The 120681-nt window shown below is 42.0% G+C and overlaps 7 protein-coding genes and 1 pseudogene across 8 annotated transcripts; 4 read left to right on the top strand and 4 right to left on the bottom strand.

Moving 5' to 3' along the window:
- Positions 1-347: 347 nt before the first annotated feature.
- Chia (chitinase acidic) lies at positions 348-16547 on the top strand. The gene is given in 14 exon segments (XM_027393530.1): positions 348-372; positions 1560-1589; positions 2421-2613; positions 9081-9137; positions 9751-9856; positions 9858-9917; positions 13742-13866; positions 14042-14165; positions 14409-14594; positions 15404-15523; positions 15610-15651; positions 15653-15752; positions 16439-16471; positions 16474-16547. Coding segments are annotated over 14 exon segments (1275 nt in total).
- Positions 16548-29514: 12967 nt separating this feature from the next.
- Positions 29515-33939, top strand: Pifo (primary cilia formation). The gene is given in 7 exon segments (XM_035450536.1): positions 29515-29543; positions 29545-29567; positions 29815-29957; positions 30499-30594; positions 31302-31432; positions 32802-32919; positions 33871-33939. Coding segments are annotated over 7 exon segments (609 nt in total).
- A 13917-nt stretch (positions 33940-47856) lies between these two features.
- LOC100750345 lies at positions 47857-48963 on the bottom strand (annotated as a pseudogene).
- Positions 48964-55584: 6621 nt separating this feature from the next.
- On the bottom strand, positions 55585-73013 carry Ovgp1 (oviductal glycoprotein 1). The gene is made up of 11 exons (XM_035450334.1): positions 70910-73013; positions 66664-66693; positions 66072-66276; positions 65330-65386; positions 63626-63791; positions 63050-63174; positions 61607-61715; positions 61336-61521; positions 59629-59745; positions 57587-57722; positions 55585-56659 (listed from the first exon to the last, which is right to left on the bottom strand). Exons 1-11 carry the CDS (start codon positions 70935-70937, stop codon positions 55935-55937), a joined length of 1884 nt encoding a protein of 627 aa, XP_035306225.1. The 5' UTR covers positions 70938-73013; the 3' UTR covers positions 55585-55934.
- A 145-nt stretch (positions 73014-73158) lies between these two features.
- On the bottom strand, positions 73159-82177 carry Wdr77 (WD repeat domain 77). Of its 2 annotated transcripts, none has more exons than XM_027393890.2 (10): positions 81925-82174; positions 81512-81697; positions 79560-79701; positions 79244-79293; positions 76679-76749; positions 76502-76556; positions 75954-76025; positions 75211-75319; positions 74620-74688; positions 73159-73909 (listed from the first exon to the last, which is right to left on the bottom strand). In XM_027393890.2, the coding sequence occupies exons 1-10, from the start codon at positions 82037-82039 to the stop codon at positions 73750-73752; spliced, it is 1029 nt and encodes a 342-aa protein (XP_027249691.1). In that variant the 5' UTR covers positions 82040-82174; the 3' UTR covers positions 73159-73749. The 2 variants fall into 2 exon arrangements, 1 of the variants encoding a protein (XP_027249691.1); XR_003480778.2 differs by lacking the exon at positions 73159-73909 and adding an exon at positions 74328-74464 and having other exon boundaries at positions 74560-74688; positions 81925-82177.
- Positions 82178-82318: 141 nt separating this feature from the next.
- Positions 82319-95717, top strand: Atp5pb (ATP synthase peripheral stalk-membrane subunit b). Its single transcript, XM_027393891.2, has 7 exons — positions 82319-82470; positions 82711-82747; positions 86110-86255; positions 88629-88792; positions 90384-90509; positions 93921-94100; positions 95327-95717. Exons 1-7 carry the CDS (start codon positions 82428-82430, stop codon positions 95402-95404), a joined length of 774 nt encoding a protein of 257 aa, XP_027249692.1. The 5' UTR covers positions 82319-82427; the 3' UTR covers positions 95405-95717.
- Positions 95718-95873: 156 nt separating this feature from the next.
- CUNH1orf162 (chromosome unknown C1orf162 homolog) lies at positions 95874-110735 on the top strand. Its single transcript, XM_027393888.2, has 7 exons — positions 95874-96372; positions 97621-97737; positions 105874-105921; positions 106599-106656; positions 107185-107279; positions 107704-107753; positions 108017-110735. Exons 3-7 carry the CDS (start codon positions 105885-105887, stop codon positions 108176-108178), a joined length of 402 nt encoding a protein of 133 aa, XP_027249689.1. The 5' UTR covers positions 95874-96372; positions 97621-97737; positions 105874-105884; the 3' UTR covers positions 108179-110735.
- On the bottom strand, positions 110600-117308 carry Tmigd3 (transmembrane and immunoglobulin domain containing 3). The gene is made up of 5 exons (XM_035450336.1): positions 116975-117308; positions 115330-115396; positions 113553-113653; positions 112960-113027; positions 110600-110989 (listed from the first exon to the last, which is right to left on the bottom strand). Exons 1-5 carry the CDS (start codon positions 117303-117305, stop codon positions 110987-110989), a joined length of 570 nt encoding a protein of 189 aa, XP_035306227.1. The 5' UTR covers positions 117306-117308; the 3' UTR covers positions 110600-110986.
- Positions 117309-120681: the final 3373 nt, after the last annotated feature.

The following is a 120681-nucleotide window of genomic DNA, read 5'->3' on the forward strand; positions in this document are numbered from 1 at the left end:
TGTCAGGAATGAAATAAGTACAATAAAACTTAACTGTGACACCTGAACAGCTATTGTGTGCTTGGGAACTACCAAAAATGAAATGAAGGGAATGAGTACTCCCTGTGGTGATTGTCTCCACCCAACTGCTAAGTCATTTGTCATTGCTTTGCCACACAGAACAGGAAAGGTGGCAGCAATGAGACACTAAAGGAACTGAGTCAGTAGGGGAGGAAAGCTGGTGCTCACTGGTTAGTCACATACACATCCTAGAAAACACTTTCTATCTGGCAAGCCTTGGGGTTACCTGGGTCTTAAATGGTTTAAAAAGCCAACTGAGGCTCTGAGGAAGCATTCCTGAAGACATCATGGTCAAGCTCATTCTTGCCACAGGTGAGTTGGTAATCAGACATAATGACTCAATGTTGCCTGGCTTCTTTTTGTTCTCAGAATCTGACAACCAGGAGGCATCTTCACACAATAGCTCTGTGCATTACCATTCTCTTTCATCATTTCAAATTTTCTTCCATCGTTCACCAAGTCTTCTTTTCTAACCTCAAGGCTGTGTAATAGCTCTTCTGCCTTCACTGGTGACACAGGCATAGACTTAAAACAGTCTCATTTTAACAATACTTTTCTCCTTGTTCCTGCTTTGTCCAGACATTCACCCCCCCCACACTCATCTTTCTATACCATCTGCCTTAAATTGACCTTTATATTTATTTACCTGTTTCCTGGGATTTTAAAGAGAAGACAATCAGTAAAAATTTAGATGCAGCTATCCTAGTTGTCACCCTCCATAGGCCTGCTGCACTGATGGAGTAAAAGTGTTACTCATAGACAACCATTCAAAGAGATTTATTCAGTAGTTGTTTTAAGCCAAGTCATTGAAATCTTACTACTTGCTCTAAGTTTGTGCTTTGTAAATTATGTTAAGCTACAGAAACTTTCTCAGATGAACAGTGAAGTTCAACATGTAAAAGATTCAGAAGTGGTCTGGTTACATGATGATGGTTCAGTCCTGTCATTCCAGTGATCAAGAGACATAGGAGAAGGCCCATCTGGGCTAATTAGTAAGACATGCTCTCTCAAAACCTGCTTTGTTGAAGCCAAGGAGAGGTACATGGAACTTCACATTGTTGTTCCTCTAGCAAGGTCTTTACAAAGATGCTTCAAAACACTCAGACTGTGGTAATATTGCTCTCTACTTTAGTGGGTGGTTTGACTGTTGGAAGGCTGGAATCAAACTCTGGAAGGTGAGACACAGTCTAAAGGGGTGAATACTAAGTAAAGTAAAGTGAAATAAGTTCAGGCATTTCTAGTTCTGTAGATAATAGACTTTACATTCATTAACAATTAGGACACAGAAGATGGACCAGGATGCCCATTGCCATTTTCCACTAAGTCATAAGAGTGGATTGAAATATATGTTCACTGAAAACAACACTGGCTGGAATGGCTGTAAAGTTTCATTTGGGCTGTTGCAATCTATGACTAGTAGGATGGCCTTCACTGTTTTGGAGTTTGATACTCAAGGATTTGGGCAGCTGTTTCACAGTAAATGTTTGTTCTTTCTCTAGGTTTGGCACTTCTGCTGAATTCTCAACTGGGTATGTCATAATTTCATGTTTTACTGTTTACAGACCTTTTTCCTACCATAAGCCTCAAATCTATAAGAGTTCCTCCTAATGTACTTTTCTTCTTATTTGTGATTTTTAAATTATACTCTCATATTCCTTTATTTGAAAAAATTGCCAAGAGATAAACCAATGAGGCAAAGAGATGGTTTTTCACTATTGGGAGTAAACTGTTTCAGCTCAGCTCTCAGTGCTATCCTCTGTGGTGTGCCCACCTTAGCATTAACAAACCAGCTACTCTTAGTCTATCAGAGGGGACCCTGACTGCAGGACCAAGATCTATCCCTGATGCATGAACTAGCTTGTTGGAGCCCATTCCGTATGGTGGGATGCCATGCTCAGCCTTAATGCAGTGGGGAGGAGCCTGGTCCTGTCTCTACTTAATGGGCCAGACTTTGTTGAACCCCCATGGGAACTCTTACCTTGTGTGAAGAGCGGATGGGGGCGGCTGGGGGAAGGTGATGGGGAGCAGAAAGAGGGCTGGCAGGAAGAACTGTGGTTGGAATGCAAAATGAAATTTAAGAAAAAAAACAGCTACTGTAGAGCCTCACAGAAACAGTGGCATGACGTCTGCCTTCTAAATGTACCCAAGATCCAAAAATTAATGTCACAGTTATAATAATCAACTTCAGTTCAGTGCCTGGTATCTAAGTGTCTGGACTCATGTAAAAGAGTCTTAGTATTGATTGCTTCCTCCTAGATAACAGGTGTCTGAGGCCCAACAAGTGAAAGAGGCAGGGCCAAACTGTCAGCAGAGTTCACGGCCATCTGCATCAGGCCACTGTTCTTATTCGCCTTCCACAGGTTCTTCCTACCAGCTGATGCGCTACTTGGCCCAGAACAGGCTAAGACTGGGCAGCTTCAGTCCTGCTGATACTGACCCCTGCCTGTGTACGCACCTCATCTATGCCTATGCTAGTATGTGGAACAACAAGATCACCAGGAAAAGCATGAATGACTTCATTGACTACCAAGCTTTAAATACCCTAAAAAGCGGGTCAGAGAAGGGTAGAGCTGTCTGATTTTATGTCTCTTGGTCAATAGTTGCCACATAGTAATGCTTCTTTAAATGTAGCTCAGAATCCATGGGTTTGGGATGAGGACCCAGCCAATGTCATCAGTTTTTATTGACATCAATTACATATAATTATTACATGCAACATGAATTTTGAGTACTGCCTACATCTTACAATGGTTCACGACCTTACTAGCATGTTTTTATTTCATGCACTTACCTTTCTCGTGGTGGATGTTCTTTACATAAAGGCCTCTTGAACATTTTCTTCCGCTCTAAATTTTTTATTAAAATATTCTTGGATTTTTTCTTTTTTTCAATTTTTTATTGAAAATTGATTCTTCTCTCATGCAATCCATCCTGACCACAATTTTACTTCTTCACTCCTCCCAGCTCTCCCACATACCCTTTCTCCCTCAGATTCACTCCTCCTCCACTTCCTCTTCAAAAAACAGGCCTCTGAGAGACAACAGTCAAATTGAACAAAACAAGATACAACGAGACAAAGCAAAGTCCCTCATATTGAGGCTGGATGAGGTGGCCCAATAGTAGGAAAAATGTCCCAAGAGCAGACAAAAGAGTCAGAGATATACCCACCCTCACTGTCAGGAGTCCCACAAAAAGCACCAAGCTAGCAGCCATAACATACATGCAGAGGACCTGGTGAAGACCCAAGTAGGCCTGTGCTTGCTGTTTGAGTCTCTGTGAGCCCATGTGAGCCCATGTGAGAGCCCTGCTTGGTTGACTCAGAGGGTCATGTTCTTTTTCCTGGTGTTCTTCATAACCTCTGACTCCTACATCTTTCCTATCACTTCATTTCAATTTCACTGATTTCTTTTTTATTGTCCAGTCATGTTTGGTACTACCCTAGGTCTCCAGACTGTCCAGTCTGTGGTTCATAGCTATCTAGGTGGTGCAGGGCATAGACTCACTCTCATGGGATGGGCCTCAAGTTAAACCAAACAATGGTTGACCACGTCCACAAATTCTGTGCCAACATTGTCCCAGCACATCTTAACAGACATGACAAAGTATAGGTAGAAGGTTTTATGACTGGGTTAGTGTCCAGATTTCCCTTTCTGTAGCTTACAGAGTATCTTCTTGAGACAGAGACTAGATCATGGAGATGAATGTTCCCTGAAGGCACCAGCTTGACCTCTCTACATCCAATGAGCTGTGTAGATGTTGTCCTTTGGCAAAGGGGCCCTGATGTCAGTTTGCAGTGAAGACCTTCTTTGCAAGCATCAGCCTGGGATGTTTAGGGATTTCCGTAGGACCCCTTCAGTTGAAAACTCGACTGTGAATTTTTGTTTTTTTCATATGGGTGTTTCACCTGCATGTATATCTATACACCACATTCATTTGGTGCCTGTGGAAGCCAGGAAGTATCACCAGATCCTCTGGAACTGAAGCTACAGACAGCTGTGAGCTGTCTACAAAGTGAGTGGGTTCTGGGAGCTGAACCCAAGTCCACTGGAAGAATAGCCAGTGCTCTTAACCTCTGAGCCATCTCTCCAGGCCCTGAATTTTACCAAAACATTTCCAGTATTTCTTTTCCAATGCAATCTGATAACCACTGTTGTATTTTTTTTCATTTTCTATGTGTTCAAATAGTCTGGTTTCCATTTATAAGTCTTATCATGTGCTATTCCCTTTCTGTATATTGCTTATTTCACTTAATACATCCTTCAAATTCACGTTATTGTAAATGATGGGTTTCATTATTTTTATAGCTGAAAAATAATTCATTATAATATATATATATATATATATATATATATATATATATATATTTCATTTCTGTATCCACTTGTCTATTGGTGGATATTAAATGGGATTCCATATATTGGATCTTATTATTCAATATTATGAAAACTATCTGAGTACTATTATCTTCAAGACACTGATTTCATTTCCTTTGGATAGTGGTGCTGATAAATCATGTGCAATCTGTATTTTGTGAGGAATCTCCACAGTGCTCTCTCTAGGCCATTTGTTCTTTACATTTAAGCCAGTAGTATTACTTTATACATCCTCAAAAATATTGGTTACTTTTCATCTGTTTATGATAGTCATTCTAACAGGTGTTAGGCTGTGCTTATAACTTGAATAGCTCTGATGCTGTTTACAGTCTCTGTGTTTGTTTTTATACACATCTTAGGCATTTGCCTTCTTTGAGAAATGTCTAATGAGACTTTTTCTCATTTTTCAATGATTAATTCTCTTCCAAATCCTGATTTTTCTAATGCTAACACCTTACCAGATATATAAAGTGGAAGTATTTTCTCCCATTCTAAAGTTCATGGGTGTTTTTATTCATTCTCATTTATTTTGAGGTTATCATCCAAAGTAAATGGTTTCATTATGGCAATTATGTCATAATATTTTGTATATACTTATGCATGTCCTTCCTCCTTCTCTGTCCCATTTTCCTTGCCTTTCTTTCTCACTGATTTTTTCCCCTGTTAAGTATCCTACCTTCTACTTTCATGTCACATGTATTCTGCTATTTTCTTTTTCCATTTGTGTGGTGTGTGTGTGTGTGTGTGTGTGTGTGTGTGTGTGTGTGTGTATGTGTGTTGTATGTTTATATGCATGTCTTTCTGTCCATGACCTCAGGTGTGTGGGTGTGCATGTGAATACCCATGCATGTAAAGACCCAAGGTTGAGGCAGGGTCTCTCAGTCACAAGCAGAGATCACCCATATGCCCATTGTCCATAGCCAACTTACTCTATGGATCTCTTTCTGCCTTCTGAAGCTGGAATTACAGGCAAACCATCATGCCTGCCTGGCATCCAAAGGCTCTAGGGATCCACACTCTCATCTTCACACTTTCTTTGCAACCACTTTAAAAGCTTATCTATCTCCTCACCCCCATTTCTATTTTTAACACGTGCACACACAAAAAAAAAATCTAGAGTCCATATATGAGAGAAAAATGTGGTGATTGATTATACACTCAAACTCTCAGATTTTTGCATAGTTAGGATAAAAGTAGATGAATAACATAAATATCTACCCTGAAACACATAAAACGGGATATGTTCAAACAAGTATATCAATGTTTCCAACTTAAGTCATAGAAACTTCTGTCATATAAAATTATTAATGTTCAAAATTTCATAGATGAGTTACATGATTTTTCATGAGTGCTCATATCTTTTAGTTTATTTATTTTACTTAGTTATTGGTTTTTTGAGACAGAGTTTCTCTGTGTAACAGCCTTGGCTGTCCTGAAACTCACTTTGTAGACTAGGCTGGACTCAAACTCACAGAGATCCACCTGTCTCTGCCTCCTGAGTGCTGAGATTAAAGGCATGCACCACCACCACCCAGCTATTAGATTTTTATTATTAAATTTTTTAAATATATTTATCATATTCTTCCATTCCACCAAGTCCTTCCAGATCCTTTCACCCTCCCCACCCACCCAACTTTAAGTTCTTTCTCACAATAAAATAAACAATACCACAACCCTCCCCCTTTAAAAAAAAAGGAACCAAAATAAAACACCCAAAATAGCAAGCTGTAACCAAAAAAAAGCACACACAAAAGAACTGTGGCTTCCATTATATATGCTAATCAACTACTCATGAACATGAGATCTGTATTGGAAGGGTTAATATATGCAGATATTTCTCTGTTAGAGAAAACTGATTTTCCCTTTCCCAGCGGGTATAATGACCACTGAGTTGCTAACCTTTACCCTAGCAGCTGGATTTTCTTTAATTCATTCATTTTTAATATAGCAGTATAAAGCAAGGTAAAACAAAAACTATATCAAAGACAAGACAGACCTACAGAAGGAAAAGAGCACAAGAGAAGACACAACAGTCAGACTCCCATTAGTTTGCACTCTCAGGAATCCCATAAAACATTAAACACAGAGGACCTGGTGCAGTCCCATGAGAGTCATGTGCATGTTTCTTCCATCTCTGTGAGTTCACATGAGCTTGGCTTATGTTGACTTAGCAGGTCTTGTTTTCTTGGTGTCCTCCGTTCCCTCTCGCTCTTACATTCTCTTCCAAAGGACTCCCTGAGCTCTTGGGAGAGGGATTTGATGGAGACATCCCATTTAGGTCTGAGTGTCCCAAAGTCTCTTACTTTCTGCATAATTCTGGCTGTGGGTTCCTGTATTTGTTTCCATCTGCTTTGGGAGAAAGCTTCTCTGATGATAGCTGAACAAGGCGTTGATCTATGAGTATAGCCCAATATCATTAGGAGTCATTTTATCACTATGTTTTTTTTTCTTTTTTTAGACCAACATTATTTGGTTTTACCCCAGGTCCTATGCTATCTAGTCTCAGGTTCTTGGTCACCCATCAGTGTTTGGTATGAGTTCCATCTCAAGGAAGGGGCCTTGAATCAGATCCATTATTGGCTGGTTACTCCCACAAACTTTGAAACACCATTGCCTTAGCTTATCTAAGTACACCATTGTAGATAAAGGGTTTGTGGCTGGATTGGTGTTTACATTTCCCTTTTGAGAGTGTGCAGAGTACATTCTTGTACCAAAGATGCTGGAACATAGGGGGTGAAGGCTCTATATAGACACCAGTTAGTTATTTTCATGTTCAATGAGTTGTGTGGGTGTTGTCCTCAGCAATCAGGCCTTGCTGTCAGTTTATGGAGAGCAACTTATGTAGTCTTTGCAATAGCCCGGGCTGTCTGGGGATTCTTTTGGGGCTCCTTTGGCCAAGAACTCAACTAGATATAACCCAGTTCCACTACTGGAAGCTTTGTTTAGGGACAAGAGATGGTCAGTTGGGACTCTGTCTCCCTCATTATATAGCGATTTCATTTAAATTGCTTTTACATATGTATATATTTTAGGAAATTTCTACTGTGTTAGGGTTCCATAACCCTCAAAACGCCCCTTAATTTTAGCTGCCTCTCCCTTTATTCCCTTCCATAACCCATCCTCCCATATTCCCCACGTAATCCTCTCATTCCAGCCTCCCCATCCACCCATAGCTCTCTATGCCATTTCACTTTCCCAGTGAGATCTATTCTCTTTAGTCCCTTGCTGTATACCTACCCTCTGTAGGTCCATGGATTGAGAATCTGAATTTGATTCTGCCGTAGCTTGGTTATCATTAACTTCACATCTAATAGCAACACATAAGCAAATACATACCATATTTGTCTTTCTACATCTGAGATGATTTTTTTTCTGGTTCCATCCTTTTGCCTGAAATTTTCATGTTCTCTTTTTTTAAACTCCTTAGTACTTGATTTCATCCACCCCTCTCTTCAGAATCATTTCACAGTTTATTCTTGAATTTGTTGCCCATGTTTTGGAGACCATATTTTAAAAGTTACTGCCTAGACTATTCTCAGAGAGGTCTCCATTTATTTTCTTTTAGTAGTTTGATAGTCTTGTGTTTATCTCTTTAATCCAGTCAGAGATGATTTTTAGATATTGTATGTGACATCAGTCCAACAACTTTATTCTTCTGAGATACACAATGCTGGCCCTTCTGGTCTAGGAGCTATGTGTTAAGTAGCAAGGATGTAGACAATCTGTTGCATCAGTGAGATGATTTGCATGTGAAGAATAGGGCCTATGTTTATTCCTTTCCTTATCTTCTTTGGAGAGTTTATGGGAAAAGGAAACTCCAAATAACCTCAGCTACTTATATCAGGAAACAAGAGTGGAGGATATTAGGATTTAGACATCATTGAGTCTACAAATTAAACAACTTGATGTATTCTAATAGAGTTCTTCTTTGTGTAAAAACCAAATAAGGCCTCATATCTACTAATTAGCAGTTTAACCACATGAGCAATAAGGAAGACTCGGGTGACTTCTTCCAGTGGTAATGGCACTATCACAGTGCAGCTGGAGGAACATATGCTGTGATTCCCAAACTAGAAATAAACTCCTTTACCAGGCTTTTGTGACAAGTGTGGCCCTATAGTTCTTGCAACAAAACTACATAGACCATTTAAAAAATATAGATGTACCCCAGCACACAGAATCAGAATCTCTAAGAAAGATACAATAACCCTAGAATTTTAATGTCTTCTCACAACCCTTATGATTTATTATTATAGGAGTGATGTTCATAGTCAATATTCTCAAGAATTTGTGTAATTCTAGCCTAAAAAGTTTATACTAACTGTGAAAGAGGCTCAGAAGATAATAATATTCAAACAATATTCATTCCAACCAATGGAATAGAATATGGGCTAATTATACTTTTAAGATATAGACACCATAATTATTGTCAGTCACTACCCTAAAAAAAAAACCACACAATTCTACAATTCAGATGTTCCTCAGGGACTTGAACTGCATTTATGGCAAAAACACAAAGAACGTTTATAAAAATGTGCTATAGTGTCAAGACAACACCTAATAATATCAGCTGTATTACCTAGTGAAGCTCTTTTAAATAAGAGGACCCATGAATTTTGAAATCATTCTGTATCTTTTGCTTTTAAGGAACACCCAGCTGAAAACCCTCCTGGCCATTGGAGGCTGGGACTTTGGACCTGCCCCATAAGTTCTCTCTAGAAAAACAGTTGTTCATTGACTATTGAAAGCAAGCTAGCCTAACACAGCCTCTATTGCAGTACTTCACAACATCTGAGGTGTGAAAGGAATCCAATAAGTGAATGAGTTGACCCTATAAATTGACTGGAACCTTACTTCTAAGCAGAACATATTGGAAAGATTACTATGGTGTCAAATGTTTAAATTCAAGTGGGTATTCAAGTCCAGCACCCTTTGAGTATTAGTTACCTGCTTCCAACGTGCCTCTACCTAAAGTATTTCAAGGTACAAGGGCTCAGGAAGGCCTTGTACCACTTCTAAAAGTCTACTCATAAATAAGACTTCTTGAAGAACACATGAACTTGGAGGGTATTTGAAGACAACGTGGTAAGTTAACAAAGATAATTTGGGAATAATTCAATTAGGGATAACAAAACAAAGGGAATGCTGAGTTGTGAGGCTGACAGCAGTAGTGATGCAAAGGGAGGCTGGGGCAAAAATAGGAACAAGTATTAAGAAGGTTGAGGGCTCAGAGGTAAAAATTGGGCTGTAAAGTGTTTTTATTTCAATATGTTAGTATCAGAGAGGCCTTACCCTGCCTTCTTCTGGTCTCTCTCAGGTTCAGTAACATGTTCTCCACTCTTCACAACCGCCAGACTTTCATTAACTCAGCCATCAAATTCCTGCACCAGTATAGGTTTGACGGGCTGAACCTGGACTGGCAGTTTCCCCAGGTCTCATGGGAGCCCTGCTAAGGACAAGCATCTCTTCACCATCCTCGAGCAGGTGAGGAAAGCAGGAAAAGCCAGAAGTATCTTCAGCTGTAGAAGATTCAAAGTCTGTTTTTTCCAAGGAGAACTAAGTGGTTACAGAGTAAAACCAAACTCAACTGAATCATAACATTGCAAAGATCCTGCTGTATAAAGTACCAATTCAACAAGTTACATTCTCCATATATCACATTGTTTAGGAATGATGATTCACACTTAATGCATGTTTTAATTGAGAGTATCATACATTGTATTTTGATCATAACTTCCTCTCTCTCATCTTCTCCCACATCCACCTCTGATTCCATACCCACTCAGCTTTGTGTAATTTAAACACACACACACACACACACACACACACACACACACACACACACACACAATTCCAATTAGTGCTGTTTACTCTTGGTTGTACGGCCATCCACTGGAGCATGTCCCACCTATCAGGGACCACACCTTTAAAGAAAGTTAACTTCTCCTGGAAGCTATCAATTACCAATCATTCCTTCAGTAGGGATGGAATTGCTTGACAACCTCCCCATTCCATGCTGGTATTTTGTCTGGTTGAACTCGCACAGATCTTCGTGTATTAAGTGTTCTATGATAAAAGTACCATAAGTGCTATGATCTGTATTCTACAGCTAAGCAACTAAGGATCAATCATAGATGCCCGTGTTGTCTAACAACAGTGCCAGGAGTGATTATATGAGACAATCTGTTGTCATTGTAGTAATACATGCTCTGTGGCAAATATTGAGTTTAGGGTTAAAATAAGAATAAGGCAAAATCTTTGGCTTTGAAGAACATACCCTATGAGGCAGAAGACTGAAACATAACCAATGCTTGCAGACACATGATTATGATAAATGCCTTGATAAGGGTCTACAGAGTAAAAGAGAAACCCAGAGAAGTTTGTATGAAGCAGGATCAGAGTTTACCCCAATAAGTGATGCTTCATCATGGTCTTGGGAAAACATTAGTGTTCCCCAATTAGATCGGAATGGGCAGGTCACAAGTGAAGACTCGGAGATCAGTGATCAAGTGATTGGGAGAAAGATTATGAGCTTCCACAGGTAGCAGGGTCTTTTAGCTAAAGAATAAGAATTCTCCCTTGAGATAATTGGGGACACTGTGAAGGAATATATACAGTGGAGAAATATGACCAAACTTTTGGTTTTGACTATTTCTCTGACATGAACCACAAACAAGTAGAGTCATCAGGCAAAGTTCAAGTGGAGGCTACTGATATAAATTAAGGGACAGGTGATCAGAGGGAAGCAATTCTTTGACACTGAGGGGAGGAGGGTGTATGCAAAGAGGTTTGAAGATAGAAATCAGTGGGACCTGGGGATCAATTTATAGTAGAAAATAATAGAAGACTCCCACTTTTCTGAGTCAAAGGGCTAAGAGGGCATAAATGGGATGGTTAAGATGATAGATTCAGCAAAAGAGTGGTTTTGGAGCAGGAGAATTGGCTCCTTTAAGCAGAGCATAGAGGTATATCTGAATAGCCAGAATGCATCAGGTGAATACCAATCTAGAGCTCAGGTGAAAGAAGTTGACTTGATGGACTGGTGTTAACAGCAACAGGGATGATCACCAAACAAAAATGAATGCATTATCAAGTCAAAGACGACAGATGGCTTTTAATTTATTCCATTCTTTTCTTCTATTTTCTACTCCTTTTTGGCGCAATCTCTACCACTGACCTATATGTACAGCCACACATTATTTCCATCTGGTGCCATATACTAGATCGCCCGGTAGCCTCTGGAGAGTTTCAACACTAACTCATGGAGTCAACCAGATTATTTTTGTCCAGTAGCTGAGTATGGGACACAGTAACTCCATTCCTTTATTTTTTATTTGTATTTATTCTTTGGTAATTTCATACATGAATCAATGTACTTAGATCATATTCATTACCTTCCCCTCCACTACCTGCTTTCAGTTCTCTCCAGACTTCCCTCATCCCACTCCCAAATTTAGGGTTTCCGTTTTCAGAGGCCAATGACTGCTGCTCATATTTACATGGGTGTATAGCGCCATCTAGTGGAGTATGAGCAAATTACCACGGGCGATACAGCTGAGGAAAACTGATTGTCTTTCTCACTACATGTAGCCAGCCAATAGCTCCTCACCTAAAGGTGAGACCTCCTGAAGCTCTTCCCACTGAGGTGTTGATTGGCTTGACCTTGTGCCAGTCTTGAGAAAACAAGAACCCGCAACTGTTGTGAGTTCGTGGACGCAACAGCCCCATCGTAGCAAGAAGGCATTATTTCTCAGCAATCTTCCCCAACCTCTGGCTCACCCCATTTTCTCCAATGTTCCAAGCGCCTTGGGGAAATAAATTGTGAGCCAGATATCCCGTTTTGAGCAGAACACTCCACGGTCACTTCTTCTCTGCATTTCCACCAGTTTTGTGAGTCTGCATTACTTGTCATCTGCTGCATAGAGACCCCTCCCTGGTGAGGGATGAGGGATGAGGGTTGCACTAGTCTGTGGGTACAAGGATAAGTGATTTAGGAGGTAGTTTGATACTATTTTCCTTAGGAAGACAGGAGTTGTAGAGCCTATGACTCCCAAACTCACAGGTTCTTGGCCACACAGTTCTACAGTGCCATCCAGTTCTAGTGGGTAACCAACAGCAACGGTAATAGCCTGCTTCCTGGGAGTCTCTGGGACCCCATGACCAACAGCTTGAAGACTCACATCCCACAGCCGGTACTGGGTTTTCTGTCTGATAACCTATGACTTCCCATCTGTAGGTAACTCCAATTAAAATGTATTTGGGGAAGCTTATAAAACAGTAGGCTTCCATGTGTTTTTGACAAACATTCTTAATGTTATCCTTCCTCGTACCCCTAATGTGCTCTTACACTAACATCCCACTCCACATTTAACCCCTCCCCATTATTCCCCTTTGCCCCTCCAGACTATCTGTTGTCGACTATCCTACCCCTCTTCTCCCACTCCCCACCTCACCCACCCCTAACCCCAACCCCACCCCCTACCCCCGAATTACGCTCTGTCTCCCATCCCTGTGCCCCAATGGCCCCTTTCTGGTTTCCTGGCTTCTACAATCTCTATTTTTAATTGAAACATGCCTCCAGGCCAAAGTTGTAGGTCTGCCCACTACAACAGTGCAATAAAAACCATATACCTTGCAATATTTCAAGACAGCTCTAACACCCTTCTTATAATGCCTCTTCATCTAGTAAAATGTCCTAGTAACTTGACCGATAGCACACATGGCAATTTCTGTAAGCATTCTGTTTAAAAATGACCTGTCACTCCAAAATAAGGTTGACCCCAAAATAGGCTTTCATGTAAGATTAAAGTCACAAAAGGTAGAGGTAGATTACCGTCTAGCACTGGATTGTGCTTGTCACCCAGCCCTTACCACCTTCTCCTTTAGTTAAGTTTGCATTTCATTCAGTGAGATGTTGGTCCTAAGATACACTTCAGCTACTGGAAAAAGAGAAAACGTTCACCACCACCAAAGGCTGGGTTTAGGGAACTGTTTCAAGGGATGGATGCTTCAGAATGTGGTGATGGTGGGAAAGCGCTCAGTCATCTGGGATCTAGATTTCAGATGACTGGCTACTGACTTTAGATGGGACATAGTGAAGTTTCCTAAACCCCAAGAATATTAAATGGCTGTTAATACCATCTGTTGTACTGACTTTATTGAGATGATGACAGACTAAGTAAAACAAAATATGCAGGTGTTTCTCAGTGTGTGTGTGTGTGTGTGTGTGTGTGTGTGTGTGTGTGTGTGTTATTAGAAGAGCTGAAATGAACTTGTGATGTTCTCTACTGTACTTTAATATTCTGTAGGAAATGCGTGAAGCTTTTGAACAGGAAGCCTTTCAGAACAATAGCCCCAGGCTGATGATCACTGCTACAGTGGCTGGTGTCATCCTCACCATCCAGTCTGGCTATGAGATCCCCCAACTGTCACAGTAAGTGACCTACCATATTCTGGAATTCTTGTGGGAGTATAAGCAGCAGATCTTCATCCTAGGGATGTTTTGCTGCACATGAACTTTGTGAATAGGCTTTGAAAGAGTGAGTTTTCTGGCATGGGCATGACAAATGACCATCAGAAATGATTTAAACAGCATCCTTCGTCCACAGCTCCCTAGACTACATCCAGGTCATGACTTACAATCTCCATGGCTCCCAAGATGGCTACACTGGGAAAAACAGTCCCCTTTACAAATCCCTAAATGACACTGGTACCAACACCTTCCTCAATGTGGTAAGAACCCTACACACATGCAAATGCAGACTAGAAATGGTCCAAATCCTGAGAGGTTCATCATAAAATTTTGAGTGTGCAGTATTCTTTTATACCTCATTAACCACAGCTTCATTGAAGTATTTTGGAAAGAAAACTAATAAATTATCAATAAATAACTTGAACAGTTAGGACAGGAACTAACATAACTCAGCACAGGTCACCAGCTCCCTAAGGCCGATAGCTAACCTTCTATCAGTGCAGGATTACATCATGACCTATTGGAATGAAAATGGAGCCGCTCCTGAGAAGCTCATTTTTGGATTCCCAGCATATGGACAAACCTTCACCCTGAGTGACCCCTCCAACACTGGAATCTGTGCCCCTACCATTAGTGCTGGTGCACTAGGGCCATATACAGAAGAGTCTGGCATCTGGGCCTATTATGAGGTCAGTACATTGTCTTACAATGCTCTATGATTATCGGGCCCAGAGCTGTGCCCAGAGATTTGCCCAGGGATTGAGGGATAGAAATCTACTGAATTTGAATGCTCATTATGTCCAGTATCTACCTGCTATAAGTAGGGTATCATTCCAAAGGCTTGGAAGTTTTGTATTTACACTCTATATTTAATAAATTGAAGAATAGTTAATAATATATAATATACCTTCATGCAGCGGGAACATTCTTAAGTCTACTTATATGGATAAATGAACATATGTCCCATATTACTACAGATTCTAAAAACCCAACCCTAAAATATGGACAGCAAATGAGCATTTGAAAACAGCATGAGCTGAGGGTGTTGCTCAGTGGTCTAGATCTTGCCTTAATGAGTATGTCAAGTACCATTCACTTTAAAAATATATCATAGTGTACAATGATATGTCATGAATATTTCTGTCTGCTACGGTGCTGTCTATATAAAGCTGTTATATCAGAATGCAGAGGCAAAGGGGCTACCAGTTTGAAGTCTAGGCTATAGACTGAGACTCTATATAAAAAAGCAAATACATAATGAAAAAAACATGGGCTGTGGATGAGGCTCAGTTTCAGAGTATTTTATGTAGCACAAGCAGTACCATGAGTTTCATCCCCAGAACCATAAAAAAAAAATCTCAGACTTCTTAACTCCAAATAAAACCCACTAGAAAACTGAGGAAAACCCCACTAGATACATACATTAAAGGAAGAAAAATGTATCTTTCTCTCTTTCGTGGCATAATATTTAAGGATTATTATCTCTTAACTTTTAAAGATTTGTACCTTCCTGAATGATGGAGCCACTGAAGCCTGGGATGGTGCTCAGGAAGTGCCCTACACCTATCAGGGCAACAAATGGGTTGGCTATGATAATGTCAAGAGCTTTCATATCAAGGTAAGTCAGTCCCATGGATGTTCTGAGGCCCCAACCCTGAGCTTCAAGTGATCAAATGATTACTGTTATCCTCTATCCTTTAACAGGCTGAATGGCTTAAACAAAACAGTCTTGGAGGTGCCATGCTCATGGACCCTTGACATGGATGATTTCTCTGGTGCTTTCTGCAACCAGGGACAGTTTTCTCTGACATCTACCCTGAAGAATGCCCTTGAAGTGCACAGTAAAAGTATGTAACACCAGGGACATGCCAAGGGTGTGCAAATATCCCTCCAATTGGAAGGGAGCCTTGACATGCATATCTCCATTGTCCATGAAGACTCTTTCTCCTTCATCCCACTGCTCTTGCTCAAGTGACAATCACTGAGCTTTTATAAACCCTCAACTTCCATGCCAGGGATGGTATGCCTTTAAGGCAAGCCAAGAATACCTGGAAGCAGGGTCCAGGTCTGCTAAGTCTTGAGGTGTACAACCATCTACAGAAATTGTGCTGGCCATCACCAAGAGCATCTACGGCACTATGGAGCTGTTATCTGATGTCTCACTCACCCCTCTCTGGGGAGATTTAACAGGAAGGCTTAACAGTACTCTCATGTCACTATACATAGTTTTTAGTATTTTTATCTGGATCTTCAAAACTTCTTACTTTACATAGTAGATACTCGACAAGTATATTTTAAGTTGTATATAGAAAAAACACTTTTTTATTTGAAGTCCAGCTGGCTTTGAGTCAAAATAGGAAGACAGGGAAATGGGTGAGGACTTTGGTTGGTAAAACTTCTTAAATCCTGAGCATAAAGCTATCCTCTGATCTAACCCCCAATCAAGTCCACCATGCCCATACTTCTCTTCACCTACAGAGGAAGTCTGCCTTCTCATGAGGGTCCCTGCTCATCACTTTGTGTTGTTTCTCAGGTTGTATGGCATCTGTTTCAGATCTTCAGCAAGTAAATACTGTGGAAGTAGGAACCTGAAGAGAGGCTCTGAGGCTGTAGGTTCTGTGTCACCTATACCAGCAGGGTGATCAAATTGCCTCTGGCACTGCCCAAACGGAATCTCATCCCAGCACAATTTCCAAATGGACCTTTTCCTCAAAACAATCTGTTATGAAGAAACCAGTTGTGAACTTGTCCCTGTAAGCTTTTCCCAGGGCTCTGATGTCTCCTTTCCTCCTTACAAAGGTCATCTTGAATCTACCTAAAGTACCAAAATCAAACCAATAGTCAAAACATGAGTTCCCTTGAGGAGTTTTGTAATTTCGTGAAAACCCTTTCTTGGTGTGTAAATACCAGCTGCCTCTGATGAAAGGTGAAGAGACTGTGTGAGAATGTAGTGAAGCCACCACACTACAGTCTTCTGTCTTCCTGTGTACATCTGTATAATGACTGAGGCTGTGAGAAGGAAATAGTTAAATTGTTGGTGCACAAGACAAGATGAGGAAATTTCCAAGAAAGGTGTGTAGTATAATGACAGTTCTCAGAATGGAGCCATAGTGACCCCTGGACATATGAGCATACACTGCTTGGCTTGCATTGTCCAAGATTGGAAGCCCAGAACATCATCCCACTTCTTCTCAAAACCCAGTGCTGCTCTGGTGTTTCCAGGATTAGTACCTGTGCAGTGGGCTCATCATGGAGAAGCAGTAGATGCATCCTGGGGTATCTGCCCAGAATATGAGCTAGCAGGATCCTTTTCTGAGAACATGTCCTTTACTTAAAAACCATAGTTGTGGCTGCCAGCTGCTGTCACCCCTCACTCACATGGTTGTCTGATTAACTGGTCATTAGACTCAATAGAGCAGATTAGATTACCACTTCCTGGAATTCACAACTGAGAGCAAGGAGTGTTGGTCTGTTAGTCACGAAAGGTGGCAGAATGTAAGCTCAGGAACTGTAGAGGACTGAGGAGAAGAGAAAGTTATGCTAAATGAAAAAGCTAGAATGTAGGATCTAGTGAGAGCACTTACCAATAGCTTCATAGCGCCTGATTCTAGATCCTTCATGAAGCCAAATACGCTTCTGACTTTAGAGTCTATAAGACTTCCCTTTAACTATACAATTCGCCTTTGTTCTTAAAAGCACTAAAGTGTGTTTCTCTTACAACTTAAAAATTCTTCATGTGATAAGAATATAATGATTCTGTTTTTCTCCAGAACCACTGTAGGCTCGCTTTATGTGTCAAAACTATTTTTGCTTTTGTTTCTTGCCTTTTAGAGTGGGTCTCCATATATAGTCAAGACTGGTCTCAAAATCCTGGTCTTGGTGATCCTCCTGTCTAAACCTCTAGAGCAGTTGTGACTACAAGCAGATGCCACCACATCCAGCTCACACTCTAAGTATTGAACATCTGTTTTCTTACTTCTCACACAAACCTTATAAGACAGATAGTACTACTTCCTGGGAACTGAGACATGGAGAAGCTTGGCTCCTTGCAAAGCCAGGGAGCTATGGCTTGAACCCTTGTCTACTGTTTCACTGCATCCCCTGACACCGAGCACAGAGATCTCATGAAGGATGACAGCACTGGCAACTGATGAACAGTCCTCCCTCCAAGAACTTTCTATTAATACATGACAGATGCCACCCTAAGTGTGAAAGGCAGAGTAGTAAGAAAGACTAATCTCCTTTTACAAGGGGATGACATTTCACTTGTGCCATGTTGAACAAGAAAGAAAGAAAGAAAGAAAGAAAGAAAGAAAGAAAGAAAGAAAGAAAGAAAGAAAGAAACGAAGGAAGGAAGGAAGGAAGGAAGGAAGGAAGGAAGGAAGGAAGGAAAGATGAAAACCTGTTTAAAAGCACCCAGTAAATGGCAATACTTTGGTTTGTCTAGTCCCAGACAATGACTGTTGTGGGAAGATCTTAACCAAAACCAAAGGCAGCTAACAATTTTCTCATCTGGAAAGAGTCTCTCGGGCACAGTTACGGCAAGGACAAACTCCTCATGGTAGAAATATGCAAGGCACATTAAATTATGCCAGAGCCGAAGGGAGTCAGCCCAGGATACTGATGATGTTCATTGGTAGAGTTACCACTCAATCAGCCTTTCCAGCTGCCTTTATACCACAAGGCTGCTTTGCAGAAAACAATGTCACAATGACTTAAAGGGGAACTTCTAGAGCAGGGCTGTTGCTTAGCAGCCAGTCTTGAGAACATCCCTCGTTTTCCTGCTTAAACCCCATCAGGAGAGTAGTGTCTCATGAAGTCAGTGAATAAGGAAGACAGGATTAATGAAAGTTCCCATGCAATACAGGTATTGTCCAAATCTGTTGAAACATTTGGAAAGATCGAAGACCTGTCTGTAAAGAACAAAGACAATGAACTCACACAACGGAACAACCAACCATTCTTTTGGGACTTCGATTATGGTAATGATGCTCTCAGACTCTAGTATATGTATAAAAATGCCCCTTCTTGGTAAGAGATAAATTGCAAAAAGACAGAATAAAGCTCATGTGAGGATGACAAGAGGAACCTGGTCCTGGGTGGGAAGAAGGAGAACTCTCTGTTAGCTATGCCAAAAGCTTTGGCAAAGTGAATGCCCCAAGCAGAAAAATTAAAACAAAAGTACCCTTGGAGCTGGCTGGTGCCCTGGACATAGAAATGATAGACTGGATGTGCATTTCCAGCTGTGTATTAACAAGTTTACACTTGCTATGTATGATCTGCCTCTGCGAAGACTACTACAGTCTCGTGGCAGCCCCTGGAGGAAAGACATGGTTACTGTCATCATCCTTAGGACCTCAGTAGCTTCAGGAGCTCCCACAATGTCATGAAACTAGGAAATGCAAACTGAATACTTAATGGACACCAATCTGAGAGACCCAGAGCCCTTGTCCACCTGTTACTGCTGAATGGCAGCGTCTGACATTTGCCAAAGTCTAAAAGGGAGGACTTAAGAAGTCTGTTTCCTCTCCTCTGTCTGCTTTCTCTGGAAACATATCCTGAAGCAATACTTTACTCCCCAGATCAGAGGTCCCTAATCTTGTTCAGATCTAAAGCCGCTTTGGGTGACAAACTCAGATGTGATCATTCACAATAATACAATCTACATCACACAATTTCATAAGCTCATATAAATGCTGTAATTTTAGTTTTACAAAGAAAAATGAATTCTGGTACTGCTTCCTGTATACCAGCAAATAAATGCCCAGCTTTAACTGCTTTAGAAGACAATGAAGTTGGATTCATGCACCATGTATTTTACAATGAATAAAATTAGGGTTAAGAAGCTCAAATTTTATCTCATATGAGCATTAGAGCAGATTTACAAGTAGACAACAAACAAAAGAAACTGTTAAGAAAACTAATTCCAGGTATGATGGTGCACACCTTTAATTCTAGCACTCAGGAGGCAGAGGCAGGCAGATCTCTGCATTTGAGGCCAGCCTGCTCTACATAACAAGTTCATGGACAACCAGATATACACAGAGAGATCTTGTCTTAAAAAAGAGAGAGAGGAAGAAAAAGGGAATGAAGGAAGGAAGACATTACTCTCTTACTAGTTTCCAGTAACAAGAAAAGGCAAATAACTACTTGAAAATGGGTTACTTATAGATAAAATCCCTTTATGCCTAAGAAGAGGGATGAGGTATGTCATGAGTATATAGTGAGTAAACAGTGTTGTTTCATTTACTAGGTTTCCATGTATTTTTTGAAAAAAGTCTCAATATGTAGCTCAGACCCATCTCAAACTCTGGCGGCTTGGATCACAGGTGGTACCAGAACATTGGTTCAGAGACATTGACACAGATTATTCTATTGATGTATAATATATACTAAAGGGGGCCTAAATCAACAATGAAGTGGTTGCTGGGCTCACTGATAAAATCAGTACATAGTCCAAGATGGAAACCCACTGTCACTTCCCAGCCTCTTTCATACAGCCTCTTAGCCTGTCTGCCTCCTAGCTCATAGATAAGTTTACTGTTTTTGACTGTATGATTTTCTTTTTATCTAAATTCTTTAATTACCACTCATATTTACATATCCATCACCCCAGTCCCTCACCTCCCATCCTCCCATGTTCCCCACCAACGCCCCCCAACCCATCCCCAACTCCTCCCCAGGGACAATGAGGCCCTCCACCAGGGACCTTCAAAGTCTGTCATATGGGAGAGCCCAGGCCCTCCTTGCTGTATCTGGACTGCAATAGTATTCCTCCATAGGGAATGGGCTCCCAAAGTCCATTTGTGCTCTAGGGTTGAAGACTGGCTCCACTGATAATTTTACTTATTCTGAAATTTAATACAAACTGACTTATGTGTCTTGTGAATGATCACATCAGAGTTCCTTTATTCAACACAGTGAGACTGTATTATTGCCTTGCAAGAAGTGTGTGTGTGTGTGTGTGTGTGTGTGTGTGTGTGTGTACAAATAAGATGGATGAGTGTGTGCATGTAGGAAGGGGTACACATTAGAGGCCACAAGAACACATCAGAAGTCCTCCTCTGTCAGTCTTCATCTTAGTCCCTTGAGAGAAGCTCTCTCAGTGAACCTAGAGCTCACCATTTTTCAGCTAGACCAGAGACCAACAACCCCAGTGACCCTCTTCTCTCCAATGCTGGGATTACAGGTGTCAGCACCATGTCTAACTTTTTATATAAGTGATGGGGATCCAAATTCAGGTCTTCATTCTTTTTTCATTTAAAAATGCATTTTTCATTTTATATACCAACCCCAGTTCCCCTTCTCTCCCCTTCTCCTGCCCCCCACCTCCCCCTCCCCCCCCATCAGAAGGGATGTAAAGCAGGGCCTCAGAGGGAGTAAAGCAGGTCCTCATTCTTGAACAGCAAGCATTCTTACCCACTGAGCCATATCTCCAGCTTCCTTTGTTTAGTTTCTTTTACTCTTCGAATTATGACATAATTACATCATTTTCTCCTTCCCTTTCCTCCCCCAGATGCTCCTGCATACTCCTCCTTGTTCTCTTTCAAATTTCTGGCCTCTTTTTCGTTGTACTTTGTGTATCTATATGTGTATATACATATATATTCCTAACTATAACCTACTCAGTCTCTATAATGTTACTGGTAAATATGTTTTAGGCCTGAAATTTTAGTATTAGATAACAAACATGTATGTTCTTTGGAGAAAACTTTCTCCCGCTCTCAGAATTCCTCGGTTGTCTGTAGTTTTTTGTGTAGGGCAGAGGCCTCCTGGTTTCTCCTTGTCCACTTTGGCATGTTTATTATGTTATCCTTGTTAAGCTCACGTTTTGGCAAACTGGTTTAGACTTTACAGATGTAGTTTCTGACACTTGCAGGAGAAATAGTCTCACAGAAAAATCTCTGATCTTCTAGCTCTTACAATCTCTCTGATCTCCTTTTGCACGGTGTTCCTGGAGCCTTGGGTGCAGGAATGTTTTGTAGATGTAGTCATTGGAACTGGGCTCCACATAGTGATTTGTTGTAATTACTATACAATGGTCTCAGTCTGTTGCAAAGAGAAATTGTCCTTGATGATGTGTGACCACCCCCAGAGTTCTTTTCATTATTATTTGTCTGTGTTTGTGTGTGTTTTCCTTTGGAGTGGGTGAATATATGTGTACAGGTTAGAACACAACCTCGTGTCATCCCTCAGGTGATAATCACTTTGTCTAGTTAAGGCAGAGACTCTCAGGAGTTAGCCTGGAACCCCCATGCTGGCCTGCCAACAAGCCCCAGGAATAATCCTGTCTCCACCTCCCCAGTGCTGGAGTTACAAAACTGTGCTACCATGCTCTTTGACCTCAGGTCCTCATGCTTATACAGCAAGCACTTTACTGACTGAGCCACCTCTCCAGCCCCGGGATTTGCTTGTCATTGCTTTACATTTCATTTTCATTGTTGTCTTTTATATTACTATTCCATGATTTTTCAATTTTCTTAGTAATGGATATTTTTTGTTTCTAACCATTTCTAACTATTATAACCAATGCTACTCTTAACTTTTTGGTACATGTCTTTCAATACACAATTGTGTGCATTACTGTCAAGTTAATGCCAAAAAGGAGAAATGAAGATTCCTTAGAGCTGTCTATGGTCAGTCTTAGAAAGGTCACCACAGTTGTCCATAGGGAATGCAATGACCTATTTACATTTCCACTGTTATAAAAAAGCATGATTGAGGCTTATTTGGGCCTTAGGGTTCCAGAAGATTACAGTCTATGACAGTGGAGCAGAAATAGCAGGCTGCCTGGCGCACAGCTCAGAGCTCACATCTCAAACTACAAACAAGAAGCAAACAGTCCGAATCGTTGAATCCCCAGTGACATACTTTCTCTAGTAGTGACACATCTTCTAATCCTCCCCCAGCTATCAGCTGGGAAGCAAGTATTCAAATGACCACCCAAGACTTATGGGGGTATCTCATTCAAACCACCAACCATATCCACCACAAGTTCAGACTAGAGTTTCCATTGTTTCGTGTTCTTATCATACTTAGGCTTTTAGTCACCCAGTGTCTGTCTCATTTCAGCTTCAAACTGCCTTAATAAATTCTCAGATGGGCACCTTTTTTATACTTGCCAATTATTTGAATATTCTTTTTGTAAAGTTAGCACTCAACTCTTGTTCATTTTTTAGATGAAATTATTTTTTCTTACTACTTTGTAGCAGTACTTTATATACTCTGGGTCAGAATTATCCAACACAACATATGCCATGTGTATAATTTTAAATTCTCAAATAGCCAAATTAAAAGAATAAAACAATGTAAAACTAAGTCAGATAGTTTACATCTTGTTCAGTGTGTGGTTCAATTGTATTTATGTTTGGGACCTGAAACATCCCCTGGAAGCTCATGTGAAGACTTGGTCTCAATGAGCAGTGTTCATAGGTGGGGCCTTTGAGAGTTGCCTGGATCATGAGTACTCTGACCTCATTGATGTGTTTAAACACCCATGACTTTGTAGCTTGATGAACTAACTATAAACAAGTTCTGGAAATTTTACTGTAACGGCCAAGAGACCAGATCCAGTCCCTACCCAGGGTTCCAAAGGTGAAGTACTTCTCAGGAGGGAAGGAAGGGGTAAAAGATTTCTATAATAACTTCACACAGTATCTGAGTGCCATTTTCTTTATTTCTTCTTTATTTCAAATTCTCTTGTCTTAATTGTCTATAATTTCTTAGCTCTAATTTTCTGCCCCAATTCTATCATTCTTATTTCTTCTACATTCTACATTCTTCCAACCTTATTCCTTCTCACTCTTACTTCTTCTCTCTATATTCTTATTCTTAATGGCTGTTAAAAAATCCCAAGCATGTATTATACTTCCATTCATTAGCAACTTCTTAGTAATAGAAAAAAACTACAAGAACAATTCTCAGGGACATAGGCATTCTTTGAAGATACATAACAAAACTTTTCAGCTAGTTTGTAACTAACTGCAGCTGCAGCTGTGGGGAGGTTCCAGTAATCTCTTAAAGGGGCCACTAGAGGTTACAAAGGGAGAAAACTAAACCATTGAGAGATCTAAGGAAAAGACAAAGAATATGTGCATTATTTTACATTTAAGTGTGGTTAATATCTGGACATGGTTAGTCAGTTAACAGCCTTTCTATCACCTGAATCTCAAGACCTAAACAAAACCAGTTAGTCTACTGAGCCTAAAATATTTCATCAAAAGCTAGTTCAGAATGTTAATTGCTATTTTGAATCAGTTCAGGAGGGTGCTGGTGAAGGAAGCTTAGGGTAGCATAGATGCTATTGATCCCTTGAAGGACTATGATATAACAAGGACAGACACCTGCAATACCTCTCTAATTATCATAAATCTTTGAAGGACTTAGATATAGCAAGGCCAGACACCTGCAATCTCATCCTGTGAAAGTTCCTCCTGCAATCCCCCCACAAGGACTTCTGTCTGGCCAGATCATACTGTCAGGGAGTTAATTATAGAGAATAGGCTTCTAAGTTTCTCACCATAAAGGGGAGAACATAGTACAGAGAGAAGTAATCTTCCTGACCATCCACAGACAGATATATTTATCCAGTAAATGAAATATTTCCATAAGATAAACAAGCAGTGGGGAAACACCCAAAGCTATTCTTAGGGAAGAAATGAAGTGACTCGTGAGAGAAATTACAGGCAGAGACAAACAGTTTTCCACAGTGACCCCATGGCCATTCCAAGTGAGGCTTCCCAAAAGAAAATCACTCATCTAGTAGGTTAGCCTGTAGAACACTAGTTACCATTTGCTGTAACGCTCAGTGTCTCCAACACTTTACAAGTAGGGTCTAGTTGCAGGAAGTAGGTCACTGAGGACATGTCCTTGAAGGATATAATTTGTCCCTGATCCCTGTACCCCAAAACCCAACTTCCTTGCTGCTGTTGAGTGAGTAAACAGCTTTGCTCTCCATTTGTTGCCTGTCATGAGGTCCTGCCTCTGCACAAGCCCCAAGCAGCAAAGCTGAGTAACCACAGTTAAAATCTTGAAGCCATGAAACAAAGCATGTCTTCCTTTTAAATTTCTTTTTGTAGGCATTTTGTCACAACAAAAAAAGTGTAGACTAACACAGCTTTTCTAACTTGGACTAGTGGTTTCTGTATTGAACGCCACAGGCATCAATGCTTTGCTGCTGTTACCATCTCTGATACCCTGACTTACCTTCTCATTTCTAAATGGCATCTCTTTGTTCAAATTACTATTTTGAAACAATTTCAGCCTAAAGAAGAGTTGCACAAAAAACAACCTTTTCATTCCAGTACTTCAACTGTACGATACTCTGTCTCTCTATCTGTCTGTCTGTCTGTCTGTCTGTCTGTCTCTCTCTCTCTCTCTCTCTCTCTCTCTCTCTCTCTCTCTCTCTCTCTCTCTGTGTGTGTGTGTGTGTGTGTGTGTGTGTGTGTGTGTGTGTGTCCTTTTGAATACACTTTCTCTGACATGGTACCCAGTCCTCCTTAAAGCCTCCAGTGAAACTCCCAGCAGATAACCTCTTGCACTGCATCTGTATGGCACTACCACTCTGAAAACCAGTGCAGCACTACTTTTAAATTCATACCCACATTGTTGAATTTCTCTAACTGTTACAACCCTATCTCATCTAGGATTCTCTCCAGGAGTTTATGCTTCATTCCATTGTCTTCTTTCATCAATATCTTTCAATCCACAATAGTTTCTCCAGCCTTTCCTTGTCATTCAAATGCTTAACAGTCAGATATCTGCAGGAAGATCCTCAACCTGGGGGTATTGCAGATTGAGGGAGCTGGCTAATCAAGTCCAAAACGTGGACAGGCCAAGTCATTCCACAGGCTAAAGCTATTGTCCATAGAAGGAATTTTTCTTCTCTTACTGTACCCTATCTCTGTGGTACCTTTAAAAGCCCATCCAGATTGCAAGGAATAAACTTTACTTAAAGTCAGCTGATGATGAACTTTAATCATATCTCCAAAATCTCTTCCAGTAAACCCTAGAATTTCAATGAAATAATCAAAGACTATAGCCTAGCTATGTTGACATTTCAAAAAAGTTGTTACAGAAAACATTCTTATGAAATGAGGGCTGGTGATGTTGCTCAGAAGTGGAGAGATTGCTCAGAATGCACGAAGCCCTAGGTTCAGTTCCCAAAGCTACAAATAAGTAAAATGATGCTATTTTAGAAATTTGCAAAAGCACATTTAAATTAATTTATTTTTAATTGATACACAATTATAGCTATTCTGGTCTTCATATGCATACGTTGTGTGATATTCAAATTGGGAAAAATATATTCATTTCCCAAAACATTTGTCATCTCTGTGTTGCAAACTTTCAAATTCCTGTCTTCTGGCTGGAGACAACATTTTTTTACCTAAACATTAATGGAGTGATTCCCTTGGCCAGTTTATCAGAGTGCTTAAACATCTGTAGCACACTGCCTGGTTAGACAATGAATTCGTGTGTTACTGCATAGTGTCCAACTGTCCTTCTACAAAAAACAATTAGGAAAGAGCCAGGAGTGTGGTGTACTCCTGATGCCAACCTAGGTTGTGTGGGTTCCTGCTTCAAACAAAAATTTAAAAAGCAATCTCTCTCTCTCTCTCTCTCTCTCTCTCTCTCTCTCTCTCTCTCTCTCTCTCTCTCTCTCTCTCTCTATGTATTATCTACCTATGTATCTATGTACCATCTATCTATATATTATCTATGTATCTATGTATCTATCTTTAAACAAGAACTGATGAAGAAAACCTATGATATGGAAGGTCGTTATACCTAGCTAAGATTTAAAGAAATTTTTTTGAGAATTTCATAATGCTTCGTGCATTCTGAGTAATCTCTCCACTTCTGGGCAACATCACCAGCCCTCATTTCATTTTTCCTTTTGAGGTAGATCTCACTTAGTTACCCAGACAACTCTCACTCTGCAGCTAAAGAAGGCGTGGAACCTATGATCCTCCTGCCTCAGCTTCCCAAGTAGCTGAGAATAAAGGCCTGGCTGAGGGCCCCAACTTTTACCTGAAAAAAATCCAAACAAACAAACAAAAACCCTTCCATTTCATCTGTGAGATGGTGCTGGAGAGGTAGCTCAGCTGGGTGTCCCTAACAATTGCTCTTTTTATACGAGCACACACACACATACACTAAAGTAAAATAAGTGAATCTTTAAAACTAAATAAATCTGTAAAATTACCTCTGAAGACAGTGCTAGCCTAAGGCACACATGCATGGCAGGACCACTTTTTTTTTTGCAGATTTTTTTAATTTGAATTAGAAACATGATTGTTTTTACATGACAATCTCAGTTCCCCTCTCCCTCCCATCCTCCCCTGCCATGCTCCCCCAACTAAATCCTACCTATCACATATCCTTTCTGCTCCCCCTGGATGGTGAGGCCTTCCATAGGGTGTCATCAGAGTCTATCGTATCCTTTGGGATAGGGCCTAGGCCCACCCCTGGTGTGTCTTGGCTTAGGGAGTATTCCGATATGTAGAATGGGCTCCCGAAGTCCACAGCTATGCTAGGGATAAGTGCTGGACTACTACAGGAGGTCCTGTAGATTTCCGAGGCTTCCTCACGGAAACCCATGTTCCTGGGGTCTGCATCAGTCCCATGCTGGTTTCCCAGCTATCAGTCTGGGGAGCAAGAGTTCCCAGATGTTCAGGTCAGCTGTTTCTATAGGTTTCACCAGCCTAGGATGGAACCCTTTGCTCTTCACTCATCCTTCTCTGCATCTTGATTCCAGTTCAGTTCAGTGAATAGTTGTGGGTGTCTGCCTCTACTTCCACCAGCTGCTGGATGAGGGCTATCAGGTGGCATATAAGTCAGTCATCAATCTCATTATCAGGGAGGGCATTTAAGGAAGCCTCTCTTCTGTTGCTTAGATTGTTAGCTAGTGTCATCTTTGTAGATCTCCAGACCTTTCCCTACTGTCTGATTTCTCTGTAAACCTAAAATGTCTCCCTCTATTATGGTATCTCCGTTCTTGTTATCTTCTATTCTTCCCCCGACTCAACCTTTCTGCTCCATCATGTCCTCTGCATCCCTCCTCTTCTCCCCTTCTCATTCTCCTACTCCCTCCCCCCTCTTCCCATGCTCCCAATTTGCTCAGGAGATCTTGTCCCTTTCCCCTTCTCCAGGGGACCATGTATGTCTCTCTTAGGGTCCTCCTTGTTTCCTAGCTTCTCTGGCAGTATGGATTGTAGGCTGGTAATCCTTTACTCTATGTCTAAAATCCACATATGAGTGAGTACATATCATGTTTGTCTTTTTGTGGTTGGGTTACCTCGCTCAGAATGGCTTCTTCTAGTTCCATCCATTTTCCTGCAAATTTCAAGATTCCATTGTTTTTTTCTGCTGAGCATTACTCCATTGTGTAAATGTACCACAATTTCTCTATCCATTTTAAGTGACAAACAGCAGCATGCAGCCCACGGTGTGCCTTGTAACCTCCTACACCTGACAACTCATAAAGCTACCCTAAAACCCAGTGAAAGAGCGTTCTTGTTTTTGCCCAGGACAAAGTTTGAAGATGAATAAAAAACACTGACGGTTTTTCCTCGTGTTAGGAAAAGAGGGCACACAGACTAGCTGGCTCTTGTCTTCAGGGATGCAAACCTTTCACACAGTCACCTGCTAGGAAGCCAACACTGAATGGTTTTGTTTCTATTGCTTTGAAATTCTCAGCAACCCAAACCAGGCCCTCTGAACACGGGTGTCAATGGGAGGACTGGGCAATTTGTGGTGCCTCTGGCAATGGAACCAGTATTTATCTAGTGCACAAATGGACTTTGGGAGCCCATTCCCTGTGGAGGAATACTCTCTCAGCCTAGATACTCGGGGGAGGGCCTAGGCCCTGCCCCAAATGATGTGACAGACTTTGATGATTTCCCATAGAAAGCCTCACCCACACTGGGGAATGGATGAGGAGTGGGATGGGAGGTTGGTGGGGGACATGGGAGGATGGGAGGCAGAGGGAACTGGGTTTGGTATGTAAAATAAGATTGTTTCTAATTTAAATAAAAATTTATAAAAAAATAAACACAAATAAATTAAATTCTCAGCAACCCTAACAATAGAATCATGAAGACACTGAGACTTAGAAATTAAAGGATGTTTTAAATTGTTAAGCAGTTCTATGGTGCCAGTGCACTCTTACTGTTCCACTGAGAACCACTAGCCTTTGGAAGCCTCGTGCCCACCCCCACCCCTACACTCTCCTACCCCCAGTAGTTCAGACCTAGGGCATTCTGAAGCCCGCGTCACGTTTACAGCACTGCATCCCTCGTGGATGTTTCCAAAGCAGTTTGCCACCCTCACCCACGCAGCCCTTCCGCCTAGTGCCCAGCAGGCTCCACCCTTAGTCCAGAGGCTGAATTAAGGTATCCTCAGAGGCTAGAGCTGAAGCAATCTGCCGCGCGGGCGCACTCGGGGCCTTAGGCCCCGCCTCTCTGGCTCTCAGCTGCTCCGTTACCTTGGCAACATAGTACACATTGCGAATTCTAGTAGGGTGCACGATGTGCTTCATCAGGATAGGTAACAATAGAAGAGGACTACTGCAGAAACCGTGGCAGAAAGGTGAGAAGAACAGGAGAGATGAACACGGAGGAAGCACAGCTTGCTCCCTCGTGGAGTTACGCCTGGTTTACGTAAGAGCTGGCCGGGCGTTGGTGGCGCACGCCTTTAATCCCAGCACTCTGGAGGCAGGGGCAGGCGGTCGAGGCCAGCCTGGTCTCCAGAGCGAGTGTCAGGATAGCCTCCAAAAAGCTACACAGAGAAACCCTGTCTCGAAGAAAAAAAAAAAAAAAAAAAAAAAGAGTTGGCCGCCCGGTCGACTGCTCCCAGGCTTCCCTCCACCCATGATGCTCATTTGGAGTTTCTCCTCTTGTTCTTTAGGGAAGCCGGATGATTACTCCTTTGGGACACGTCAACAGAGGCAACTCTTTCCTCACTCTCACCCCCCAACATGGTTGGGGAACAAGTTTCTCCCTCTTCGGGGAATGCCCCATACAGGCCCTGGATGTTACACAGCATCAGATGTGAGTATTCACCTCCCCTGACTTTCCTATGGAAGGACACACAAGTGTTCTGGTTCCCAAAATGAGGAGCCCTGGTCTACAACCAGCTATAGATACAATGTGTAAAGGACCTGGGCTCACCGCTTTCCTTTCCCCACTAAATGCAAACCTTGTCGATATACATTCTCTGCTCCATCTTCTCTTCCCAACATCCCTTTGAGCGGATGTCAGTTTCTATCCGCGCTTAGTTCAGTCCTCAGTCAGCCTCTTCATAAAAGCAAATTTAGCTATTACAGGGCTCTGAGGATGGAAGTCTTTGGAATTCACATGAAATCGATGTATCGTCTATCCAGTAACTTCTCTGCAAAGTTACTTGTGCTATTTTTTTAACTGTATGGTTTTTAACTATAAAAGAATCAAGACAAGAAACAATACAGCAATGTCTTGCAAAGAAGTTCTCATAGGAACATTCTAAAGTCATTCCACTTTGAAGACTGCTTCATGGTTGTGTTACTGACGCTGTGCTTCTCTCCTCCCCTCATCCCTCATCTTTCACTGGAAGTGGAATGGTTTGGCATACAACCTGTCTCAGACGCCAACCAGTACAAAGGGTTATGCTATTGGAGCCAGGACAGCTGTGAGGTTTAAGCCAGTCAAGGTAATGTTCTGGGATTGTAAGGTGGTCTTTGTGGAAACAAAAAAAGTTGAGACATTAACCACTGCAAGCAGGAAGTAACCTAAAAGTAGAAAGAAAAAAAAAAAACCACACTTCACTGAAGAACTAGACCCAGGACAGGGTTTTACAACCTAAAGTTAAAATATAGAAGCTATGTTTATTTACATCACACTATCTTGTCAGTTAAAGGACAAATTCCAACTTTTTCATTGTGTGTGTATGTGTATCTGACTGGATTTCAAGTATAACTGTGAACAAAAACAAAATCTTTATCTTTCTTCTTTTTCTGATGAGTTCTGAGCCTAGACTCTGCTAGGCTACAGCCCCTAGGTAACTAAAAATCCTACTCTCTTACCAGGCAGTCAAGGAGTGGCAATACTAACTATAAAAGTCACCCAGTGGTTATCTGCACCAACTTGCTTTGATTTTTTTTACTATATGTGTGTGTGTGTATTATGCATGTATGTATATTGTATGCATGTATGTATATATACATATATGTGTGTAGCTGACCCACATCCATATTTAGGTGTTTGTATATAGAGGCCTATTTCTACCTCTTTGACACACTGAACTGTAACTGATTTATAAACAGTATGAAATGATTGTTTTGTTTTACCTCAAATAATCTGTAATAATATAGATTATATCTTATCAATCTCTAACAAATGAATCTTTTATGATTATAGGATGTGACACCACATCCAGGAATGTATCAGAAATTTTATGCCTGGAATGACAAATACAAGCAAAGCTTTGCTCCATTTAATGCCTTGATGCCTCGATTTAGGACTGACGTTAAGGGCAATTCCTATCCTGGGTATGTCTTCTGTTTACTGTGCATTTCATAGGAAAGAGGTACATAAAGCAGGAATTATGTCCAAACTTTCCAATATGAACCTTTAAAGACTTAACCTCTAACTTCCCAGGTCTCTGGTACTGTGTAATTGTAGAATCAGTTATTAATTCAATAGATGTTTGCTAATATGTCAGGTGAATTTGTAGCTTCCCCAGATCATTCAAACCCACCAAACAGGGATCCCGATCTCTTGGAGAGTACGCGTTAGAACCAAAGAAACCAGAATTAAATATTTAAGGAAATACCAACGGTAATAAGGATAACGGCCATATAATATATTAGTCAAACTGTAACACTTCCAAGAGTTAAGGGAACCAAGTGATTGTTCCCTCATGACAGTAGCTGTAACTGGAGACTGTCATGGGCATACCAGAAAGTGTAGGGAGCTGGTGCTGTCCTATGAGGACATTAGAACAAGATGACCATATGATAGCGTGATGAGCTGGAGGCTACTTTGTCTGAAGTTGATAAGGAAGATCCACAGCAAATGCAGTTTGATCTGTGAGCTGAATGAATAGATTAAGCTAGTCCCATGAAGTGGCTTGATCTATTGTGGGAAGACAGAGCATCCCAGGCAGAAAGAACAGCAACTGCAAATACTTTAAGCTGAGAAGACATTTGGTGAAAGAAAAGAAAGACGTTATCATGGCTAGGGTATGGTGAGAATGGAGGAAATGTGAACACAGAAGAGAGGCAGTCTTGAGTATCTAGGCCTTCTAAGCCAATGGGGTTTAGTTTAGATGTCTATGAACTCACTCAATATATGCAACTACAGGAGCAAATAGTCAGAGTCTTTCCTTAACTGATGAGAAATCCAATGGCCAGAAAATGCAAGTAATTTTTCCAAGCTTCTGTTAAAGAAGTTTAAATATTGGTCTTGATTCTCTATCTGCTCTAAACTATTCTTAACAATAGAATCCATAGCAGCTTTACAAACACAGGCAATTCAAAAGTAAACTCATTGCTGAGAACCAAAGTAACTGGTTCTCCTTTGTTTGTCCCTAGATTGCAGAAAGGTTGTCTGCATATATTGCACCAAGTTCAAACTGTGGGCAGTACTAATCCATCACCATGGTGGATCTCTTATCATTCTCCTGGGGTCCTCTGGTCTTTCAGCTAAGGACTCTGAGTTACAGAAATAATTTTAAGTCTATCTTTACCTTACTTGGATGTTAGGCTGGTTCTCTTTAACACTGGCAACCTAATTAGAAATACACTAACAGGGAAATGGTACTCATGTTTGCCTGACACTGAAAGGTTAGTCTTGTTTTTCCCAAGGCAAGTGGAATTCATGGTCAGTCATCAACTGTATTTGTATATTTATTTTTAGCCCTGGCACATACAATCCAGAGAAGAAGTCACCTCCAAAGGTTGTTTGGCCAATGAAATTTGGATCTCCAGACTGGTCTCAGATTCCACGTCTAGAGAAGAGAACTCTAAAAGCCGAGGTAATAAGATTGACTGTTAACATACCTTTCTGTCCAGTACTATACCATATTATCATTTGTTCTTAACTGGAAGTCTGTAAGGGAACATTAAAAAGTTCATGGTCCCCAGAAGTTATATTTTGTGGGTATGCCAATGTGAGGTTCTTTTTGGAGAGCTATATATCAGTATTAGCTTTTTATAGCTAATACTAGCCATATATCACATTTTATTTAATCCTTAGATAAGGGATTAATTGCTCCTGATAATTATTTCAGGTACACCTGGGAACTTAAGAAATGCTGAGAAGAGGTGGCTAACTAGGTGGCTTCAATCCATAACCCCTGATGCATTGTTCTTTCTGACATAGCACATGTGTGTTAGATCTCTGGAGAATTGGAGAGCATTCTGAATAAGAGCACGAAAAGTACTACCCATCTCCAAATGTGAATCCAGTATTGCCTTCCTGTGTGATCTCCAGGCCTTTTTCTAAGTGTCAATTTTTTTATTTTTAAAATGAATTTAATAATACAATTTATCTGACATTATTATAAAAATTAATAACAGATATGGAAAAGCATTTGATACAGTACATAGATTATATGCTTAGTATGGATTTGCTATCATAATTCTAGGTTTATGTTTTTTTCCTAGTGGAATTTAGGATTAAATCCATAAATATTTGTTAAATGGCTTGTATATGGATATACGTGTTGGGACCTATGGGTAACATAGATGCTGACCAACTACTCAAAACTTTCCAAGTAGCCAATAATTCCTAGCATGATGAACACCAGAATACAATGTTCTCAGTTATCATGAATGTTGAACCACTACACCTCAACTACCATCGAGTTGAGATTCACCTGGACCACAGAGTTAATACTGTGAGGTTCCATTTCATATAGTCAGAAAGCTCAGAAGCACAGGATACTTGCTGGGGTACTGAGCCAGACAATGTTCTTTTGTTGCAGCTGTCCACAGACAAGGACTTTAGAAAGCACCGGAACCGTGTGGCCTACTTAAGCCTCTATTACAATTGAGAAGCAGGCACTGCCTTCATGTGTTCTCCTGATCACAGACTCTCCAGAACTGAGGACAGAACCGCTCTTGTACTTCTGCGTTTCCTGGGCCCTGTGGTCTGCCAATTTGGCATCTGGGGAGGGGCAAGGGTCTCACAGTCACCCTACGAAAACATAAAGACTGGTGGATAATGTTCCTAGTCTGTCTCTGTTTGTGGTCTAATAGTGCCTGTTGGGTGCCCAACCAGGAAGTTTCATTTTTCAGAAATACTCAGAGATCCCTTGACCACTACCTTCAATATTCAGGCATCAGTCTTGAATGTTCTACTACTAGCCTTGCCACAGGGTAGATCTGTCAAACATGTCAAGGGTTTAGATAGAATTTGAGCCCACAAAACATGGGAAATATTTTAATTCAGATTAAAATACTTATATTTGGGAGTTTTTCCAAACTTTATGAGTTCCCTGGTATAGGATGGAAATTCCCTGGTTCTGTTCTTCCCTAGACTGACATAAAACTCAAAGAACACAAACAAGTCCCATTACTCATGACATCACCTGTTTAGCCTATGCACTGAGTTCCTGCTTAATGCCAGGCAGAGTGACAAGCATTGGGAATATACTAGGAGTCAACACACATCTAAGCTGAGGTATTAGAGAAACCTCACAAAGTGGTGAGGAGATTGGGTGTAGGGGAAGCTGTAGCCACACCTACTTAGGGGCTGGCTATAGGTGTGTCACCCAAGCTTCCTCTGCAACATTGGAGCAACCACCTTCAGCCTACAGGCCCAGCCTATCTGAAAGAATTTTCTGTGAAGAGGAATTTTGAAAGACTGTTCTACCTTGTCTTGGTAAATTTTGGCAGTCACTCTCTTTGGTGTCCTTCTTATCCAATTTGCAGCATACTATCAGCAGTTGAGGCAAGAGCAATTTCTTGCCCAGTGGATAACTTTGCAACAGTGCAAGCAAGCTCCATATGGTGGTTTTGGATGCCCACCATCCTTTTTTGAAGTAAATTGGTACTGCCAGGAGCATACCTGTCTCACTGTCTTGAAAAGCTTTCTGTTATTAAAACAACCCAAGTATCATATTCTGAAAGTCAGACTTTGGGATAAAACCTGATAAATCCAAAAAGCAACATAAGAACAATCAGCTAACTCTTCTCTCCATGCTTCCCAAATCAAAAAGTACCATATATCTGTCTAAGCCCCTCCCTACTACTTACGTTGCCCCCCTATCTAGGTCCTCTAAAACCTCTCTGACTACAAAATATGATAGGGCAATGGTGGCACAAAGTTTATGGGAGTAACCAACTGATGTCTGATTTGACGTAAGGCACACTCCATGAGCTGGAACACATGCCCAATACTGTTTGAATGACTAAGAACCAAAACCTAAATAGCCAAGGGACTTAGGATAAAAGAAGATACTATTGCTCTACTAAATGAACTTAGCAATAAAATGACTACTAATGGCATCCTACTGTACTCATAGATCAGAGCCTTGCTCAGCCATGATCAGAGATGTTTCTTGCTGAAGCAGATGGGATCAAATACTGAGACTCACAGCCAGACATAATGCAGAGAGTGAGACCTTGGAACACTGAGTCCTAAATTGAGTGTCTCTATCAACCCACCAACCCACCCCACCCCCACCCCCACTGGGAATCAGGGAATCCCAAGGGAAATGAAGCAGGAAGACTTAAGAGCCAGATGGGAAGGAGAACACCATGAAAACAAGATCCTCTAAATCAACATGACCAAAGCTCAATATGAACTCATAGAGTTTTATCTTATTATATTTAATTTTATTATTGTCCCTTAGAAGCCTTTTTCTAATGAGAGACAGAAAGAGAGTGACTCCATATGGAAGGGAAAATGGGGAGGAACTGGGAGGAATAGAGGGATGGAAACTGTAATCAGGATACATTATGTGAGGTGTTTTTATTTTTTCAATAAAATGAAAAAAATGGAACCATAACACAAAATGGGGTGGGGACTGGGAAGATCTGGGAGGAGTTAAAGGGAGGAAGAATTGAAGGAGAATATGATCGAAATACACTGTATACAGTTCTCAAAGAATTAATACAGATCAGTCCCTGAGGACCCTGGGATTCTGACTCTGCTGAGATCGAAGGGCTATTCCAGCCCCCACAGAGTACAGAGAATGCAGAGGTGAACTGATTTGGTCCCTATCTTGGGCCCAACTTCTGCCTGCCCACCCTAACAAATCCCGCTCTGGGATCTGCAGGCAGACTGAATCGATCCCTGAGGACCCTGAGATTCTGACTCTGCTGAAATCGAGGGGCTATTCTGGCCCCCACAGAGTACAGAGAGTGCATAGGTGAGCTGATTTGGCCCCTGCCTTGGGCCCAACTTCTGTCTGCCCACCCTGGCAAATCCTGCCCCGGGATCATTGACAAGACAACTCAACCCCTGAGGACCAAGCAAACCAGAGTTTGCTGACATCTCTGCGCCAGTTCTGCTCTCACCCACCTGGAGAGAGAGTGCCTCAGACCTGCCTGCAACCAACTTGAAACCCATCAGAGTATCAAAGTCAATTGCACACACCTGAAGAGAACACCGGACCCATACACACCAGGAAAGGAAGTGACACCAAAGTACCCACTGGAACAAGAGATGGGAAGACGACAATATAAGAACACATCCAACAACAGGAAAACCAATATGACACCACCAGAGTCTAGGAACTCTACACCAGCAAGACATGAACACCCCAACACAGAAGAAGCAGAAGAGAGCAACCTTAAAAACAACTTCATGCAGATGATAGAGAACCTAAGAGAGGAAATCAGAAAATCCTTCAGAGAAATGGAAGAAAAGACAAACCAAAAGATGCAAGAAATCAAGGAAAGCCAAAAAAAGCCAAGAAAATACAATTAAACAGCTGAAGGAAACAGTTCAGGACCTGAAAACTGAATTAGAGACAATAAAGAAAACACAAACTGAGGGAATGCTGGAAGTGGAAAAGCTGAGTAAACAATCAGGAACCACAGATGCAAGCATAACCAATAGAATACAAGAGATGGAAGACAGAATCTCAGACGCTGAAGGAAATAAACTAGAGGAAATAAACTTGTCAAGCAAAGAAAATCTGAAGTCTAACAAATCAATAACACAAAATATCCAGGAAATATGGGACACCATGAAAAGACCAAACCTAAGGATAATAGGTACAGAAGAAGGTGAAGAAATCAAACTCAAAGGTGCAGAAAACATATTCAACAAAATCATAGAAGAAAACTTTCCCAACCTAAAGAAAGACATGCCAATGAAAGTACAAGAAGCCTACAGAATGCCAAATAGAGTGGACCACAAAAGAAAGTCCCCTCGTCACATAATAATTAAAACACCAAATGTACAGAATAAAGAAAAAATATTAAGAGCAGCAAGGGAAAAAGGCCAAGTAACATATAAAGGCAAACCTATCAGAATTACACCAGACTTCTCCATGGAAACTCTGAAAGCCAGAAGGACCTGGATAGATATTCTACCACCTCTGAGAAAACATGGGTGCCAGCCCAGACTACTATACCCAGCAAAGCTTTCAATCACTATAAATGGAGAAAACAAAATATTCCATGACAAAACCAGATTTAAACAATATGTAACCACTAATCCAGCCCTACAGAATGTACTGGAAGGAAAACTCCAACCTAAGGAAATTAACTACACTTGCATAAACATAGGCAATAGATAATCCCACTCTACAAAAACACAAAAGGCAGGGTAAATCCACATACAATACTAGTACCAACAACAAACCAAAAACAAACAAGAATAAACACTGAATAGTACTTAATTTCCCTCAATATTAATGGTCTTAACTCGCCTATAAAAAGACACAGGCTAACAGATTGGATACGAAGACAGAATCCATCCTTCTGCTGCATACAAGAAACACACCTCGAATTCAAAGACAGACATTACCTTGGAGTAAAGGGTTGGGATAAGATACTCCAATCAAATGGACCCAAGAAATGAGCCGGGGTAGCTATCCTTGTATCTAACAAGATAAACGTCAAACTAAAATCAATCAAAAGAGATGAAGAAGGTCATTTCATATTCATCACAGGAAAAATCCATCAGGAAGAAATCTCAATTCTAAATATCTATGCCCCAAATACAAAGGCACCAACATTCGTAAAAGAAACATTATTAAAACTCAAATCACAAATAAGGCCTCACACAGTTATAGTGGGAGACTTTAACACCACACTCTCACCACTGGACAGGACCACCAGACAGAAACTTAACAAAGACAAAGGAACTAACAGAAGTTATGACCTAATTGGGATTAACAGACATTTATAGAACTTTCTATCCAAACACAAAAGAATATACCTTCTTTTCAGCATTACATGGAACCTTCCCAAAAATCAACCACATTCTCAGCAACATAGCAAACCTCAACAGGTACAAAAAATTGGAATAATCCCCTGTGTCTTATCAGACCACCATGCTTTAAAGTTAGAAATCAAAAACAAATCAAAATGCAAAAAACCTACCAACTCATGGAAATTGAAAAACACACAATTGCAACATTCCTGGGTCAAGGAAGAAATAAAGAAATTAAAGACTTCCTGGAATTGAATGAAAATGTTGACACAACATACCCAAACTTATGGAACACTTTCAAAGCAGTAGTAAGAGGAAAGTTCATAGCTCTAAGTACTCACATGAAGAAACTAGAGAATAGCCACACCAGAGATTTGACATCACAGCTGAAAGCTCTAGAAAAAATGGAAGCAAATTCACCCTGGAGGAGCAGACACCAGGAAATAATCAAACTGAGGGCAGAAATCAATAAAGTCAAAACAAAGAAAACAATTCAAAGAATCAATATAACAAAGAGTTGATTCTTTGAGAAAATCAACAAGATGGACAAACCGTTATCCAAACTAACCAAAAGGCAGAGAAAGATCATGCAAATTAACAAAATCAGAAATGAAATGGGGGACATAACAATGGACACTGAGGAAATTCAGAAAATCTTCAGGTCATACTTTGAAAACCTGTAGTCCACAAAATTTGAAAATTTAAAGGAAATGGACAATTTTCTGGACAGTTATCACTTACCACAATTGAATCAAGAACAGATAAGCAACTTAAATAGACCTATAACCTCTAAGGAAATAGAAGCAGTCATCAAAAGTCTCCCAACCAAAAAAAGCCCGGGGCCAGATGGATTCACTGCAGAATTCTACCAGAAATTCAAAGAAATGCTAATATCAATACTCCTCAAATTGTCCCACAAAATAGAAGCAGAAGGGACATTGCCAAACTCTTTTTATAAGGCTACAATAACCTTGATATCCAAGCCACACAAAGACACAACTAAGAAAGAGAACTACAGACCAATATCCCTCATGAACATTGATGCAAAAATTCTCAACAAAATCCTGGCAAATCGAATACAAGAGCATATCAGAGAAATCATCCACCATGATCAAGTAGGCTTCATCCCAGGGATACAAAGATGGTTCAACATACGAAAATCCATCAATGTAATCCACCCTATAAACAGACTGAGGAAAAAAAAAAAAAACATGATCATCTCACTAGATACAGAAAAAGCCTTTGATAAAATCCAACACCCCTTCATGATAAAGGTCTTGGAGAAATCAGGGATAACAGGAACATACCTCAACATAATAAAAGCAATATACAGCAAGCCAACAGCCAACATCAAATTAAATGGAGAGAAACTCGATCCAATTCCTCTAAAATCGGGGATAAGACAAGGCTGTCCATATCTCTTCAATATTGTCCTTGAAGTCCTAGCTAGAGCAATAAGACAACAAAAGGAGATGAAGGGAATACAAATTGGAAAGGAAGAAGTCAAAATCTCACTAATTGCAGACGATATGATAATCTACATTAGTGACCCGAAAACTCTACCAGAGAACTCCTACAGCTGATAAACACCTTCAGCAAAATACAAGATTAACTCAAAAAAATCTGTAGCCCTACTATATATCGATGACACATTGGTGGAGAAAGAAATCAGAGAAACATCACCCTTTACAATTGCCACAAACAACATAAAATACCTTGGGGTAACACTAACCAAAAATGTGAAAGACCTGTACCATAAGAATTTTGAGTCTCTAAAGAAAGAAATTAAAGAAGATACCAGAAAATGGAAAGATCTCCCATGCTCTTGGATAGGCAAGATCAACATAGTAAAAAATGGCAATCTTGTCAAAAGCAATCTACAGATTCTATGCAATCCCCATCAAAATCCCAACACAATTCTTCACAGACCTTGAAAGAACAATTCTCAACTTTATATGGAGAAACAAAAGACCCAGGATAGCTAAAACATCCCTGTACAATAAAGGAACTTCTGGAGGCATCACCATCCCTGACTTCAAGCTCTATTACAGAGCTATAGTCCTGAAAACAGCTTGGTATTGGCACAAAAATAGACAGGTAGACCAATGGAATAGAATTGAAAACCCTGATATTAACCCACACACCTATGAACACCTGATTTTTGACAAAACATCTTCAACAAATGGTGCTGGCATAACTGGTTGCAAACATGTAAAAGACTGCAGTTAGACCCAAGCCTATCACCATGCACAAAACTTAAGTCAAAATGGACCAAAGACCTCAACATAAATCCAGCTACACTGAACCTATTAGAAGACAAAGTGGGAAATACCATTGAATTAATTGGTACAGGAGACCACTTCCTGAACGTTACACCAGTAGCAAAGACACTGAGATCAACAATTGATAAATGGGACCTCCTGAAACTGAGAAGCTTCTGTAAGGCCCAGAAAACAGCAAGACAAAATGGCAGCCCACAGACTAGGAAAAGATATTCACCAACCCCACATCTGACAGAGGGCTGATCTCCAAAATATACAAAGAACTCAAGAAGCTATTCTGCAAAACACCAAACAACCCAATTAAAAAGTGGGGTACAGAACTAAATAGACAATTCTCAATAGAGGAATCTAAAATGGCTGAAAGACACATAAGAAAGTGTTCAACATCCTTAGCCATCAGGGAAATGCAAATCAAAACAACTCTGAGATACCATCTTACTCCTGTCAGAATGGCCAAAATCAAAAACACCAATGACAGTTTATGCTGGAGAGGATGTGGAGAAAGGGGAACACTTCTCCACTGCTGGTGGGAGTGCCAACTTGTACAGGCACTTTGGAAATCAGTATGGCAACTCCTCAAGAAAATGGGAATCAGTCTACCACAAGATCCAGCTATTCCACTCCTAGGCGTATACCCAAGAGAAGCACATTCATACAATAAGGACATCTGTTCAACCATGTTCATAGCAGCACTATTTGTAATAGTCAGAAACTGGAAGCAGCCTAGATGCCCCTCAACCAAAGAATGGATAGAGAAAATGTGGTACATTTACACAATAGAGTACTATTCAGCAGAAAAAAACAATGGAACCTTGAAATTTGCAGGAAAATGGATGGATCTAGAAGAAACCATTCTGAGCGAGGTAACCCAATCACAAAAAGACAAACATGGTATGTACTCACTCATATGCTGATTTTAGACATAGAGTAAGGATTATCAGCCTGCAATCCACACTGCCAAAGAAGCTAATAAACAAGGAGGTCCCTAAGAGAGATATACATGGTCCCCTGGAGAAGGGGAGAGATTCAAGATCTGCTGAGCAAATTGGGAGCACGGGAATAAGGAGGAGGGAGCTAGGAGAATGAGAAGGGGAGAAGAAGAGGGATGCCGAGTACATGAGGGAGCAGAAAGGTTGAGTCAGGGGAAGAATACACCATAACAAGAATGGAGATATCATAACAGAGGGAGACATTTTTGGTTTACAGAGAAATCAGGCACTAGGGAAATGTCTGGCAATCTACAAAGATGACACCAGCTAACTATCTCAGCAACGGAGGAGAGGCTACCTTAAATGCCCTCCCCTGATTATGAGATTGATGACTGACTTATATGCCATCCTATAGCCTTCAACCAGCAGTTGGTGAAAGTAGAAGCAGACACCCATAACTAATCACCGAACTGAACTGGAACCCAGATGCAGAGAAGGACCAGTGAAGAGCACAGAGGTCCATCCCAGGCTGGTGAAACCCACAGAAACAGCTGACCTGAACATCCGGGAACTCTTGCTCTTCAGTCTGATAGCTGGAATACCAGTATGGGACTGATCCAGACCCCAGGAACATGGGTTTCTGTGAGGAAACCTCAGAAATCTATGGGACCTCCTGTTGAAGTCCAGTATTTATCCCTAGCATAAGTGTGGACTTGGGAGCCCATTCCATATAGAGGAATACTCCCTGAGCCGAGACACACGGGAGTGGGCCTAGGCCCTATCCTAAAGGATACAATAGACACTGCCTCACCATCCAGGGGAAGCAGAAAAGATATGTGACAGATAAGGTTTTAGTTTGGCAGGAGGGGGGGGAGCGGTAGGAGAGGACGGGTGGGGTGGGAGAAGGGAACTGGGATTGTCATGTAAAACAATCCTGTTTCTAATTCAAATTTTTAAAGTTGGAAAAAGAAAAAAAAAGAATTAATACAATGCTTATTTAGAAAAAAACAACCATTTCCCCTAAAGATTTGTAATTTCTAAAGGAGTTACTAATGTAAATGTATTCTACAGCTGTCTTGATTCTATAGCCTGATAAAGAAATAGGGGAGAAGGCCTCCTCCCTTCCCCTCCTGTCCACTGTCTTTGTTTCTCTGTCTCTCCAATTGGGGACTTACTTGGCTTACACTTCTACAGCATAGTGCATCATTGAAAGAAGTCAGGGCAGAAATCTGAAGGCAGGAGCTGATGTAGAAGCCATGGAGGGGTGCTACTTACTGGCTTGTTCTTCCTGGCTTGCTCATGCAGAAAGTACCACCAAAATCCCAATCTCAATCTCAGTTAAACTTGTAAAGCAGGTTCTAAATATTCCTTTCAATTTAGATAGTCCTCACAGTACCATCATTAGTCAAACATCATCCATATTTATGAAATATCAATTAAAGTTTCATTCTATTGATCATGCACCTCTTTGTTTTATTTCATTCTAAGGTATTGTGAATGGATTTTTTATGATTTATTTCTTAAGTTTTTCATTGACACAAAATATAGACCAATATGTAGATAAATGGGACAGAATAGAGGACTTAGAAACTCACACAGCTACTACCTAATCTTTGACAAAGCCTCAGTGCCTTCTCATGTAAATTAAGATTAAGGTTCTCTATTTGTCCTTATTACCACAGATAAGTGTTGTCCTCACCCCTCACCAAGGAAACTTCTCTTTGCAAAAGTCCTGACCATTACAGAAATCTACATTCAACTAAAACACAGGGTTGTGGGTCCCAGCCCCAATGGATATATCTTCAAAATATCCCTATGCTATGGGAACATTGTGGAAGAAGAGGCAGAAATATTCTAAGAGCCAGAGGATCAGGGAACTTGCTATGAAATCTGAGACTCTCTCTCTTTCTCCCCCCCTCCCGTCTCTCTTTCCTAGTAATCTCAGAAGCTCCATCCATAAAGTCTCATCAACATATGTTTAACAATGACAACAATAATAGACACACCAAACTGCATAGGAAAAAGCCCAGAAGGCCTCAACTCTGCACAAAGAACTACAGGCAACTAAGAATCCTGAGAGGGGAAGAAACAGTCTTCTCTAAAGAAGAACACACCAATTGGTTATCCAATACCAGATGGTCATCCCTGAAAACATATACAGCCTACATATCAGTATATATCCTGAGCAGGTTATATTTAGTAATATATATGTATGTGGGTGTAACAAATTAAAAAAATTAAGAAACCATGGATTTGAAAGACAGACAGGGTATGTAAAGGGTTTGAAGGGTGAAAAGGGAAGGAGAAGTTCTGTGATTCTATTATAATCTCAAAAATAAAGGAAAAAAATAAGACACAATGAATTTTTTTTAAAAAATTAAGGTTTAAACTCATGGGCTTTCAAGCACAGACAGTAAAGGGACTATGTGAAGCAGGCTGAAATACCAGTAGAGTACTAGGTGCAGGAATGTACCAAATCACATTTAGACTCATCAAAAGTGCATGGTTCTTCCCCAAAAGGAAGGTGTTTCTCATGAGATTTGGCCTTCAAGCATCTGTTTAACCTGCTGCCTACGGCTTTCATCTTATCCTTTTCTGCCATTTTTGAGTGGTTGCTTGGGTTCACATTATTTCCTAAGTGTGAAGAGAAAAATAATACCAGGGTGAGAGTTCTAGAGGAAGTGGTGGCCTAAAGCCAGAGCTCACCACAAAGTACAACACCATGTCCATCACATCCGTGGGGCATACAACTTCAGATGCTTTTCATGCTCTTTCTACCATTGATTAATCAACAGCTCCTCTAAAGTAGCCATTGCCATGTCTTTGCTTAAATAAACTACTAAAATCAAGGCACACATGATTTTGGAAACAGCATTAAAGATGTTTGGAGTTTCTCTGTATTAGCTGTAGAAAGTAAGATTCTGGTGATCAGAAGGCCTCAAGACTACAAAACTGCTGCTGTTGGCCACAAAAACACCAGGGAGACCCCACAGCCCTGCAGAGAAAGATAGAAAGAGAAGTCTAGCTCATCTGAGCAGAGGAGACAAAGCCCCGCCACCACCTCTTATTGTTGGCCATGTCCTAGAATAATATTTCTTGAGGAAAATGTCTCCCAAAACCCGCAAGGATTGTGTACTGGGGAAGGTCAGGTTAAAAGCCTCAACCCCAAACCTGCAGTAACCACTTTATCTTCCATGACACTCATACTGGGCTCAGAATTCTTATTCAACACCTGTCCAAACCCTAGTGGTTCCACCAGTTGCCTAGGCATAAGCTGGAACAAAGAACTACTGCTTAGGCCAACCCGATCAAAGTGCAAGACAGATATCCTGGGAGTAAGCATGTGTATTGAACAGATAGGTAGGGAACGAGAGAGAAATGGGCCTGAGGATGATGTGACAGGGGCATGCTCTGTATGGCATTGCAGTTGATCAAAGACTAAGAGAAGGCAAAAATGAAGCCAAGGAGCTCCAGAGAATTGGGAACTCAAAAGGCCCAAGCCCCCACCCCACTTCCTGTGATTCCCCTCTAACATTCTCCTGGACCTTCCAGCAAGGAGGCTGCCAAGCATGAAAGGCCTAATCTGATACCCAGGCCAACAGTGGCCAGGCCATCTTGCTTTCTTGAGTCCTCATCTCAGATTTTGGATCCGGGTTGTATTGTTATGCCATAAGGAATATGGCTTATTCTTAAACTTTCTCTAACGTCACACATTCTCTAGCTTCAAATCACACAGGAATGACATGAGGCAGGCAACAACATTTTCTAGAACACTCATATCGACATATGTGTACATTTCTATGTCCTCATCATGCATGTATGAACACACATACACACACACACACAAGACAGATCAAGACTTAGCGTGGGCACAGAGTTTGCATGCAAGGAGAATTACACTACAGTTAAGAGTACAGAGGAGGAGCAGTGTGGGTCAGAAGCTACTGAAAGCAAAGTCCTAAGGAAGAAAAAAAGGAAATGGAGACAAAAACACATGAATTCATTACTCTAATACATCAGAGCAGCCAAACAGCAGTGACCACACAGAGCTGAAATATGCTCTGAAGGCAGGAAACAGGTAGTGGTACCATTCACCTTCTGTGCCAACCATTCCCAGATGGAGTTACTCCCTCCCCTTATCCTCAGATTAAAGAGTCATGTTGGAAATGCCATGCTCAAGCCCCCCAAAGCCTGACACTTTTTTAGAAAGATTTTTAAGGAGAAATAAAGCCGCTGAGGGTATGCTTCTACTTACAACTCTCATTTACTTAACAACAAATTACACCAGGAACATATGATGCTTGATCATGGCAATACCCATATTAGGGAGACGTAGCTCTCCCAGGATCACAGCTAATAAAAGGTAGCAGTGGTATTTCAAGTGTGATTTGTCTGAAGTCAGAACTCTGATCACAGCCAAGTAAGCCCAAGCTCTTTGTTTCAGAATGTGTAATGATGTCAACTTTAATAGTACTGAGGAACATAATTTGATATCATTTTTGTTGTTGTTATCTGCTACATTTACTGGTTTGTGAGTGTTTTCTGGAAAACCTTCACTATTTGTAATGATCAAAGTTCCATGCTAGCATTGCATGCATCCAAATACTGATTATGCACAAAGGCACAGAATTAGAGCAAGAAGAGAACATATTCAAACATTAGTACACCCCATTCCCCTTTTATTGCTTGTTTTGCTTATATTTCAAAAACCAAGTAAAATTTTGAATTCAACATTCAACTGACAAAAGAAAGCAAAGCAAGCAGGGCACAGACTTAGGTCTTGAATGAAACTTCTAAGTACCAGCTGGCAGGACAGTAGACATTTTTCAAATAAATGACTTTGATATCTAAAATTCTTCTCATCCAGAGTCTCTGAACAAATTGTAATTCACACCAACATGTTTTAGAATAAAATGTATACAAATAATAACCATGTGTTCTTTGGGGATTTAATAAATCAGGACTATCCAAATCTGAACTCAGATTTTTTTAAAGATTTTATTTATTTATTATGTAGACAGTCTTCTTCCTGCATGCCAGCAGAGGGCACCAGATCTCATTCAAGGTGGTTGTAGCAGTCAGTGCTCTTAACCGCTGAGCCATGTCTCCAGCCCTGAACTCAGATCTTTGGGACTCGAGGTGCTCGCACTAAATAATTGTGCTACATTTTCTGCTGCTTTGCAGACAATGACACCTGAACAATCCTTGGTTTCATCATCCAGCAAATTGTCTGGGTATAAACAGGAAAGCACGCCAGCCAGTTAGGGGACCAAACAAGTGACTTTTCTGCTCTGAAAAGTTGGGCTGGGGGCATGGAACTAAACCCAGGAAAGTGACTAGTTAAATGGCTTTGGGACTTCAAATCTGAAAAGCAGAACAAACAGATACCTACCAGCTTTTAGTGCTCCTGTATGAAAAGTAAAGACTGTTAAACTGGGAGATGAAATACATCCACCATCCTTTTCCAGAACTTAAATAGAAGAAGTATAAACACTTTATACCCCAAAGTTTGGGCAGCAGTTTCTATGTGATCAAGGTAAAGATGGAATTGGAGATGATCACAACATAGCTAGGACTCCATACATGTAACACACTAAAATCAAGATTACATTTTTAAAGAAAATCCAAAAAAGTCAAATAGGAGCTTTTGAGATCTTTTGTTCATTTGAAGGTAATTGTAATGCTATTAAATTCACAAATATGATAATTTTATTACCCAATCCTAAATATCAAAAACACACATTGCAAACATGCAAATATCTTTTCTCTCTACATATCAGACCCATTCATGATGGTTTGGGAAAAGGGGAGAATAGATTCCCCTTAAATTGTAAGCCAGTATGTGTTTCTTTACAGTTAACTTTAGCAAAATTCACACAAAATAGCAATTAACAATGATCTTCTTAACTTGTTAACTCACAAAGAAACACCCTCAAAACTGCATTTTGTTAGTTTCTGTAGTAAAAAAAATGTAGAAAAACTGAACTACAGCAATATTGAAAAGTCAAAAATTCCTTAATATTTTTATTGCTGGTACCACTGCTATAATTTACATGGCAATTTACCTAATGTAATGAAAAGGAAAAGCTACAAGAAACAAAAGACCTAAGGAATGTACATCTAACTGACATTGGGTTGCATGAATGGATAGCTCACTTTTGGCAAACTGTGGTTATGACAGTCCTAAGCAAGAAGGATTTCCTGTTTAAGCAGCATAACTTTTCTGACTATGGATCATCGTTCTTCTGTGACAGACTTTTACAGTTCCTCTAATGCAGCTGGGATGACTGTCTCAAAGGAACCTGCAGTTTTCCTGACAATTTTCCCCTCCTCTCTTCTGCTAAGAAATGTAGCCCTTTTCTGCTATTTTTAAAACCTTCTGCTATCATATCTATCACGTCTACCATAGCCAGCACTATGGGGACTGCCTGAGCTTCTTCCATCCAAACTGCCCCCTTCATGGGTCCATAACTTGACTGTTGTTGTCCACTATAATTGCCAAAGTCATTATAGTTACCACCACCACCACAGTTACCTCGACCAAAATTTCTTCCTTCATTGTAACCATCATACCTTCCTCCACCACCATCATATCCACCACTTGGTTTCCACATCCTGGTCCACCACCACCACATCCTCCTCTACTACTGTAACCATGACTACACCACAGTTGCCACCATCACCTCCAAATCTAATTATATCCACCATCACCACCCCATAACTACCTCTGCTGCCACCACCTCCACCACCATAGCCTCCTCTTCCACCAAAGTTTCCTCCACTACCAAAATTATCTCCACCACCTCCAAAGTTTCCTCCATGGCCCATAAAGTTGCCAGATCCACCTCCATGACCTCTCTGTGATCCAGCAGACTGCATCTCTAGTTTAGAAAGGGCCTTTTTCACTTCACAATTAATTATGCCAATTAATAGTGTGGTATTTCTGAACACAAATTTTACCAGCTATGTCGAGATCATCAAAATTACAAAAGCAAATTCTCTCTTTTGTCCACTCTGCTAGTCTTCCATAACTTCTAAGGTTTCAATCTTTGCATACTTTTTGAAGCAGTCTCTCAGATTATCTTCTTCTGTATCTTCTTTAATTCCACCAACAAAAATTTTCTTCCCTGTTAAAGGGACACCAGGCTTTACAGAATCCTCTCTAGAAACGGCTCTTTGGTTCCACCATATGCCCATCAGCCTGGTGTGGTCCAACACACATTGCAGCATCTACCTCTTCAAGACAAGAGTAGGTCACAAGACCAAAGCCCCCTGAAACGCACTGTTTAGGAATCTCTCATTGCCACACAGTCTGTAAGTGTGCCCCATTTTTCAACAGACTACCGGTAACAAACAGCTTCCTCAACTGTTCTGGTTTCTTCGGATCACAGTCGTCCCTCACCACCCCACATCCCTTGCAGAGACAGCAACGACTAGAGTCCTTCTGGGGCCACAAGGTGGTGGATTTACCTCCATTTTGAGTCAGGACTCACCTCTTCCAACTCCTGATTTCATTTTTATGGATATGTTTAGCAATCGCTTTTTTCTCAGACCCTACCCCGCTACACACACACACACACACACACACACACACACACACACACACACAAGTAATCCTGCACGATACTGCTACCTGGTGGCAATATTCCTAACTTATAAAATATATGGTCTTGAAAGGCTGAAAATGTGACTTGAAAATTCAAGTCAGGAGACAATAGCTTTTTCACAGACAACTATCTTATTGTGTAAGCTTGTGCCTTCCCCCTTTCCCACCAATCTCAAATCAGCCAAACAATTACCATCCCAGCTGTTTTAAAGACTACCCCCATTTGACAGCTGTGTCTCTGTCCACTGTCAGACTCTGAACAGCCAGGCTTTGTTAGTGCTCATAGAAAGCTTGCATTTCAGCATATTCATGCCTAAGCCAGCTGAGTCTGTCTCCTTGACACACCATGAAAGGATGTGTGCAGAGTGTGAGCTCCTCACTTTTCTTGGCTTCATCATTTAAGTCCTTGTCATCATCGGGCTGGTGAGATGGCTCAGTGGATGAAAGCATCAAGCCTGGTGACCTGAGGAAGAGAACTAACTCCCTCAAGCTCTCTTTTGACCTCCACAGGAGCACCGTGGTATGTGTCTGCACACACATGAAATAAACAAATGTAATTTAAATAAAGCCACCAGGAAGCAGGTTTCTGGTGTCATCATTGCATTTAATGGAGGCTTCCACACAGTAGGCGCATACAAGTATATATGGAATAAACCATAAAATTTCTATTTCTGCTTCCACCTTCTCCACTCCAACTTTTTAGTGAACAGTCTAGCAAGTTACAAAGCCAGCTATCTAAGAGAAAGAAGGCAGTAGAACTCCAAAGTGCCTTATTAAAATACACATATTTTGGACCAGCGAGGAGGTTAAATGGGCAAAAGTTCCTACCATCAATCCTGGCCATCTAAGTTTGACTCCAGGACCCAAATAATATAAGACAAGAATTGTCTTGTACAAGTTGTCCTCTGACCTTCACACACATGCTGTAGCATATGAATATCCTGCATACAGAATAAAAAGTAATAAATTAAATTTAATGTAAAAAATAAAATATGTTCTGCCTGTTTTGCTCACTTTATATTGCTCTCATTATATTGCCTGTAGTCTCTCAGATTGGGTAGGAATGGAATGAGAGGGTTGGACACATCTTCTTCAATGAGAAGCAGAGGAGGCAAGAACAAAGTCCTAAGCAAATGATGATGCTGGGAAAACAGCATGGAATTTTCTGTAAGAGTCTCAGAAAAATTGAGAGGAGAGTATAAATTTTACTTGAAAAAAAAGAAGCCTAACTTAGCCTCTTGCTATACATGCAATATTAAACTGCATTCATTCTAGCATATTCACATACAAACTGGAATCTTTATTAATCATTTTCCTGGACTGCTTAGATTCTCTATTCTGTTTAGATCTTGGCCAATGCCCAGGACCTGACTACATCCAGTGTCTCCAGACCTCAATGCTAAGCTGTAGAAACAGTGATATTTTCATCCCAGCAGCAAGATGACAGAGAGAATGTGAAACTCTGTACAAAAAAAAAAAAAAATAAAAGCCTATCCCTCCCAGCAAACGTTGTCACCTAAGAGGAAACCCACAGGCTTCCACGAACACCCTGCACAATCAACATTGTGTCCTGCACACACTGCAGCAGTGGCGCCACCTGCTTGGGAAAATCCCAGGCATCTTGCCAGATAACTCGGCTGATGTGTTACCAGGGAAGGGCATATTGAGCATGGAAGCTTTGCGTTTGCACTGAGACAGTCATGATCAGAGTCCCTCCCCATTTCTCTTCCATGTTCACATTAGTAAGGTTAGCTGCAGGTTTCTTCTTCATCTAGTACCAGCTAGCTTTGAGTAGGGACCATTCAGCAGCCATGCTGAACAATGATCAAACTTGTCATCAAATACCCTCTACAGACAAATAAGAGAGACATAGAAACTCACACTCTTGGGACCTAGACAGTTACTCTCCCCACTTACTCTGCAACACATCTGCACCTGCACAGAATTAGATTAGTTTTCATTTAAATAAATAAATATATAGATGGTTAATGAATAGTACTAGGTGTTCATTGCTGTCTCTCTCTCTCTCTCTCTCTCTCTCTCTCTCTCTCTCTCTCTCTCATTATTACTTTGAACTTTGAAAATCCCCCAGTTCAGCATGAGAAGAGGAGTAGAGGAGAGGAAATAGAGGAGCAGAAATATTGAGTTGGGGGAAGAATAGAGGAGAGAGAGCAGGATGAGAGATACCATATCAGAGGGAGCCATTATAGGTCTGAGAAGAGATCTGGAACCAGGGAGATCTCCAGAGACCTACAAGGATGACACGATCTGACAATCCAGGCAATGGAGGAGAGGATAACCTAAAAGCCCTTCCCCTAAAATGAGATTGATGACTACTCTTTATGCCATCCTAGAGCCCTCATCCAGTGGCTGATGGAAGCAGAGACAGACATCCACAGAAATACACTGAGCTGAAATCTGGAATCTAGTTGAAGAGAGGGAGGAATGAAGATCGAAGGGGTCTGTACCAGGTTGGAGAAACCCACAGAAACAGTTGGCCTGAACAAGGGAGAGCACATCGGCCCCAGATGCTATCTGGGAGGCCAGTACAAGACTGATCCAGCCCCCTGAACATGGATGCCAATAAGGAGGCCTCTGCACTTCAGGGAGCCTCTGGAAGTGGATTAGCATTTTTCCTTGGTGTAAGAAGGGACTTTGAGAGCCCATCCCACGTGAAGGAATACACTCTGGCCCTGGACACATGGGGAAGGGCCCAGGCCCAGCACAGGAAGATTTGGTGAACTTTGCAGAGCCCCTGTTGAGGGCCCTACCCTGCCTGGGGAGTGGTGGGTGGATGGGGTGGGGGGTAGGTTGGGGTGGGGGGAGGGAGGGGTGAGGGGAGGGAGAGGGAGAAGGGACTTACATGTGAAACAAGCTTGTTCCCTAACTTGAATTAATTAAAAGAGAGAGAGAGAGAGAGAGAGAGAGAGAGAGAGAGAGAGAGAGAGAGACACCAATAGAGGGAGCCACTATAGGTTTAAAGAGAAATCTGGCACTAGGGAATTGTACAGAGATCCACAAGGATGACCCCAACTAGGAATCTAAGCATTAGTGGACAAGTTACCTTAAATGCCCTTCCCCTATAATGAGAATGATGACTACTTTAAATGCCATCCTAGAGCCTTCATCCAGTAGCTGATGGATGCGGAAGCAGAGATCAACAGCTAAGCACTGAGTCAAACTGTAATCCAGTTTCAGAGAGGGAGGAATGACGAACAAAGGGGCCATGATCACACTGGGAAAACCCGTAGAAACAGCTGACCTGAGCAAGTGGGAACTCATGGACCCCAGTCTGACAGCTGGGGAACCAACCTAGGACCAAACCAGGCCCCCTGAACGTGGGTGTCAGCTAGGAGCATTGGGTAGTCTATGAAGCCTCTAGCCGTGGAACCAGGATGTATCCCTAGTGCATGAACAGACTTTGAGAGCCCATTCCCCACGGGCGGGGGGGGGGGGGGACTCTCTTAGCCTAGATACACAAGGGAGGGCCTAGGCCCTGCCCCAAATGACTTGACAGATTTTGATGATCCCTCATGGGTAGCCTCACCCTCCCTGGGGAGTGGATGGAGGATGGGATGGGGGGTTGGTGTGGGGGCATGGGAGCATGGGAGGGATTGATATGTAAAACAACATTGTTTCTAATTTAAATAAAATTTATATAAAAAATCTTAAAAAAAAAAAAAGAAAATCCCCCAGTTCAAAAGATTTTTTTTTGAGAGGATGCCAAACAGCAGCATTCCCCGGCTTTGCATAAATTTGCATGTATATGTGTAAACATAGAACACTGTTATTCTAGCACTTTCTGTTGTACATGTACTGAAGCATCTGCAAAAGTCCAGACTGAGCATGCCAACAGCATAGACCAGACCATGAGAGGAGGTGAGGAGAGCAAGAGAAGAAACGGAGAGGAAAGAGGAAAGAGGGCAAACAGAACAAGAGAGGTCAAAGAGCTAAGAGTAGAACAGAGAGCGCACATAGCCAAAATGACTGAGCTATATAGGAAAGAAAAGGGGGGCAGTGAACCTCAGGGGCTGGAAAGGTTTAGGGTAGGAGGTAGGGTATGCCAGCAGGACGACTCTGTAACAGGCACTCAAATGGGTAGGGACTGAGGGAGCCTAGAGCCCAGTACAGACCTTGATATGCTAATAGGCACCACAGGTGTATGTTAGTGGAAGAGCCTTATGTCTCTGAGGAATGCTGACTTTTGTCTAAATGCCAGACTTTGGGAAATGGGATTTCTTGGGACCTAACACCTTGATAGACAAAAATAGCAGCTTCTGGTAGCAGCAACTAAGGCTATCTCCGAAAAAAAATGGCAGCAAGGTACTCCATCTATGCCTTGCTTTGCATGTGGTAATGCTGACCCCTAGGCAAAGAACTGTACGCATACCTAGACCACCACCCAGGTCCCGCCCAAACAGTGGACACTGTTAGATTAACTGCCCTACTCTGACTTTCCAAGGAAGGTCAATTTTCCTAAGTTCATCCTACACAGAAAACTCTCTCAGACCTTCTGGGTCTAGGGACCAAAGGCTGGTGCTGTCCTGTGTGGTAAACAAAGCCATGAGGATCATCATGGAGGATTGTAGGCTGTCTGTCCAAGAAGCAGGTAAGTCTCTGTCATTCTGTTACAGAAGTCATTTGGTTTATACCTCCTACTCAAATTTATCCTTCTCAGATCTCAGTGGTGGTGTTGATGGTTTGCCCTGTTTTATCAGGTTAACAGCAGCAAGCAGAATTTAGCCAGGTTTTCTCACAAAGGCTGCAGCTTCGGAGAGTCAGTCCATTTCATAGGTAAAAATCAGGCCTTGCTTTTTCTACACCTACTAGATCTCCTGCTGAGAAGGGCAAACTCACAGACAGGTTTACCTTGCTGGCAGGCTTCATGCTAAGAAAGGTAAACTCACAAAACAGGCTTCAGTGTAAACACAAACTCAAGCTACCAAAGCTGCTGTTACTTATATTTACATTCATTTAAAAGAACTTGCTTTTCAATGACTGCTCTTAGTAATCAAGCACCTATGTCTCATAGTAAATGATTGGATATTTCCAGAAGGAAGAAAAGAAAAGAAAAAATGTAAAGTTTATGCACGTTGTAAAGATCTGAGGAAGTGATTTAAGGTATGTGGAAAAAATGAGACTTAAGTATGATACATATGATGTTATGACCTGAAAAGTTCAGAGGTTTAACACATTAATCATTGTAATTCTGGGAAGTTATTAATCTAGCTTTGGTAAAAATAAATAAATAAAACCCTGGCTACTAAAGCATTTTTAAAAATTATCATAGTTCACAGGCTCAAAATTTATAAATTGCTCTTGGTACCATAGGAAATCAGCAGAATATGGTTCATTTCCCACAAAGCAGTACCCAACTTATGGTACTTAGGTCTAGAAAGTTCAGTATGCCACCTACAACCATTTAAAATAAACTCCCACTCAATGATGGCCTTCTTTGAATGAATTCCTGCTTACTTCCCAAGGAAAATTCTCCGCAAAATCCATGCTGGAGTGGGCACTGAGCCTTATCTAAGGAGAAAGCTCTGGAGACTGGCATGTTGCATTAGGACCATAGATGTGAGCAAAGGGGATGGATCTAATGGCAAATGGGCTGGACACATAAACCTGAAAACCTAAGTTAGAGCCAGAAACTCACAAGAAGAACCTGCATGTGTGTATGTGTTCCATATGTGTGCCTGGTGCCCAGAAGCCAGAAGAGGGCATCAGATAGCCTGGTGCTGGAATTAGAAACAGATTTAAGTCTGGGTTCTGGGACCAAAATCCTATCATAATAGCCATTTCTCTTTAACTGCTGACCCATCCTTCCAGCCCCCTATTAAAATAGTTTTAAATTAATGTTTTGTCTTCTCAACATCTTCCAGGGAGAAAGTAAATGAGAGTGCTTTTTACAGGAACAAACAAAATTTTCCAAGCAGAAAATGCCCTTGGAAAATTCCCTTTCACTCTCTTCCTCACATGTCCCCTTGAGGATTGTGGAAAACTTTTCTAGAAGAAGTAGATTTTGGCTCTGGTCCCCAGTGATGTGTGGGTGCTCGTGTTAGAGAAGGAACCCCATAATCTACAGAAGGAAACACCACTGCAGACCAGACCCAAAGATGTTTCCAAAACCAGGAACTGAGGGAATTCACCTTGAAAGAAAGAAGCTAACAATTCCATTGTTGACATCATTCTAAGAATTTCAGAGTGAGTTGGAGAAACCAGTCAGAAGTTAAAAGTACTTGCTGCTCTTGTAGAGCCCCAGAATTGGGCTTGCAGCATCCATGCCAGGCAACTCATAACCTCCTCTAACTCTGGTTCCAAGGAAGCCAATGCCCTCTTCTGGCCTCCACAGGTACCTGCATGTGTGGGGCACACATATATACATAAATAACACACACACACACACACACACACACACACACACACACACACACACACACACACACAAAGAAAAACAAAATAATTGCAGAGACCACAGGAAGATTCTCATGCTTCCAATTTATTTGACAGACAGGAGATTACCCCACGGCTTTGGTGCCAGCTTTGCCCCACAAATGGTTCATGGGTGACAATGTGAGGTGGCTTCTGTCATATCACAAAGAAGAAAAAATAAGGGTTTTTCTCTAGGATTTGCCACTAATGGGCCTCATGGTCTTTGTTCCATCAGAGAGTGTTCTAGGTTTTCTTTTTTAAAGAGGGAAGAGATTTGTTAGGACTATTGAGTTGACAATGAAGCGGTAAGAGTGAGGCCATTTTCAAAAGAAAAAGGTGCATATCCTAGGAACAGGGTGATAAAGCTGGAGGATCGAATCCTGCTCTCCACTTTTACATAAGGACCAATTCACCCATCCTGGGAGTGAGTTTCCACCTCATTAATCAAACTCTCCGGCTTTAGAGCTGTATTCTGTCTGTTGGGCATAACTGACATCTCTCTAGGGGAAACAATAACCTTTTCAAGGACCACAGCCTTCTTCCTAGAAGTTCCCTTCTCACTGGGAGTCACAGTCTGAAGATAGATAAGAGTTGTATCCATCCCTGGAGGGGTCACAGACTGATTACCCACTGTGGCCTTGGTCTCTTCCCCTGGAGTCACAGACTGATTACCCACTGTGGCCTTGGTCTCTCCCCCAGGGGTCACAGACTGATTACCCACTGTGGCCTTGATTTCTCCCCCAGGGGTCACAGACTGATTACCCACTGTGACTGTGGTCTCTCCCCCAGTGGTCTGTGTCTGGACTGTCACTGTCATCCCAGTCATGGTCTCAGACAGAAGGTCCAGTGAGGTGGTAGTTTTTGCCCCAGGAGCAACAGTGTTTCTTTCTAGAGCTACAGCATATGTTGCAGGAGATGTTGTTCCTCCAGGGGTCACAAATCCACCATTAGGGATTGTAGTCACCTTTTCATACTTTCTGTGGACCTCAGTGGCCATAGCCTCTCCTCCTGGGGGCAAAATCTTTACAGTATCAGTGGTCAACTCCTCTGTCACTGGCAGACTCTCAGAGCCAGGTCCTGAGGAATTCACAGGCAGTGTAAACCAAAATTGTGGCAAAGGGGTCAAGTTGAACTCTGGAGAAAAATCATCAGAAAAAAAAATTAGTAAGATTTCTATCTCTTCTTTCCTTTCTTATTAATTCCCAGCAACTCTAAAGCTACTCCAAAGCTGAAAAATCTGATCCAAAAACCCAGTATTGAAGAATTTCATGATTTACTCGGCAGAGAGGAAAGATAAAAATCCAACCACACCAAAGCTCTGTAACCTTACCCTAAAGTGTTAGTATAGACCCAAACTGTGGGCCATCTGTGCATTTGCTGCATTTCTGGTGACTACTTCAAGGAAGGCCCTTAGGTCCCTATGTCTAGGCCCTCACTTTAACCTCCCTGGGTATCTCTAGCCAGACCTATTGTTCAAGGTCTAATTTGTTGTTGACAACTCAAGGAGAAGCTGTCTGTATGCCATGTTGGAGGAGGTGTCAGAAACAAAGCTGAAGCCTGGAGACTCTACACTGCAAGTGGTAAACCATTAGATTACAGCCCATGTAAGTGTTGGCCTTGCTGAGCTCCAGTCCCAAATCTCTAAGGGAATTCAACTCTTACATACAATTTCCTAATTGCCAGTGCAGCCGCTAATATCAAAAGGTGTTTGTGTGCGTGTGTGTGTGTGTGTGCGCGCGTGCGTGCGTGCGTGCGTGCGTGCATGCCTTTTCTAGTCCCTTGCCAAAGAAATGAAAAGTTAAAAAAAAAAACAGAAATGAATGTTAACTATGAAAGAGTATGCTGTTCACCTAGTATTTCATTTAGTTTTTCATAATGGTCTACATCTGGGACTATTTCATTTTCAGATAAGGCAAAGGAAGCTCAAGGAGATCAAGTTTGGTTGACATTGAAGTTTGTTCTCTTCCTTCAATGTCAAGTCAAAGAGGTTAGACCCAGAAGAATGGGCACCAGTGTGGTTTTGCCACTTACAACCCTGGCTTCTAGGTCCTAGTTACTTACCTGCCTGCACCAAGACCTCATTCAATATATGGACAAGGGGGAAAGGGCCATTGCCACAGAAAGTGCCCTTGACATCATCCATATCCAGCGTCCACACCATGGCTCCCCCAAAATGTTCTTTTTTCACAAACATTGCCTATAAAAATAGTAGTCAGTTACTAACCACCCTCCAGTCTGGGTACATGGGGGAACGACAGAAGATGAGCAAACCTACAGAAGGCAATGAAGGAGGACATTTATGATAATGATTGCCTCTATTTCTCATTAGCTATGGAATCTTAAATTTTCTATATGATTCTTATCTTCTTTAATCACCTATTTCGAGAAAAATAAATAATATTTCCAATATTTTAGGGACAAAAGAATGCCTATACACTACAACATGAATGAGTTTTTGAAGATACTATGCTAAGTAAAATAATCAGACAAAAGAAAAATGACAAAATCTATGTGATTCTACTGATTGTGCTAAGTATTTAAAGCAGTCAAACCCACAGAGGCAGGAAGTATAATAATTGCCATGTGCTGGGGGCGGGGGGAAAGGGGAGTTAGTGTTTATGGGTACAGTGCTTGAATTTGGGGAGATAGAGGAGTTGTAAAGATGAATGATATGAGAGCCAAACAACATGTGAGCACATTTAATGTCACTGACTTGTGGGCTTAAAAATGACTAGAATGGCATTGGAGAGATGGCTCAGAAGTTAAGAGCACTGCTTATTCTTCCAGGGGTCCTGAGTTCAATTCCCAGCAAACACAAGTGGCTCACAACCTTCTATAATGAGATCTGGTGTCCTCTTCTGGTGTGCAGGCATACATGCAAGCAGAATATTTTGTGCATAATAAATAAATCTTTTTTAAAAAATGACTAAAATATAGGGAGGGTATGATGACTCATGCCTGGAATCTCAGCACTCGGCAGTAGGAAAATCGGAAGTTCAAAGCCAGTCTTGGTTACATAGTGAATTTGAGGTAAACCCTGGCTACATGAGACCCTGTCTCAACACCCCTCACCAATTAAAAGAGAAGATAAAATGATGAACCCTCTGTTTTATGTTATGTAGGAATACTCCTTAACTTTAGCAGGCACATAGCTAATGTTTCCTAATGTTAGTTACTCTTTCCATATCCCTCAGCCTGCCACTATCATCACCATCAAACTGAACTATGAGATCATTTTTTCTTTTAAAATCACTTCCTCAAACCTTATGTCACAGTGGTGCTAAAATGTAACCATAAAACAGATACTGTCTGCCGTTTTTACAGATGAGAAGATAAAGGCTGTCTTCCGTGACTTTTCAAATTCAGCTCTAACTAAACGGCAGAGTTTGCACTCTAATTCTGGACTATTGTTATTTTGCTGGTGCTCCTACTCTCTCTGGTAGAAAATAAAACAAAAACCCCACAGATTCTATCCTATTTAAATATTTGTGTGACATTGCTCAGACATATTGCTCTTCGGTGGAGTTTATTTTCCTGAAATGTAAAACACAAGAAAGGGGTTAGGAGTAACTACTAATCCAGAAGCTTATTCTGCTTACAGGCTAGTAAGTTACTTTGGATCAGAGAACAAACTACTCATATTGAAACAAGAAGCCAGCCCCTACCCTAGTTCCCCCGCTTTTGTGGGTTTGCCCCTTTAAATATGTAGCATAATAAGTGGAATCATACAGAATTTATCAATTTTTGTGTGATTATTCTGTTTAGCATAGTACCTTCAAAAACTCATTCATATTATAGTGTGTAGGCATTCTTTAGGACCTAAAAATATTGGAAATATTATTTATTTTTCTTGAATGAGGTAACCAAAGAAGGTAAGAGTCATAGAATTTCTAAGATTCCATAACTAATGAGAAGTAGAGGCTAGAATCCAATGCAGATTATAATCATAAATGTCCTCCTTAGTTGCCTAGTGTGAGGAGCTGGAGAGATTGCTCAACTATTAAGACTGCTTTTATGGTGGACCCCGGTTTGGTTCCTAGCACTTACATGGTGGCTCACACCATCTATAATTTCAATTTCAGGGAAAAGAACAAGTGTCTCACCTTGTAACTGAAGCTGATGGTATCATCATAGCCAACCCACTCCTTCCCCTTGTAGGCATATGGGACATATTGATGATCAATCCAGTGCTTTTCTGCTTGCTGGATAAAGGAACAAACCTGCCAGGAGGACACAGGTAAGTTCCATGAAATGCCTTGAAGAGAAGCACCAGGAGACTCAGTTGCTTCTTATCTCGGGAAAAAGAATCCAAGAAAAGCCTCTCACCAGAGCCTGAGATGACAAACCAAAAAGGGAGAGAGAAACTGTTCACAGAGGACTTCCTCTTCCTCTACATACTGACTATGTCCCTTCTGTTACAGGGTCCTTCCTCTAGAGTCCATGGTTTATTTAAAAAAAAAAAAAGAAAGAAAGAAAGAAAGAAAGAAAGAAAGAAAGAAAGAAAGAAAGAGAAAGAAAAAAAAGAAAAGTGACTGACATTCACCAGAAACAAAGTCAGAGTTTGGTAAATAACTCCAATGCCACAACACTAAGATGAATAAGCCTGACCAGTGGACTACATCTGTTTTGTTGTCTTCATAAACAAGTCTCTCTTGTGTTCATTAGAGCTCAGGACCAGTTGCCCCATCCAGGAAGCTATCCAACTAGCACCTGAAGTTCCAGTACCTCTAAAGATCTTGAAGGCAGTTAACTAAGTTATTATAACCCACCATGCTCTTGAGTGCCCACTGAAACATCAGCATTGTGCTAGAAACTGAATATTGCAGAGACACATAAGTGTTCAAGTTGTACGGCAGAAGTTAACATCTAAGTCATTCTTTGTGAGGTTGCTGCTGCTGTAGTGCTGTTGTTGGGGTTTTTGCTGATTGGTTAAGTTGTTTGATTGTTTGGTTGGTTTTACTTTAAGGTTTTGTGTGTTGAAGTTTTTGTAATGTATCATGGCCTTAAAAAAAAGTTCTTTCAACTATGATACCATGAAAACCATGCTTCATGAGAATTGCAGGAAAATATCTCCAATGATCCAACAGAGAGCAGAGCTTGGAGGTACATGCAGCATTTCCACTCCTCCCTAAGGGAGGACTGTAACTCTTCATCTGGCACCCTCCTGTCCTCTACTTAATCCCAAGATACTTGAAAGCACACACAAGTGTGTGTGTGTGTGTGTGTGTGTGTGTGTGTGTGTGTGTGTGTGTGTTTAAAAGGCCTGCATTTTATTTAGAACATAGACCAAATCTGAATTTACCCATGTAACATTTAAGATTTTCCTTTCCAGCCAGTGTTGGTGGTGCACGTCTTTAATCCCAGCACTTGGGAGGCTTGGGAGGCAGAGGCAGGTGGGTCTCAGTGAGTTCGAGGCCAGCCTGGTCTACAAAGAAAGTTGCCGAACAGCCAGAACTACAGAGAAACCATGTTTCAAAAAAAAAAAAAGAAAGAAAGAAAGAAAGAAAGAAAGAAAGAAAGAAAGAAAAGGAAGGAAGGAAGAAAAGATAAGGGGGGAGGGAGGAGGGAGGGAGGGAGGGAGGGAGAAAAGATTTTCCCTTTCCATTCATATTCTCCGTGGCCTCTTATCTCTTACAAAGGACTCCACAACCCCAAAAGAAAAATATTTTTCAATGAATTTCCCTTGTCCAGAAAAAAAAAGGCTCTTTGCCCTGTCTCTAGCTCTCACCTACCATTGCTCTTGTCCTAGCTCTTGCTCCAGCTTGAGGTAAGAGCCCCAGCCACTAGACAGACATCTCTAATACCATCACCTCATAGTAAGCCAGGAAGCCAGCCTGCTTGGTGTACTTCCCAGGAGATGCTGGTCCCATTGAAGCAGCCTCCAATCCATTCTTGGATTCTCTGGTGAGGTGAAAGGTTCGTCCATAGGCAGGGAAGCCCATGAGTAGTTTATCTGCAGGCGCCCCAAGATTTCTCCAGTAATTCATAGCATATGCCTATAGATGGAAAGAAGACAACCTCGCCAATTGTCTGGGCGCAAGGATGGGAATCTGGATCACCCGAGACCTTTCCTTTCCTTACCGAAGATTTGGGGTCTTCAGGAAGGGAGAACAGAGGACTATTGTGTCCTGTAGACTTTTCCCAACTTCCATGTAAGTCATAAGACAAGACATTAATGAAATCCAGACGTCTGTAAGGAACAGAGGAGAAGATATGAGTGTCAAGCTAAGTAAAACCTCAACTCAGATCATCACAGCACTCTTCAGCTAAATAGCTGCAAGTCAGCCATCAGAGCTTCTTGCTCCTGTGGACCTGCCCAGGTTAAGCAAGCCACTTTGAGATGGAATGAATTGCTGCCTAGGGATCAGCTCTATGCATCCTGGGAGTATATACGGAGGTAGAAAGAGATCAGACATGAAAATGAATTTATGCAGGCCTGACAGAGTGTGGCAGAGGTTTGAATGAACTGTCATGAATCTAACCTTGGTGACCCCCATATAAGAGGTCAGAGAACCACTGACGTACACTCTTCCAGACGCTTCCATAATCATAATGACCAAATATTACCTGAGCATGTATCATGGCAGAATGTAAGGGTTTATACTGGTTACCTAATTTAATCTTGTGAATGCCATAAATAGATCCTCCCTCTGTCTGTTTGTCTGTCTTTCATGACAGTGTCTCATTACACAACCCATGCTGACCTAGAACTGACTATGTAACCCTCACTAATTTCAAACGAATGATCCTCCTTCATCTACCTCCCTGATGCTGTGATTACAGAAAAGTATACAATGCCATAGCCAATCAACTTTTTACATTTTAAGGTTAAATAATTAGAAACACATATTAACAAATTTTCTGAAAGCCACCCAGTTAGGTAAAGGCAACACTCTCTCAGTGTTACCTGGCAACACAATGGACACTCATAAGCTTTCTTCCCTGTAGGGTCTCTCTTTTTCTCCCATGTTAAAACAGCCCTCCCTCCTGTGATTTCATGGAAACATTATGTCCTCTATTTCTCTGCATGAACCTTGGTTTCTTCATCTTTAGTACTTGATTGTGAGTCAAGAAAATTAGGTCAGAGCCAGCATGTCTAGAAAGATTTATGATCTATTTTTGTCTGCTTTTTAACTTTTGCAAAAAGATCTACTCTGAAATGTGAGTGAGTACAACTGGGCAATCCTGTGTTGTTTTCCATGGCTTTGCTTGCTACCCACCTGCCCTCTGACACTATCACCTATTATACACTATGTGTCTACTCCTGTGCTCAGAGGAGGAAGAGGCCAGGCCCACGGCATTCTCCAGCTATCAGTTCCAGCAATGGGTCCTCAAGAAGACTCTACCTGTGGTAATGGTGTGATAAGCCAGCAGTACAAAACCCCGTTCTGATTTTTTAGTAAAAGCCCAGGGATGGGTAAGATACCATTCCTATCCTCAGCTCACCCCAGAACCTCACCAACATGGGACAGCAAATGGAAACTCAGACAGTGTTTTAGCCACTCAGGAGCAGCATCCACTCACCTTCCTAAAAGGGGCACATCATAAGATGTTTGAATGATGTATGGGATGCCAGAGACAGCAGCCGACAGCAGCAGTCTCGGGCGCTGGGTGAGCAGAGCCTCCTTCTCAAAGGCAAACTGGAGCTCCTAGGGAGAAAGACACACACACACACACACACACACACACACACACACACACACACACACACACGGTGGGGGTAAAAGCATCATCCAGAAATTGTTTAAGCTCTTTAAGCTAGGCCTGGGACAGAAAAAGAACACAAGTTCTGCCCATAGGCTATGTGAAAGACAGACAGCATACCAACATGGTACTTGAATTACTAGAGGGAAGGAAAGCAGGCTGGGAACAAGACCAGGAAACTTCAGAGAGAAAGTGTCCCTTAGTCTCCAGAGCCAGAGCAAGATCCAGCTGGAGACAGCCCTAAGACAACTGCTCCACAGCAGTGTGACCCAGCACCTCCAAGGAATGTCAGTAAAAGAATATTCTGTTCCTTTCCCCTGCCCCAAACTTGTGTTATCTCTCTGACATTCCCCCACCCCCAAATGAAAAGAATAACCATTTGCTTATTGGCCTTACTTCAATTAAGAAGAGAAAATTCCACCGGTCATTCATAGGGCTGCCTCGTAGTCCAGGGTACAAGAAGAAAAGATCAAGCCCATCAAAGCCATGTGTCCTCAGGAAGGATACTACTGAACCAATAAATTCTTCTCGGCTAGCAAGGGTGGACAGCATAGTGGTGAACCTGCAGGGAGGCCAGGGTAAGGCAAAGAACAATATCTTCAAAATCAGTGTCTTCTGATGTCCTAGAAAGGTTGCCCAGCAGGTGGCTTAAGATGGCACAAGAGGCAAAGTGCTCTCAAGGAAAATTCCCAACCTTGACTCTTTTATTCTTTGCCTTGTTTGAGTTTTTAAAATTTGTTTCCTTTTCCATAGCAAAACACTTAGGAGTAATTCTCGATTATGGGAGCTAACTTTAAGCAAATCCAGATTAATCTTGTGAAAAGTGATTATAAAATAACTAGACCTAGGGGCCTGGAGAAATGGCTCAGAGGTTAAGAGCACTGACTGCTCTTCCAGAGGTCCTGAGTTCAATTCCCAGCAATCACATGGTGGCTCACAACCATCCATAATGAGATCTGGTGCCCTCTGCCATCCTGCAGGCATACATGCAGGCAGAACATTGTATACATAATAAATAAAATCTTTTAAAAAAAATAGCTAGACCTAGAGATAAATGGACCTGGGTGCCATTGTCCATTGACCACCACTCAGCTGGGTTCTCTTGAGGGGTGAGGACACTTGGAAGAAATCTGGCAAGTTCCTTAATACTTGTGACTCTTGCTTTCTTTTCCTAATAATGTGAAACACAGCCATTTCCCAAGAAACCATCCATATATACATATATGTGTGCACATGCATACATGTGGCATCTCAGTCGGCTTTAGGATCACAGCAAGTCAAAGGAACAGAGATGAGTCCTGGGGCTGAACAGAGCTAGTGGCCAGACACCACACACCTGGAACCCTTCACTCCACCTGGAGGTCCCTTTCAGAGGGCATCCTACACACACCAGACTATCAGGCTGGAAAGCAGGCTCTGCCCCAGGCCTGAGCCAGGATGCAAGGAAACTGTCCTTTTGAGAATATGAAGGTGGTTTGTCATTTCCCTATTGTGGTACTAACAAGAGCAGCCACCGCATGAAGGATATATGCTGTAAGTCCCTGCAATAGCACCAAAATATCATTTGTTGTATCTTTGTCTATAACACAGCCAGCCCCATGCATGGAGTGGCAAAGCCCAGGGCCTGTGAGGTTTGGGGGTTACTCTTCTTGTCCTATATATTGTCCTTGTCCTTGGTATTTTTTTTCCTATGGATTCGTATCTCCAAGCGGTCTCATGTTTTATTTTGTTCTGTTCTGTTTTGTTCTGAATGTGTTTTCAGATGATGCTAAGGTCAGACCCAGATACACTGCCACTGTACCACACTCCCAGTCCCAAGTGCACCATAGTGTCTCTTGTGTTCCCCTGTCCCTTTTCTCACCACCGTTAGGACTCTCTTTTCCTCTTATGACCCTCTGTGGGAAAGGATCCCTTGAATCCAGGACTTGAGAAGGTACCAACATGGGCTTTGCTGCTCTCGTATCCAAGCTGGTTTACACACACACACACACACACACACACACACACACACACACACACACACACACACACACCATGACTCTCATTTCTAGCCCATCTTGCTCTTCCTCTCAGAGAGAAGACAGTGACTGAGCAGCTCACCGTGATGTGCCGAAGTTCCACCCTCCGATGGACAGCAGTGTTTTCAGGGCTCTGTTCCTGGAATGTAGGGGGAAAGGAGGAAAAGTAGGTCCTTACTCTATGGGCAGCTGCAGTCAGTGCTCTTATTTCTGCTGTGTATTAGAAAAACAATGGGAAATGGAGAAGGGGACATGAGAAGAACGGGAGAAGGCATGAGAAAGGAGGAGACCACGGAAGTACAGAAAACAGAGGCTAATAATCTGAAGACCACTGCAGCTCTGCACAGCAAGAATACCCAAAGTGTCCCAAGCGCCCTCACTTCTCCATAATAATATTTTCAGAAAACAAAGTCTAAAATGTTCCTAGTCACTCATTTTCCAACTCAACAAATATTCACTAAGCAATGACTATGTGCCTTTGACTGTTTGAAATGCAGCAGCAAACACATAGCAAGCCTCCCGCTCACCTCTCTGAAGCCCTTTAGCAGCATTAATCCCTCACAACTGGACTCAAAGGGTGAGCCAGAGTTTACCAGGAGAAAGGAGTGTGAAGACATCCAAGAACAGGTAACATAACTCCCAAGCCATCGAGGCAAGAAGCAGCTCATGGGGCTGGTCAATAGAGAACTTTGAAGTAAGAAGCACTCAGATCAGAGAGAAATGTAGGATTAGAGAAATCAGGGGAATTCAAGAGTAATAAGGGAAATAGGCTTAATTTTCCTCTAGCTATAAAATCTGAGAGCCTAACTGCACATCTAACATACCTCTCCTTGAGTTTGTTGAACTCTGGATAGAGAATTTTCTCATCCTGGAGATTATTGGCAACAATCTGATTGTTGCTCATTGAGGCAAAGGCAAATATCAGATGTGTACAAAGAAAGGGATCCAGGTCACGGGGCAAGACGGAGGCAGGGCCTGGCCGACTGTGAGCCCAGTTGGTAAAATAACACACCAGCTTGTAGGCAGTACCTGGCAAGGACAACAAGGGTTAGTCAGCAGAGATCATGGGGCAAGGAGGGAATTCGGCTTCTGGGGGTAGAGAAAGCACAGCCAAAGAGAGCAGGCCACTGTAACAGTCCATTCCTCCCACATATACCAACACCTCCTCCACATGCCCCTGGACCCCTTGCCCTTGCTGCTGAGGCCCAAGAGAAGAAAGAATGCCTTATCTGTCTAGATCCTGGCACCTACTGAGCCATACAAACAGCAAGTGGCCAGCATCCTGTGCTGAATTGTATTGGATCAATAACCTCTGAGCAAGGAGCCAAAACAGGCAGGGGTCCAGGAGACACTGAATGGAGATTTCCTAGCCAGAGAATCTCCCTGGCTTTGGAGGGGAGAAGGTGGTTTCCTTACCATCGTTGTGTTTCATCAGAAGAACCAGCCCTGCAGGAAACAAAGGAATTCATATACTAGCGCAGTGTGGCTTGCCCCCATAAACCCCCAGTCAGCAAGTGCCCCCTCCAGCTCAGCACCATATACACACTCAGATACACACATGGTGACACACATCAGGCACTGGTTTCCTCTCCTTCAAAGTTAACAGTGAAGCTGGTCTAAGCCCTTTTCTATAATCATCAAATGTACCTGCTCATACTTTGCATAGGGACAATGGCAGATGTACAAGCTAAGGGGTTCTCAATTCTGGCTGTAAATTCAAAAGTACTCATATCAAAGCTCTCTTCTCAGAAATTCTGAATAAATTGGCCCAAGATGGAGCCCAATCATGAAAACAACTAGGTTGGAGAATTGCTGCTCGGCCCCTTCCTCCGAGTACCTCTGGTTCTTTATTCCATCTATCTCATATTTGCCTCATCCAGACTCGGAGTCTCAGGCTGCTTTACTGGGCACCAGAGAAATAGTAAACTGCTATCTCCCTAACTATGTGGCATTGCTAGGATTCACCATACTCACCAACCCACAGCAGCAGCCTCCCCATCTCAGCTGTCTGGCAGCTATGGGGATGGAGCTCAAGACCCTTTAATAGGAGCTAGCCCATGTGCAACATGGGGAGAGCCCAGCTACACACACATGCCATGCCAGAAACGATGGCTCAAGAGTCACAGTGACCTCAGAAATACTTCTACTCCCTCTCAGGAACAGCTGTAGTTCTCAGGGCCAACAAAGCCACATCCCTGGCCTGACACAAGCAGGGAGTCAGTGTTCACCGCAGGCTATAACAAAGACAAGGGCAATGTTCCTGAGTCTTGTCTGGCAATTGGCCCCATTTCCTGGTATCCAACTCCCCACAGCTGAGGTGGAGGAGAAACACTGCATGATGGGGTATGTCCATAATCAGAAAAGCAGTGTATCATGAAGCTTTGATGCTTCAGCTTTGGATTCTGGCTTTAGAGCCAAGGTAGCAATCCCTGTTATATCACTTATAAGTTATATAATTTTGGATGAGTTATTGAGCCCCTGCAGTTTCCACACATAAAGGAAAGTCTGTTTTTCTTGAGCTAATAGAGCATTCTTATCTCCCAGGAATATATAGGGACTGGAGAGATAGTGAGAAAATTGTGGCTTGCATAAAATAAGAGCTTAATTCATTATAGATGTTATTAGGAAGCTGGCCAGAAGAGCAGGATATGCTCAAACTCAAACACTGATACTCACCAGGCTGCTCATGTCAACAGGTGGAGTAAACACACTAAAACAGCCAGTGTGTTCTCTACATGATACAAAGAGAGTTCAGACCAGTGTCTAATGTGCGGTCCGACTGGAGAGCTATTGCACTAGTCCTTCTCCCCTGGTTCTCTGACCTTTCACTGTCACCTGACAGTAGTCAGGAGGGACTGGTAAGGGAGGGGACAGCACTCGTGAGCAGCAGCTATTGGTTGCCCTGCATGGCTAGTGGGCCTGGAGTTGATAGAGCCATTATTTCCTCAGGCAAAAAACAAAAACCTGAAACTTTTTAAGCGTCAGAAAACATTTGGACAAGTATATGAGCCAACCATGAGAATGGAACCTGAGCCTCAGGAATATGAATATGATTATGGACACCCAGGAGCCAATTTTAAATGCAACAACAATGCAAAGGTTAAAAAAATAAAATCTGGGAGCTGGATAGATGGCTCAGGAGTTAAGAGCACTGGCTGCTCTTCTAGTGGTCCTGAGTTCAATTCCCAGCAACCACATGGTGGCTCACAGCTATCTATAACAAGATCTGGTGCTCTCTTCTAGCCTGCAGGCATACATGCAGGCAGAACACTGTGTACATAATAAATAAATCTAAAAAAAAAAAAAACTTGAAAGAGGAAAAAAAAAGCTGGAAAATACCTCTGATATTTAAAAAACAAAAAGTCTGTACATCAGCTGTTGCTTTAATCCATGGGTTTTCTTTCTCTGAGACCATCTAAAGATGGTCTGTGTGCCCTCTCTCTGAGACAGACACTGCTGCACACGCACAGGAGGGGCTACACAGATCCCAATGGAGGATTCAAAGAAATCACAGTGCCCAATGGTCAAATCTGTTGAACAACTGTCCTTCACTTAAGGAATGAAATAAGCAAGAAACTCAAAATTTTTATACCAGAAATGTATTTAGATATCCAAGAACAAAGACAAATGGAGTGGTGTGTGTGTGTGTGTGTGTGTGTGTGTGTGTGTGTGTGTGTGTGTGTGTTCTTGGAAATCCACAATGGTTGCAGTGAGAAAGCATTGGCTTTATTATCAAACAGGCCCCAGGGCCCCTTCCTGCTCTGTATCATCCCTGGGGTCCTTCATGTATCTTCATGTATCTTCAATTCTTTGGGCTACTGTTAACCTAAAGCAGATCAGCAAGCCTCCCAAGGCAATAATTTATCCCTGTGGTTTAATGACTCCCCGATGTTCTTTTTCACTCTAATGACCCTGCTTTTCTCAGTCACTGTTTGTGTGCCCTAATTCTTGTTATTGAATCTATGACTTTGCAACCTGATCTATAAATTATTGGTACTAAGGTTGATTTCTGGGGCCTCAGTCTTGTCAGGCTCCCTCATGGTCTGATGCTCTACTGGTTCCCTTTTAATACATCCTTCCTCCACTGTGACTCCTGCCTTTCAAGATCTTACGCATGGCTGAGATGCCCTGCTAGATTTGCACCCTTCAAATCACACTGCTGCCAGGAGCACTAGTTGTCAGTATACTTTGCCTGACAATCGGCACCTCATCTCTCCACATCCACAGGAGTAGCTAGGATGCTGAGAAAGCAAAGACAGAACAATGGTTGCCACCAATGACCTCTGCCTAATCCAGGCATGACCATGCCAAAAAGCTGGCAATTCTGATTCTGTATACATAGTGGTTGATGATCACATTAAATAAGGATTAAATAGAAAATCAATGTGCTGGGTCCATTTGCCCCCAATTTTATTCCTTCAGTTCTTGCTTTAAAACAAACAACAAAAAATAGCCAATGCTTCTGTGACACATGCACTGGCATTTAGAATCTGTTCTTTAGTGCTTAGCCTATTCTTACAGGGAAAGATATATACTAATATATGTTACTTGGGTAACAAGAATTCTGCAAAGCAGCATGACTGCACTCATATTTCCTTGGTAATGGAGATGAAGGCAGGACCATATGTGAAGCCCTTTCTTTGACCAAAGCGTTTCACTGAAAACTGACATTGTGGAGGAATTGCAGGAGCATGTTTAAGTTAAATCAGTTGTGTGAATGATACAAAATTCCAGAGTATTGACCATGCTTCACAGTAAACCTGAATGAGCATTTCCTAGCCAATTACCTCATCTTTAAAGTAAAGGCTGCTTCCCAGTATTTATTGTAAAGGATGATTGCTGGATAAGCATGAGGACTTTTATCTCTTCTCTTCATATTGGTTATTATACTAGAAAATGTGCATTATCACATAAAGCAATGTTTTCACACATCATGTTCCTTGTCTTTTATTATGACATGTTTGAGGTATGCACCATGATTTAAGACTTTATAACACTGGATTTACAAGTTAAGCATATTGTTCCAGGTTTCTTATTTTGGGTGTTTTGTTTTTGAGGACAGGCCCTCATAGCCCAGGCTGATGATCTGAGCATTTTACTGAAAGAGCCATGACTACCTCTGTAGCTACAGATCCAAAAGCTAAGCAGTCTGCCTTTGGAATATGTACACCCACAGAAACCAGGCACACCCAGCTTAATGTTTCTAAGCCTGGCCAATGTCATGATTTCTGATAAATTGTAGACTGCAGAACCTGAAGCTAATTTAGCTTGTGGTCATAAAATGTATTCTCAGGTACAACCTTCATGGAGTTGGTGAGAATCCACAAGAGAACTACCACCAAAGTGGAAGTTTCATTTGAAACTAATTCTTAATTCTTTTAGCCCAATGCCTCTAAAATGAAATGCTTGCCTAGAATCTGGCACTCAACATCACAGGGTCAAATGAAATCTGTTATCTTGAGTGACTTTTCAACCAATGACATTGGCTGATTTTCACCAAACCATGTTAGGGACTAAACTCTATTTACAGAGCTTTTGAATTTTGACATTACAAAAAGAATAGCAGATTACCATTTATAACAAGTATTCCACAGTAAGTGGAAGACCACACTAAACATAAGCTAAGACTGTAGGATCATGCATTGTGTTCTGTGTAACTTACCAGTTATTCCTCCCTTCCAGCAGCTCATTCCTCCTTCAGCCTCTTTTGGGTACACCTGTCCTATTGCCACACACTAAAGATTAAAACATCCATGCTTCCATAGGAAGTCCAAATCCCAGCAGTTATGGGAAACCTCACAAAGAAAATGTGTTTGAATGTCCAACAGTGGTCTACTTGCCTTGCTTACTTCCCAACAGTACTGTATAGACTAGAGATGAAGTTGCTGAGACTGAGCCTGGAGCTTGCTTACCATTTCCCAAACAAAAGCAATTTACAGGTTCTGAATTGCCCCCCCCCCACCCCAGTATGACCATGTTGGCAATAACCAGCTCACTAGCTTCTCCCACACTTGGACTTTGTTAGCCTTCACAATACACATGTCTTTTTCTATTCATATTTACTTGGTGCACTCAAAGCTAAGCCAAGCAATATCAAAACACAAAGGAAATACAAGACACTCAATCTGTCCAAATACACTTTTTAAAATCTAGAGCTCTTTACTCTCCGTCTAAAAAGCATCAATGTTATGATGCTCTGTGAAGTTGTTGAGTTTTAGAACACAAGGCCTCTTCCCCAATATCCTGTCCTTCCTTATTTACTAAAAATATAGAAGCCCAAAGAAGTTTTGAGTTTAGGTACTTTTTAAATTTTATTTATGTGCATATAGGTGGGCAGAGGACAGCTTGAAGAGTCAGTACCATCCTTTTACCATGTGGGTCCAAGACTGAATTCAGGTCATCACTCTTACACACTGAGCCATCTCCTGGCCCTGACTTTGGGTATTTCTGAGACTACACAGACCTTCAGTGTTTCATGTCCCAAGCACTCGACACTTTATGAAAAACTCTTAGATCTTAGTGGGCTAGGGATCAGCAGCTAAGTGGTGGTCAGGCTAACAGATTTCCAAGTATGGATATCAAAGCTAAGGAAATGCAGTCACTCAATGGACACTTGAACAGTAACACTAACCTGAAGAAAACTGAATGGTTTTTAACAAGCAAAATGTACCCATTGTTCCCTGTCACTGGGCCTTGCAGGACTGCAACTATTCTCAAGACAATGAATGACCTGCCACAACTCCAGCCCTATATTCCTGATTGTTTCCAGGTCTTTAAATTTTCAACTATCTTCTCTGCTCATAATATACAATTGTCCCAAGATTATGCTTGTTGCTAATTATGGCTTTGACTAGGTTCGCACACCTGTGGCAAGCATTAGTCAATGTGAACTACTTTTTATCAATACAGACCTAAAAGGAAACTTAAATCTTAGGTTCTCTAAAGAGTAGCAAGTGGTCTCATCTACCCCACTCTTCATTTTTAAACAATGAAAAGTAGTAACAATTCTTCAAAAACTTGTTTCTCTTCTTTGGTCTCATTTTAGACCTTCTAACATAGTTTTTTTAAGCCTTTTTTCTTTAAGTTTTTTTCCCCCCCTCTATCAGCCTTAAGCCTAAGAAACAGGCCATGCAAATGCACTATCTGCCCTTCGTGCCTAAGTGACCACAAAACACAAGCTTTATCTCTGAGCAGCAGAGTGATTCCACCAACGCTTATTCTTTCAAGCCCTGGCTGACCATGCATGCAAATTCAAATGTTTTACTCACAGGTAATAACAAGAGCCTCATGACTAGCAAATATAGAATTCAGGAGGCCCACTTACCTACTTTCTCCTAAACTAAAGTTGAAACACTCCAAAGTATATCTATCACCAGTCACTCTCAGCTCCAATATAATCAGTTATTTATCATGAACTCTAAATGGAGTGGCTAGACCACCAACACCAAGTATAAATAAATGTTTAAGTTCTCCCTTAACTAACTACTTCAGGAATGGTAAAATACAGACAGCGGCAGTAAAATTGACAACATCCTGGTGACTCACCTAAGTAAAGCAGACAAAAAGTAACAACAGCTTTGGTGGGGGAAAAGGCCATGACCCAAGTCTTTAATTCACATTTCAGTATTTCAGAATTTCCCTAATGATGGATCTTAAATCTTAATAGTTCACAAATACAGCACTCAGACTTCATATCTCCAGAGGAAGGTGCCCAGAGGCAATCAGGTCTCAGGGTATCTTTAGGTGGGAAAAATGACAAAGATTTCTCTGTAAGAAACCCTGTCAGTTTTCTGACTTCACTGAAACCCCTTTAAATGTTCAATCATCCCTAAAACTTTCTATGAAATCTAGGACAGGAAAACACTCATCTCTCTCATACAACACAGAGGAGGGCAAAGGGTGAGCAAGAACTACATTGCAACAGCCAAATTTATTCACCAAGAAAATGGATCTGAAAATTCAGTTTAACATGGATTTGTACAAAACTGTGGTATTTCTGTGTCTTCTCAAGGTATACTGTGCTGGACTTTTATGGACTGAAGTATTCCCCATAATGAATTAAACTCTATATAAAAATAAGTTACCCCATCTCTGAGTGGTGGAACCACTCCCACAAATCTAGGGATACTCACATTCCATATCCCAGACAACATATCCAATTCTTGGACTTGGGAAGCATAAAACTGTTCTCACTTTGTGGGAAATAAAGAGCAGTGCTTTGGGAAAGCTGAAGAATAATTTTCCCCACCCCAAACTACTTAATACACTCACACACATGTGCTCTCTCGAACACATATACCCATTTATATAAAGGAAGTTTTCCCTCCTAGACACTATGGGCTGCAGCCTCCCTCAGGCTGAGAGTCTGCCTGTTTATTGCACGGGACTAGGGAGTAACATGCTCTACAAGGCTCCTTCCTGTGCTCTCACAATACGGAGGCAGAGGCAAGCAGATTCTTGCAGGTGGAGGGCTATTTTTTTTTTTTTTTTCTGAAATCCATTCTACTCTGAGGCATTCTCAGGTCCAGGGGCTGGGAGAGGCTCAATGGGCACAACATGGTGGATGACTTGATGGTCCCAGCCAACTGTGGTAAGGAGGGAGTGGTTAAGTGGAGACCACGTAGCATCTCTCACGAAGTCTCTGTGGGCTCGACTTCTAAACCTGGAACAAAAGTGGGTGTGTGGTAAGAGATAACACAAAAACCGAGGTGGGAAGAAGACAGAAAGAAAACCTAACATAATCAGGACACATTGTTTTTAAACATTTCACCATTTGTACAGCTTATCACCAGGACAGTGGATGTTCAATCCAATCCAGTCTACTTTCCTAGGGGAAGAAATAGTATGCAGAGCAAAGAAGTAGTATATCTACAACCAAGCAGGAAGTCATAGCAGAGAGAGATGTACACCGGGGTCTTCCTTCCCATGCCTTTCTCTCTATAGCAGGTTTCACTTCACAGCAGGGGTTCCCTCCGTGAAGCTGGGATGCTAGCTAGACTTAGCCTACAATCAGACTGCTTCCAGTGTTCAGTCTCTGCAGACACACAGACACAAATGGAGAGAACCTCTACAGACAAAGATGGAGAATTTTCTTCTATTTATTTCTAATAATGTGTAAGTGGGTATGTGCACCCAAGTGCAGAGGCCCACAGAAGCAGAGGCATCACATGCCTTCGATCTGGAGTGACAGACAGCTGGGAGCAGACGGATGTGGAAGCTGGGAACAAAAGGAAGTATTCTTAACTACTGAGCTTTTCTCCAGTCCCAACAAAGGAAGAATTCTACATGCAAGTTCCTGAAGACAAAACAGACCTGCTTGCCCATTGGTCTTGATGCCTGATTCCTAACCACAGGGTTCTACTTCAAACTTACACCTCAGAAAGGCTTGAATCCAGCACAGCAATTGAGCAGTCTTCACTGAGAGAGGCCAGAAAGGGAGCACTAGGAGAGGGAACAAAGGGGAGAGAAGATAAAGCCTAGATTCCATAACCAAAATCTGACTGCACCAGCCCCAAACTCACCATAAACTGAGCCAGGGGAAAAGGCAGCCTGATACCCACCTTTGGGTTAAGGTCTTCCTGCCATTATAATTCCAATAAAAATGGAACAGAGACAGTACTCATAGAAACCACCCTGGTAACCAACTACCCAATGGGTCCCTCTCTACATTAGCAATTACCCAGAATCAGGCTCCTTAAGCACATGGTGCCAGAAGCCTAACATCAATCAAGCTGTGTTGAACAGGTATGAGATCACATTTCAGCTGTTTTTAGACTATGCAACCCTAATAAGAACTGTACTGACTAGCTTAGGAAGACCAAGCTCGAGTACTTACATTGTTCCATCTAAGGAACAATGTAACCAGCTAATGCTGTGCCAATAGATACATTCCTTATCACTCCATTCCTACCCCTCACCACTGGCCCAACCCATCCCTTCCAAACCCCTGATGACAAACAGTACCTGTGTGGAGAGAATACCAGCCTAGTGACACACTGGGAGTGCACAGCTGAGCTGAGGGTACTGCTTGCATTCTTGGTGTCCACAAGAGAGACAGATCCATTCTCATCACCTGTTGAAGAAACAGCATGTTACCATGGTTAAGAACATACACTTCAGGCTGTCCACAGTCAAGCACGCCTTTAATACTAGCATGCAGGAGGCAGAGGCAGGAGGATCTATCTGAGTTCAAGGCCAGCCTGATTTAAATAATAAGCTCTAGAACAGCCAGAGCTACATAGAAAGACCCTGTCTTAGGAGAGAAAAGAACAACAAAAACCTTAGGCTTTGATATGCCAGTCCTGGATTTGCATGAATCTTAGTTCCTCGAGATATGGACAAGTTCACCACCCAGAGCACCAGTTTCCTTTTGTAAGGTAGGATAAGCAAGTTACTGTGTGCTGTGACAATTACTGGATACTTATTACTTTAACTACAAGCTGTTACCATATGCAGTCATACCCACATAATTCCCTAAACAGCAAAGCTGCTTGCTAAGTGGCCCAATGATTTCTAATCATGCCGAGAATAAGGGAGCTGGATCCATGAGGAATCCAATCTACTAGGAAAAAATTATGTCCCCCAAAGCTAAACAAAACTGCTCTAATTCATGTAGTGCTGAAGTGTGTTGACAAGAGTGTGTACACCTCGAAGGTAGCGCTTTCCCATCCTCCCGTTCTCAGAGTCCATATGTCATGCTGCCTTACCAAAGACAAAGACATCACTCTGCTGAGGATGCCAAGCCAGGGAGGTAGGAAGGTAGCCAGAAGCATTGCAGCCTGGAAAGGACAAAAGGGAGGTTTGGAACAAAAGCAGCCACAACCTACAAGAAGCAGTTCTTCAAGAGAAGTCACAAAGTCCTGGGAACACTTTGACTGGGTTTCTTAAATGCTGCTATGGCAATCAAGCATGTCGTCATCCCTGAGCCTCATGACCTGGGCAATCAAGCATGTCGTCATCCCTGAGCCTCATGACCTACATCTATTCAGTCTCCTGTCATTTGGGGGTATACATTTAAAGCACAACAATAATAACCCTAGTCCTTTTGTCTCTCTCTGCAGAGTAACCACCCACCTGGAAGCTAGCCCTTCCCCTTGGTACTCATTGCACTATGGTGAGCAGAGCCTCAGTGAGACAGAAAATGACGTCACAGAGGGTGGGCATCTGGCAACTCTGCTCTGACTCTGGGCAAAGACAGCCTCTTCCAACTGGCTTCCTATTGCCATGTTCTCCTCACCATTGGTCTCAGACTCACCCATCTGTGATGCTGGCTTAGGACAGCGGGTATCCCAGAGCAAAATCCTACTGTCCTAGGAAGAGGAACAAAAAAAGGGTTTCATAATCCAAAGAACAGCTGCTGGCCAGTCTCCACACCAGGGATTTGGGCCTATGAATGTTCAACTATGGTTGGAAAGAAGTGACTAGATCTCACCTCACTGCATGAAAGAAACACAGAGTCTTTGTGGGGAGAGGCAGCAACACAGGTGACCTGTCCTGAATGAGCTGTAAAGGAGAAACATGGCAGAAAAAAGAGAATGTCAGAAACAGGCCTGCTTTCATCATGTCAGTCAATAAATAATATGACAGATTATAAACTACAACCAGAGGGAAAGCTGATAGTTAGAAAACCTGAAGAGGCTCCGGAAAATGATGAACTGGTAGGGACAATGAAGTCCAATTACAGGCTTAGTAAGAATGGGGAAGGAAATTTGCAGTATGGATGTTTCAAAGGAAAAGGCCATTACTGACTCAGTAACAGTTTCCATAATGGAGATGCAGGCCTCTAAGTTGCATAGAAAAATCTGAGAGTTCTGGCACTATGTTTTAAGCAATGTGAGTATTATAATATGCTTTCCCTTGAGAGTGAAATGAACTGCCTGAGCTTTGCTTCTCCCACTTTAGAGGTAGAATGCATACCTCCTTTCCAGCCCAGGGCTTCCCATGCCAGCATTCAGAGCCTGAACATCTAAGGCTCTCAAAGGAGAACAGAGAAGGGACTGAACCTGTCTCAGTCACCCCACAAATACAAGGGCAGCTCTGTGACTTGCCTGTTTCAGTGAAAACTGAAAAATAAAATGGTTGTCAGAAGAACATAACCAATTAGCTTATCTGAACTAATAAACCAAGCTGGACTTTTTGTAAAAGAAAGTGAAATCTAATGTTGCTAACAGAACAAACTGGTTTTCGTCATTAGGTTATTTGTAAACAGTTTCTGTAAGCAGGTTACTGACACTGAAAAACACATGCTTAGAAAAAAATGTGTAACAATAAACATGACAAAAACTTAACCTCTTGTCAACTACCTAATTTTTAATAATATTTATTAATTGTGTATGTGTGCCCATGTGCCACAGCACACACATGGAGGTAAGAGGATAACTTGCACGAGTCAGTTCTGTTCTTCCACCAGGTGCAATCCAAAGATCAAACACAGGTCTCCAGGTTTGGCAGCAAGTACCTTTACTCACCAAAGAAAGCATCTCACTTCCCCTACTTAGATCTCTTCATTAACAATTTTTAAAATATGTGGGAGGGTATAGCTTTTAAATCCTTTAGAAAGTCTACATGTGAAAAAAAAAAAAAATCACTGCTAGGTAGAGGTTGAAGAAATCACTGAGGTCATTTAACCAGCTCTTCCAGAGTACTCAGAATGGTCTGCCTTAAGGACTAAATGTCTCTCCATCCTTCTATCCTCACTATCCATCTTCATGAATTCAAAATTCATAAATAATTGCTACCAAATTAAAGTCAAATGCTGGTTGTGTTAATGAAGCAAAGTAAAAAGAACATTAAAGAAAGTGATGAAATGCCCTGAGAAGATGTTTTATAGAGGTGAAAATTCAACAGATTTACGATTCAAAAGTCTTGGGGAGGAGAGATGGCTCAATCAGTAAAGTGTTTTCAATACCAGCATGAAGACCTGAATTCAACCCCAGAATCCATGTAAAAAGTCAAGTTATGGTGGCACTTGCTTATACGCCCAACACTGGGAAGGCAGAGAAAACTGAACCCTTGTGGCTCCCTGGCCAGTCAGCCCCGCCTCATCTGTAAGTTCCATGTCCTAGTGAGAGAATCAGTCTTGAAAAACAGAGTAGGTGTCTCCAGCGTTGACCTTTGGTCTCCACTACACACACACACACACACACACACACACACACACACACACACACACACACACACACACCCAGGGGGAGACTGAGAAGGACAAGGCTCTGCTGTGTCTGAGTTAAGCTGGTGCACAGCCGATTGTCATAATAAAGCTCCAATGATGACAAGAAAATGGAATCTTGTTCTGCAGGACACAAGAAACAAATGAAGCACCAAGAGTCACAGAAGACAGGCAAAGAGATGAGTGAGACTATCTACGGATAAAGCCTGATGGTAAACAAAATGTTAGAAATGGTCAGAAGGGAAGTGACCAAATGGAGACTCAAAGAACCCGATGAACCCCGAGTATAAGAAGAAGATAGATAGACTTTGTTGGCCACTGTGGTTTAAAATGTTTGGCTCCCAATTGGTGGACTATTTAGGAAGGATTGGGATGTGTGGCCTTGTTGGAGATGTGTCACTCAGAGCGGGCTTTGAGGTTTCAAAAGCCCATGCCATGCACACGCTTGTGAATTAGGATGTAATTGCTTAGTTCAGGCACCAGGCCTGCCTGCTTGCCCCCATTCTCCTCACAGTGATGGTCATGGGCTAACCCACTGACACTATAAGCAAGCCTTCAACTAAATGCTTTTTCTTACAAGTTGCCTTGATCATGGTGGTGTTCTACAGCAATAAATTAAGTCACCCAAGTAGTGAAAAGGCTGTGACACCATCAACAAAAACAGGAACAGAGGAAATGACAGGCAGCAAATAAAGGACCCTGACTGTAGTTTAGGGGTAAGGAGAAGCCAACCAAGAGAACACAGACTTATCCAAACAAAGTTCAAAGTTCCCAAAGGATGAAATAAAAGATAACTATAGCCAGTATCAATCAAGAAGGAATATTTACCTCGATATGAATTCAATGACATCTGCTGAGTCAGGTCCCAAATTTTGATGCTACAATGCAAAAAAAGAAATAGGAATCTTGACTTGCACTATCAACATAAAAATGGATTCAAACAGGAACATGTTTAACTAACATGTCCCCTATCTGCCTCCTAGAACCTGTTGTCTTATTTATAATGCACACCAATAAGGAAACAGACATGCCATTACTCACTAGACTCTAAAAACAGCCCCAAACATTACTTAATGAAATTAAAGAGGATAGAAAGATACCCACAGGAAGCCTAGAGATGGGAGTAATGAAAACAGGAACCCACCAGAAGTCTTTGCTACCACTGACAGCTTGTGTGCCAGAGCTCAGGACAGTGACAGTAGACACAATGTCATCATGCTCATACTTGCAGAACTTGCTGACAATAAGTGTCTCATTCTCATCTAGCTCCCACAATTCAACAGCACCTGTTGAGGACAGAGTGGAGTGAAGTGTAGGTGGGGGAAGCACAAGCCTGGGTTAGACCAAGGTGGCAATTCATGCCTAGGACTCAAGCAGGCATTGCTACAAAGTCAACAAAAAGTTGTTCCTGTAAAAGCAAAGACCACATCATTAAAGGGCTTAGCTCACTTCCAGGCCATTTGGTTTTGTTACCTTACTGCTTTCCTAACAACAGCCCAGATGACTATGTGAGGAAATCTCCTAGAAAAAGACAGGGAAATCGATATAATAGCAATTATTTTGCTTCCAGAGGAAAGACACTGGGAAATTGGTTCCCAGGGAGACAAAGATAAAGCCTTACACAGCACAGTTGAGTGAGGTATATCTTTCCAGTGGTTCAGACACTAATAAATATTTGATTAGACTGCTTAAAAAATGCCTTGCAATACTTTAATGTTCAAGACTGCCAGAGAGGCTCAATCTCCAATGTCCTACTTCTCAACTGCCAAGCCCTAACTAATTTAAGAATACAGATAGACATACAACAGTGTGGTGGCAAACACCTTTAATCCCAATGCTCGGGAGGCAGAGGCAGGTGGATCTCTGAGTTTGAGGCCAGCCTGGTCTGCAGAGTTCTACAAAGAGAAACCCTGTCTCAAAAGACCAAAACACACGCACGCGCACATGAACACACACTTGAGGTATTTTTAAGTGTATAGGTGTTTTGCCTTCATGGCTAATTCACCAAATGCATTCAGTGCCCATAAAGGCCAAAAGAGGGCACCGAATTCCCCCAAAATTGGAGTTAGAAATGGTTGTTAGTGGCATGTGGGTGCTGGGAATCCAACTTGGGTCCTCTGGAAAAAGCAGTCAGCCCTTGTAACCACCAGGTAATCTTTCGGGACCCAAAATACATGTTTCTATTTCATTGAGACAGAGTTTCCTTATGTAGCCTTGGCTGGCCTGGAACTCCCTACGTAGAACAGCTGGCCTCCAACTCACAGATCTGCTGCTTTTGCTCAGATAGGCAGCACCCACACACAGCTCCCACCAACTTCTAAATTATATTTAATGTAATTTTCATTCAACGTGATTTGATTATAATGTTTGATTCTTTGAGAATTTATGTGCACACAATGTAGTTTGATCATATTCACACCTAATGTGTCCAAGATTCACTCTCACACCCCCACCCCCCCAACTTCATTTTTCTTCTCTTTTTTAACACCAAGGTCTACATTGCTCAGCCTCACACTCAGCTGCCTAGCAAGGTGGCTGGGTTCAATTCCCAGAACAACCTCAACAGCAAAAGAAAAGAGAAGGTCTAGCATGGTGGCACAGGTCTTTTATCCCAGCACAGAGGAGGTAGAAGCAAAGTGGGAGACCTCTGTGAGCTCAAGGCCAGCGCAACATGATTGGAGCCTGTCTCAAAAAATAAACAAGAAGACAGGTCGCACCGACTGTCTTCTGCTCCGCCTCTTAAATCAACATTCTCGATGGGCGTTGGTGCCTCCAGCACTCAGGAGGCAGAGGCAGGCGGATTTCTGTGAGTTCGAGGCCAGCCTGGTCTCCAGAGTGAGTGCCAGGATAGGCTCCAAAGCTACACAGAGAAACCTTGTCTCGAAAAACCAAAAAAAACAAAAAACAAAAAACAAAAAACAAAACATTCTCTTTGGTCTAGGCTGGCCAGGGGCCACAGGAAGACTGTAATCTATTTCATTTTTTGAGCGGATTAACTAGGCATCGACCACCTGGCAGTTTAAAATCTTAGAGGAAAAAAATGACCTTTTCCCATCCCAACCTACATGTTCAGTTCCAGGGGAGGGGGTGACTCACCTGAGTCAGAAGCCACTAGGATACCTTTGTCCCCCACCCAAGTGAGGTCAGCTACTCCGGCTTCGGTCTGGACGCCCGCAGAGCAGAAGCCTTCGTTGGGGGCCGCATTCGGATCCTTGAAAAACCAGAGAGAGCCGGCCCAGCAGCGACCACTCAGACTGGAGGCCCCGAGCAGAAGGGAACCATCTGCAGTGGGGCGAGAAAGTTACAAAGTGTCAGAAGGAAGGCCCCGCTCGTTTCCATGGTAACCTCATAGAACCCATCGCGGGCCGCGTGTGAGATCGGGTTTGTGGGGCCGGGCTCGGGAGGGATCGGGAGGGATCGGGGCGCTGGGGGCACCCGGCAGCGTCGGCACCGGGAGAGGGCGCCCGGGGCTAGGGAAGGGGGCTTCCAGGCCCGGGATCGCCGCTCACCAGACCGGTACCGTGCAGCCTCCAACTGCCGTTCCATGCAGGCGGGTGCATTGGGGGGTAGGTTCCACTCGCGGGCCGCGGGCGGCACCAGTGGGGCTGGGGCTTCCTCCCGCATCTCCACGATTCCAAATCCAACCCGGAGCCCGGCTAAGCGACACGGATTGATTCCGAGCTGGCGGAGCCCCACGTGGTGCACCTCTGCGGCGCCTCCGCCCCTCTCTAAGGGATGCGCTAGACTCCTCGCGAGAGTTGCGTCTACACCTCCAGCTCGCTTCCCTTCCGCCCTTCCCGCTGCGGGATTTCAGTTTGGGGTTTGTGGGCGGGGGGGTGGGGGGTGTTGTCCCCTTCTTCTCGCGAGATAAAAAAAAAAAGTCGAGCCGGATAGAAAGCGCTCGGCTCTCCTCTCGCGAGATACGTGAGCGGCCATCTTGCCCCTGCCCCTGACACAGGCCCGGGTGGCGGTCACAGGGACGCCGAGTCCGCTGTCTGGACCTTAGCAGGCCATGCTGTCCCGGGTGGTGCTTTCTGCCGCCGCCGCAGCAGCGGGTGAGACATGGGGGGCCCGGGCTGGCCTGTCAGGGTACTGGGAAGAAGCGAGCCTAGCCTGGGGGCCCGGGGAAAGGGTGCGGGAAGGACAGCGACGCTCGGGCCTGAGCAGAGCCGCCTGGCGGCAGCGCGGGGTCTCGGGGACATCAGGGGGACGTCAGGGGCGACACAGGGAGACCCAGGAAGGTGGGGACGGAATTTCACCCTGACTCTGCTGACCCGCGCCCTGTGTGTTTGCAGCCCCCTCTCTGAAGAACGCGGCCGCCCTGGGCCCCGGGTAAGTGTCCCCGCTTCTCTTTGCTCGGCTTCCTTTTCTTCGCTTTAAGCCAGAAATTACCGGTTTCCTTCGTTTTGGCGAGCCAGAACTCTCACTCAGACGCTTGTTCTTCCGACCGCCTTGAAGATTATCCTGTCCCCCTGTGAGGGTAACTCAGGGTGACCTTCAGCGACACCCAGCTCTGAATCGGTTACAAGGTTACTCCCAAGAACAGATCTGATTAAATACAACAAAATAGCCGGGCGTTGCTGCCGCACGCCTTTAATCCCAGCACCCGGGAGGCAGTGACAGGTGGATCTCTGTGAGTTCAAGGCCAGCCTGGTCTACAAGAGAGAGTTCCAGGACAGCGAGTCCAAAGCCACCGAGAGACCCTGTCTCGAAAAACCAAAACAAACAAACAAAAATACAGCAAAAGTAAAGCATGTTATTTTGGGTGCCTCCCAGATTTCTTATCTTGGCGATCACATAATGAAAAAGACAGGGACAAGTTTGCAGGCTCCAAAGGTAGAGGTGGGTACACCTGGCTCCTCCACTTAGCTGTGACACCTCACTTAGAACCGTATGTTACGGATTATTTAATATGAGAGACTTAATTCTGCTAAAACTCAGTAAGCAAAGCTTGGTACATTGTGAGTACTTAGAAATGTTGGCGCTGTTGCAGTTAAAAATGCCTTTCTTTAGAACTTATCGGGGTGCGAGTGAAATACTCTAACTCCAGACTTGATCATGAAGCTTTCAAAGTTTGAATAACCACAGAATGCTTGAAAAGACGTGGCCTCATTTAGGTGTAAATGGCTTATTGTGCAACAAAGTGAGACTATAATGACTTCTTTCAAGTTACAGAAAAAAACGACTCCATACAAACTTTGAAAAATAGCTGTGTGCTGAAAATGTACCCTTTGTGTGATCCTTGGCACTGCCAAATATAAACTATAGCACAAGAGATAACTGAACTATGTACAGAAGCAGCCTTTATTTCTCCTCTGTCACGCTCCATTCTGTCTTACATCAGCAGGGCTCATCCTCGAGGTTGTACTTTGACTCTGACTACACCCCCTAGCATTATTATGGCATGAGCAGCCAATGGTTTTGAATGAGCAGTTTCATTAGCCCTTTACTCTGTTTTTGTCCCAGTACAGCCCATTCTCAGTGTTGCAGAGAGATATGACAGTCACCTGCTTAGAATCTTCAGAGCTCCTATTCCTCTTGAAATAAAATCCAAACTTAGCAAGACCAAGAAAACTCAACCTGAATCAACCCATCTATCTCTTGGTTCTTCCTCATCCTTCTACATTTAGCTTTATATCCCAGTTTTTCCAGCATTGCTATTTCTCTAGAAAATGCCAAGAATTTTATTTATGTGTTTATGTGCATGGGCCACACACTTGCTTGCACACAAGTGTATCTGCACAAATGCTTGCAAAGGCAAGAAGAGGATGTTAGGTCAGGAGCTGGAGCAAAAGGTGGTTGTGAGCAGTCCACCATAGGTGCTGGGAACCAAACTGGTCCTGTGGAAGAGTAGCAAGCACACTTAACGCTGAAACATCTTTTCAGCCCTAAGTTCATTTTAACCGACATGTTCATTGTGTGTAGTACTCGCCTTTATAAGGATGCTTTACACAAGTATACAATGTATCTTGAGCAAGGATAGCATCCCATGCTCATCTACTGTCTTTTCTCTCCCTCATTAGTCGTCTTCATCCTTCTGTGTAATTGCGATTTTTCTTTTATGTTATGTGCATGATTTTATATCTATATAAAATCTAATTTTCACAAATGAAAGAAGACATTTTTATCTTTCTGTGGCTGAACTTGTCTAATATGATAATCTCCAATTATACCCACTTTGCTGGAGACAACATAATCTTATTCTGTATAGTTGAATAAAATTTCATTGTGGCTATAGCACATTTTCTCTATCTATTCCGATGTTGACAGACACCTAGATTGTTTCCACAATTCAGCTACTGTGAATAGTGCTTCAATAAGTACAAGTATTTCAGTGGTGTGCTTATTTGGACTCCTTAGCATAAATATACATGAGTGGTCTAGCTGAGTGATCTATTTTCAGTTTGTATTTTTTTGGGGGAGGTGCTTGTTGATTTCTGTGGCTAGACTAATTTACATTCCCACCAGAAATGTATAATGTTTTTCTTTTTCTTTATGTCCTCACCAGCATTTGTTACTTGTCTTAATGATTTCTAACTGGAGTGAGATGGAATCTCAGTGTGGTGGGATGTTTTGGGGGGGTATAATTTAAGGGGTTTTGTTGGGGGGGTGAGGATTTTTTTGTTTTTATTTTATAGATTCTAATTCTGTTGGGTGTACTTACCAAAGATTTTCTCCCATTCTATAGCTGTCTCTTCATTCAATTATTTCCTTTGCTTTGAAGAAGCTTTCTAGTTTTATAAAGTTTTGTGTCAGTTGTTGGCATTATTTACTGAGAAATTAGCACCCAGAGAAAGTACGTGCCTGTGTTTACGTCTTTGTTATATTTGGGATAGATTTTTGCACAGGCTGGGCGATAGATAGGGATCTAGTTTCATTCTTCTACACGTGGATATCATTTTCCCAGCATCATTTGTTGAAGTTTGTCTTCATAGAGGGTGAGCTTTGAGGTATCTGGAAGACTGGCTGGATTTTTCTATCAATCATTTAGTAAAAGGCGTGCCAAGCAGAAGCAATGCAAGGCGCAGGTGCTTGTTTTTGAGAGATGTCAATAATAATTTATATTAGTAGAGACGAGGTACTAAAGAAAGATGAAGATACAGTTCTCAGAAACTGGTTCAGCCCTGCTGTACTGTTTATTTTCTGTGAACAGGGGAGAGCCTGCTGAAGAGTTTTCATCTCAGATTCATTTTTTGGAAGCATTGACAGTAATATAAAAGAAGGAGCTGCATTTAAGGAATATTTGGCAAGAAGAGCCATCAGGTTTGGGAATGTTAAAATAGTTTAAGAAAGAGAATTGTAAGTCGTCCTCTGACCCTCACATGTATGTAGTGGTGTGCATGAGTGCAGACACAAACAAAACAAAAAGGAAGAGTAGAAAGAAATTTTTAAAAACTTTTAACTTAGCTCAAAGCCTAGTGGTTGGTCTAAGATTTTAACTCTATCTGGCTGTATTCCTTTCTCTTATGTTTCATTGCTCCTGGTTGAAATAGCAAACTCTCTGTAAATGGTCCATAGACTTATACAAAGATTTCAGTAGAGGGTTCAAGTGTCTTCCTATTTCAGGTCTCCTTTCTTTCCATTGTGACAGTAGGAAACACCTCAGTCTTCATCCCCATTCATTGCATTTGTTAATTGTACCTTGTGTTTTCTCTGAAAAGTTGGTTTTAAATTTGTATAATGATTATTTGTAGGGTATTACAAGCAACAAGGGTCTTTCACACAGGACAACCACGTCTTGCCCCTGTACCACCTCTTCCTGAATATGGAGGAAAAGTACGTCTAGGGCTCATCCCTGAAGAATTTTTCCAGTTCCTTTACCCTAAAACTGGTGTAACAGGTGAGCATTGACCAGTCTTCAGTACTTTGAGTGACACCATTAAAATCAAGTCAGTTCTTTTTTTGGAAGAAGTTTTAGCGATTCCATATTTTTAAAATAAAAAAATATATAGCTTGTATTTGAGATGAATTTTGTTTCAGGATTTTATTTTATAGCTTTGTTTTCATTTATTGACATACTAATCATGCTGATTTCTTTGATTTACTTCCAGGTGTTGTTCTAACAACACAATAATGAACTAAGTGTCTCATATTTTGGAACATGTATTTTATTACAGGATTAAAAATTTCAAGTTAGTTACATGTGTATTATACTGTCAGATAATAAAGGGAGCTACGAATAAAAATTAGACAGTAGAGACTTAGAGACAGGGAGTGTGTGTGTGATTGCATGCTTGTCTTAACAAGAGGCAGGTGCATCTCTGAGTTCCAGGCCTACCTAGTCTATAGAGTGAGTTCCAGGACAGCCTCTAAAGCTACAGAGAAATGCTGTCTTGAAAAACAAAAAAAAAAAAGACATAAACTTTCAGAACCACGCTTTTTTTTTATAATAACTGATTTTACCTTCATTATTTAATACTTAAACATTCCCACGAAAGCATTTTTATTATCTAGAGACCGAGAAAAGTGATTTGCAAGCATGTGGATTAGAACTTAGTTCTTTTGGCTAAGTTTTCTTTTGTCTCTACATACTGCCTTTTTTTCATGGAACACTGGAATCCCAAAATTTAGGCGTTAGACTGGCCTAAAATAGCATTTCCTTATCTGAAATTAAAGAAAGGTAGTGTCTTCATGTATTTGTAAGTCATTAAAATGTTAATACAATGAGACTTCTTTTTATAAACTCATTTAAAATTTATATACTGAAGACAGTGGAAGGAAAAATCTGAAACTTTCAAAAATCTGGGTTTTATGTAGTTGGGACTGTAACTTTTTTTAAATTTTATTTATTTTATGTGAATGGGTGTTCTCTTTGCATGTATGTCTCTAAAGTATGTGGGTGCCTGGTTCCAAGAAAGTCAGAACAGATTGGAACATCAGATCTCCCAGATTGAGTTATAGACAATTTTGAGCTGCCTTGTGGGTGCTGGGATTCAAACCCAGGTCTCTGGAAGAGCAGCCAATACTCTTAACCACTGAGCCATCTCTCCAGCCCCCAGGATTATAACTCTTTCTGATACATGTTAAAATTATTCGTCCCTACTTCTACTCAGACTACAGTGCTGCTCTTACACACCTTGTGTCCCATCCTAACATCTGATAAGAAAAACGCTATGTGAATATTTGTGTTCTAAACACTGTAAGTTCAAAACCATGTCAGTGTAGACACTTAGCTGTACATGGTGGCATGCATGTACCTGTAATCCCAGCCGGAGCTGACAGGAAGATTGACACAGGAGGTTCAGTGCCAGCCAGGGCTAAAGAACAAGACAGTCTGGGAGGTGTGGGGGAAGAGGTCACTTTAGTTCCACTTTTCTTGAGAAGCCTAGATCCCCCCAGTGCACTAGTATAAATTTCAGGCTTTTAAAATTTATGATTTTATGTTTGTGCTTTGCCTGTGTGTATCTGTGCATCGTGTGCATGCAGTGCTCTTAGAGGCCAGAGGAAAGCATCGAATCTCCTGGAACTAGACTTACAAAAGGTTGTGAGCTGCTGCGTGGGTGCTAGGCCTGGGCCCTCTGCAAGAACAGCAGACACTCTTAACTAAGCCACTTCTTCAGCCCCATAAATTTAAAAAGAATGGCAGATGATGGTGGCCCCCTCCTTTAATCCCAGAACTCAGGAGGCAGAAGCAGGTGGATCTCTGTGAGCTCTAGACCAGCATGTTCTACAGATTGAGTTCTGTCCAGGACAGCCAGGGCTACATAGAGAAACCTTGTCTAGAAAAATCAAAAAGAGAAAAGAAAACTGTATGTGTCCTAGATCCTCTTCCTTCTAAACTCATGGCCTAATTTTTGGGGTTTTTTGTTTTATAACTCTTGTAAACTTGGGCAAAGAATTGATAGAGTTCTGTCCTGTTTGTTTCCATTCAGTCATCAGTATGTGTTGCTAGACTAATCTAGAAAGCAGCTTGATGTCTTTGTAGAATGGTTCCTATGTGCTAAGTACTTTATATTATTTGTTTTATCGGCCCTGAGAAGAAGGTGCTGTTTCTCCTTTAAGGAAACAAAGTTCAGAGATTTTTTTTTTCCTGTTTCTGATGGGTTATAGAGTCATGGTACAGATCCTTCAGTACAGATTTCCATTCTTTCAGCTCTATATGCTACTTAAACTGTATGTGTATGATTTGATTATCAGTTTTAGCTTTGCCTTGAAGTAACCAAATGCACAGTAGGCATAACATAAAATATACGGTAACTCTTTGTTCTTCTAGGACCCTATGTGCTTGGAACGGGGCTTAGCTTATATTTTCTATCCAAAGAAATATATGTGATTACCCCAGAGACCTTCTCTACCATATCAGTAGTAGGGTTGATGGTCTATGTGATTAAGAAATATGGTGCTTCTATTGGAGAATTTCTTGATAAACTTAATGAGGTAAGAATCTTAAACTTTGTTTCCCACCTTAGACTATAGCATAAATATCCCAGTTATCTAATGTAATTATTATTTATATGAATACTAGAGGGGAAATAAATATAGTTACCATGATTACAGTCATGTTGCAGTTAGTTACTGCTTTAATATAAAGTTCAAATTTACTGAACTCTTCAGATTATCCTAGTCTTTTTCTCATTTCTAAAAATGAAAGTATATTTTATTTTAGATAAAAAAATAAAGTAAAATTTAGTAAAAATTAAGTAAAAAAAACTATGTTATAAAATTGCCAAAGAATTCATTTTTTTAAGCATGTTTAATTCTCTACATTGAGTATCAACTGGAATACATCGGAACACAGCTATTTCTTGAGAATTAATAACTATACTCCATTAGTGTTTGGTTGGTTGATGGTATTGGGACTCTGGTGAGGGTTCTCACAAAGTACAGGCTGACCTTGAATTCATTCTTCATTATGGGCTCATCCCTCCTCCCTTTTCTGCTGATCCTTTCTTCCCAACAAGTCCATTTCCTACTTCCATGCTTTTGTTTTTACAACTCACAGAAATTAATTGGTGATGCCTGCGTAAGCATAGGTGGGGATTTGTTTATAGAAGCATGAGCAACTTACCAATGGATATACTGGTAATAGAAAATGACTCTCCTCCAACATTAACTGCCCATAGTGAAATGTGGGGCTTCATGAGTCCCTCCCCCAGTCTATGGGTACAACATAAATATGCAGAAAGCAGTTTGACACTGTGTTCATTTAACAAAAACAACAAGAATATGTTATATCCTCAGCCATGAAATACTGACTAGGTTTATGGAATCATACATAAATTCTTTCCTGTGCAGTAGATGTCAAATCCAATCAGAAAATGGTTGGTTGCTGCCATAGTAGTCAAAACACTACTGTACCATTGGACATACCTTCCTTGACAGATTGATGTTACAGCTTGAAAGGTTCAGATCTAGGAAAAAATCATCGATGACTTTTCTTCCTCAGCAGTCTGTCTACCCAACACTTTCAGGCATTATAAAAGCTAGCCAGCAGAGAAAAGGCTTCCGTCTTAGTTCAAGCTAGATTTCTCTATTCTGCAACCAAAGCTTCTTCAGCAGTAGGACCTTAACCATCTTGTTCTGGCGCTCAGTCAAGAGCAGTGGAAATAGACTGTAGTAGGGCCTTTGGAGCTTTCCTGACCAACAGCTTAGTATTTCACACTTGGCACTGGGTTTTTATTTAATAACCCTATGGCTTCTAGGAGCAATATTATATATCTATATAGGGTACCTCTGTTCAAGCTGTTTCATTATTATTATTATCATTATTTAATTAGCTTACAGAATAGCAAGTTTTTGTATGGCTTTTTCATATATCTTTAGTTTGAACTAACCCTATGTCCTCCTTCTTTGGGCTTTTTCATTCAATGATATATAACTCTTTAGACAAAACTTTTGAAGATTTGTGTGTTTCTCTGTGTTTTTCGTCATGGACATTTTTATAAATGAAGCCTAAAAGAGAGAGCATCAAATGAATCTCTTTGGTACCATTTGTGGTTCCACTGACATTATAATATCATAATTACAGGAAAAAATTGCTCAACTAGAAGAAGTAAAGCAAGCGTCCATCAAACAAATCCAGGATGCAATTGACATGGAGAAGGCCCATCAGGCACTGGTTCAGAAGCGCCACTACCTCTTTGACGTTCAGAGGGTAGGTTTCAGTAACTTCTAAGGATAGTGAAGTTATTCATGGGTATGATAAACAAGACCAAAAAAAAAAAAAAAATAGTGTCTTGGGATGTAGCTCAGCAGTAGATCACTTCCCCTTCCATGTGCAAGAAAGCCTTACCACTACCAAAAATCAGAATATTTTGAGGAATGGTTAAATTTTTAAAATTGGTATTATTTTTATATAGAAATGAAGATTTGGCTAGAGGTTAGCAGTTGCAGTTATGTAGCTATTTAAGAACTGCTAGTTGAAAACAATACTTAGTATTGTTCTAAAATTAGAAACAGTATAAGGTGTAAAAGAATACTTTGAATCCATACAAAAGAAAAAACAATAAGTTAGGGCTGAGTTTTAAAAAGGTATGCACTGTGTAAGAAAGGCCAAAGGTGAAATACATTCTGCATTTCATGCATACTTGAGTAAGAAGATCTTTTTTTTTTTCTTTTTTTTTTTTTCTTTTTTTTCAAGACAGGATTTCTCTGTAATAGCCCTGGCTATCCTGAAACTTAGTCTGTAGACCAGGCTGACCTCAAACTCACAGAGATCCACCTGCCTCTGCCTCCTGAGTGCTGGGATTAAAGGCATGAGCCACCACCACTCTGCAAATAAAAAAATCTTAACATTTGCTGTTAGATAATCTGATCCTTAACATACATTCAAAAAAGCTTATCTAGGAAACAGTAGAACTTTTATTTCGTACCCAAAGCTTAATAAGATCCTAAAATTAGAAACATGTCAGGTATTTTGTCATTATTTTCTTTGAGCCCAGTATTTTATGCCTAATATTTAGAGGTAAGATGTCTCATGTTGAAATCTTATATAAGCACACATGTGAGGCTAAAGAGATGGTTCAGCAGTTAAGAGCATTGCTCTTTCAGAAAACTCGGGTTCAGTTCCTAGAACCCTCTTCGTAATTCACAACCATCTGTAACTCCACACCCTTTTCTGATTTCTACACATAACATACACAGGCAAACCATTCATTCATTTAAAAAATATTTTTTTGAAGAAGCATGCATTCAATAAAAATAGATACTGAGATAAAGTAGCTAAAATACTAGTAATAAGGATCTAGGCCACTGATTGTCAGTAAGGTTTTGTTACCCCATGCATCACTCAACTAGTTTTTCTGACCCATTTCAAGCCCTATCAAGTTAGGTCTCCTGAAGACTAAGAATCTACACTCTTATTAATAGGATTCCTTAAGCACATGAATATTTAAAAACCCCAGAAAATGGTGAAGCCAAGCTTAGTATGGTGATTCATACCTGTAACCCACCACCCAGGAGGATGAGAAAGAAGGATTGCTCTGAGCAATATACTTGTTTAGTCTTATCTGGATACTGTGGTCAAGGCGGGTTATGAAGAAAACAGCAAGAAACAAAATTTATGTTTTCATAGCATTTACTTTGTCTCCACAATAAACAGCTCTCACCTCAGAGGTATAAAAGTTTATTCTGGAGCCAAATATGGATGACCCCAGGAACACAGGTTATCCCAAATACTATATTCCAATATAGTATCAGTTTAGTAACAGAGCAAAAGAGGTTTTAAATCAAGACATTTTTCAAATACATTGGTGGAGGGGCTGCAGAGGTGGCTTAGCAGTAAGAGCAGTTGCTACTCTTGCAGGAACCCAAGTTCAGTTCTCAGCACCTATGTGATGGCTTACATCTGTAACTCCAGTTCTGGGGGAGATCCAGTGCTCTCTGGATGTACTGCCATGCATGCAGTCAAAAACTCAGACATATAAAAACACACTGGTGGAAACATTAGGCAAGATACAGCAAAACAAGAAAATCTCTGCTATTCGCCTCAAATATATAAACTGATGATTATTCTTAGCCTTTGGGTTGGTGAGACCTAGGGGTCTGTCTGTATATTTTTAAATATTTACCTAATAGTCACAAGGATGTTGGGTCATAGATAAAATTGGATAATAAATGGCAGTTTAGCAGCTAAAATAGCCCAAGATGATTTGGATCTGAGCCTGAAGCTTAACCATCATCTCTGGCATTTTAATTGTTAATCAGCTTCCGACCAACACCACTGCCACTCCTACTCTGTAGCCAGTCATTGGAAGATCCCAAAGTGAATAGTTGAGTAGATGTGAATGTCAAAGAGTGCTTAGGAAGATAGTAAACTAATATTAAAGCAAATGTATTGCAGGAATGAGGAATTAGTTTGTAGCAGTTGGGAAAGATGTCTGATGCGGTACTTGAGCAGAGACTGAATGAGGTGATGATCAAGTTTTGTCCTTTTCTGGAGAAATGGTGATCCAGGCAGAAGGGAAAACAACTACAAGGGCCATCACCCAAGAAGTTGTTTTCTATAATCAAGGGATCAGAATGCCAACATAGCTAAAGTCAGAATGGATTGAGTGAGAGAATAAAGGAAGAAGGACGAGCATAGTCAAGGGCTATAAAATGGTAAGTCATTCGTGTTTCTGAAAAGATATAACCTAAGGTGAAGGAGAAAAAGTTGTTGCAAGCAGGGTTACCCTGACAGCCTTTTTGCAAATAGCCTTCAAATTGTAAGAGTTAGCTAAGAACAGATCCTTAAGAGTTTTTGTAGCCTGATTGCATGTGTTCATATCTCAGATTCACTATTGACTCTGTAACCTTGTGCAAATTCAACTTCTGCCTCAGTTTCTCTCTGTAAAATAGATACACTGGTACACCATGATGTATTTATAAAACTTGACTAAATTGACATAAACACAAAAATGTTTAGAGCATAATAGTTACTCAGTAAATATAAGCTACCATTCAAACATAAGATAAATATATCGTGCAGGGGTAGGAGGAGCATTATTTGTAATAGAAAAGATTGGACACAGTCTAACCTGTTAGCAGATCTTGGGTCAATGAATCCTAGAACACAAGTATAGTGGACTCCGGTGCACTTTAAAATTGAGGTGGGTGATATAACATAAAGAAAGTGATAGGTGTATGTATGTATGTATGTATGTATGTATGTATCTCTGTTGAGTTTGTTAGATATTTCTGGGGAAGAATTAAGAAATGCAGGACAGTGGTAGCCTGTGCCATATAAATATTTGCCACATGCTGTTTTACTACCTAAGAGTTTCACATAAACATGTAAATGAGAAATGGAGTATGCTAGCTGGCAAAGCCCCCAAAACAGAAGTATTCCTTCATGTTTGCAAATAACATTTCTTTTTTTTTGTTTTGGTTTTTGTTTTTCGAGACGGTATCTCTGTGTAGCTTTGGATCCTGTCCCAGCACTTACTCTGTAGCCCAGGCTAGCCTTGAACTCACTAGAGATCCGCCTTCCTGTGCCTCTGAAGTGCTGTGGTTAAAGGCATGTGCCACCACCGCCTAGCAACATTTCTTAATTAAATGCAAATCATTTCTTAACTTTTGCCCTCAGAATAATATTGCCTTGGCCTTGGAAGTCACCTACCGGGATCGGCTATACAGAGCATATAAGGAGGTGAAGAATCGCCTAGACTACCACATTTCTGTGCAGAACATGCTGCGTCGAAAGGAAGAAGAGCACATGATGGACTGGGTGGAGAAGCATGTGGTACGAAGCATTTCTGCACAGCAGGTACATGACATTTGTAGCTTGTATGGTTAGACTGGCACCCTGGCAATAATATGTTGGGGTGGGTGGGTGGGTGTGCGTGCATACGTGCTCATGCATGTGTATACACAAATGTGATGCCATGGTGCTCATGTAGATGTCAGAAGTGGGGAGACAGTTCTTTCTCTCTACCATATAGTTCCCAGGAATTGCACTCAGGTTTTTGGGTTTGGAGACAGTGTCTTTGCCTACTGTCTTCGTTACTTTTCTACTGCTTTGACAAAGCACCATGACCAAGCCAACTTATAAAAGAAAGGTTTAATTTGGGACTCACAGTTCCAGAGGGTAGTAGAATCCAAAACATGGCAGGCAACAAGCAGGCAGGCAGGCATGGCAGCAAGCAGTAGCTGAGAGCTTACATGTGAGCCACAAGCACAAAACAGATAAAAAGACTGGGCCTGGCATGAGCTTTTGAAACCTCAAAGCCTACTGCAGTGACAAAACACTCATACACAAAATGAAATGAATCTGTTTTTAAAAAGATGAAGAAAAACAGGGTCTGTCAGAATTTGATGGATTGTAATGTGTATCTTACTTTAAATACTTAGAAAATACCCCAAAAATGTATAGGAAAGAGACTGGTAAATTATTTTCTTTTCGAGTTTTTTGAGACAGGGTTTTTCTGTGGCTTTGGAGGCTCCTGGAACTAGCTCTTATAGACCAGGGTAGTCTCAAACTCAAGAGATCCGCCTGCCTCTGCTTCCTCAGCACTGGGATCAAAGGTGTGTGCCACCACCTCCCAGCTTATTATTTTCTTTTTTTAATATTTATTTTTATTATTTTTAATAGATATTTTTATGGGGATGCGTGTGTGTGCACATGCATAAATGCAGGTGCTTTTAGAGGCTAGAAACCTCAAGTCATCTGGAGCTCGAGTTACAGGTGCCAGTGAGCCACCTGATGTGGGTGCTGTTAACTGAACTCGGGTCCTTTGGAAGAGTAGGAAGTGCCCTTGACTGCTGAGTCATCTCTCCAGCCTCAATTATTTTCATTATTAATATTTCTGCATTACTAATATTTGTTGGTTAATCTTTTTCAATGAGCTGTGATTACCCAAACTGACATCAGGTAAAGGTGTTATAAGCATAATTTGTGCATTAAACAGTAATCTTGAAGTTCTGTTCTAGTAGAAGTTGTCTCCTTTACGTGTTCTTGAGAGATCTAACTACATTTCTCTTTCCTTGTCACAGGAAAAGGAGACCATTAACAAGTGCATTGCAGATCTAAAACTGCTTGCAAAGAAGGCTCAAGCTCAGTCAGTTATGTGAATGTATCTATCTCAGTTGAGATGGCCAGAGAGAGTTAAACAGGCACTAGTCCGTGTGAAGAACTCTTCTGTATTGCTGTCTATTGAAATTATAATGTACCTTTCCTGAGAAATGATCAAGATTCATATAGTGAGTGACTTCACCCTATTGGCCAGTCAGGTATTTCTGATCCTTGCTGTATGTCTGGAATTGGCTAGTGATCACTTTTGAATAAGTAATTTGCAGCAACTTGCTGCCCAACTAAAATTACCAAGTTACAGTTTAAACTTATAATTAGTTATACCATCTTACAATAAAATGACATTTGAAACAATGTGTAAGTTTTATACTCTGAAATAGCACTTTATTTATTATGAGTAATAATATGTGATTAAAACTGTCTTTGAGAGCTAGAGATGGCTCAGTGGGTAAAGGGTTCTTGCCATGCATTCATGAGGACCTGACTTCAGATGCCCAGAACCATGTAAGAGCTGGGTACAGTAACACACCCCTGTAATCTCAGCACTTCTGTGAAGAAGATGAGAAGCAGAGACAGGAGAATCCCCAGAAGCTTGAGGACCAGGATGGTATACACAGCAGCAAACAGGATGCAAGGCAAGATAGACACCAGAGTTGTCTTCTGGCTTCCACACATGTACACACAAACCCACATGTACATACATATATATTGAGAAATTTAAAGTTGTCATTGAACTAATTAATATGAGATGTTCTGGGAGAGACATAATACTAAATAAAGAACCACAAAAGAATACTATTGTTTCATTCAGACTGGCCTGCCATCAGAGGGGTCATACAAACACCTTTCTCATTCTCACACCAGGACCCTGGGGAAGACACGGCGGACATGCTTGCTAAATGGTGAGGCTCCTTTGGGAGTCAAGTCCAATGTCAAAGTTACAGAGTGACTAATGGGTGGAACAGACTCTGCACTAAGGGGAACTGAAGGGAGAGCATCTCCAGCAGAGGTAGTATGTGTATTCCTAATTCCCAGTAGATGTTGAAACTCAGTACCAGAACCTAAGGAGAAAAATCTTTAAAAAATAAATAAATAAATAAAACCTGGGATTTTTTCCTAATCATTCAGGCCCAGTATAAAGTTTAATTTATATAGCAGGCACAATAAGATATTAGCATCCAAATAGAATAACATACTGTAATAAACATTATTTTTAAAAATACCAGTATTTAGAGCCGGGCATTGGTGGCGCACGCCTTTAATCCCAGCACTCGGGAGGCAGAGGCAGGCGGATCTCTGTGAGTTCGAGGCCAGCCTGGTCTCCAGAGCGAGTGCCTGGACAGGCTCCAAAGCTACACAGAGAAACCCTGTCTTGAAAAACCAAAAAAAAAAAAAAAAGAAAATACCAGTATTCAAAGAGGTTAATCAGGAATGGCAGGGGGAAACTAGATGATAGGTACATATATTTGGTGTGGATTTAATCCCCTCAGGGTCTCATGGATGTCCTGTAATGAATTACAATAGTATGTGGAGAAGTTTCCTTAACCAACTCCACAGTCTTCCTCTCCTAAATACTACAATTCCTCCAAATCCCACCCTAAGAATTTTACACGTTTTACCTTGATAGTACCCAGGCCCACAGTTTCTATCATGTGTATACAGATGGCTTCCTTGACTATATCACAAACTTAATCAGGATGGCGAGTGTACAAAATTTCCCCAAATTTAAGCAGTTTATCATGAAAGAATCTTGTGTATGTTTGGGTGACTCCAAAGAAACTGTCCTCCACATAGAGAACTCAGATCTACTTTTAGACCTGTGTCAGTCTCACTAGCTCATCACAGCCTCCTTAAGAGCCCCATGAAAGGAGCAGTCAGAGCAAGTCATGCATCAACAGTTACATCTTTCATCCACTGGCCAGGATTTGTCAGGTAGCAGTACCTAACCACAAGGGATGCTCCATCTCAAAAAGAGAGAAATGATTAGCACCGAGGAATAGTTTAGTCTTAGGTTTTATGTGTGTTTTTAGAGTGCTGATTTGAGTCCCCAACTTTAGACCTACTAAATAAATGTACTACTGAGCTCCATCCCAGATTCCTGAACTCTATCTACCATACAAATCAGGATGTTTCCTGAGTTCCAGATCTGTGTACCCAACTGCTCTCCCAATCTTTTTGAGTGTTCATAAGCACCCCAAATTCAAAGTTAAACTCATCATTCATGCACAATTCTACATTCATTCTTACATGTCCACAGTATTGGTCAGTGGATAGATACAGTACGGAAGACTTCCTCTCACAACTGGCTGGATGTATCAGATGTCTGCCCTACTATTTTTCTATAGTCATGGACTATGTTCAGACCACATGTAAGGTAAGGACTCCCGTACTGTCCTGTAACACACCACTCACCCTACACATTCTGTAAACTCAAAAGTAACCATGTCACTCCTGGGTGGTCTCTCCATTGCCTACAAGGTGGCATTGGTTAAAGGTCCACCAGGTGTTTATTATCCTTACTCTGTTTTCCTTTTCTGACCTCCAAACCTAGCCCCTATATGGTGATATATTATTTATGATTTAATAAAGTTTGCCTCAGGGTTCAGGATGCAAAGCCAGCCACACTAGTTCGCTATAGAAGCTAGGCAGTGGTGGCACACCCTTTTAATTCCAGGACTCAGGAGACAGGTAGATGGATCTCTCTGTGAGTCCAAGGCCACCCAAAGCTACACAAGATGGAACCAGTCTAAAAGAGAATTAGAGCTCATGCCTTTAATGCCAGCCCTAGAGAGGTATATAAAAGACAGGAGCCCATTGTCTTAGGCTGCATTCTGAGATTAGTCTCAAGCCATGTAGAGGAGAGGCAGCAGTCTGAGACTTAGAGAGCTCCTGGAGATCAACCCTTACAGCCTGAGGTAGAGGTAAGAACTAGTGTGGGGCTGCTTTGCTTTTCTGATCTTCAGCTTGAAGCTTGAACACCAATACCAGTCTCTGGGTTTTTATTTTTCATGTTACACCTATGCTGTTGCTCCTACCCCCAGCTATGGTGAAACACTGGAATATCTCTAGGCATGGCTGTGGTGATTTGAATGAGAATGGCCCCCATGGCTTATATATTTAAATGCTTGGTGTACCTAGTTGGTGGGACTGTTTGAGAAGGATTAGGTATAGCATTGTTGAAAGATGTGTGTCATTGGGAGTAGACTTAAAGGTTTCAAAAGCCCAGGCGAGACTCAGCCTTGCTCTGTCTCTCTCTACCTGCAACTTTCAAATCATGTATGCTCTCAGCTACTGTTCCAGCACCATGCCTCCCTAGCTGTCTGCTGCTATGCTCCCCGACAAGATGGTCATGGACTAACCCTCCAAAACTGTAAGCAAGCCCCCAATTAAATGCTTTCTTTTAAAAGTTGCCTTGGCCATGATGTCTCCTTACAGCAATAGAATAGTAACTAAAACAATGGCCAATATGAAGATTGTATTTTGAAAAGCAAATTATGGTTTTGAAAGTAAAATGCAACTTGAACATTTCCTTCTCTGAAGCTTCTTTCTACAGTACTCTTGTAAGTAGCCTGGCCTTTTTTTTTTTTTTTTTTTTTCCCTACGGGGGAAGGGGAGAGTCCAATCCATAGTGTATAAATCTATAACAGCATCTACATCATTCTGTTTTACATGAACAATCTGGAACACTGTTTTGTAGAATAAAGATGTCTATCCATAAGATTGCAAAATACCTAGTCAAGGACTATGTCATACTCATTGTTTTCTCTACCACCTAACAGACTAGGTCCGTGTATATGTTTAATACATGCTTGATTACATAGTTATCACTCTTTAAGTCTTAAATTTCCACTGTTCCCTTTTGGGCTCTTAGTCTTGCCATTTACTGCTATCTTTGGTCATCTATGTTTTTATCCTTGTTTCTGCTGCCGCTCTCTAAATGCCTCTCAAATCTCTTTGTCTACTGCTGCCACCCTAGTCCCCATTGTCCTCAAATGAGTTCCTGCAGGAATCCCACTGGCTTATTCATGCCTGTCCTGGCTGCTTTCCAATCTGTTCTCCTCTCCTCAATTTTAGTGATTGTTTCAGAATGCAAACCTGCTGTTCCTTAAACCCCTAATATACATATACCCATTTCTCTTACTATACAGACAAAAGCTCCAAGGGATTGTCCTTTCTTGCTTCTTCAACTTCATTCATTCATTCTTTGGCCTTTGATCGTCCTATTCTCCTTCCTGACAGTTCTCAGATGGTCTGTTATCTGAACATTCCCTCCTCCTATTCTGGAACTACAACTCTCACTTCAGGCAGTATCACTGTTTTCCTCAGAGAATCTTCCCTGTGTTATAGACACATGTAAAGGACTCTGTCCCATCACAATGCATGGAATCATTTTCTTCCTGTATACTAACATCGTCAATTTTTGCCCACTTTCATATCCTCAATTTAGAACAGCGCATGGTGTGGGCTGGAGAGATAATTAGTGGATAAAGGTACATGTCAGCCTGTCCCTGTGATCCACAAGATGGAAGAAGAAAACTAACTCCCACAGGCTGTCCTCTGACCTTAACACACATGTCGTGGTACATGTATGCACACATACAAATAAGGGCTTAAATAAATCAATGTCTAAACCATTTAAAGGAGTGACAGAGTCAATGTTCAATAAGTCAATGAGTGGATAAAAATAACTCATAGCCACTGAGATCCAAAAGCCTGAATGACCATTGACTCATTCTATGTTTTAATCCCCATGTACTCCAATCACCGATATATAAACACTTGTGGTTTTCTCCCATTCCTTTTGCCTGCATCTTTACTAGATGATCTCTGCTCATTTCCTTGTCTCTCCATCCACAGCTTTTATATGATGCGGTATAACCGTCCTCAAAGACTGTATTTTCATGTTGTATCCCAATCAAAACACTTCCATGCAGGAGGGAGGGCCTTGCAATCCCTCAGCCCTACCTGAGGAGAGCTATTGATAATTGATAGCTTCCGGGGAAGGAGAGTCAGTCTTCTTTAGGGGTGTAGCCCCTAGTAAGTTGACCATGCTCCGGTGGACTGCCCCATACCCATGAGAATATGAGCAACACAAATTAGACTAGATGAGTTACTTTTTTTAAAAAAAGGACATGAACTTGGGAAGGAGTGGGTTAGAGTTAAGAGCAGTGATCAAAAATATGTTGTATGAATGTATATAATTCTCAACCAGAATATTTTAAAACTCTTGGGCTGCAGAAATGTCTCAGCAGTAAAAAGCACCTACTACTATTGCAGGGGACACAGGTTCAGTTCCTAGCACCCATATGGCAGCTCACTATTGTGCATAACTCCAGTTCCAGGGGATCTCCATGGGCAACAGCTATACATGTGGTACACAGACATTTATGCAGACAAAACATCTATCCACATACAAAAAATTTAATCTTCCATACATTTTTATTTTATAAACTTTAAATACAGTCGCATAGCAAGCACATGATGGCAACATTAGTTCACATGTATTACATAGTCCCATAGATTTTAAGGAGACTGAAATTTTCCATCATCCAGTGACATTGGCTGTGGTAATGCCATGCTTCAGAGCATGGCTTACATGTTTGCAGTGATGTCAGGGTAAACAAACCTACTGCAAAAATATAGCACATAGAGCTGACAGTGCCCAAGACTTGAAAAATAATAAAATGCCTTATGACACTGTAGCTTTGCCCAGACTATACTCCTACTTAGAAAGTTTACTCTAGAATAATGTACTGTTCTATGCTGGTAGCAACCTCATTCATCTCATGTTTATCAAATCAGTCCCCACCTCCTCTAAGAAAACATCTGGCTTGGAGGTTTTCCTGTCTCAGCCTCCTGAGTACAGAATTCACAGATACCTCCCCACACACGGCTAATCTACTCTCTTGATTGCATCTGAAAGCTGTATGGTGTGGCTGATATACCATCTAGGTTTGTATGAGTACAGTCTCATCTTCATACAATGAAACCTAATGACTGCATACATCTTGATGGAATTTAAAGATGTCTGTGCTCTGGCTCTATAGCCCATCTGTGTTTACTCTTTAGTGTCTCCCCTGCTACCAGTGCCCACTCCTGAACCATCCCGAGATCCCCCAAATTCACGGCCTAATCCCAACCACCAATTCTTGACTGGTCTATGGCATCTATCTGATGAGTGAGTTTCGTCATATTCTTTTACTAATAAATGCTTATAAATAAATGAATCTCCTTGCCCCCTAAAAAGGGGTTTTAATGCTCTGAACACACTTGAGTTCTCAGCCTGTTGTTTAATTTTGACATTTAACTCTTCATTCTTCTATGTCAGTGTCATCTCGTTCATCAGACCTGATGCAATTACAAAGTCTTTGATGATGGTGATGATGTCATGCTAGTGTCAGTAGCTTCAGTGATGCTAAATAATAAACTCTTCCCTGGAAACGAACTTTTCCTCTGTGTTCTGGCATTCATGTGTGAAAGTGTATGCAAGCAACTCTCATGGCTAGATCGGTAGAGTGCTTGCCTAGCATGTGTGAAGATCTGAGTTTTACCCAGCACCACATATACCACACATGGTGCTGCGTGCTGTAACCCTGGCATTCAGGATGTGGAGGCAGGAGGAGCCAAAGGTCACTGTCTGTCATCCATAGCAGTTAAAGGCTAGCTGGTCTCTGTGAGAAGAGACCTATTCTAAAGGGAGAGAAGCCAGGGAATGGAAAAAAAGTATCATTGGCTTCAAAGAGGAAGTCTGCGGTGTGGAGCTTAAACATATCTTTGCGACACAGCTTGATGGTGACAGTAGCAGTGGGAGTAAACCTTGTTTCACAATTTCTGAAAAAACTAGGAAGAGAAGCAAGTACCAAGTTTCATCTTTGACAACTGCATCTTAGGACTGGAGCTTTTCTGGAAAGGTAAATTAAAGACCCTTCTAATCCAGACTAAGTCATGGCTCATCAAAGGACATTTTAAATGTTTATTTGGTGGTTTCTGATGTGTTTTTCTTATTTGGTGGGGGAAGGATTGCATTTGAATGACTGTGTGCCACAGGTCTCATAGGTAAGTCTCCTGTGCCAGATCTAACTGCAAACAGAATTGTTTCTGGTTCAGCTTTCTGCTTCTGTCTCATGTCTGGATTATTGTTGTTTTCTTTGGGAATTAAAAATGTGTGTGTGTCTGTGTGTATACATATCAAGAACAACTTTCAAGTAAGTTCTTTTCTTTCACCTAGGGATCTAGGAATTGAACTTGGGGTTCTAGAGTTGTGGGGCGTGTGCCTTTATTTGCTGAGCTATCTCACTGGCCCTTATTTTGGTGGGTTGTTTTTGTTGCTGTTTCGAGACAAAGACTCACTATGTAGCCCTGACTGCCCTAGAACTCAGGCTGTCCTAGATCTGCCTGCCTCTGCCAAAAGCTAGGATTAAAGATGTGAGCCCACCATTCCAGGCTTCTTTGGGATTTTTGAGACAGATCCTGTGTAATCCAGACTAGCCTTGACCTCTTGGCAGTTCTCCTGCCTCAACCTCTCAAATGCTGGGATTACGATTGTGTGCCACCACCCCGGCTAGATTGCTGTTTTTGTCACCTGGATTTATAAGTAGGTGTTGTGCGATGATTTAGTCTGTGAGGGTAGGGTGGCCTAAGTTTTTATGTGATAATACTTATCTGGGTTGCCTGTTCATACAGAACCACTGCTGCAAAAGAGGAAGGCGTCAGTAGCTCTGAATGTAAGATCTAGTGGAAATCCACACTCCTCAGGAAGAATACATTTCAATATTATAAATATATATTTATAGAAGTTATATAAAAATAGTATAATAAATACAATAAGATATGCTAATACTTTATGAAGTTCTGAAATGAATACCATTGACTTGTTTTAATTTTATTTTATTTTGAGACAGGGTCTCACTATACAGCCCTAACTGTCCTGTAACTTACTCTGTAGATCATGCTGACCTTGAACTCACAGACATCCATTTGTCACTGCCTCCCAAGTTCTGGGCTTTAAAGCATGGCCAACATAAATTTCAAAAAGAACCAAAGACTGATAGAGAAATCATTATTCCTGCTGATTCGGCATGGACTATGGTCTTCCTGTTTTCATAGTCAGACTTTTCACCACTTTCCTTTTGTTCTGACAGTGACAGATATGAAAATGCTTGCTGAATGGTGAGGTGCATTACAACTTTGCCTTACTACTGTTTTAATGACACTTGGGGACAGAAATCCTTCTCAAAGTCTTCCGCCATATCTAAGGATTGGGAAAAGTCACTTATAAGAGCTCACGGATTAAAACATGCAAACCATTTATGGCATTTTCTGTCTAAGTAAATTGTCTTAAAATTCAGCAGAAATTAGAGAGACCCCCAAATTTTTTTATCATGGGTTTGCCTAAATATTTATTAAAATTGTTGCCACCAAAAAGTAATCAAGTTTGTAACTAAACTTTTATACATAAAAAGCACCTTTTTCACTGGTAGTTATTAAACACATTGGCAAACATTTGTATAAAGAGGGAACTATTAAGAAAGCCCATCTGTGCCCAATAGCATTCTATCACATGGGTTTGCTTGCCACAGTTTCAGTTCTTTCTGGTCACCTATGATTTGAAAATATGAACGGGAAATTTCCATAAGTAAACAACCCTGTGTTTTAAATAGATTTTATCATAATATAGTGCTGCGATTACTATGTTTTATTTTAGTTTTGTAGCCAATCCCTCTCTGTAATGCTTTCTGAAGTAAACTTCACAGGTATGGCATGTGCACTGGCTAAGTGTGTGTGTCAACTTAATACAAGCTAGAGTCATCAGAGAGGAAGGAGCCTCAGTAGAGGAAATTCCTCCATGAGATCTAGCTATAAGGCATTTTCTCATTTAGTGATCAATAGGGGAGGCCCCAGCCCATGGTAAGTGGTACCATCTTGGCTATTGGTCCTGAGTCTATAAGAAGGTAGATTGAGCAAGCCATGGAGAGCAAGCCAGTGAGCAGCACTCCTTCATGGCCTCTGCATCAGCTCCAGCCTCCAGTTTTCCTGCCCTGTTTGAGTTCCTATCCTGACTTCCTTCAGTGATGAACAGCAATGTGGAAGTGTAAACCAATTAAAACCTTTTCTCTCCAACATGCTTTTGGGTGATGGTGTTTTGTCAAAGCAATTGAAACCCTAACTAAGACAGCAAGCATAAGAAAAAGCATGGTTTATACTGTACAGGTTTGGGGACTGTCCTTGGTCTTTGACACCTACATAACATCTTACAAAGTATCTCCCACAAATGGGGGGGGGCGCGGGAGTACTGCAGCAGAAAGGACTAGCACCACTAAAAAATGTTCTACAGGATTTTAGAAGTAAGAATGAACATAAAATGTTGAGCAAAAAAAGAGATCTGGCCTTCTATGGGAAACAGTGTTCAGGCAGCTTTAATAAAGCACATAATGTATGGCTAAAAGGAATTCACCCAGCTAGCAGTGAGCTCTAGGAACACCTTCCTGCCTTTAGATGCGTTATAGTTTCTGAGTCTTGCCTAGATGTAATGCCTTGCACCACACATTTGTCTTGTGCCCATAGAGGCCTGGAAGGGGTGTCTGATCCCTTGGAATCAGAGTTACAGATGGTTGTGAGCTGCCATGTGAGTGCTGGGATTTATACCTGGGTCTTCTGGAAGAACAGTAGCAAATGGTCTTCACTGAGCCATCTCTCCAACCTCATCTTTGCATTCATTTTGATAATACCTAGAGACTGTTCAAGGACATGCATGCATGCATGTCTGAAAAGCCACTGTATATCTCAAAGATTAAAGAAGCACCATATGTCATTCAGTGTTACAATGAAGGAGTCACCAGGTATGCGAAAGCCACACAGTGGTACTGGGTTGGTGGCCCCCAAAATGCTGGATTTTTGTGTGATTGGTTGATACTGATTGATTGATTGATTGATTGATTGATTGATTGATTGATTGAGACTGGGTTGTTCTTATTTTGATATCTTATTTATTTTTATGTATGTGCACGCAGTACTGGTGCAGGCCCAAAGATATGTCAGATCCTCTGGAACTGGAGTTACAGCTGTGAACTGGACCCTTGTCCACTAGAAGAGCACCAAGTGCTCTTAACCACTGATCCATCATCTCTCCACCCCCTTACTTTTGTTTGCTTGTTTGCTTGCTTACTTTGTTTATGATAGGGTCTCAGATGTTACCTGGGTTAACTTGGCATTTACTGCATAGTCAAGGTTGACTTTGAACTCGAGATCTTTCCTACCACCTCCCCTACTACCATCTCCCCAGAGACATATTCCACCACACCCAGCTGCTGCATATCCCTCCAAGCATAGAGAGTGATGCTAGGCTGAAAGGTTCAGATGTAGCTTCTTTGTCCATTGGACATGTCCAGATGAACAAAGCACCAAAGATGCACCACTGTACCTCCATGGTGGGATTAGCTACACCCCAGTGTGAATGCACTGCTGTGCCCAGCCTCTGCACCCAGCTAAAGAGTACCTGTTTTATTCTTAGGAGAAGACAGCATGGGATCTGCTTCCTCTACATCTAAAGCCCAAATCAGTGAGTTCGGAACAGAAATCATTGCTTCCCTTGAATTGGTAAAAGAAGGAATTGTGTTGAAAGCCCCATGGGGGGCAGTGTTGGCTAGAGCATTTCTGAGCTAGAAGAATTCAAGTTTACATAGTACAGAAGCCAGTGCCCCCCAAGGAATAGAAAAGCAGACCAGACTGGCCCTCCAAACTGAGTAGATCAGCTGGTAGTTTATGAAAATCTAGTCATGTTTCTGGTTCCCCTCCCTGTGGGTTAGGCACTGGAAAAGACACACGCACACACACCATATGGGAGACAGGTGTCATGAGTTTGGGAAGTACCTACTGAGGTCAAAGGACCCACATCTTGCCAGGGCTTCCCACTATGTCCTGAGGGAAACACAGAATATTTATTTTGCTTGCATAAGGGACACGGAGCTTCAACACTAGCCACTGCTTCTTTAGTTTGTATACCAGTTCAAGTACATCTCACCTTAAAGGTCTCAATCAGACAGGGTGTATCTCAGTGGTGGAGGGCTTGCCCAGCACTGGCAAAAAAAGATCCCTGCTCTCCCCTCTACAGAGTTGTAGCCAATTTGTGAGTCCACACGGGTAGAGGAGGTACTTGCGGTCTTATCCTGGAGGGATGGCAGGAAAAGAGCAGGGACACTGATCCCCCAAAACTGATCCCTCTCATGTTCTCTGCAGGCACAGTCTCCACGACAGCCCCAGTGACCAGCTCTGTACCGTGTTTCTCCAGCCCTAAGTAAAGGAACACATTTTATCTAAGCCATGTGGCACTGGATTTTTTGTTGACCATTTTGTCTTGGGAACTTAGGAAGGGCAATCTGAGTGGGAAAAGAGACCAGTAACAGTGTTTGATCTTAGGATTATAATTCTGCTCTTTTGTTTGCATGGCACCGGGGGTGGGGGGAATGGGAGGGGTGAGCATGTCTCACAGCGTAGTCCAGGCTGGCCTCCAACTTGCCACAATCTTCCTGCCTCAGCTTCCCACATGCTGGGTTGTAAGCGATATGAACTCAGCATTGCCCAAGATGTAAGAGATCTTGAGTCCCCTGAACTTGAGTGTTGATGTGTGGAGTGATGAGGACAGGATTGGGAGAGTCTCAAATGCCTCTGGAACCTACAAGCAGTGTCTCTTCCCAAGCAGTGAGTGGGAGCAAGTCCATCAACCTATGTGATAGCCTAAGTAAGAAAGCTAAGCTTGACTTCCAGGAAAGGTTCCAAGAGACCTCTGCCAGTGGTTCATCTACTCCCTTTCTCTGCCAAACAGACAGGAATATTTAATCTTGGCCTTTTTTGCTGGGGTTCTGCTGACACTGCTACTCGTGGCCCTTATCTTCATCATTGTCAAGAGCTGCAGAAAAAGTAAGTGGTCTCTGTTGTTTTGTTTTGGTTTTTGGTTTCTTGAGATAGGGTTTCTCTGTAGCTTTGGAGGCTGTCCTGGAACTCACTTTGTAGAGCAGGCTGGTCTCGAACTCACCGAGATCCGCCTGCCTCTGCCTCCTGAGTGCTGGGATTAAAGGCGTGCACCAGCAACGCCTGGCTCTGTTAGACTTTTCTTGCTGTCACTGAGAACATGAGCAATGAGTGATGGGGAAGTGGAGAGAAGGCCTACTGTGCTCGGCCCACCCTCTCCACAGATCCACCTTGAGGCCCTTCCCTGCGCTTCCTCATCGCTCTCCCCCTGCAGCCCTACCTAACTTTCACCCAAAGTTGAGGGGAGAGGCTCCCCACTCCTTCAGACCCCATAGGGAGAGGACAACCGTCTTCTTCCTGGCATCTGCTGCAGGTTACTCCAAGTCCCAGGCCCAGTACCCTCTCTCAGAGCCTCCCATCAAGGTAAGCCCATGCTGTAAGAGGGAAATTGAGTGTGATGAAAGTGGCATAAAATTATTTGGGGGCGGGGGTTGTTTTAGTCTGTGTCCTCTACATACTGAGTTACTGTCTGGAATACTGGTGTCACTTTCTGGCTCTGGACAAGCGACTCTAGTGTGAGTTCTTCTGGTCTCTTTGGGTCCCCACTTACCAAAGCTTTCAAGACACTTTTAACGAGACACCCCTTACTGCATATTAAATTCGCTCTTCCTCCTCTTTCTCCTCAGAAGCTTTCATCTGTCTCAAAGGAGTCACTTACCTATGCCATCATGACTTTCAAGCCCTCAGAAGCAAACAGCAGTGACTTGACTGGAAACGACTCCACAGGCTTGGACCCCACTGTCTATTCTCAGATTAAAGTGGCAGGCCCATCCCTGCCTCTCCAATGAGGCAGAACACAGGACCTCCACTCAGCTTCAGTTACATGTTGCTTTCTGGCTTTGTTTTGTACGTTTGCTTTTGTTGTTTGTTTCCTACAAACTTAGAAGCACAGTCTATGTACAACTGCAGTCAAAGGTGTGTAGGCTTGATCTAGTAGTGCTGTCATCCATTTTAAAAAACCAATGGTTAATTACTTTTCCTACCAGAGAAAAGGCTGCTAGTGCATTCACTCCATTTGGCAGTAGCAGCCTCTTGAACAACTCCCTTGAACTTTCCAAAAAGGGACAGAGTTCGAGATAAAGAAACTCACTGATGATAACCAGGGAAGAGCCAACCCTAATGAACAGTCTAAGATTTTCAAATAATGGCAAACTCTCCTCCAGTGTTGGCCTTTTCTTCATCAGTTATCACTGTGTCCCATTATCTTCTCCCAAAGTCAAGACCAGAGGTCTAAGCAACACAAAGTCCATATTGTATAGAACACTAGTCAAATGTGGGTTTCAGTCTCCCCAATATAACATTAGAGATGTGTATGACAACCTTGGTTGTGAGACAAAGGTAAAGATTAAGCATGTTCATTTACCCTCAAAACAAAGGGACACTCATATAGACTGCCCCATTAAAAATAACAGGAAGGTTCTTTTTAATTTGGCAAGAATATTCTGAAATATAAGTATTAAAGGAGAAGAAAAATTATAAAATAAACATGAGGGCTGGTGAGGTAGATAAGGACATTTGCTACCAAATCTGACAACTTGAATTCAATCCCTGGGACTTATATGGTCAACACAGAGAACTGACTCCTGAAAGTTGTCATCTAACCTTTACATTACTCTGTGGTAGGTGTACATGCCAGTGTACAAACACAAGCACAGACACACACACACACACACACACATACACACACACACACACACACACACACACACACACTAAATATGCACTCAGCTGTTGTGAGAGCATTCTTAAGATTTATTTATTTTTATTTTACATATACGGTACTCTACCTGCATGTACACCTGCATACCAGAAGAGGGCAACAGATCCCATTGTAGATGGTTGTGAGCCACCATGTAGATGCTGGGAATTGAACTCAGGACTTCTAGAAGAGCAGCCAATGCTTTTAACCATTGAGCCATCTCTCCAACCTGTGACAGCATTCTTAAGGCCTGTGCAAGCCCTAGCATGGAGAGGGGAGTTGGGCACACAATCCTACCCCTAGCTGAAGAACAACTAGCAATTATTAGCTGCTGGTAAACAAATAGTTTTCTCTAAGAGTTTAGTCCTTGGTAAGTTGACCGTGAATAAATTCAATACCTAGCCACTGGACAAGACTAGGATTGGTCAGGAGCAGGTGGACGGGTGTCTTTTGGTGTTTGAGACTCAAAAAGAGAAAGGCTACAAGGAAATATGCAAGTATGATGTTCATAGCCTTACCGTTTCCCTTGAGCTGCTAAGCTTGGAGTCCCTCCCAAATAAAGGAGTCAGGACAGAACCTCAACTATTCTTATCTAAGGCTTCGTGAGAGCCACAATCTAATCTGACAAGATACATAGAGAATCTGGTCAACACCCAGTCTCCATTCCAACCCTGTGCAAACCAGGGGACCACTTGAGGATTCTAAGGCTGGACCTACACCCCATCAGAAGGATCCATGGCATATTAAACTGTGTTCTTCTGAAGCTAGGGAAATGCCACACAGGAACAAAAACCTGCTTTGATCCCAAGAACTCATGAAAAAACATGGGGCATGGTAGGGCATGCTTATCATCCTAACCTTGGAGAGGCAGGCACTGGAGGATCCCTGGCTCTCATTGTTTATCTAGCCTAGCTTAATCAGCAAGCTCCAGGCCAATGAGAGACCCAGTTTCATACAAGGTGGACAGCCCCTGAGGAGTGACATCTGAGGTCATCCTCCAGCCTCCATATGTGCAAGTGTACACATGAATGTACACGTCCCCCACAGAATATCAGGGCTCTTATGAGGGCAGCAAAGGTCATGATGAAACAGCGTGAGTGACACCATATGGGGAGAGGGTTGCAGGTTGCAGGGAAGCCCATAGGGCGGTGGTAATCCTGCACCAACAATGATGTAACTCTATTTGCTCCCACGGATGCTGATGCCTCATTCTTGCTTTGTGCTTCCTTATTTGTATGCATTTGTCACTTCTCATCCCTTGGTTGCTCACTGGTCAGAAGCAGCATCCAATTACTCTGGTGATGTTTCTATTGAGGAAGTGTTTTTGGGGGCCATGATCCTTTCACCAAGAGACTATGAGAACCACAGATTCAATCCTGTTTTTGGATATAACAGCATTTAATGCCAATTCAGAGATGTACTGGAATGTTATGCTTTTTAGGGACATTTCAATAAATATTTTTCTAGTGATGGTCTAGGAGAAGTTAGTCATACTTGAGGACTCTTTCAATACTATTCAGATATTTATTGACTGATAAACAAAATACAAGTCATTTCCCCTTATCCCAGATTCTGTACCTCTTCTTCACTCCATCTAATCTAATGCTAAGGTCTGGAGATGTTATTCAATGGCAGCCTTGCTTGGTGTGGTCTTTCATAGCTCTTCTGACCACCACTGTTGTCACCTTGCCACAAAAGATTGCTTCAAGGTCAGAGAGTCCTTTAGAAATCCAGAAAGGTCAGAATCATTCTCTGAGGTGCAGGCTAGTTGTCATGGAGATTCAACTGTAACCACATCACTTTATTTGGGAACTAAATGAAAGACATCTTCAGTCACGTGTTCAGTTTGAGCCATTTCCTTGAGTCAGGACATGTGGGAAGAACTTCAAATCTTTGCTTACTTTGGTGGGAAATAGAAAAGAAAAACTGAGTTGGGGGCTCTTACCAGAGTGTCAGCAAAAAGTCACAAACCTCACTTTTTTTGAGCCTATTTTCCTCTCTTCTAAATTAAAGATTACATTCCCATACACCCCAAGAATTTTTTTTAAACAAATCTAAGTATCCCTTCACATTTCCCAAAGCTTCCACATGGCAAAGGCAAAGGCAAAGGCACTCCTGGGCTTCCTGGGAACAAAACACCCAAGTTTGGATTTTAAAAATTGATTTATTCTGTCTTTCTCTCTCTCTCTCTCTCTCTCTCTCTCTCTCTCTCTCTCTCTCTCTCTCTCTCTCTCTCTCTCTGTGTGTGTGTGTGTGTGTGCGTGTGTGTATGGAGTAGAGGATACACAAGTGCTGTGCATACCACAGCAGCACACCTGTGGAAGTCAGAGGACAACTTGCGGCAATTGGTTCTCTTTCTGCCATGCTAAGCCATCTTACCAGTCCTAAAAAGACTAAAGTTTGTTTTCAGGACTGGCATCATCCCTGCAAGACTTGTCAGTCAGCTGTAGGCAAAATGGGCACCTGGAGCTTGCACTTCTCTCCCAGTTTTGATGGTATGAATGCATCTGGAATGCAGGGCCCAAGAATAACAAAACTAAAAGGGACTTTACTTCAAACTGCTGTGTTTCCCCAAGCATGAGGCTGTGTCTCAGATGGGTTGTGGGCTTCTTGCTGAAGAGAACAGCATTAGATCCTATTGTCTCATCTTTTATAGCATCATGTCACCGTCACTTATTTTACTTGACAAGTTCACATTTGTGTTTATGTGTGGCTGCTTGTATTCCTCCACCTCACCACACCACATTATTTTAGTGACAGATTCTCACTCTGTAGTGTAGGCAGGGCTAGAACCCACTAGTTCAAGCTGACCTGGAACTCGAGATCCTTCTGCCTCAGTTTCTGGGTGCAACACGGCTGCCCAGGTGTTTTCCTATTTTATGCCGTAAGCCCCATGAAGACAGATGCTAGCTCTTTTGCTTGTCTTTGTACCCCCAGCAACTAGCATGCTCCTAGTTTGCAAAATGAAGGATTCATGGGTGGGTAGGTGGGTGGGACATGGGTGGATGGATGGATAGAAAACTCAGAAGAGTATAGGAACAGGGTGGGGAATGAAGAGGGGAAAATGGGCTTGGGAAAGAAAAGTGTTGCCATGGGTTGTATCTTAAAGAAGTGATGATAAGTTCCTGAAAAGAAAATTACAAACTACAATTGTATCCTAGAGGGAGTAAAACCAGACAAGCCCTGCGATGTGTTGCTTTGTCCGCATCCCTCACCTCCATTGTTCCCAAAGCTTGTAGATGGCAAAAAGGCAAGAATGCTGCGGGAGCTGCTCCTTTACAGTTTACAGGAGCTCACTCTGCATCTGCAGGGGACCCAAACAGCACAGTTGCAGCTGGAATCCCTGTAGCCTTGTTTTCGTATTTCAGCTCCCGCCGGCCCTGGCCCCTTGTGTGTCACTATCAGGTCTTCCAGCTTAGGATCCTACTGGGATTTGGTGAGTGTTGGATTTCTGTTCTTAGGTTTTGGTTTGTTTGCTTTATTTTAATCATTATTTCTCTAAAATGTTGTTTTTTCTTTGTTTCGAAACCCAGGCAGGGTGACTGGAATCCATTTTGTAATTACAGCTACAGTCTCTTCACTGCCGAAAGTGTTTCCTTGGTTTCTGATCATAAAAAGGCAAAAGCTAACAGTATCACCTTGGCCAAACAGATGTGCTCATGGTGTTCTTTCAGTTCTGCAAATGCTTCAGAACTTAGCAGAACCACCCTATGGTGACCTAGAGTACTTTCCAGATAGTAGGACCTGCCTGTGTCACAGGGAAAGGCAAGCGATCACGCAGTCCCCTCTCTATGAATGGGGAGACAAAAAGATGGGGTTCTGGGGGGGCATCTCAGGACTCTTTACTGAAGAATAAAGGCAGGAACTTACCAAGGGTATGGAGACCACAGAAGGAGCCTTGCTTGGCTGGGAACTTCTAGCAATGCTTTTACCAGTAACTATCCAAGAAAAAACAAAGACACAAAGCTAAGGGCTGAGGTTCCTGAGCCCACCCATCCCACACAGACCCCTTGCAAGAAGACCTTTTTTACACATGCTGGTGAGGGGGGGTTACAGAGGCTCCATCATTTGACATGAGCCTTGGCATCATCCCTACAGGAGAACAAAATGTTTCAAACTAAAATAAAGCTATTAGGCTATTGCCCAAAGCTTGTATGTTGGGAAGGTAAGTAGCCCTACAGATACAGAACCTGCAGTGTGGTTATTTCTTGCTTCCCTAATCCCTGCCTGTGCACCTACTTTCACTCAGGACTACAGTGTTCCTTCAGTCACCTCTCATGATACCATTGTCATTATGAGGGGGCATTATATCCGCCTCAGCCTGTGGGCTGACTAGCTGCCTTACCTAAGTGACTAGGCATTAATAGGAGGGTCGCATTCATTCATGTGAGAGATACTTCTTGACCTTTACACTCTCTAATTCCCTCTACACTGTCTAACTCCCCCACCCCGGGGTTACTTACCTCCTCTATTCCTTTGGCTTCTCCTTCCCCTGGACAAATGACTGATTATAAAGATGATGCCCAAACCAGTAATCAGTATGCAAATGATCAGAATGGACATTCTAGAAGAAATCACATCACATACAGGGTCCTTCGGTTTCCTTCTCACAGCATCACTTTCACCCCAGCTCCTAACAACTACATCCTATACGAGTCACTCTGTCCTTTGTATGAGTAACTTATGGGCATCTAAAGGAGCCTTTTGTCAGAAATGAAATGGGGACTAGAAACGGAAAGCTACAGTCTTCGGCCATTCCTTTGAATGTGGAAGAAACAAATTGGGCAAAGATAAATGGGTGTCACCTGCTGTGTCAAAAAGAAAAAGAAAGAGGGAGGGAGAGGGGGAAGGAGACACAGAAGAAATACAAGCTGGTGGGGGGATATAGCTCAATTGGTAGAGGGCTTGTAAACTGGGTGTGGTAGCACGCACACCTGTAATCCCATTCATTGCTCAGGAGGAGGAGGCAGGGCAACAAAGGTTTAAGTCTAAGGTCAACACTCAGATACACAGCAACTTGGGGGTAACTTTTTCAGACCCTATTAATGGGGGAAGTGCTTCTGTGTAAGCGTTTGTCTTATTGGATGATAAATAAAATACTGTTTGGCCAATGAGGCAGCCAGTTAGGCAGGACTAGGAGTCAAGAAGGATTCTGGGAAATGTAGTAAAGAAGTGGATCCAGGCAGGAAGTGACATAGCAGAGAGACTCATATATAAGCAAGGGCAAGAATGAAGTTGTTTCCCTTTTCTCTTGCTCTTCCTCCTGGTCTCTGCTCTGGAGTCACCATGTGAACCGCTGGCAAAAGAGGGCGCCAGCAGAAGGCATCCTCGATAAGATAAATATTATAAAATATGTAGATTTATGATAATTAAGACTGAGCTAGCAGATGAGAAATCCTAGTCATTGGCAAAGAAGAATTTGTACCTAATATAAGTCTCTTTGTGTTACTTGGGACCTTAACAAGGCAGCGTGAGGAACTTGGGTGGCCTGGCAGAAAGTGCCCACATGGCGGCAGGGTTTGGGTGGCTTTGGCAGAAAGACTTATTGTTACACCCTATCTTAAAACAAAACAAATAGGGGCCTAGAGAAAAGCTCAGAGGTTAGGTTCCCAACACTCACATTGCAGCCCATAAATATTATTAGCTCCAGTTCCAGAGGAACAGGATCCCTTTTCTGAACTCTACAGGCACCAGGCACTAATGTGGTGTGTATACAAGTAGGCAGGAGTGACATCAGAAGAAAAGGAAGCAAACACACTTGAGAATATCAGATGAAAATGGAACTAGAGATAAAGATAACGTCCCGCTGAGTTTGCCTGCATCCCTGCCTCTACATTCAAACACCTCTCTCCCCCTACAATAATGTCACCTTTAAAATTAAAGCAACTAAGCCAGGTGGTAGTCCTGCACACCTTTAATCCCAGCACTTGGGAAGCAGAGGCAGGCAAATCTCTGTGAGTTTGAGGCCAACCTGGTCTACAGAGTGAGTTCCAGGACAGTAATAAATAAATAAATATGTAAATTGATTAAAGCAACTAGAAGCTGTTTTCTGCTGCTTTCAAACAAATATGGTCATTTTAAAGAAACCAAGCCATTACAATGAAGAAGATACTTAGTTTAGGCAGAGAAACAATACACAGTTGAAAAGTAGAAGGTGTAAACCAGTCACTAATGCGTTGTGGTTTATCCCACCCTACCCCACCCACTGACACCCCATCACCTCCTCAGATCCCTACTCACCTGGAGCCCTCTGCCTTTTGGAAAACTTTGGAAGTCCTACAGCTCCGGTTCCTGTTCCCTGAAGGGTCTGAATCACAAAAGAATTGTTGAGAATAAAGCCCATCTTGGGGCCCTTCCTTTGGCTCCAGCTGCATCCCCTGTCTTTCTCTTCCTCTCCAGAGAGTAAGTGCATTGTTGGCTTTTTGTGTAAGACAATGACAACAAGGCTAACGGTTGTATGAACGTGCCTTGAACAGGGGCAAGGCTGGGGAGAGAAATCCCACCCACAGTGCACCTGCTAAGTCATATAACCTGCCACTGGGTCCTCTGCACTCAGAGGAAAGGACACCTTTGCCAGATTTGCACAAAGACCCTGTGCAGTCTAGAATCAGTTCGTGATTAGAGACTCAAGCTAGGGTCACTCCCAAGGAGGAAAAGTCTTGGTGTATCAAATATCCAGTCCCATCCTTAGGGAATTGGTCAATCTGTGACATAGTTCCTCTGACAGCTACTAGCAGTCCATAGGAGAGGCCCACATTGCCTCTTCTGTGTTCCTTTAATCTGGGTAAGACTCCTTCTTCTCAAGAAATATTATAAAAAGCAGAAGCACACAAAGCGGAAACACAGCCAGTGTAGAGTTACCCACTTAGTGGGATGCTAGCTGCAGTGGTTACCAGTAGACCAAATGTGAGCCAGGCTCTCCTCAGCACGAGAACTGGAGAGGTGGGGTGGATGTGGGGCTTCCCACAAGTCCTTCTATTGTGTTTTCCTCCTGTCATTGGGCTCCAGACAGTGACAGAAAAACACATTGCTTTTCTAAATGGAACAATGGGAGAACGGGTAGTGTCTTCCACAGTTCCCCCACCTGAAATACGGGGGGTTTCCTGGTGCTGAAGAGTTTTCCAGGCTCCAGAGAAGGAGCCTGTGAACATCGGGAGATCTCAAGACTTAGCTCCAGCTCAAAGTCCCAGTCTGGCCTTGGCAGACTTTGCCCACTAATTCCAGTCCCTTCCAGTAGCCTACAAGGGTTAACTGCATCCACATGAGTAAAGATGGGTGCTGGCAATTTTGATTTATTTAATTTATATCAATTACTGAACTTTTTAAGCTGCCCAGTTTCAAGAAGCCTGGGTCTCTTTTTGTAGCCCAGTCACTTATCGAGGCAATCTCCATGGTTCTAGACCTGGGAGGCTGAAGATTTCACTGTAGCCTCAAAGCCTGTACGATTACTACAAAGGTCGCACTCCTATGAGAGCTTCCAGGCTCTTCCAAAATCTATGAGCAGGACTACTGTGAGGAAAGGGGAGTAACAAGCACACCTAGGACTCAGACGCTCTACTTTCCTACAAAAATCTACCTAACCCCCAGCCCCACCATACTAAGTGGGATCAAGAGCAGGTTACTTCGAATTACACAAGAGGAGTTGGTGGCCACTACCTTCAGTGAGGTGTTTTTGGCTTTTGTTTTGAGACAGGGTCTCACTTTGTAGCTCTGCCTGGCTTGGAACTCACTATGTAGAGCAGGCTGGCCTCAAATACCCAGAGATCTGCCCACCTTTTCCTTCTGAGTGCTGGGATTAAAAGTGTGGACCTGGACCCTTCAGTGAACTTTTACTACCTCAGCAAACACCCATTCCCCTTCAAAGATCCCTTGCCAGTCTCTTTACCAGGCGAAAACCCATTGGCCCGGCTGTTTCTGTTGTCAGTCACAATCAGCTGTGTGAAATCCATGTCATCTCTGGCAAAGTTCCGCTGGATGCCACACCAGTACCAGCCTGTGTCCTCCTTGACCAGGCAGGACACAGTTATGATGAGTTTGCTTCCTGTGTCCTTCAGGACCACCCGGTTGGTGCTGTTAGGGGTGAAGGCGATAATGTTGCACGAGTCCCTGAAATAGCCCCGGCACCAGTACTTGGTGTGGTCCTTGTAGTGGGCATCGTAGTTACAGTTAGCAGAAACTGTGTCCAGCTCAACGCCTGACTTCACCTTTTCATCCATGACCATGGCATCTGTGGACACACACACACACACACACACACACACACACACACACCACAGAGAGAGAGAGAGAGAGAGAGAGAGAGAGAGAGAGAGAGAGAGAGAGAGAGAGAGAGATTTCATTATTCTTGGAAACATACTGAACTTCCTGGGCTCCTGAAGGATACTTAATTGGAATTTGGGTTTTGTCCATTTTAATTTGGTCATGATTATGGGCTAAATTGCCTCCTTCACATGTTGAAACCTTAATCCCTATAAAGAATGTGGACACAAGAGAGACCTTTAAGAAGAAATCAAGTTAAAATTAATCATTAGGGTGGCTCTTTCAAAAAGCTTTTTAAGATTTTTTGTTTTATTTTATGTGTGTAAGTGTTTTCTTTGCATGTATATACGGGCACCACTTGTATATAAGTGCACTATGTATGCCTGGAGCCTGGAGGTCAGAAACAGATGTCAGATCTCCTGGAACTGAAATTACAGGTGTTTTCTAGGTACCTGATGAGACATCTCTCAGCCCCCATTTGGGTAGTACTGAATCCATATGGCTACTGTCCTTATTCAAAATTTAAAAAGCAGATGAAGTTAGGCTAAACCATGTGAAGACAGGAAGGCAGCCATTTTCAAACCAGAAAGTCCCCAGAATGGCATCAGTTCTGAAGAAACCTTTATTTGGGGATTTATGAGAGCTAATCTTGATGTCCACTTGATTAGATTTGGAGATGCTTAGATTAATCAAACATATCTCTGGGTGTTTCTATGTGGGTGTTTTCAGAGAAAATTAACTAAGGGAAAAAGACCTCCCCTGAATTTAGGCAGCTTTAATTCGAGTGCTTAGATCCCACAACCGCCGAAGTCTTTTCTCCTAGCCCGAGCATGTGTGAGATGTGAACATAATGAGCCTTGAAGAACATGAGATTTCTTTTGCCATCTAGCGCCTTAGCTCTGCCTCTAGCTCCCTACCTTAAGTTGGCAGTCAGTAAAAGGAAGCGAAAGGTTAGGAAGCTTGCTCTGGCTGCAAAGGACTAAAAATAAAGGGAATCGTGATTTTAGGAGCTGAGAACTTGCCATACAAGACCAGTGCGGGCATCTTTATCATGTCAGGATATTTCATAATGAGGAAGTCACACATGCAACATCCGGCTTTACCGTGGCTGGGAAAATATCTGACCAGAGAGGAGAGATGGACAGCAGAGTCCATCACTCTCAGCCTTCCAAATGTATGTTACTCAACCCCACCCCAGCACAAGAGGTTGCTTCCAGTGTGTCTTACAGGAGATAACACATTCCTCCAGTAAATGTCAGTTTCTTCTCATCACAACCACACAAGAAGGTCTTGTGATCCTCAGTTCCTAGACAAGGATGCTGACCCACAGAGAGCAGCAATAGGTCTAAAGGCAGCACAACTGAGAGGTGGCACAGCTTGGGGCAAGTCCCATTTCTGAGTACCATCTTTGGTGTCAGGCTTAGGCAGAATGGAGGTAAGCATGGCTGCCTGTATTTATGCAAACATGTAAAGGAGAAAAGGAAAAGGGAAGGAGATTGGGGACACTGGGAAAACAAAAACCAAAACACCACAGAGCTCCAATTTTGGGCAAGGGTCTCAAGTTCCCCACAACTCCCTTATCAGAGGTAAGGACCTAGGATCTCTTAGTAGGACCTGTTAACAAGACTTATCTTCACCTCCTCTCATTTCCCTATCCTACAGCTAGGTGCTTTAAACGGTTAAACTAAGCAGGGCCTTTAAGTAGAGCTGCCTCAGAAGGTTTAGAGGGCAGAGGTGCTCCTTCCCTACAGCTTACCTGAAAAGAGAGCCAAGGAGAGCAGAATGAAGCGCTCCATGATGAAAAGGAAGTAAACTTCAGCTGGAATGGTAAGAACAGAGGATCTCAGGGACTCTGGATCTGCATGAGGGAAACATATGTTTGAATTTATGGTGTTTTTATCCTATGTGAAGGGATAACCACCAGTTATTCTAAGCAATGCTGCTGTGCGGAGCCAGCCAGGTTCTGTCCTGTGCAATGGGAACTCACTGGAAGGATATCATTGGTGAATAAAATATTATCTTTGCAGCAACTGAAAATCTGAACCTCCCAGCAGAGCCCAGAGCAACAAAAGAACCCTCTCCTTGATTATACCCACTTGGCATAACACTTTATAGATACCCAGAAGATGGATACACGTCACCACCAGCACAGGTTCATGTGAGCCTGTCTTGACATGGCCATGCATCTTGTCCCTCCATTATTCTTAGAGGTTCAGTGTCTATTTAGATTGGAGGAATCCCTACAGAGAAATCCTTAGTAAGTTGAGTCTGAAACTACAGTGAAGACCAAGAGAGTGTGGTTAGAGCTGGAGCATGCCGGCTGCCAGAAGAATATACATCTGCTAGAATACATGAGTATAGCTGTCAGCATCCAGGAGCAGAGGCTTCTGATTCTGGGAAACTTTTCTTAATAGAGCTGGGACACATCAAGGGATCTTTCCATGCAGTAGCAGCAGCAGCTTCTCCCAATTCCTGACGGATACATGTGTTCTGACCACTAGCTTTGGAAGTTTAAGTTCTTGACCCATCTTAAATTCTCAAATTTAAGCTGGGTGCTCCTTATTACACTCTAGAGATAGCACTTCCCTTCAAGGGCCAGATGGAGATGGCTTTTCTACATTGTGCAATAGCATCCTTTCTTGAGAAAATGGGAGCCTTCCTCTAATTCACAGGGATTCAGCATGTGCACCTGCATCGAGCTTGCATTACGACGGGGCTTTTACCTACATTTCATTACCTACTCCTCATTGGTGATCTCCCTTTCAACCAACAAAATGTGTGGACACAAAGGAAACTAGGAAGGAGATCAATAGGTTAAATGAAGTTGAGTGAGATGTATTGGCAATAGATAATATGAGAAACTCATTACAGTGTCTACATAGTTGATGCTGTTAGTTGTTCCTTTTGTTTTAGGTGTATTAATAGTATCATCACAGCCTCTCTGTTGCTATAGCCAAAACACTGACCAAAAGCAATTAGGGGGAGAAAAGGGTTTATTTCAGTTTATAGATTACAGTCTCTTGCTGAGGAAAGCAGGGGCAGGAGCGCAAGTCAGGAACTAAAGCAGAGTCTATGTAGGAAAAGCTGCTTACTGGTCTTCTCTTCCTAGCTTGATCATATAGTCCAAGCCCACCTGACTAGGGACAGTACCACCCACACAGTGAACTGGGCCATGATACATCAAGAAAATGCCCTCATAGACTTGCCCACAAGACAACTTGATAGAAGCAATTTCTCAACAGAGATTTCTTATTCTCATATTTCTTATGTCTAGATTTATGTCAAGTTGACAAAAACTAACCAACCACACCAGCCAGGTATACCAGATGTCCC

Source organism: Cricetulus griseus (genome assembly GCF_003668045.3).
Source record: "Cricetulus griseus strain 17A/GY chromosome 1 unlocalized genomic scaffold, alternate assembly CriGri-PICRH-1.0 chr1_0, whole genome shotgun sequence".
NCBI classification, from domain to species: Eukaryota; Metazoa; Chordata; class Mammalia; order Rodentia; family Cricetidae; genus Cricetulus; species Cricetulus griseus.

What these genes read in the sequence shown, in the direction of transcription:
- Atp5pb (XM_027393891.2), top strand. Translation starts at nt 82,428, where the DNA reads ATGCTGTCCCGGGTGGTGCTTTCTGCCGCCGCCGCAGCAGCGG. An exon ending in TGCCGCCGCCGCAGCAGCGG is followed by an intron (nt 82,471 to 82,710) that starts GTGAGACATGGG and finishes GTGTGTTTGCAG; the next exon opens with CCCCCTCTCTGAAGAACGCG. An exon ending in TTCTTGATAAACTTAATGAG is followed by an intron (nt 88,793 to 90,383) that starts GTAAGAATCTTA and finishes TCATAATTACAG; the next exon opens with GAAAAAATTGCTCAACTAGA.
- Ovgp1 (XM_035450334.1), bottom strand. Translation starts at nt 70,937, where the DNA reads ATGAGCTGCTGGAAGGGAGGAATAACTG. An exon ending in TGGAACTTCGGCACATCACG is followed by an intron (nt 63,792 to 65,329) that starts GTGAGCTGCTCA and finishes GCCTCCCTGCAG; the next exon opens with GTTCACCACTATGCTGTCCA. An exon ending in GCTTCCTGGCTTACTATGAG is followed by an intron (nt 59,746 to 61,335) that starts GTGATGGTATTA and finishes TCCTCCTGGCAG; the next exon opens with GTTTGTTCCTTTATCCAGCA.
- CUNH1orf162 (XM_027393888.2), top strand. Translation starts at nt 105,885, where the DNA reads ATGGGATCTGCTTCCTCTACATCTAAAGCCCAAATCA. An exon ending in TACATCTAAAGCCCAAATCA is followed by an intron (nt 105,922 to 106,598) that starts GTGAGTTCGGAA and finishes TGTTCTCTGCAG; the next exon opens with GCACAGTCTCCACGACAGCC. An exon ending in CCGTGTTTCTCCAGCCCTAA is followed by an intron (nt 106,657 to 107,184) that starts GTAAAGGAACAC and finishes TCTGCCAAACAG; the next exon opens with ACAGGAATATTTAATCTTGG.
- Wdr77 (XM_027393890.2), bottom strand. Translation starts at nt 82,039, where the DNA reads ATGCGGGAGGAAGCCCCAGCCCCACTGGTGCCGCCCGCGGCCCGCGAG. An exon ending in GGCTGCACGGTACCGGTCTG is followed by an intron (nt 81,698 to 81,924) that starts GTGAGCGGCGAT and finishes GCCCCACTGCAG; the next exon opens with ATGGTTCCCTTCTGCTCGGG. An exon ending in GTCATTGAATTCATATCGAG is followed by an intron (nt 76,750 to 79,243) that starts GTAAATATTCCT and finishes TCTCCTTTACAG; the next exon opens with CTCATTCAGGACAGGTCACC.
- Tmigd3 (XM_035450336.1), bottom strand. Translation starts at nt 117,305, where the DNA reads ATGGATGAAAAGGTGAAGTCAGGCGTTGAGCTGGACACAGTTTCTGCT. An exon ending in GGCCAATGGGTTTTCGCCTG is followed by an intron (nt 115,397 to 116,974) that starts GTAAAGAGACTG and finishes TTTGTGATTCAG; the next exon opens with ACCCTTCAGGGAACAGGAAC. An exon ending in AAGCCAAAGGAATAGAGGAG is followed by an intron (nt 113,028 to 113,552) that starts GTAAGTAACCCC and finishes TTTCTTGGATAG; the next exon opens with TTACTGGTAAAAGCATTGCT.